Here is a 144,179-nt window from a genome sequence, read left to right on the forward strand (position 1 = left end):
TACAAGTACCAACTCCAGCCTGTATTCAGGTGCATGAAGGCCAAGAAGCAAGGGTCGAGGGAACCATCCTGAGGGCCACATACTTCCCCCTGCTTTATAAGACAATCAGTTCCTCTGATGTTAAACACACTTAACACTGGCTCTTTCATTATCAGAAGCCAAGAGCACGGATATAAAGTGACTAGCCACTTACTTCACCTATTAATACTGGTGCTGCTTTTCTGTCTTTTGAAATTGCCATGTTAAAGTATCAAGTAAACACCATGGTTAGCAAAGGAGTGACAGAACTAACCTTGGTATGCAACTAATGTCCCAGGGCCTGACCAGCAAACTTCTCAGTTACCTGTTACACACACACACACACACACACACACACACACACACACACACACACCATCTGCTTCCCTCTTGTGCATTTTCAGTGCATTTCACAGAGGACAGCATACAAAGGGTAGCAATTTTAAAAAGGATGCCACCACTTCCAGAAATGAATGGTCATATTACACTATCAGGAATTCTTTAAGTACTTAGTAGTACTCATGTGTTCCGCAAAAGGCTGGGTATACAGATTAAATAGAGGAGAACATGCCACCATGAAGAAGTCACTGCGGAGCAAAAGAGAAAAACAGCCCACTGACCGGAGGATCCACTCTCTCATTTTTGTCCAGTGGCATACCATCCCAACTTTTCCTAGGCTTCTTCCAAGTAAAGCACTCTGACTTTAAGTCACTTTAAGTGACTCGGGCTCTGTCTCTCAGTCTACATTCATTTATCAAGTTTTCAACCCATTTCAATTCTTAGGCTGGTCCCGTCTTCAGACCCCAGTCCTGAACTGTAGGAGCCCACTGGATTTACTACCTGAATTTCATCCTTTAGAGCATGCAATAGCTAATTCTCCTCTGCCCCATGACAGCCTCCCTGGGAAAGAGCGCCTCTCTACCATATTAGGACCCTACCTGGCTTTCTTAACCTCCAGGCTTTGGACACACTGTCCTAGGAAAGGGCCACATGGTGTGTTTTGTTCAAAAACTCTGGGTCTTTTCATTGGCCTAACCCACCTCTTTCCGGAGCTTCTTTGGGAGATTTCAAACCCTATAACAGGCATCCAAAACCAATTATCAACTAAGGACTAGTAGTCCCCAGAATAACTATAAAGTTCAAGATGAAAGGCTCCAAATGAAAAAATGAAAGCTATTTCCAACACAAGTATCCCTTAGAACGGTAGGAATAAACCTTGGGGGGAGGGAAGAGCATTATTGTAAAATGTGTTTTATGACATGGTAATGATTAATGGCATTTCACACTCCTAAAGCTGACAGGAAGAGGATGTGGAAGACTAACAAAAGTGCAAAATACAAATTTCCTTTTAATATCACCAGGCTTCTTCTACGAGAACAAGACATGCACCAACAGGATAAGAGGAATGGCTATTTTAAAAACGCTGAATAAATAAACAGGCAACAGCGCACACCAGCCATAGAACGGATACACGGTGAGTCCTGTGGGAAGGTCTCCCCAGGGATTCTCCGGCAAACATCTCTCCCTCTTTTTCGTCACCGCACCATTTTGCTGATGGTTGCACCTGGTACCGTGGAATCTTACCATGAAGTGAGTCATGTGAAGCCAGAGGCCCCATCCCCTCCCCACCTACGCATTGCTCTCTTTAAGCAAAGCCTGGTCCTGTGTCTCCTCTCTGGCCATTTTCCTTCCCTCCTCCCAACCCAAGATCGTCCCTCCGCCACCAGCCACCTGGGTGGCTGCGTTTTCTCTATTCACCAGGATCTCATTCACCCCTCTGCACTTGCCTTCACAGACATTTCTTCTACTCTAAATAAACAACGCCATGAGTCATGTCTAGAAGCCACTACCTCCTTGTTTCCTTTCTTTCTCTGATGTGTGCAATGAGCCATCTCTGTCCATTTTCTTACTGGACATTCCTCCATGTGAGGAGGAATCTGAACTCGAGCACATACTTGCATTCTCTGCAGAGACCGGCCACGGGGACACCAAGAGTGTCATTTGCACCAAGTGCTGGGCTCTTCTGCTTGACTTCCTAGGGCACTTGAACGTTGATCATGACTACCCCTTGCTTCTGTTTCTCTCTCATTGCTGACCTAGCCTGTCCCATCTTCCCTCCACTTCCTCACAGTTTCCTTGGTGAATGTCCTACAAAATTCAGTTCACAGCCCCTCTGCCTTCGCTCATGTCACCATCTTTACGTCTCAATTTTCTCGTTGATAAGGTGGCTATTGTAGTGTCTTTCTGCCTGTAACGTGTAGCATAATTTAAGTCAATGCTGGACAAAGCACCATCTCAAAACCCCAGTGACTTTTGGCCAGAATTGCCTTGAGTGCCCACTGGTCTCCCAGTAGAATGTCATCCCCGAGAGGAGAGGGTTCTGCTTTGCTGGCTTGTATCTCTAGTTTGTAGAATTGTGCAAAGCACACAGGAGGCGCTTAATAAGTAGTGAAGTGAGATCATCACATCAAGTAACGGCTCAACATTGGTGATTTCTAGTGGCACCCCCTTCCCGCTACTCCATTAGGTTCTCGTTTTGGAATCCATTTAATGTGACACAAAATTTGCCACAGTTTTTCGTTGAGTCACACTGACCAAAATTTAGTTCTGTGTCTCTTTCTCTTTGATTCCTTTTTTTCTTTTTGCAAAGTCCTCTTGTTTATTAATTTGAAACAAAGCTATAATCAAATCTGGATTCATCTTCTACCCTTTCGTTTTAAGCAGCACATACCATGAAGCGTCCCTCTTCTTACCTGCCGGCACTGTGTTCTCTTTCATCTGCTTCTTTCCCCTGCTTTCCACCTCTCAAGACGGCACCTGGGCCCTGACGTGCTTCCTCTTTCCAGTCGCTCTAATGTATTCCCCCCAGAAGCCAATGAATCCCTGAGGACAGGTGTCGCTCTGTCTAACAAGCTGTTCTTCTTTGCTTTTTTTCTAATAAACCCGAGTCCTCGACTCTAAAACCTCTGCCTGTTTAAAATGCTCTCACCTGGCATGGTGGGGCACACCTGTCATCTCCGTGCTCAGGAGACAGAGGGAAGAAGAACATAAGTTCGTAGACAACCTGGGCTAGGTGGAAATTTCCTAGCCAGCCCAGCTATTTAGTGACACTGTGCCTCCAAAATTTTTTTAAAAAAACTAAACGTAAAGGGAAACTCTCTGACTCGATCTGTGTATATCTTAATGACACCATCAATTAACTTCTTCCTACCACTTGCCCTATCTTGGTTTTGTAGTAGACAAGGGGTCATGTGCAGCATTCCAAGTAAATGCATCTACAATGCACTTTTTGAGGGGGCGGGGAGCTGGCTCAGTGGGTGAGGTGCTTGATACAGGAACATGAAGAGCTTACTTTGGATCCACCACACCCACACAACAGCCAGGTGAAGAAGAAGTGTGCATTTGTGACACCAGGACTGGAGGTGGTGACGAGCTAGTCTAGACAAAAGGGTGGGCTCTGGGTGGGCTCTAGATTGAGAGAGAGAGAGAGAGAGAGAGAGAGAGAGAGAGAGAGAGAGAGAGAGAATGATAGTGGATGACACCTAATATTTACCTCTGGCCTTCGGACTTTGGGGCAGGGGAGGCAGGCAGAACTTTTTTGAACCTGAATACCATCCAGGGTATTACTAAGCAATTGATATTAGCCCATGACTGCCATTCACTGGCACATGTTCTCTGCTAGGCAAGATGCGGAGGACTCCATAGGCCTTTTCCGCAAGCCTGAGAACACCGAGGCTCCGGGAGCAAAACCTGATTTTTCTGCAAATACACAATTACTGAAGCAGTAGAACTGACTGGCTTTGGTGCAAGCCTGGATGACGACGATGCCGATGATGATGATGATGATGACGACGACGACAACGACAAAGCCCGTGATCTGAACCATCTTGAACTTTGCAGCTGAACTCAGGCTGGTGTGCCAGCAGTAGAAACCAGCAGCCATGAGGACTAAGTAAATTAATTAAAAGAGAAAAGAAGCTGGAAGAAAGCAGCAAGTCAGAGAGAAACATCTGGTACAGAACCAGTGGAGAGTGGAAGGGCTAGAGAGAGAATTCTTTGGAGAATGTGAGAAATGAAGACATAAGTGAATTTGAGAAGAAAATGTCTAGAGCAGCTTACAAGGGCTTCTTTAGGCTCCTGTGAGCACCAGAGAAAAAAAGGTTAGCTTGTTGGCTGTCAGGCAGCCACAGAAAGCCATCCAGAAGGACCAGGCATCCTCAGAGAATAAGAGAAGTGGGTGAAGAAGAAAAAGAAAGGGGCCCAGATTGAAAGGAGGACTCAGATCCAGGAGGATGTGACAGATGCATCTGCACCGAGGTGTCTCAAGAAACTTGGCTTCTCCCAAGGATTGTCATAGGAGCTGGGCCAAGTTCTGACTCCGGCACACTGGTGAACCCCAGAAGAGCGCATACAAATCTCAAGGCACAAAGTAACCATTCACTGAACACTTCCTTTAGTGGAAGAGGCAACCGTTGCAAGCTATTTTGGATAACCTGATTATGCCAATCCTGATCCCTTCTGAGAAAAGGGAGTATGAAGAGCTGACCGGTCAGGAAAGCTGTCCATTGCTCTATGGGAAATGTCAGTTAGAAATAAGTGGTGCCCTGGGTCTGATGCTCCATCTCCTGAACACAATCTGCAGAGAAGCCTCAGAAGCATCACCTGTCATGGCTGCCAGTCCTACTTCCCAGCATGCTCCTTCCTACCCCTGGGCCTCTCTATCACATCAAAGCCAGGCTTCCTTCAACCCTAATTCAGGGACTCTAGCTTTCCTCTGGGCTTTCTAGAATAATCTTAGTTCCCAAGTTCCTTCCTCTTGCTCTGAATTCTGGTATTACAAATCACCTTAAATTGTTTTCTGATTGTTACAGGCAAAACAAAATGCCTTTTCTTTTGAACTTAAAGCGAAGACCTTGAAGATAGAAATCGCATCTTCTCAGTCCCCTTCCACAGCATTTTCTTAGGCTTATGCCAGGACTGAAGCTGTTTCCATGCCGTCAATGAAGAGGTGGATGAATATCTAAACGCTGAGCCAATTTACATCAGACACTCGCCATTGAATTTGGTAGGCAGGAAACCTATAAAAATGCTGGTTACTAACACAATTACTTTAATAGTACCAGGGCCCTTCCTGGTACGTAGTTGATGCTCAGAAAATGTGAGCTGAGTGGTGCTTTTGTGTTCATAGCACATGGGCAATATCTCTAAAATGTATACAACGGTTTCTCCATAGAAAGATTAATTTTTATGAGCCTTTATTTCTGAAGTCTCTCTCTGGGAATAAATATGGTGTAGTTGATGCTACAAATAATATCTTTTCTGGAAAATAAAAGAAAGAAAGGGAGGGAAGGAGAGAGGGGGGGAGGGAGGGAGGGAGGGAGGGAGGGAGGGAGGGAGGGAGGAAGAGAGGGAGGGAGAGAGGGAGGGAGGAAGGGAGAGAACAGGACACCGTTCAGAGGCATGGTTAAAGGATAAATGAGAATGAGCACAGGTCAGCTGAGTTACTAAGCAGGCCTTGGGGGCCTGTACAATCTGACCCACAGCAGCCCCCAAAACTATATTCTATGGGTTAAGAATCTTCAACCTTTGGATGTTCCTAACAAGATGCATATTTCACAAGGCTCCCTTCACCCATGAATAACAAATCACTATGTGGTCAAGTTTTCCAGCTCTTTCTTTGAAAAAAAGAATCCAGGCCAGGGATTTCTTTTACATCTTCCATATCCCAGTCCCACAAAGATCCGGTGAAATAGCAGAAAGGACACGCAGATCTTCGAGACTAAGTGCGTCTGTCCCTCTGGAGTGACAACCATCGGGCTTTCTGGGGTGGAAGTTCTCCACAGCCCCCCGCCCTCCCCAGCCCTCTCTGGGTCCAGCAAGACATCTGAGAAGCAGTTTCATGGGCCACCAGCCATTCTGTGGTCAGTCAACAGCCTCTGGTTTCAATCCAGCTGCCTCTCCAGTTAGAGCAAAACTCTTTGGTTAAGGCACTGAGTATTGGATTTGAAGGACAGGAAATCTCACAGACTACCGTACAAGGACAATAGCAAGCCCTCGTCATTCACTGGTGCGGTGTCTCTTTGTATTTGTTTTCACTTTGTCAGTTTACCCCCAAGGAAGAAGATGGCAGTGATCTCTTTCTCTCCATCACAACTTTGAGAGATGATTGTTGAAGCCAAAACCTCTGTTGACGTTTGCCAGTTGCTAAATAGGAGTTGTTTTTCCTGCCAAACATTTCCTCTCTTTTGCAGTACTTATAAATAGATCATATATAAATAGAATGAGTGAATGCTATTCATCTGATGAATGGGACTAAAATAGAAGAGCACAAAATTAAGGTTAAACAGGATCCTACTGGAATTTGTTGGAAAAGCATCAGGAGTAGTAATGAACCAGGATTCTGAACACCAGTTATGGGGAGAAAGGTCCAACTTCATCCTATGAGGTCTCCTCTTAGCTTCCTCTGCCAAACTAATAGGGGAGTTGCTGTGTGAACCCCAAATAAGATTGCCGTGTTTAAGGGAGAAAAACAAACATACACACATATGTATATATTTACTCATATACACGCATATACAGACACACATGTATACATATACAGACATACATATGTATATACACACATGCATATAGGATATCCACTTGAATTTAAATGCTAAATATTTTTTTAAAACATTGAATGGGATATACTTACACTTTCCATTGTTTATCTGAAACCCAAGTTTATGAGAGTCATATATTTAACTTGTAACTTTCTCGCTTAACATTTTAGGTTAATCCTAAGGAGACAAGAAGTCATGTCTTACTGGCTACCTATGTAAAGACTTACTTCTTGACCTATATCACTGAGGTTAGACAACATTTGTCTGATGTGTTCACAGGTTCAGGACGCAGTCGTCATTCTGACATAATCAACCACAAGTAATTTAAACATCTGTGCGTATGGGATCTGGGTGTGCCTGTGGGACAGCCTTTACAGTGGTGCCCACTCACATTCCAAACCAGAAATGACTGTCATTGAGACTATCTAGATTTCGGCACGAGGCTTTGGACCACTAGCTCATTTGGTCCTGCTAAGTCACTCAGCTAAGTGAAGATGGCCGGAAACACACATTAAAAACCTGTCTTACTGCCCAGTACACACCCTCCTACCTCACCATTCCTCCGTATCTTTTTTTCAACTTTAAATGTATCTTGTGTAAAGGACCATGTTAGATCTGGGGACTGATTCAAGTGGAGGTAAAGGAAAAAGATAAAAGATGAGTGATTTCAGTGTCATCAAGACAAATACATCGAAGCAGAACAAAGGAAAGACATAAAGACGTGTCAAAGCAGCTCGCTCTCCCAGGATGCTAACACATTAGAAGACTTGAGCATCAGATCACTATTACAAATAATGAGTGGCATTCAGCGGAAACATACCACACAGCAGTCAGAAGGTGAGCACTACAACCCTGAACGGCGTGAAGGAGGAAATGAGGCAGAGGTGAACAGATTCACCAGAGACACCAGGAAGGCACATTAAACCTGTGTCCCACAGCTCCTCTCCCACACAGCCCATTCTCTGACCCACTGCAATGTCCTTGTATATAGCCTCCACAGAAAAGAACTTTGAAAGCATCCCTCTCACACCCATGAAGCCTTCATGCCTTTCAGCTTATCTTAACATACAAGCGTGTTTTACCTCCCTGAGCCACAGTGGGAATGTATACCACTTGGTATAAACCAGTGGACAGATTGCATTCCTCCGTGTACCTTTCATATATAGAAGAAAAGGGTCAATGCAAAGGAAAATATAAAGGGATTCATTGCCAGATGGTCAAGAAAGGTCAAATTGCTTGTTTCCATCCCAGAAATGAGAAAAATACATGCATGAACTTTGAGAGAGGAGAAAGTGAGATTCCTATGTTTTTATTTAATGCAGGCATTGAATGGGAATGCAATTTGTACACAGGAGAATGGTGGCCACAGAAGCCCAAATTTCCTATATCCAAACCCTCTACTATTCTCTACCCATAGAACTGGTGACAGAAAGGATTAGTGAGAATGAGCACTCCCCTGTCAGCAAAGCTTTGGGTCAACCACTTTGGTTGCATGGAACAGAAGCTATTCTGGGCGAGATACACCTAAATAATATTTTACAGAGAGAAAATGTGAAGCCATGTGGAAACACATGGGCCAAAAGAAAGATGAGAGAATCAGGTTGCACCAAGGACAGAGGATAGCTCGGGGATCTACATAACAGGAAAACAGACCTTCTGAACAGTTAACTTCTGCAGTACCTACTTCAGCTCCAAGGATGCTCAGTTTCTAGTACCTGGTGGAGAAACTCAGAATGGCCAGGTCTTCGTCTTGAAGCCCACTTGAATGAAGTAAAACCAGGTACTTTTACCAAGGGAATAAAAAGTAAAGAAAAGTGAACAAGAAGGGAGGGGAAGAAAGGGGAGGAGAGAGGAAAGGAGGGGAAGGAAGGGCAGGGCAGGGACAAGGGACAAAGGAAACGAGAATAGCTGCTTAGGCAGACTAAAACAGTAGATGGTTGTAAAAATATTGAATTGTGTGGGTTCAGACCCTGCGTTGGCTCTCCAGGGTTCCAGTCCTGCCTCTGAGCCTTATTAACTATGCAACCTTGGAAAAGCTACCTAGCCAACTGGTTTCACCTTCCTGTCTATAGAAGGAAATAATGATATCAAGTGTCTCATTTAGCTGTTGTAGGGATTAAGTTTTAACACATGCAAATGGCTTAGGATCACTCCATAAATGTAGATCATCATCCCATGACTGGTGTGTGTGTGACTGTCACTGCCCACCATGTTGGGGACAACATGGACCTACCTTTCCTGATGGTGGTATTGCCCTCCATGACAATCCACTTCATTTCAGCTGAAAAGTAGGTACCTACAGGTCCTAGATTCTGGGATAGGCACTGAACACTCACCAAAAAAGCCTTTCCCAAGCTTACAAAGTAAGAGAAAATGTATAGTGTCTCAGTAAAGTGTGGCTTTTAAAACGTTCAGTTTGACATACAAAATAAAATCTAGAAACAGATGTCCATGGGGCAGAGTCCCTATAAAGTTCTTGGATTTTACTAGTATCTATCATAAAAATTTACTCCTCAAAATGTAAACATCTCAATGCACCTATGCCTCCCTTCTGTGAGACGGCGTTTATACTACATATGTGTTTAATAAATGTGCATACTAAATGTTTAATGATAAGAGCCTCAACAACCCCTTTTGCTACAGTAATACAGCAGCTAATAGGCCACTGGTGACTGCACAGTAAAAAAGAAGTACAGAATTGAGTCAACTAAATCCATAGGTCTCATTATCATGAAAGGGATAAAATAGCCCACACCCAAACCAGCCCACATATGCTGCCAAAAGTCATGGCCAAATACACAGATTGAACACAGAGAACAGCTGCAGTGAGAATTGTACCCTCCTTATTATACAGCTCCTCGAAGGGCCTGGTTTTAAATTCTATCCTGATTTCTTCCTTTGTCAGCACAGATAGCCACTGCTGACCATAGGCCCTGGTTGATGAATGCAACTTTTGATAATAAAATGTATTCACTGAAGTCACACTCGCGATGGAACGTAAAGTATATTGACATCCCAATAGTCAAAGTCTACATCTTGTACATGAACGTTTTTTCCTAAGCAGTTGTGACAGAAGGCATTTAGAGGCAAGCAGATGGGCTTCCTAAGACTGCAGAATGCTCTGGGGTAGTAATTTGCTGACTAGAGTTTCTTCAAAGGACTGAAATGGTTAACCCCCATACCCAGCTTTGCCTGGGTTAAAGAGCAAGGCTGGCTATGCAGAATCTAACAACTGTGGGCTAGCTACACTTCAGTCTAATTCAGATAAGTGACAATCCAGCTCTTACATAAATGGTCACTTGGACATGGATTGCTTTCCAATCAAATCTTCATGACTTAGAGCATCACTGATTCACCCAAAAATATGGATGGCTCTGGTATTAGAGACTGCCACAAAAGAAACAACAAATCAGAATGTTTGGATCCTTCAGAAAGATCCATCTTACATACAGTATGACTAGCTTCACTTTAGCCTTGGCTTGGGCTAGAAAGTACCATTTTCAGAAACATAAAATCCTTGTATATTGACTGTGCATGTCAACCTCATCTACTGGAACCATGTGTGCTGAAGTGATAGTCTGAAGCAGAAAATCATGTGGAGATTTGTTTGTGATGTGAAAATTAAACATTTTCATAGCTGCAACTGACGCTTTTGCTTGATTCATAATTTCCAATCTGATGAAAGTTCCCAGCGCATCAGAGCCTTCGAAAGGTCAGGCCTGATGAGGTGGGAACAGCATGAAACAGGCCCGAGGACTCAGCTTTTCTGCTTTCCTTGTCTACCCAGCTCCCTTCTTAGGAGCAGTTTGTGCTTGTTATTTGTGACATCATATTTTTAGACTATTGTTCAATTTGCCACATTTTTATATATGTAGGTCTTCATTGTCCAAAGATAAAGCAAAACCACATTTAAATGCTTTTATGGTTTTTTTCTTCCTTTTTAAAAGTGGGATTTTTTCAAACTGTAGCATTTTGCCAAAGTTAAAAACTTCCATGACAGAAGTATAATTGGCATGTATATGTGCCTATATGATGAGGCATTGCATAAGCTTATATCGAAATACATGACTGTATAAAAATAAGTATTCATGGACACCCACATATATAACTATAAATGGATAATATCCATTTCCAGTTAGATAAACTTATTTACATTTGATGTCTGGCAGTAAACTGACATCTGCAATAATCTAGTCAAATGGATCCATCAGTTTATATGTCACAGACATTGACTACCTGATATCAATTAGATAAGTCACCTCCCTATCTAGGATCCAGTCCCTCCTTCTCCTTAGTGATAAAGCTGTAATTTCATGTGGAGCACAAGGTACCTACCCAGTTCAGTCTCTATTTCACAGCTTCTCTTGCCCCTACTTGTGGAGAGGTACTCAACCAATGAAATGCAAGCAAAGGTCCCAGGAGTGACCAAGAAACTACATTTAAAACATGACAGAAAATTGGAGATCACCTCTTGTTTTATAAACATCCCTCCCTCTGTCTGTCTCTGTCTCTGTCTCTCTCTCTCTCTCTCTCTCTCTCTCTCTCTCTCTCTCTCTCTCTCTCTCCTGAAAATAACAGCTGGGAATTCTGCAGTTATGTTTTATCTTAACAATAAAAGACAACATACTCCAGGCAAGAAAGGAGAGAGACAGAAGTGATCCGGGTCCTTAATAAACTTTGGGGCTGCCACATTACCGACACAGAGCTTATCATCGCTACCTTTCATTAATAGAGATTTTTAAATCCTGGCTATGGAGAAATGGCTCAATCACTAAAGTGCTTGCCACAGAAGCATGAGGCCCTGAGTTCAGAACCCCAGTGAAAAGCTGGGTACCGTGACACGCACTGTAACCTCGGGTCTAAAGACAGCAAACAGCAGGAGCCTAGAAGCTCCCTGTCCAGTGAGGCTAGTCTATCGGTGAGTTCCGGGTTCAGTGAGACACCTTGTCTCACAAACTAAGGTAGAAAGCAATTGAAGACATCGTCCTCTGGCTTCCACGCATGTGCACACACATTCAAACACACATATGCATGCATATATACCCCAAAAAAACTCTAAACTTATTTTAAGCCGAATATATTTGTTACCTAATTCAGTATGTTTAAAGGATCTCATAGTAAGATAAAAATAGTCATTTACGAACCTGTTAATAGTGAATAAAGGAACAGAATTCTGATTTTGCCTTACTAAAAGACATCTTTAAAAAACACAGCATCTTTTAGATGCTGTGAATTGGAAGGATTATGCCTGGCAAAACCATTTCAGCCCAAGGTTAATGGGGTCCATGCTGATGAGCTCTGAACTCTAGCTGCTATGTAAATAATAACATCAGCAGAGATTTAAATCTAACATCTCTGAAATTTGTAGCAAATTGCAAATTGCCCTATGGGGTAGGTAAAATTACCTACATAAGTTTAGTGACATAGAAACTGAGTCAGCAGATCCTTGAGTAGCCTGGGGGGTGGGGGGGGTGGGGGTGCTTAGTGAATACCAAGACCAGTTAATCAAGATCTTAGTCAGCTTGCTAAGGCCACCAAAGAAAATTCTTTAGAGTCAGCGTTTAAAATGTATCCCCCCACCACATCCTACAGCCAACAGTCAAAAAGTATGCACATGTGTTTTAAAGCAAAGTGCTCAGGTTTCTCACTTCTTATAGCCAGGGACTCCCTAAGATTCAAAATCCCGGCTGCGGGCTTTCTACCACTTAACCTAGCCAAAGATAGGTCCTTGTAACTGTCTCTTGAAGGAGCCCCTGTTGTCCAGACTCATGCTGGGGAGAGTGCTGGTCTGCACCACAAACAGCTGCTTCTTCTTTGGACACCCCCTTACCCACACCACCGTGGAAGGGTAACTATTAGCCGCCATTTCTGGAGCACTTAGCATTTCGCTTCCTCCCAAGTTATCCTGGTGAGACAGAGACTACATTCTCACAGCCTCCTCCTACTCTAGATTCAAACCACCTCCGGAAACCTATCTTTCTTCTTGCTTCATTTTTCAGCGTGAACAGGGAAATGGTTTGATGACAGAATAATAATTGATGGTTATGCTATCTGATGTCCTATAAAAGGCTTGAATTCATGGCTGCATGACTCTTTAGAAAACACCGCCTACAAAAAAAGAAAAGTTGAAACCGTTCCGATTTCTGTCTTTGCTGCAATGCTGATTTCCAGAGATCTGCACTGCCCACAAAGACTGATGGACAGTGTTGAAATTAGTGGACACGGAAATGTCCCTTGTCCCCTCACAGGCTGTGGTTATGAATGGGACCATCTGCCTTCTCTCCTCCCTGCCCCTGCCCTCCAGGCCACTGCAGCCACTTGCCTTCAACCGGGGCACTTTGACAGAATGTTTGATGGAGGTGGCCCTGAGGCAGAGGGCTAGTTTTATTGAATCAAAACGCCATAGCTTCACTCAAGACCTTTCATCCAACCACTGTTGAAGGCCTTCCAGGCCCTCATTTACAGCAGGTGGATGGAGTGTGCTTCCCACGGTCACTTAGTGAAGTCAGGGGGCCAGGCAGGGCATTCCATAATCAAGTCCAATGGCCGTGAAACCTCCATTTCTGCCATTTGTCACACACATATGGCTGTTTCTCAAATGGTAGTCAGGAATTATCCTTCCAAAGGGGTTTCTGAGAAAGCAAAGTATTCACGGAATGAATCTAAAGGGAGACAAATGAGTTGCCACCCAGGGAGACATGCTCACGATCTGATCCCAGCATCTTCGAGTGATAAAGATGCCCACTTTAACAAACATTCTTTCCCATGGTCAGGCTACATTAGAAGTCGTTACAGTCCTGTATAGGCAAGTGAGAGATGTGTTAATAAAGACTCTGATAAAGAAAAAATATAACATGAAGCAAAAGGAAATTCTTTTGTCCCTGTGATGAAAACCAGACCTAATGGAACTTCGGCCACCTTCCAAAGTCATCCTTCCCCAACTTCCTTCTACCATTCACAAAGCACCCAAAAATGACAGCTCCACAGGCCCAGTTAAAACCCTATTTGGAATATTCACTTTATTTCTAAGACCAAAGTTATTTTTGAACTAGATGGAGGGGCAGAAACCAGAGTTGAGGTTATTTACAGAAATTAGCTGCAGAGGAAGGAAAAAAAAAGAACTGTGAGTCTAAATGGAGAGATTATCAGCATAGAAAGATGTGTCAGAGCCTAATAAGAGAGACAGGACATTCACAGCAGATCTGAACAGAACCATTAGCAGCACGGGGAAGAGGCTGTTTACTGTATTAAAGCTTCCTTTGCTGGTTGTATAAAAACAAAACAAAACAAAAACAGGATTGCATTGGGGCCATCACACTCTCATCTTTTCAATTACAGAGATAGAACAATCTCAGATTCCAAAGCTAACTACAAATCAAAATTGTGTTATGTTATCTGCTGAGACACAAATGGAAAATAAATACTGTTAACTGTCACCTTCCATTAGGTAACAGAAATTCAATTACATTTCAAACAAGCTTCCGTGTCAACAGAATAAATCTGTTTCATAAATGAGCAGGTAACCATTTTTGATTCCAACTTCCCAACGGGAAAAAAATCAATTTTAATCACAATTCTTCAATTTTTCCCATATGAATGTTTTGGAGTCGAGTACATCTTTGGGTCTAATAAACATTGCTGTGCAGAAGGACAGGGAATGCTGAGAGGCTGGTGCTTTCTCCCTCATGGAGCCTTTTAAAGCCGAGTCTGCATGTCCAGTTTAACTAAACTCAGCATTGCTCAAATGTGCTCACTTTAAGACACAAATGTGATACCAGGAAGAGGCAGCTGTACAAGGGACATTTTTCTCCTGTGGGGCTACTCCCACTAAGATATAGATACAGTGAGTAAGTTTAGAAGCAGACTTTCAGGGGCAAACCCCACCCTGATTCCCTTGAATTCAGAGATTGAAAAGACTTGGTCAACCAAAGGAGAAGCTCACAATTCAGAAGGCCTGTGGGGACTCAGAGGAAACCATTCCTGCCATTCAAGGACTATTTTTGGTCCCATAAGTTCCTGCTGCTCCTCAGCTTGTGTTTAGAGGGGACAGGGTTGAAAAAAGGGGGATTTGTGGACTTGATTTGGATTTTAGGAATCACCAGAGGATAGGTATTTCTAACAAAGGCCCCAGTGCTTTGTCTTTTGGTAAGTTGTACGTGTTATTAGGGTTAGGATCATGGGATGGAGTACTCTTAATAACTGCTGCTCACAGTTGTTCTAAGGACACCGGACTTGCTGCATGGATGGTGCACCGTTACAAATAATCTCACCAGCAATCCTGTAAGGTAAATCTTTGTCTTGCCTCCAAGACAGAATGGAATCACAAGGAAGTTAATTTACTGGCCTCAGATACACAACAGGTGTATGGCTATGCAGGCATTCAAACCCAGTAGTCCGGCCCCAGAAACTCTAATTATAACCCTCTCTGCCAGGCTCCCAAATTCAACTCTTCCATGCTCAGCAGTGTTTTTGTGTGTGACCACATAATTTATCCACCTAACCAAGACAATTCTGAGGACAAAAATTAGTCCTTCTAATAACCATATGAAATGAACAGAAGCAAACTTTAACTATCTTTGGAAAATAGGAACATGTAGTTCCTTTATCATAAGAAATACATGCATGTTATAAAGACAGCACAAAGAAGAAAGAGCTAAGAAAAAAATCATGAGTCACTAGTTCTTAAGAAAGATTGTAAAGGGTTGAAAAGCCATCCTGCTCATTTAAGCAAAAGCACTGTGTGTCAAACACTGCACCAGGCATTAAGGTTGCACCCGACATTAAGTCAAAGTCCTGCCCAGGGGAAACTTACATCCAAATAAGTTGTGAGGATTGACATCAACTATGTGAGACAATATGCACAAGAATAGCTTTTGATGATACTCTGACATTATGTGTGTGTACACATATGTATATATACTCTATGTGTGTATAGAATATAGATGCATATATACATACATATACACATATAAAAGGGTAACTCTCCTATTTACCACCTTAGTGACTATCCCCTAACCAAAAAGTAGATGACAGATGGCAGATAGGTAGATAGATAGATGGATGGATGGATAGATAGAGAGAGAGAGAGATAGATAGATAGATAGATAGATAGATAGATAGATAGATAGATAAAGATAGACAAATAGATAGAAAATAGATGACGGATAGAGAGAAACAGACAGACAGACAGACAGACAGATAATCACTTGGAATGAGGATGGTAGAAAATGCCATGACCTTAAAGTGGCATACTACTGGATTCTAATTTAACCATTTCTATTCACTATCTCTATGACATGGATACATATTAACTACTTAGTATTTACTTTTCAGTCTAAAAGATATAAGTATAATGCCTTGATTTCAACATGATAAAAGGATGCTACAGGTTACATGCTTAGCATGATGTCTGATATTGCTGAAAAGATGTTGATCATTATCGTTATTGGGGTGTGGGTGTCTGGATCTTCACATCTGAGGTAGGTTATGATACAACAGGTGTATAGAGTTGACAGAGGACTTGGTTACCTGATTTGCACAACTGAATATAGCCTACAGGAGATAAGCACAGTAACAGCAAAGATCTACCCTCATTCTGTGGAAGATATCTGAATGGCACCAAAAGTAGGGAATGTTGGGAGTAGGGAGAGTCTATAAGTTAAAAGAACACAACCACAAGAAGCAGATTAAGAAGTGAATAAAGATGGGCTACTGATTGAGTTGTTGACTGGGTTGTTGACTCATGCCAAAAGCTCACCAATAGAGTGAACACTGAGCATACTAGTCTCATTATCTGCAAGTTCTGAGTGATTGTCTAGACCACAGGCTAGCAAATTTGATAATAAAAGACTTGTCTATAAATATTTTAAGCATTACAGGATCTACTCTACACTGCATATTGTCTTTACAGTCAAAAGCAATTAATATATTAAAAATGAACATGTAAGTCTGACAATAAAACTTTATCAACAAAAACAAGTGGTGGGCAGATTTGGCCTGATTTGGTCAACATTGGTCAATCATTGATTTAGATCTCTGTGAAGCAATGATTGGAAGGAACCAGATGAAAAATAATAGCCACAGAAGATTCAGAAACCAAAGTTCCTTTTAAAATGTGTAGTTCTTACCTGCATTTCAAATACAACATCATCTTTGGCAGTAAATATACCATTATAGGATTGAAGGCACAGAAACAGAATGGCTTTCAAAAATACGAGTATTGCCTCCATTCAGGCAGGAAATATAAGTCTATCTGAGCCTTATGAGAAAGCTCCAGAGCTCTAGAGAGAAAAGGTGTCTTAAATCGGCCAGATAAAAATAATAAAATCAACCAATATCCTAATAGTGTCTAAATGAGTATGAGACTTACTCAAACTCCCTGTATCAAGGTAGATACACTGTTATTCTGGGTCATTTCTCCTTCCAACACCTCTGCCTCCCACAGATATCCACCAACATGGCTATGAACATAAAGTTAGAGTAAGGAAAGGCTTTCTAGACTCCAGTTGTAATTTAATGACCAGCATATCCTTTGAAGAGTTGTAGATGATTGAACTGGTGATAAGTATGATAGAAAAATATAATTCAAAATATTCATTCAAGGAATGAAAACTTCGGGGGAAAAGATACATGGAGATCTCTATGAGTTGTGAGAATCACTATGGACAGAATGTCATTAAGAAAGGAAAAAGAGCCGGCGGTGGTGGCGCATGCCTTTAATCCCAGCACTCAGGAGGCAGAGGCAGGCGGATCTCTGTGAGTTCGAGGCCAGCCTGGTCTACAGAGTGAGATCCAGGAAAGGTGCAAAGCTACACAGAGAAACCCTGTCTCAAAAAAAAAAAAAAAAAGGAAAAGAATTAGACCAGAAAAATTCAGAAAGACAATTGAGGCAGCCACCCCAGTAGACCTTTGGAATGAATCATCTACTGCTGTTCAGTCCTCTAAATAAACATATCTTGCTTTTGCAGAGAGGAAACTGCTTTTCTAAACATGTGTTTAATTGCACAGTGTCAAGGAATTTGAGGCCATCTTAATATTGTGCTATGGTTTGAATATGAAATGTCCTCCCTGTAGCCTGTGTGTGTTGACACTTGGCCCCTGGCTGGCAGCTCTGGTTTAGTGTTATAGAAAATTGGGAACATGAAGTATAGGGGCCATGCCCACAGAGATGGGCCTTGTAAAGCTCTCAGTCTCCAGTTCTAGCATAGCCTTTTGCTTTCTGACTGTGACTGTGATGTGGTGAAATGAAGAAACCTGTGCACATACTCGTGACAACCTTTCTGTACCATGACAGATGGTAGCCCCGAAACCATGAGCCAAAATAAATCTTCTTTGCCTTAACTTGTTTTTCTCGGGTATTTTTCAGAGCTATGAGACAAATGACTAATGTACCCTCCTTGGATTCAAGAAGCTTTTGCTCTTCCCAAAGTTACACAAGGCAAAGCAGAAGATGAACACCATCTCATTTTGCTATTGGATGTGGTCCAAAAGAACCAGGAGAGCTGAGACTGTGTAAAGCACCTAGAAGACTCAAAGGTAATAGTGCATTTTAGAAAGGCATGTTCTCTTAGCACCATAGGTACATATGAAGGAAAAAATGTCTTGATTTAGTCTCTGCAGAGGATCTGGTTCCAAAGATGAAATATGTTTGAGCTATTAATTAACAGCAACCTCCATCCCAGCTGAAACATGAGCCATCCTTCTATGTTGTCATGGTTCTTACCACTAGCCTGCTCTCCTTCTTTAATGAATACCCAAGACAGTACTATAGTGTGATATTCCATGCCTTGTATTTGCAGAGTGGGAAGGCACACAGTCCCTTGCTCCAGGCCTATGATGCCCAAGTTTCTGCTTTGTCCAACTAATAGGGGGCAAAATGATGTTCTCAAAGGATTTAAAAAATACTGTGGAGATCATTGGAGGTACATTTATATTATATAAACTCTTACTTACTTTGCTAGGTTAAAAGTTACATTTTCTTGCCTCAATTTGTGTATCAAGAATAAATATTTTTATATATAGTATATAAGTATTAATTATATTTTACCATAGTAGAAAGTACAGGATTTCAATCTGTGGCTCACCATATAAAAATTGATCATATTACAAAATGAGAGGCTGCTTGGACTTTGAAAAAAAAAAATCACATTTCCCTGGTTGTATTCTGAAGACCTCAGAACCCAAATACAAGTCTCATGGGGTCGTGTGAGATTGGCTGGGCCATGGATCTACCACATTGCTATCAATGGATCCACTTGAAGTTCAACACAGAACTTCATTTGAAATGAAAGAGGGGAATTTACTTAATGCTTACAATATGGTCAAGTGCCAATTGTCATTTGATTCCTTATATCACATGTAGAAAACAGTACCCTAAGAAGAGAGAAGTCTCCCCCAACACCATCAGCTAATTCATTACAGTATGAGTGGGAAAATCTCAGAGGGGATTATTATCAATAGAGCAAATCACAGTCCAAAGAAAACCAAAACCAAAACCTCCCAGCATAATGTGCCAGAAGAGAGAAAAGGCTTAGTTAAGAGGGTAATACACCAAAGAGGGGTGATGACTCGGCATTCCTGTTTCCTTTCAGTCATTCTTTCAAGGGCCGGCCATATCTGGGCACCTTCCACCAGAGAGGAACCACAGCAGCACTGAAGAAGCGCGACCCAGACAGAATCAGATTCTGCATTCATAGAGCTCAGGCTCCAAATGTGGAAGGGAAGGCGGCAAGCCAATAAATGAGCCAAATCATTACAAATACGACCCACACCAGGAGGGAAATAAACAAGGTGATGAGACAGGGTAATTCTGCAGACTGATTTGAAAAGGTCACTTAAAGAGGGGAGTGTTTGAAATCTAGCAGGAAGGTGAGAAGGCGTCCATACCACCAAGGGGTTTGGGAAAAAAACAAATTCCAGGTCAAAAGGCTGGTAAGTGCAAAACCCCCAGGCATGAGAAGGACTGAGAACTGCTTCAGAAGTAGGAAAAGGGGCAGTACAGTGAGAAAAATGGCCAAGACAAGTTGGAGAGGTAGACAAAAATCAGATGACTGTATGGACAATGGTACAGAACTTCAAATTTATGTATGAGTAATAAATATAAATCATTCAAAGAATTCCATCCAAAGAATCACATACTGTGATTTGTATTTGAAGAATACCCCGCGTATGGTACAATACAAATAGTTTGAAATGGATGTGGGGTAGATTCACAGAAGACCAAGGTTAAGAGCTTTGCATTTATCAAGGAGAGAGGTTAACAGTGGCCAGGGGGTAATATTAGAGATGAAGAGAAACCAACTAATTCTTTTTTTTTTACTTTTACTTTTATTTTATGTGTATGAGTGTTATGCCTGCATGTATGACTGTATACAACTTGCGTGCCCAGTGCCTACAGGAGCCAGAAGAGGGCATTGGACCCCTGGAACTGGAGTTACAGATGGTTGTGAGCTGTCATGTGGGTGTTGGGAATTGAGCCCAGGTCCCCTAGAAGAGCAGTCAGTGTTCTTAACCTCTGAGCAATCTCTCCCACTTCAAAGTCAATTAATTCTAAGGATGTGGTACATGTAAATCCAACAGGATCTCCTGGTAGGTCAAGGATTAGTGAGAAATAGCAATTCCAAACTGACTGGAACTGAGGACATGGCTCAGTTTGAAGAATTCTTTCCTCGAACGCACAAAACCATGGGTGCTTTGCCTACATGAAACCTTTTCTCAAGAAATAAGTAAGTAAATAACATCTGAGTCATCATCAAGGAAGATGGTATTCCTCTTACTGGATGGAGGTAAGAAAGGACTTTCATCATAAATAAATCAAAATAAACATGTTAGGCATATTGTGTTTCAGATATGCCTGTTACATATCCAAATGGAGATGAAGAGTAGGCCATTGCCTGCATATGCTGGGCACTCAAAAGAGTGTTCAGGACTGGAATCCAAGCTGTGACACATGAGGCTAGAGAGATGACTCAGCAGTTAGAAGTAGTGACTGTTCTTCCAGAGCACCAGGTTTGCTCTCCAGCATCCATATGTCAGCTCACAACCATTTGTAACTCCAGTTCTCAGGGATCCAATGTCCTCTTTTGACCTCTTTGGGCACTGCACATATGTGGTGCACTTACATGTATGCAGGCAAAACACTCACACATGTGAAACAAAACCAAACAAATCTTTTTAAAAATTGTTCTATGCATGCACGTAGACCTGGTATTTTAAAACACAGGACTGAGACTTCCATCCAGGGTAGCTGAAAACACCCCTATCAAGTTGACTAACCTGAGGATAACAACTATAAACTCTGGACAAAATAACACAAACAACTACATGGAAGCTCTAGAAAGTAAATAAAAGCAGGCCGATTCCAGAAAGAAATCAATACAGGATAAAAGATATTGTCACGGGTGTTTCCCATTTTTATGGCTTTAACTGATTTAACAGAAGAGCCTATTCTTCAGGACTGGAGAATGAAAAGGCAGCAAATCCCTGGGGACCCCGCACCACCTCATCTTGGTGCTTTAGATCAGCTAAGCGGGGAAACAACTGAACTGAGATTTCAGCTGCCACCCAAAAGATGGATTTCTGTTTTGAGTTCAGCCAAAGTCTTTGCCTACTAAAACGAGGAGCTCTGAGAAGATTGTGACATAGCCTGAACCCCACAACATGAAATTCTCAATGTCTGGAATATAATTTAAAATACTTAACATACTGAAAAACTGGGGAAAATATTACAGGATTAATAAAAAATGGAATAAGATAGCAGATTTTATTCGGAGAAATTATTAGAGCTATGCTCAATGAAGGAAAAGAGAACATTTGTTGCTGGGCATTGTGGCACATGTTAGGAATTCCAGCCTTCAAAAAACAGAGGCAGGAAAATCAGAAGTTCTGGGTCTCAGACAATAGAGTTAAACCCTAACTGGGAGTGGGACATAGAGGCTAACCCTGTCAGAGATGAATAACATCAAAATACATATGTACATATAAGAAAGTGTCATAATAAACACATAGTTATATATAATCAACATATGCTAATAAAAACATTTAGAAAAGAAAATATGCATGCAATGAATGACTCTAAAGGATCTATCACCAGAAAAAAATAAACACTAAAGTATGTTTAAAAAAAAAAACAAGGCCGGGCGGTGGTGGCGCACGCCTTTAATTCCAGCACTCGGGAGGCAGAGCCAGGCGGATCTCTGCGAGTTCGAGGCCAGCCTGGGCTACCAAGTGAGTTCCAGGAGAGGCGCAAAGCTACACAGAGAAACCCTGTCTCGAAAAACCAAAAAAAAAAAAAAAAAAAAAAAGTAGAATTCTGAGTTGGGACTGGAGGATGAATATGATCAAAATGCATTTATGAAATTCTCAAGGAACTAATTTTTTTAAAGAATGGCATTAAATAAAAACAAAATAGGGGGTGATAACATAAGGAAACAGGATGGTCGAGCTGGAACAGGGACGGAGTGGGAGAGCTATGAAAGAGATATCTTGATAGAGGGAGACATCATGGGGATAGGGAGAAACCTGGTGCTAGGGAAATTCCCAGGAATCCACAAGGAAGACCGCAGCTTAGACTACTAGCAATAGTGGAGAGGGTGTCTGAGCTGGCCTACCCAGGTAATCAGATTGGTGAATACCCTAACTGTCATCATAGAACCTTCTTCCAGTAACTGATGGAAGCAGATGCAGAGATCCACAACCAAGCACCAGGATGAGCTCCAGGAGTCCAGTAGAAGAGAGGGAAAAGGGATTCTATGAGCAAGAGGGGGGTTCAAGACCATGACTGGGAAATCTACAGAGACAACCAAACCAAGCTAACTGGAACTCATTAACTTTAGACCATAGCTGTGGAGCCTGCATGGGACTAGGCTAGGCCCTCTGCATAAGTGAGACAATTGTGTAGCTTGGTCTGTTTAAGGGACCCTGGCAGTGGGATCAGGATCTATACCTGGTGCATGAACTGGCTTTTTGGAGCCCATTACCTATGGTGGGACACCTTGCACAGCCTTGATGCAGGGGGGAGGAGCTTGATCCTGCTTCAACTGAATGTACCAGGCTTTGTTGACTCCCCTTACCTTTTCAGAGAAGGGGATGAAGGTGGGTTGGGGGGTAAGGCTGGGAGGGAGCTGGAGGAGGGATGAGAGGGGGATCTGTGGTTGGTATGTAAAATGAAAAAAAAATTTTCTCAATAAAGAAAAAAGTTCTTATAAGAAAATAAAGAATTAAAATATTCACTAAAAAAAACAAAGCGTCTTGAGTTTGTTTTTCTTAAATAATAAACACTATACTATATGAATCATAGGCACTATACAATATGAATAGTAGACACTATACAATGAGTTTGGGAAAACTAGGCAGAGCCTCAGTGCCTTATAAAATACCCGTTAGTCCGAAGTGCACATCAACTAACCTATTATATAAGGTTACCCAACTAGTCTGAAGTGTGTGTCATCTAACCTGTTAAAGGAGATTGCCGAGCTGGACAAGAGCATGGAGCTACCCAAGGATGGATGGAGGCACTGGGACACCTAGGTGGCTCTGCAGAGAAAGAATCAACAAGGACGACAAGAGAAGGCACGCTGACCTTTTTATCAGAAAACCTGCGTTGATGTTTTTACTCTCTTGGCTCAATTCTATGACTTCATACATCCCCCAAAGAAGAGAATCTCATTGGCCTATCAAAGGAAGGAAGGTGGCTACTTGACTGACCCACTGTCCCAACAGGTCTCTCTACTGCCACTGGGACTTTACCAGTAGCACACAGGGCAGCGGTATATCAAAACATCAAGAAATGTACGTTCATGTGTTCCCTTACTCATCTACAGCTAGGCAGTATATACCAGTCTTCCTATATTTCTGTCTTGTAAAATGCCCTGAAAGAGAGAAGTTCCAAATTTTCAACCTATAATCAGAACCAAGAAAATAAAAACATGGTCAAAAAAAAAAAAAAAAAAAAAGGCATTCAGGTTCAGAAGTTTATTGAGACCAAAGAAAAGGGATTTTCATAACACTGAAATCCATTCCCGTATGAGGCTTACAGAAAAATCAACTTTAGCAGGTGAGATGTAAAGTATAGATTAGAAGGGATTAAAAATGGTGTTTGAAAACAAACAGCCAATGATAACACAACAAATAATATTAAATTCTTTAAGTACATCAGAAATAAGACGACTGCAAAGGGATCAGCGAGTTGGGGAGACGAGCCAGGCACAGAGGAGATGTTTGGAAGGATAAGGGAGTGCAGGGAGACTAAATAATGTATTTGCATCAGTTCTCACACACTGGAGAATAGAACAGTAGAGGAAAGAGAAGAAAACTTCATTATGTGTGAGAGAGAGGCCCAGCTCAAATAGAGACATCAAAGAGGAGCAGGAGTCAATGGAACCGTGAAAGGAGGTATTTGCCATGTTCCAGTCAGAGCAGGGCAGTCACCAGAGACTCGGCGGAATCAGGAGAGTCCAGAATCTCTTATTCCCCTTTTCCTTAGCTCCCTCTTACCACTTAAAATGCTTCATACTGTGGTCAGAGGGAGGCCAGCTTCCAGGTTGAAAGGCTTGTTGTTTCTATGGTAGAGAGATCTCCAAATTGCACTGGCCAGCAAGATACAGACACACACACACACACACACACACACACACACACACACACACACACACACGAGAGAGAGAGAGAGAGAGAGAGAGAGAGAGAGAGAGAGAGAGAGAGAGAGAGAGACAGAGAGAGAGACAGAGAGAGAGACAGAGAGAGACAGAGACAGAGACAGAGAGACAGAGAGAGACAGAGACAGAGACAGAGAGAGACAGAGACAGAGAGAGACAGAGACAGAGAGACGGAGACAGAGACACAGAGACAGAGACACAGAGACACAGAGATAGAGATGCCCATAGACAGACACAGAGAGACATACACACACAGAGAGACAAACACACATGGACACACACATGGACACACACACACACACACACACACATACACACACACTCTCTCTCTAAATAAGCCTAAAACAGTAATTCTTCAAAAGCTCCACCCAGTCCAGGGAACTCCTACCTACTGTTGATCAAAAGTCAACTAAGAGAAAGGAGCTTTAATCCACCCCACCTGAGAGCACACAGAAGTAGCAATTCTAATCCCTGCTATTGGGAATATAACGGGAATATAACCAATTGTAGAGAACATTTATATTCCCTTGTAATATGCTTATATTTTATTTAATATCAATATTAAATATTAATATTTAAACTTTCATTACCTAGTGAAATTTCAAATGTCTATGCCGGATGAACTGCCAGTTTCATTGTTTGCTACACACACTAGAGAAATTCCCAGGAAAGTTACAAGGTTGTTCATTTCAAGATTGTTTGTAGAAGAAAAAAAAATGGGTAACAACATAAATTTCTATAAGAAGGAACTAGATAATAAAATATAGATTCATATAGTGAATTATAAGTTTTCAACTCCTAATCAACTTGGGTTTTAAGAATGTGGAAAGACTTCAACAGTCTAACATTTTGAAAGAAAGACATTTACAAGAAAAACAAGTAGCATATAAAATAATTAAATTTTTTTGAGACCTCATTTTTCTTTACATGCATGGGTGTTCTACCTGCATGCTCTCTGTGCACCACGTACATGCAGTTCCCACATAAGCCAGAAAAAGACTCTAAATCTTCTAGAACTACAGTTATAGACAGTTGTTAGCTGCCATGTGGGTGCTGGGAACTTAACCTCAGTCCTCTGGAAAAGCAGTTAGTACTCTTAACCACTGAGTCATCTCTCCAAAATGTTCATTAAAAATTTTAAATAACTCCTAAAACAATGCATTTTTCACAGATGGATGTATATGTAAATAATAGTAGGACATACACTAGAAAGATACATAACAAACTCCTTTTTAAAGATTTATTATTTGTGTGTGTGTGTGTGTGTGTGTGTGTGTGTGATGTGTGTGTGGGTGTCCATGGAAGCCAGAAGATGGCATTAGATTCTCTAGAGCTGGAGTTCAGACAGTTATGATCCACCTGACATGGGTACTGGTACTTGAAATTGAGTCCTCTGGAATAGTAGCAAGCACTCTTAAGCACTGAGCTATCTCTCCACCCCAGCAAATTCTTAATGTGGTATAACTTTGAAAAGTTTGGAAAGAGCAAGCATGAAGGGATTGTTGAGCTATTTACTTTACCAGAGAATATTCATTTTAAATGTGCCCCCTCCAGAAAATTTACATGGAAACTTAACCTCAGTGATGGTGGTGGCGGTGGTGGTGGTGGTGAAGGTGGAGGTGGAGGTGGTGGTGGAAGTAGAGGTGGTGGTGATGGTGATGGTGGAGGTAGAGGTGGTGGTGGAGGTGGTAGTGGTGGAGGTGGTGGTGGTGGAGGTGGTGATGGTAGTGGAGGTGATAGTGGTAGAGGTGGTGGTGGTGTGGTGGAGGTGGTGGTGGAAGTGGTGGAGGTGGTGGAGATGGTGGTGGTGGAGGTGGTGGTGGTGGTGGAGGTGGTAGTAGTGGTGGTGGAGGTGGTGGTGGTGGTGGAGGTGGTGGTGGAGGTGGTGGTGGTGGTTGTGGAGGTGGTGGTGGTCTATTAGAAGTGATTAGGTCATAAGACCCTGCTTTCATCAATGAAGAATGCCTTACACAGGGGCCAGCATAAACTAGCTTATGTCTTTGAGGCCCTTTCATCCCTCATTCAGGTGAGGATGCTTCTAGACCTCCACACAGAGGGAGAAGTCCTTACAGGTGACGAGCTCACTGGTGCCTCTGTCTTGGACTTCCCAGCACTTATAACTGTGAGGAATAACTTTCTGTTGCTTACAAACTACCCATTCTAGCTGCTGACTGATGAGTATACTGGGAACACGAAATATGTCACTAAACCAAGCCTCCCTAGCTGGCTCTGACCAGACTAAAAAGACTGGTCACAAGCCAGTGCCCATAGAGCAGTGTTTCCCCATCCGGGCCAACTTTATTCTCCTCCCAGGGAACATTCAACAACATCTGCTGACATTACAGCTGTCACAGTTAGGAAATATTATTGGCGAAGAGTAGGTAGAAACCAGGAAGTCTGGTAAATATCCGACAATGCAATGAACAAGACTTGCTCAAAAGGAATCGCCTGCCCCAAATGTCAATAGGCTGGAGCTGAGAAACTCTTCCCTTAGACCAGACCAAACTCAACAGGTATGGGATGGTCTAAAGTTTCCATTTGGAATGAAGTCTTAAAGGACAGTGCCTGCCCAAACACTCCAGTCTGCATAAAAGGCCTCAGGTCAGCATGCACCCAATGCCCACCTAGGCCAAGGCAAAGGTGCAGCCTTTGAATGCAGCACTTTTCATTCTGGCCTCCATGGGCTTAGGGCCCTGCTCAGCTTGTCCCTTCTGTGGGATTCCAGAATGGTTTTTAGGACCGTTAATGTTCTCATCCATCTTGGTCCAACTGGATGATCACAACTACTTGTGATAGAAGGGACCAGCCAAAGTGATGCTGTCTTTGTCAAGACCAGATGTGCCTGCCACAGCAGGTTCTCTCTTCCCTGTCCAGGGACAACTGTACCAGGAAAGATGGATATATGGGCAGAGCAGCAAACCAGATCTCACCAGCTGCTGAGTCAGTAGGGGAATCTTGTCAAGATTCTACACCAGAACTTCTGACGTCAGTCAGCACAAAGTCCCAATTCTTTATCCAGAATGGTTATTTAATTGGCTGTTTTTTAATAACCTGCTATTATATGTCCCTGCAGAAGCAAAAATAAAGAGGCCTGCATTTGCATTTGCATTTGCTGCTGCTGCTGCTGCTGGGCCTTTATTACAAGCAAACTCTTTCTCAAACATTGATGCAAGAATGCTTTTTTTTAAAACTCCCTCTCACCAAGGATCAGGATTGTCATGTTAGAAGGGTTGGAAAGGTTTTAAGCGCCAGACACTGGGGAAGATGGGAGTGAAAGTGTCTTCCAGACATGGCAGAGTGCTGCCTTCATGAACACGCAATAGCTGTGGTTGCCTGATAAGATGGAGTAGTCAACATTCCAGGAGGAGGACATCATGAGTCCCCAGCCCTAGCAGCGCAGTTGGTGGCTTCTGAGAAAGGGAGGGTCATTTGCTTTAAGGGTGTGTTCCTACGTACATCAAACCACACTCCAGTGGCTGGCACTCCATGCCCATGATTTCATGGGCAGCAGAAATAGGACTGTGGGTTACAAAATTTAAAAGAGGACATGAGTCAGGGTGAGTAGGGGTAGGGTAGATCTGGGGAAGCGTTGGGGGGGGGGAGTGAGAGTGAATATGATGAGAGTTCATGGTATGCATGTATGGAATTCTCAGTGAACTAATGAAAATATATATCAAACCCTCCATATCACTTCTTGTGACCAGCCTCTCTTACTTTTCTAGTTGCGGCAGCAAAATGTGTCTGAAAAACAGCTTCAGGAAGGAAGGATTCATTTTGGCTCACAGTGTGAGGGTACCATCCATCATTCAGGGAAGACACTGCCGCACAAGCCATGAGGCAGGCAGCTGGTCACATTGCATCCACAGTCAAGAAGCAGAGTGATCAGCGCTGCTCAGCTTGGTTTCTGCTTCTTATTCAGTCCAGGACTCCCAGCCCAGGGAGCGGTACCACCTCACAGTCAGGGTGAGTCTCCCCACCTCAATTAACCAACGTAGAAACTGCCTCAGCAAAAGGACCAGAGGTTTGTTTCTTAGGTGATTCTAGATTCTATTGGGTAAACAATCAATATTAAATATCACAGCATCTTTCAAGTCAAAGACTCCAGTATAATCCCACAGTGGGAGCAAGACCCTAAGCCCACACTTGGCTTTGATGTTTGTTTAGTCTCGCAATAACCTTGTTCTAGAACCTGTGAGCTTCCATCTCATTACCTGTAAAATGGGAATGAAAATTCATTACTAAGGACTTATTCTGAGGGATAACTGAAACCAAATATGAACTGTGTCATTACATTGTAAGAACTGTGAAAATGGTACTAATTTTTTTTCTGGTTTTTTGAGACAGGGTTTCTCTATGCAGTTTTGATGCCTGTCCTGGATCTCCTCTGTAGACCAGGCTGGCCTTGAACTCACAGAGATCTTCCTGGCTCTGCCTTTCCGAGTGCTGGGATTAAAGGCCTGCACCACTGTCGCCCGGCAGTACTAATTTTTAAATGAATAATTTTATGCTCTAACAATGTTATACATGTAACTTTCTCCAAACTGCCTCTCATAGTATCTCCCTTTCCTCTGCATGTCTTTTGTTTGTTTGTTTTTATAAACCACTGAATCCAATTAGTGTTGCCCAAATGCGTATGAATATGAGGCGATCCACTGGAACGTAGGCAACCTACCAGTGGCCACAACCACAGAGAACATTAACACCTCCTACCCCAAAAGCCATCAACCGGCAATATCTGCTCACCTTGTGATAGGGAATCATGAGCCCCTCTCCCAACCATACTAGAAAATTGATTGGCTTGGTCTTCTATAGATCTTGTGCAGATGACTTCATGAATGCAATATCTATGCCTGTCATGGCTGGAAGACATCACTTCTTAGTTACCCTACCCACCCACCCACCCTCTGGCTCATTCCTTTTTCCACCCCTTCTTCCACAATGTTCTCTGCCTTCTGGTTATCGATACAGATGTCCTAAAAATGGTGACTAATCTTTAATAGTCACCTGAGAAGACAGAGCAATCAGCATAAATATAGCACAGTGTCAGAGTCACAAATATCCCAACCACTTCCACAGTCTTACGGTAGGATCCATGGTTCATTTCTGCCTTGTGTGCAGGTAGAAAGAAAGTCACCTCATTCCAATTCAGGAACAAAAAGTGATGTAATATCAAACTGTAAGAATCATTAGCAGGATTTTTATGGCTTAACCTTCATTGTCCCTCTAGGAGGTACAAAATAGTATACCCATTACATAGTTGAGAAAGATGAGTCTCTGTAAGTATAGCCTGGGTTAAGAATGTAGCTCAGTGGTACGGTACTGGCCCAGAATGCACAGGACCTAAGTTCAATCCTCAGCATGGCAAAAGCAAAAACATAAACACACACACACACACACACACACACACACACACACACACACACACACACACAAAAGCTTGCATAAGCGTCCTACCCATGGTCACTGAAGTACATTCGGCACGCAACCATGACTGCTCAACCCTCTCTACTACTGTTATGTTTAATATCCTAAATATCTCAGATATTGAAGTGACTGGATCCTGTGGGTACTAGCTTCACCAAAGGATGATGAACTCATAGACAAATGGCTAGTAGTAGGTAGGTCGAGTTAGAGGAAGTAGGTCTCTGGGGGCGTGTCTGAAAGCATTTCCTGTCTCCGCCCCTTTCCTGCCTCTCTCTCTGCCTCTTGCTTCCTCCGACATGATGTTCTGCCCAAAGCAACAGAGCCAACTGACCACGTGCTAAAACCAGGAGTCAAAATGGATCTCGTCTACTTTAAAGGTTTCAGATATTTGTCACCGTTCCAAAAAGTCTGACTAAGGCACTGCCCCACACACTAGCAGGTGCCGGGAAAACTCCAGCTACTCTCAGTAAAACTCACACTTACGTAAAAGTGCTACAGCAGCTCATGATAGGAAACTAAAGGCATACCCACAAGACCTCGCGGAAAAAGAAGTCGTGTTTGCTTTGTGGGCCGAAAGAGGGACAGAGATGAAAGAAAAGAAAGAAGGCTTCCTACGAGAAGGTATTCATGGGAGGCCTGGTATTACGAGCACAGGAGTGAGAAGAAAGTGAACTCCGAAAGAGCCAGCCCTAAAAATGATGCGGCAGGCTGACTCCCTGGCGTCTCAGAGCCCAGCATCCGTTGTTTGGCAGGGTTTTTCTCGGCAAAGCTGCTGATGCCCTCTTCAGCCCCAGCCCCAGCGCCAGACAAGCATCCATCCATCTTGACAGAGCCTCAAGACAGCGAAACTCTACAGAAACGCATTTCAAAGCACCTACAGAGACAAACGTGCACTCTGGCCTGGTTTTTTTTTTGTTTGGGAAAATTGTGTGCTAAAAACAGCAGATAAAAAGGAATCTGTGGGTATAATTTATTTAGACTCTCTAAAGGCTGTTGGGAAGGTCTCTCTCATAGGAGGCTATTAAAGCCAGGCGGGCTAGTCGGGAACCGTAGGGTAAAAGGTGAACTTCTGTCGTGATTAAAGCCTTCTTAACCGAGAGGAACCGAAGCGCCGGAATAAATAGCCAATTCTCCACATGGGGAGCTAAAAATAATGGGGCCGCTCAAAGATTAGTCCCGAGGCCAGTGTTGTGCTATCTATTTTTAATGATTTGTCAAATGAAGTACAGTAAATAGAAAAATGCAAGTAGCTAATGACAGGAGGCCACGTGGTTGGGGGGGTGGAGGGGAGAGCCCTGAGCTGCTAGGGTTTAGGGAACTTGGTCCAGCATAGGCATTTTCTTACATCCTCTGTCTGTGCCTCTTGTCTCCGTAGCCTTAGCATAATGGGAGGATGCAAGACATTTCTGAGATGCTTCAAATCTTCTGTGAAACCAATTAAAACTCTTGAAACTTGAGGTACGAGCAATTAATGGCTGCTGAGAGAGGGAGAATCAGGCTTCTCTCGAGGCAAGCACCTGACAGGCTATCTAACCCCAAGAGATCAGCCCTAAACACATATACATAAGAGCAGCACTAAATGGATTCAGCAGGGTGTGTGTGTGTGTGTGTGTGTGTGTGTGTGTGTGTGTGTGTGTATACATGTGTATGTGTGTCTGGCTGTGCATCTGTGTGTGTGTGTGTATGTGTACATAAAACAATAATGATTAAAGAGGTCATGAATTTGAGAGGGAGTGAGGAGACATAGGAGCATCGGAGGGGGTAGAAGTTATGTAAATACAGTACCCATGCATAAAATTCTGAAAACATGCAAAAATAAAATAAGAAAGAGCTAACATCATGATCTAAAGAGTGTCTGGAAAGGCAGTCAATATTTCTACCCTGATTGGTTCTAAATAAGTGATAACTGTCTCTAAGACTGCTCCAAGTACACTGTCTCTAAGACTGCTCCAAGCACGGTTAGCCAGCTTCATGAGTGTGCCTAGTCTGTCTGGCATCACCCAACGTGTCAATAAACCACCCGCAGCATTGTGAAAAGCACTGAAAATGCAGAGAAAAATATTATTAGGCCGTGGCCTAAATCAAGCTGCCATCCCACCCTGGCTCTGATGTTGTTAGAGGGTCTTTATAAATCAGGCGAGCACTAATGCAGATGAGGGTGTGTAACTTGGGGACCCCTGCACATCCGCTCTTAAGAACCCACAGTCTGGGTTGCTGGACTTACAAGTACAAAAGAGATGGCAGCCTGTTACTGGCTATGCCAAGCTAGTGGCCCAGCCAAGAAAACCTGAAGAACCTATAAACAAGGTAACAAGTGAGCTTCATTGCCAGGAATGACTCTACTCTGTGGTTAGAGAGGCACAGACCAAAATAAATCAATAAATAAAAAAGAAAAATGGGTGGTGTGGAGGCCCACAAAGGTTTCCTACTGAGATCTGAGCTTGCTTTACCCAGCAGAGCTGCCTTAGAGGGTTGCTTGACCATGTATGTGGTTACTAGGTGATTGGAAGGGTCTACACTTGGCTGAGCTAGGAGGAGGTCTTTTGCTCCACCGCTTGGCATTCCTATAAAAGGCCCTTTAGAAGAGACAGAGTGGGTAGGTGGATAATGAGCCAGGCCCTCCCTAGGCTATCCTGTTTTTCTATCTGTTTCTCTCCCCTCTATCTTTCTACCTAATATCTCTTATGCCTCTCTCCTCAAAAGTACCCTGTCCTAAAATGTGGGAGCTGGGCTCCCAGCTGGGCTCCCACAGGGTGGGGAGAGACAGGAAGATCAATTGGAAACAGAAATGAAGAAGAGACATAAAAAAAAAAAAAAAAAAAAAAACACCTCATCCATGTGAGAAAAGGTTTCATGTTTCCTGAGATGAGAGTGGATACATTGTGAAGAATGAAATGCCAAGAAGAAACAATGAACTCAGTAATTAACATGTGAAGTTCATGAGTGTGCCAGATGGATGCTTTTTGTTACCTTGAACCAAAGATCAAGGCAAGATCAAGGAAATTTTTCATAAAATTAAGGAAATTTAAAAAATAATAATAAATGGGTTGGTAAGTACCTTGAACAAAGCACAATTAATTTGGGGGGTGGTTGCTATGAGTACTCTTTCCCCCAAGTATTTTCAGCACACTTTATGTCTTAATAGAATTGTATGCTCCTTCAAGTAACGGCTGTATCTGTAGTTGCGGCTAATGTTATTGATACTCATAACTCAAGGCAGACATTCGGGGTCTGGGAGGAGTTCTTTCCTCCTGTTCCATTTTTGCAGAATTCGTCGAATGTGCTTTAAGAAGGATGTGTGGCTTTCCTCTAAAGTGCTCGTATCTGTCCATGGGGATGTTGCCGATTTCACAGTAATCCTTTCTCCTTTTCTTTTTTCCTGTTCTCCTGTTTGTTGCCACAAATGCTGGCTCAGCAAAAAGCAAGACAATTGTTCTCCAAGAATCCTTCTGGATCCGGATGTGTCCTGCTTTATTGAAGGCTCCAGGAAAATGGCAGCATCAGACAACCAGAGTGACTGCCTTTGGCCTGAATGGTGCCCCAGGGGGCGGCTCCCTAAAGGGGTCTGAGGGATTTCCTTCCCATTTCTCGTATAAACTTAAGTTCTAAAGAGTGGACTTCCTTAGAACATTTGCATCTGCTATAAACTACTGCCAGGTTGCCCACCCTTCCCGGGGCGTGTTGTTTCGGCTTGACAAGGTTTACTAAAATGGTTTTCTGCCCTCCACTTTCTATCAACTGAAGGGAGGAAGAAAAGCTTACATCTCCTTTGCCTTCTAGAATATGTAACATAGCTGTTTCACAGAATATAAATACCACGGCATCCATTCTACATCTCATAGATTCTATCCTACCAGACTTACATGCCCCTGGCCAATTCCAGAGGACAGTAAACAATCCCAACACTCAATACTAGTCATGATTTATATGCTCCTCTTACTCCCCATTCTCATCATAAAGCAATGTATTTAAGATGGAGGCTTGCTTTTCACTCTCTTTGACATTTCCCAAATACATTTAAGCATTAAGAACTTGGAAACATTTTGCCAGGTAACGAATGTCTTTTGGAAAAAATAAAAAAGCATTCTTCCATAAAGACAGAGACACAAGTCTGTAGTCCTGAGCCAGTAAACAGGTGTCTCTTTCCTAGAAAGTGGAGTGATGCTCCTGGCAATGTGTGCCAAAGCTTTATATAAAAACACTTGTGGTGGGGGGCTGGGAGCTGGAGAGATGGCTCAGTGGTTAAGAGCACTGGTTGCTCTTCTATAAGACCTAGGTTCAATTCCCAGCTCCCTCACCACAGCTCACAATCGTCTATGATTCCAATTCCAGGAGATCCAACGCCCTCTGCTGACCCCCTCAGGCACTGCACAACCATGGCACACAGGCACACATGCAGGCAAAACACACATCCACATCAAATAAAATTAAATTTAAAGAGAAAATTGGTGTCGTGTGCAGACCCTCCCGTGCCGAAGATTAAAGCAAACGGAATAAAGACTGGCAGGTTGGGGAAAGATAAATGATAAACTGCTGAATGCCTAGTTATTATTTCACCAAGATTTAAACTTGGGCAAACAAGGTCAAGAGCCAGAAACGGCCCCCAGCAAGCCTGCCCTGATAGTCCTCCAAAATGCTAAACCATTCCAGCCCCTTCCAAAAACCAGCCTGACATGACTACAAAGACATCCAGGTTCCCATTTTCTTATAGAAGTCCCAGCTGAACTGAGCAAGAGGTAGCTTTCAAATGTAAAGCCAGGCTTCTCTTTATGCAAACCTGAATTACCTAAGCAAGCTCCTAAGAGGAGGAAACTCTGCTAAGTCATCATGTAAAGCTTCCAAAATAGAGGTGCCCTTCGAATTAAATGCTCTGGTGTCGACACCCTCATCCTCCAGGATGCCTGTAAGAAGGATCAAGTGATTAAAATGAAGCAAAAAGAAACAGAGGTCACTCAACACCTGGCTTTGAAAATCTCCCTAGTTTCCAGGCCTTGGAAAAATAAAATGTGTGTGACGTAACGCTCAAACCAGAAGGCCTTCGAACTTGTGTCCCATTAAAATGCATAGTCCCATAATGATGAAGCTGGCAGTCTCTCAGTAGTTTGACTCATTTCCCTGCTAAATATAACCGAAGACAGGTTTTCCACTAGGGGCTACTGTATTATTTTTTTCCCCCAAGTGAGAATCAGAAACTAATTTCAGTATATAAAGAAATCAAGGCAAAAAAAAAAAAAAAAAAAAAAAAAAAAAAAAGATGATACACAGATCATTTCTTCACAGTGTATCATGATATAACCACCTTTCCAGGTCCTAGAAGGGTACCAGGAGACATGTTTGTGGATGGATGGAGCCATGTCTGTCAGGAGTTGTATCTGTTACAAGGACTGTAATGGATTAGTTGCAATGGATGATGACCAATGTTGGTTTATATTGTCCAGCTTTGCAAAGGCCACTTCCAAAGAGACCACCATTTCAGCTGACTGCTGTTTCTTACCAAAGCAAATGAAAAGTGACTTAAGAACAACAACAGCCCAGCAGGATGCCTATTAGAATTCTTTGTAAGGGACTTCGCTTGCAAGCCGCAACTCTGGACATGTCCACGAAAGAGAATTAATCGGCCACTGACCAAGGGACTCAAATCAAAAATCTCACGGGCTGCACGCAATTGTGGTTGTGGTTTTTTTTCCTGTAAAATAGATGGTGGATTAATGGAGAACACTGACCTAATAGATGAATCAACCATTTTTAGAACATAGCTACCCCCAAGAAGCCTTGCAAGGGATTATTCAAACCGTAATGCTGGAGCCGTTGTTACCCACTGAGTTAAAATCAGTTCAAATCCATTTGCTCTTATGCAGGGTCTCCTGATTATAGCCTCCACTCATTTGCCCACAGACCAAATCTGAAAACGGTCTCTTAAATTGGTAACTTTCAAAGCTAGCTTTACTGGTGGCCAAGATACAAAATTACGTTCTCCTCCTCAATTGACTTTTTTTTTAAGTATTTGGTGAGAAATTCGTTTGGAAAACGAAGCTTGAGTTTGTGGCTTCTTGACAATGGGGAGGCAGGAAATCATCAAATACCAGCTTTTCTCTTGTCCGCACTGACGGTTCACTTGGTAACACTTCAGGTTCTTTATTCCCTGCCAGGCTGTGCCTCGGTGTCTCTTGCAACTGCACATTTTTAGAAGAAGAGTCTGCCTTGGGTGTATGTGGATCTGCAGGTGTGTGCAGGGATAAGAGCAAGAGGACATCCTACAGGCAGGGTTGTGTTGAAATGGACTTATACTGACTTCCCGAGAGCCAGTTGTTAAATTTGTAGGAGTTTTGCAAGCCAGTTGATAGCACATCAACAGCTTGAAATTGGCCTGGATGGCTGTAGTCACACCACAGAAAATCACACATGGGGAATCAGTTGTTAAGCAAACACCAACATGCTAGACACCAGCATCCATCCTGCCCAACATCCATCCTGCCCGGCCACTGTGTCAACTTAACCAAGCTCCCTTGTGGACACTTAGATTGTCACTTTGTGTACCAAATGAAGTAACTTCATGTCTACCTTTAGATTTCAAGAGGTGTCAGATTCCATCATTTTAACTAGGCTTTTTTTTTTTTCTTTTAGAAGGAGATTGGACCTCAGGTACCGAGTACATTCCTGGCAGCTCACTGCTACCGGACCCCAAACAGATCATTTTGGAAGGAAGAAGCATGCTGGGCCTTAGTGACAAGAAACATGACTCAGGGCTCGCTGCTGCCTTTGGCCCTGACGAAGCCTGAAGTCATCCGGCACAGGGGTAGTTTCCAGTCAAAGGGTTGAGGACCGGCCACTTATCTGCTCAAGCACATCGGAAAACAAATGACAGTCAGCCAGGGATAACACAAGCGGCCCCTCCCCCAAGAAATGGGAATTAACAGGCCCCCAATCAGAGCATTCAAACACAGCTCTGCCAACATGTGATTTTAGTAAACAGAGTAATTTGGGCTTTTGGAAGGCATGAAAATTCTGTCAAGATTATAATGTCTTCTACCACAGACCTTAATTTCTTCTGTCATGGAGAATATGATTAAGTTCTGTCCCATTTGATTGTAGGGAATGTCAGTTCCCATTAACAAAAGAAAAGGGGGATTCTGCAGTGTGTTCCATGGTTTAACCCCTGTGGGCGAGGAGGACTTTTTCCTGCCCAAACTGCTCATTTGAAATCGTCAGGCTTGTCAGCCCAGGCAGCTTGTCTAATGGGTAGTTAAAGAGTTAACCCCTTAAACTCACCTCTCCCCTCAAGAGAAGCTATTTTGTTTCCTCAAAGGCATGAGAAAAAGTGATAGCCATGTATGTTGTTTGTGTGTTTTGCAATCCAGGGGGATTTTTTTTTCCACACACAGTCCACTGCAATCTATGGGAAGCTCCCTTCCTTGCATGAGGTGGAACTGGTTTTAAATGGCTCGATTCTTTGAGGGCAGCAGTGGGGAAGCAATTTTGTCCCTTTTTGGTGGCACTCACTGCTTGACCATTCAGTCGGTGAATTGACGCGTGCAGGTGCTAATCACAAGCTCAGAGAAATTCCAGTCCCTGCCTCTCACCTGTCTGGGTAAACATCACCGCTTCGGCCTGGCTGCTTCAATTCTGTTGAACTCTCTGCAGTTCAAACAGGGGCACCTGGGTCGGTCCGAGGGCTTAGTGGGCCCTGCTGACCCTGGCTGGCCAGCAAACAGTTTATGTTGGGGAGCAATCGAGAGATTTCCTCTGATAAGGATGCTATTACAGGCTGGCAAATATGGAGCGGGGCAGGGTGGGCTGCTATTGTCCAGACTGACCCCAGGTGAGCATGCTGGGACTATTGCTGATTGGAGATAAATAGCAACTGGTGATTTATTTGTTCAAGTGAAACCAACCAAGTTCATCCCTCAGCACCGTCCCTCATCTCTTTAAGCTTTTTTTTTCTTCTTCTTCTTCAGGTAAAAAAAAAACAGCGATTTGGGGAAGTCTTCAAATGCTACCAGTCCAGTGAACTCCATTACCCTTAGGATTCAATCTCCAGGCCTTAAGGAGGCTCTGCAGTGATGGAGTCCGAGGGATGGGGCCCTGGTCCTCCCCAGCACTGGAATACTGCATTTACCGAAGTAGTTGCCTCTGTTCCTCTCCAGCAGCAGCTTTTGCTACCACTCTTTACCTGGCAGCCCCTCCCTAACCTTCTTATTTCAGACCCAGGGGCATCTGCAGGACAAGGCTGGGTCTTCCTCTGACCCTGGGGGGCCCTGAGTATTGATTTTTCACAGTCTTAGCACAATCACAAGTAATTATTCATTGGTGACCATTGGCTATTTTTTTTTTTATTCCCCAGTTGTATATGTCTAGCACTGAGTGCAATGCCCATATGTCTCTTGGCTCGCATGCATGAATAAATGAAATGGTGTGCAAGAGATAGCAACTGCCCAAGAGGACAACACCTTTGTGTTGCATGTGCACAAACAAGGGAGTGAGCTTCCTTCCAACTCCCTGTCATGTAACATATGGATTCCCTGGGCCTCACGGTTGCATCACGACTGTCCTAGCAAATGTGTCCTGCCTGACTTTCCGGCCCCTCCCTTGCTTGTTGAGGTCATCATCCCTGAAGTGTGCTATGTCCCATGTTCATCGATAAGTGTTCTCTACCAGCATAAGGCATCAGAGACACAAATCCCCTGACAGTCCTCCCACTAATTGGTGGGGGTCTTTGTCTCTTACTTTGAAACCTGAGCTGTCATGTGACAGCCTCTTCATTCCATTTTTCATGTGTGTCACACACACACACACACACACACACACACACACACGCACACGCACACGCAAATGCATATGGCCGTTGGAAGTCAACGTCAGGCACGTCCTTCATTATTCTCTACCTTATTTTTTGAGACAAGAGCTCTCACTCAACTTCAAACTCACCCATTTGTCTAGACTAGCTGGCTGACAAGCTGTAAGGATTTTCCTGTCTCTGTCTCCCCAGTGCTAGAATTACAGGCACTTCTGCCCCTGAACTCTGTGTGTGTGCGTGTGTGTGGTGTGTATGTGTGTGTGAGAGAGAGAGAGAAAGATGCTCACATATGTATGAGTATGTATGCATGTGTATATGCATTTATGTGTAGGCCAGAAGACAACTTCATGTGTTTTGCCTCAAGCACCATCCACCTCTTTTGGATACAGGGCTTTTCATTGGCCTGGAACTTGTCAAGTATGCTAGGCTGAGTGATCCCCTTCCCATAGGTGCTAGGGCTGGAACTCAGGTCCTCACACTTACAAGGTGGGCACTTCACTGACTGAATGATCTCCCCAGCCCAAGGCATGAATCATTAACAGGAACATTCCCCTTTCTGAGATACCTATTAGCTGGAGAGAAAGCATTCCCTAGGATGTGATGCAAAGCTACACAGGAGAATAACGTAAGCTTGTTCTCCTTTTGTGTAAGATTCTCTGACTTGGCTTTCAGAGGATACAAAGTGTTTTGATTTCTATATTTAGAACCCCTAGTCTTTTTGGTATGCTACAAATCACACGGAGCCAGGACTAATTGGAAGCACTTGTACTTAAAAATTAGTTTCGAGAATAAAAACCTTCAGAGGTTTCCATATTGTATTCCACTGGAGTATCATTAAGGGAAGCAATTACTTATCAGGATGTACTCAAAACAACTTTATTGCATTCAGAGGAAATAATGGGAGTTGTCTCTCCAAATTACCAGGCAGGAGCCCTGGAAATCATTTAGCATCATTGTTGGCATAAGGTAGGCAAGACAATGAACGGAACAAGGATTCGGTGGAGGACCACCAAGTATGTGTGAGGTGATGGACGTGTGTCACTCATACTGCCCCTGTAGTCGGGCCTGACTACTTTCATTTACCCCTGACGAACCCGAGATCCTGAGAAATTAAGTGATGCTTTCAAGTGCTTAGGTGACAGGTAGAGGTAAGATGCCAGCCAGCAGGTGACAGATGCCAGTGGCATGGATGTCACCAGTCTCAGTAAATCCCAGTTCATGATATATAAAAACAAAAACGTAGCACCACCCTGGGAGAGACTTCAGAGGGCCCTGTACTCAGTTAACACAGAGTGTTGGTGTGCAGACAACAACCGCACACAGTCCAGACTGCAAGGCTGAGGTCCCAGGGGAGACCAGCTGCTCCAGGAGGCAGGAACTCGTGGGAAGAAAACTTTGTCTGGCTTCCAATTTAAATTAGAAGTGCTTCCTGGAGACAGAAGTCAGGTGGATTGGCCAATTTATTTACTGTTTAATGCTACAATTGCTAAATAAATAACAGCAAAGTGCCTGTTGGTTTATTATCCAGAACACAAGGAGGCCTGCAGCAACAAAAGGCATTTGGGGGAATTCTTTGCGTTCCCCCGACACAGTCTTTCTCTCTGTTTCTTCGTGTGCCTCCATTCCCTGTTCTTGTCACGCGTTTCTGTTTTCTGTGTACTTTCTCTAAATCTGTCCCCACTTCCCTCCGGAGGACCTGTTGCCTCTGCCCCAAGCACGGCTTCCACCTCTCTGCTCGGGAGAGCTTTGCCATGTGTCCACAAGCCCACCGGCCTCTTCTGCCACTAGGAAGACATGAGATGGAGTAAGTGCCCCTAGAGCAATGGTATTTTCTTCTGAAATGCATATGGAAAGTTATGCCCAACTGCAGCCTCGTCTAATTGCAAAAGAATGGTGGAAACTGAGCTTATTTGGGGCAGTTTGCTTCCTAATTATGAAAGAAAGAAGTATTTATTGAAAGTTCAGAAAACTATAAAGAGCAATCACCATTCTTAATACATATGAAAGCAATCACTGTCAAATATGTGCATTATTCTTGTAATTTAACAAATATCATATATTTGCATATATCACTAATTATATATATATAATATATATTATCCTTGAGATTATGATCCTAGTTAACATCAGTTTCAATGGCTACACCTTATTCTAGTGTGTGAACATATCTAAATATTCCCGCTAAAATGTACTCGTTGATAAATACTTGTCTTTTGTTTTTCAATCTTTTTAACATTCATTTATTTAGTGGGGAGGGCACATGTGTCGTGGTGTTCATGTGGAGCTCAGAGAACAACTTTGAGAAGTCTATTTTTTTCTTCCACCACACGGGTTCCAGGAATCAAATTCAGGTTGTCAGGCTTGGTGGCAATCACCTTTACTTTCTGAGCCATCTTGCTGGCCCTCAATAATTATTATTATTATTATTATTATTATTTGCTACTCCAAAATGTTACCATGACCAACTGTCTACAAAAAAAAGTTCTTTCTGCAATTTTCAATTATTTCTTTAGTAAATAATTCCAAAAGTAGAATTATTGGATCAAAAGTCAGCAATCCTTTAAGTTTCTTTCTGTTGTTAAATTATAATTCAAAAGGTTTGTACTCTCTCCAAGTCCTTTAGCAAGCAAAGAATCTTCTAGCAGATTTTGTAGAGAAATGTTAGAAAGCCAAAAACCACATCTCAGTTTTCCACTTATGAAAAGAGCCCATCTTCACCCTACCTCTCACCAATACCTGAACACACAACCTACCCAGAGTCACCAGTCTCTGCCTGCTAAGTCTTATTCCTCCTTTATGCAAAACAAGCCTAACAAAGCCATTCTCCCATTGGTTCGCCCAATCATTCCCTGAACAGTCAGTTCCCAGAGTGTGAGCTTCATGTTTGACCAGCACAGTCTGTAACCTGAAGGAGCGACGGTGCTGTGAGGAGACAGACACACAAACAAGCCAGCCTAATAGAAGACGGGCTCTCTCATGCATGAGCCTGGAGTGCACACGGGCTCCTTCAGGGGCAGGAGATGAGAACAGAGGAGGCAGAAGGACCTCCAGTGGGGATGATAGCTGACCATTCACCCCATGACACGGTGGCGGCCTTTCTTTCCTGGCACAGGCAATTTACAAACCTTGCCTCCCTGACTCTCCAAAGGGCTCCACATATAAGATATTGTTACTCTTTCATAAATAGCAAAACCAAAATTTAGAGAAGTAAATAACTTGTCCAAAAATCATTTACGAAAAGTGATGCCTACGTGGAGCCCCAGATCTAAACTCAAAACTTCATATCTAGCTTATCTGACCTACCACAAAGGTTTCACAAGCCAAGTGAGGCTCCTATGGACCTGAGCTGTGACTTAATTCAGAGTGCACCCCTTCCCCCTCAGAGCTGCTTCCTCTGAGACACCTCCCTCTCTGTCCTCCAAGGAGTGGCCTCCCAGATTTTCTCTCTAATCATGCTATGGGACATTTCTTTGTCCTTGAGTTTCATGCCCCAATATATGTCACCTTGCTTATCCATGCCATTTGTTCTTATCATCAGACTAACAATGGAATTCTAAAGGGATTCAATGACGACCTTCTTGGCCCCAACTGTGTCTCTAAACCAAGATGAGATATGGTGATGTGTGCACCCCTTTTTGATTTTTCTGGCTGTGAAATCCTACAAGACAATGAACCACACACAGCTATTAGAAAAAAAAAAAGCAAAAATTTGGTTCAAATTGAAAAGTCGGGCGCTTGTGGCATCTTCCAATGAAAAGAAGAAAGGAAGAAAAGTGTTCTAATGATGTGTTTGAATCATTTCCCTGGAGCACACAATGAGAACATGTTTCCTGGGGAATGAAAAAGAACATCACATCAATTCAGTATACAAAACTACTCTGAAGACAGAGGGTCTTGTCTCACACTTTCCATTAATTCCAGGCTGCTAACTTGCAACATTAGGCCCTCATGTCTCATCCAGCCCATGTTTTCTAGAAATATACAAAGAAATCAAAACGACTCTTGCACTGCCAAGAAGTCTTTCAGAGAGAAGATACATGTCATTTTCCTGCCGTCCCACTTCCAATCCCACAATACCCTTCCCATTAGAAATTTCCACCTACTGATGCTGTTTGTGCTGTATCACCTAAAAAATGCAGGGACCACAGAGTCATCTTCTTATGCATTAGAAACAACAATAAGCTTCAGCACAGTTGCCAACCAAAGTACACAACTGCATAAAACTAATGGCTTCATTCCAAGCCCTTCCTTCTGCTCACTTCCTCCCATCCATAAGCCTACAGATCTTCCCTACAGATCTTATTTTCCCTATTGTGTTAAAATATAAATATCATAAAATTAACCACCTTAACCGTTTTAAGTGTGTAGTTCATGGTATTAAGTTCATTAATATTGGTGTATGGATACACCCCAGTACATGGTAACAGGCACTCTGCTGTACCTATCAAAAGGTAGCTGGCATTTCTGCCTTCTCTCATCCTACGAGACTAGTCTGCCTTCTGCCATCATGAATTTGACTTCTAGGGCCTTCATACAAATGGCATCTTGTCATCACTGGCATCACTCAGCATCTGCTTCTTTACATCTGGCATATTCCGGTAATTACAGCATCTTCAAGGCCCTTCCATGTCATACCTGTATTGGAATAACATCCCTTTTTGAGGCTGAATAATAGCCCATTGTATACACTTGTGTAATGGGTTAAGCCTCCCACATGGTTGACTGATTTACTTTCCTTCTCCTAACTAAGTTCTCATAACACAGGCCTCCATACCTCTCTCTAGCTCAGAGATTAGACAGGAGTGCAATGATTTTGTTCCAGAGAGTTCAAGACTTTTTCCTTTGCCCACCTCACACCCTGATTTCCCTAACATAAATCCTACATGTTCTGTGGTCTCCACTACAAACGTGTGTCAAGGGTCAGTAAACTGGTTCAGTGGGTGGAGGTGTTTGTAAAGCAAGCCAGGAGGCCTTAGTGTAATTCCCAGAACCCAGATAAAAGGAGGATGAAGAGAACTGACTCCACAAAGTTGCCCTCTGACGTCCATACATGATGCCTTGGTACACAAATGCACATGTTCATGTGCACACACAAGTAGTTCACTTAAAAATACCTGTTACACCAGACATGCTACTGAGCACACTTTAGTTGTTCCAGCTAGCTATGAAACATGAGCTCTCATAGCTGCAAAGGAGCTCAGTCCAGCCTCCAGGAAAGCAAAGCAGTCAGTTTTGTCAGTCCTTTGGACATCCTGTTTTCATTTTTTTAATGGAATTATTTTTATTTATGCCTAAGCAAAATTATGGCTAATGTGTATTGAGCATGCATAAATAAAATGGATTGCATGTGTGATCTCAGTGTGAAACTGTAGTCATGACTAGCCTTTGGGGACACTAAACTATTTTTGATATAAACACTTAAGCAGTCGAGACATATAACTTGGTTCAAAAATAGTAGGACAAATATCATTTCCTCTTGATTTTCCTTGCTAGCTGTGACTAAAAAGTAGACTTAATGGCATAAATAAACTGAAAAGGATACAACTTCTCCTCTGTCATTCAAATTGCTTCCTGAAAATTCTGACTGGATATTTCTCTTTAAGATGTGCCATTAGCTCTTATACATCATGTTTTGTGGTTAAATTAGTAATAACAGCATTAAAATCTTAAGAACTGTATAGTACTATATTTAATTATCTCCTCCCATAATTACATTGATTAAACACAGCATAAGAGACCATAAAGACAGATAAAACATTATGGCTACACAACTTTTCTTTAATGTCCATAAAATGACTATTAAGCCGTAGGTGACTAAATTAATATCACCCATACGATTTTATGGGGTTTCCGTCTGAGTCCAACAGCATCATTGCGATGATGGCAGATTTTTTGCATAACAGTATTGGAAACTGGAACGGCCACATTTTCCAAGAGAGAATAAGACCACAGCTTGGCTCCATCACTTGAGCCAAAAAGATGACGTTTGTTTGAGCAATACTTGACACTACCACCATTGGAATACAAAGACCACCTAACTCCCCTCCCTAATACCAGCAGGCAAACAAATGGGCGGCTGGTGTTCCTTACATCATCTATTTGCTTTTGTCTTTAAGTGGTCTCCAGACACTTGGGTTTCCTCTGATGACATGGGAAATCAGGGAGAGATTCACATCGCGTACGTGAAGAATTGAGCCTCTACAGAACCCAAGGACTTTCGTTCTGAGCAACCCATACTATCACAAAGATGAAAGATCACTCATAAATCCCAAGGAAAATAGCACTCTTAAGAGCTAATCTTGTGAGGAGGAAAAGAAACCGGATTGAAAGCATTACAGTGATAAAGACTCTAGCTCCTTGGGATCATACTTTAACAATTAAAACATATGTGTGTATGTACATATATGTGTGTGTGTGTGTGTGTGTGTGTGTACATAAAATCTTTTGAAAGAGCCAAAACAAACATATCAATCTAAATGTATTTATTGCCACTAAAATTCTGCACATGCCCATCTGTACTGGTGAAATGAAAATATATTTTAATACCACATCAAGTATTCTATTCATTCATTATACATATGTTAAGAACCTCACTGGAATCAGTTAAGTGACAGTGACATCAACACAGCCTGTGACATCATGGAGCTGCCAGTATAGTGGATGAGGTAGGAAACAATGACACTAATAAACCATACCGAGTTAATGGTGGCATTTCGCTGAGGCTAGGCTTGGGCTCAGAGACCAGCAAGGTTTGCTGGAGGGAGAAAAACTGAAGATATAGAGGATAGATGGAAGCTGGCCTAGAGAACACATTAAAGGGAAAACATTCAAGCATGGGTGTGGCACTAGCAGAATGGCGTTCTTGAAGGGTTCAAGGCTGCATCATTCACCACTCCACACAGACCAGTGTGTGATCTGTGCACACTGTACATCCAGACCATGTACATCCAGTGCTCAGAGCATCTCTGCTGGTGACTATTAAGTCAGTGGAAGTGACAAGTATAGGTGGAGTGTAATAAGCAATAAAAAGAACAGCCTAATATTAGGCTCTTGGATTTATGAGAAGCCAGATCCTGAACAGCCTGATGGATACCTGAAAGGCATCTCCACCATCCCTTTGCAACATTCACAAATCAATTATGTCTTCTTTTATGGCTAAAACTCACAAATTTCCCATATCTTGTAGTTTTTGTGTTGTTCTGTTTTGTTTGAGATATCCCACAGCCAAAGCTAGTCTCAGTCTCATTATGTAGCTATAGATAACCTTGAACTCCGGATCCTCTGCCTCTACCTCCAAGGAGCTGTTATAGATACATAATATGTTACCACATCATATCTTTACGTGACACCTTCAAAGGCAGGAGACATTTCTCATTCATCTCTGTGGTCCTTGGCCCTTTCATATTCATGAAAAGACACTCAGTGAGTGCTTACCAGCAGAGCTCCCACTGTCTGAGCTATTGCTGTGTTCCCTAAGCACTTTACATGCATTAGTTCAACCATACTCGAAAAAAATGTACAAATGTGTATTAACATGTGCATGTCTCTGACCTCACCTGAGAAATCTTTCATAGAGGTGTATTTGTTACTTCTTTATTGCTATCAAAACACTAGAGGGAACAGCTGAAAGGTGGAAAGATTTTTTTGCCTCATGGTTTTGGAGAGTTCAGTCCTTCACATCAAGGAGGGCATGGAGCAGGACAGTGTACTTGATAGTGGTCAAGAAGCAGTGTGTGTGTGTGTGTGTGTGTGTGTGTGTGTGTGTGTGTGTGTGTGTGTGTGAAAAGCCTAAGGCAAGATATAGCCCATGAACTTTCCCTGGTGAACTAATTTCTTAAACTTGGCCATACCTTTCACCACCTCCCAATAACACAGTGGTTCTCAACCTTCCTAATGCTTTGACTGTTTAATACAGTTCCTCAGGTTATGGTGACCCCCACAACCATAAAATTATTTTTGTTGCTACTTCATAACTGTAATTTTGCTACTGTTATGAATTGTAATGTTAATATCTGTATTTTCCAATGGTCTTAGGCAACCCCTGTGGAAGGGTCATTAGACGCCTAAAGGGTCACAACCCACAGATTGAAAACCACTTCAGTAACAGCATCCTATTATGCACCCATTGAGGGATTAATCCATTCACCAGGCCAGAGGCCCCATGATGAAATGCCTCTGGCAACATCATCACAGACACACTGTTGTAGAATATTTTTTTAAGATACATTAAATTTGTTTATGCTGTAGAACATTTGTTTAATGATGCAAAAATGTATTGCATTCTTTTATGTTGCCTTTATTTAACCAGCTGTGTCACTTTGCCTGTCTAAAACACCTGATTGATTTAATAAAGAGTTCATTGGCCAATAGCAAAGCAGGAGAAAGGATAGGGGGGAGGCAGAGAGAATAAATAGGAGGAGATTTCTGGGGAGAGAAAGACTGATGAGCAGGAGAAGGAGAAGGACTCCAGGGTTCAGCCATCCAGCTACACAGTAAGCCACAGAGAAAGAAGTGAAGAAAGAAATAGAGAAATAGAGAAAGGCAAAAGCCCAGAGGTAAAAGGTAGATGGGCTAATTTAAGAAAAGCTAGCTAGAAATAAGCCAAGCTAAAGCTGGGCATTTATAAATAAGAATAAGTTTCTGTGTGACTATTTGGGAGCTGGGTGGCAGGCCCCCAAAAGGGGCAAAGAGCAAAAAGAGTAAAGCAACCAACCACAACGCACCCCACAGCATGCTTCACTAACCCTCTGGGCACTCTCAATAGCCAGTTGACACTGAAGACTAACACCATCAGGGAGGAGCATGTCCGGAATCATGTTCCTGACAATCACCAATTTTTGGTTTTCAGCCTAATATTCCATTCTTATCTATCGCACTATCTCACCTCCCTCAACTAAAGTATAAATATGAGAACCTCCATTGACTCCTCTTTCAGAGAAAAACCTCAATCACATGCCTACCGAAGTCTTTCCTCCATTGCATTATCAACACTGAAATGTGTGGTTCAAAGTGAATTTCCTTCCTGAAGAGAGGGTAAAATCAAAGTGCGTATGCTGTAGAGCAAATGGATGAAATGATTAAAAACAAAACCACCTCTTTTCATTAAACTAACTTTGGAATGGTTGGAACTTTTTAAGGACCCTGCTACAGAGCCTTTGACTTTTCCTCTAGGTCACCATGGCACCCAACCTGGTCTGACTCACTGGCTGATAGGGAAGGGTAACTGACTTCCTAAAGCTGGGCTAGTGACCAGAAACTCAGCCTACTGTGGCTCTTTCATTTTCTGGCATTCTCAGTGAGCTTCGAAGTAAGACCTGAAGGTCAATTATTGTATGGGATTCCTCTGGAAGGGAGAGAGGTAGAGAATCAGAACAGAAAGTTTCAAAACAGCAAAAGCCACCACTAAGACACTACTTATACAGTCTCCTGATCCAAGCTTAACCAGTCTTCATAGATGAATTAGGCTGTCTCTAGTTCCTAAGCTCCAACCAATGACACAGAAATAAATTCCGGAAAGTGGGTTCTATGTTCAATCGCTTGGGCCCCTCTACAATTAAGGTTGAAACTTGGCTCTGAGAACAACAGATTTAAGTAGGAAGCACCTGTTAGATGTGATTGGCCATAAGAGAGCTATACTCATGGATCAGATCACTGTCTTTAAAAAGGGACATGAGGGGCAAGGTTATTCTGCCCTGTATTCTACCACCTGAGCGCATAGCCTCCATAACAGTGAAAAGTAACTTTCTGTGGTTTATAAATTGCACAGACTGTGGTTCTTTGTTGTAGCAGTGCGAAAAGACTAAGTTAATGATCCATACCTAAAATACATTTAGCTTTCTTGATTAAAAATAATACCACATATGCATGTGCAAGGGATTGGGCCTGAAAGCAAGATTTATACGTATGCTACCTTGGGGAAATGTCTTTAGTTAGTACATTCTGATCCACACCTGTAGCATGAGTCTTAAAGATACTTATTAATAAAATCAAACCTGACGCCAGTTATTGGGGTGAATGCTGGAAGATCAGAGAAGCAGAACAAGCCACAGCCACCTCACCTTGCCAGTTCCTCAGCTGATCCTATTTCCTCAGACTGGAAGCTTCTCAGTCCTCATCCAGAATGAATATCAGCTGAACTGCTGCTTGAAAACCTAAAAGCTTAACCAGCCTAGTTCCTGGTTTTCACACCTTATATACCTTTCTGCTTTCTGCCCTCACTTCCTGGAATTAAAGGCTCACTTCGTGGGATTAGAGGCATGAGTCACCATGCCTGGCTATTTCCAATGTGGTCTTGAGCTCACAGAGATCCAGATGGATTTCTGCCTCTGGAATGCTAGGATTAAAGGCATAAGTGCCACCATTTTCTAGCCTCTGTATCTAGTGGCTGTTCTGTTCTCTGACCCCAGATAAGTTTATTAGGGTGCACAATATTTTGGGGAACACAATACCACCACACACACCCTCCACCCCCACCTCAAAAAGAAAGAAAAGATGGAAAAGAAGAAGGAAGAAACGAAGGAAGAAAGAAAGAAGGAATGAAGGAAGAAAGAAGAAAGAAAGAAAGAAAGAAAGAAAGAAAGAAAGAAAGAAAGAAAGAAAGAAAGAAAGAAAGAAAATTATGCTGTGTTTAGATACAGTGATACAATAGTATCTTTTTAAAAATGTTCTAAATGGCAGGCCAATCTCAGGGGAAGCCTAACAAGAGGCTATATATACTAGTGGCTTAAAGGAACAAAGAAAACATTGCTATTTCCTTTATCCAAATCACTAATCCCTTCAGGAGGGAATGTTATAGTATCTCACACCTATGGAATGCTTCCAGTGTTCTGGAAAGCATCTCACTCCCAAGAATACATTTGACCTTCATATCAGACCCTGTGAGATGCTCCTACTGCTCTCCTTTTTACAGATGGGGGTGCTGAAACTGACAAACTGGACAATTTGTCAATCACGGGACTAATAATAGATCAGGATTGGACCCCGGAGCTCTGATGTTAGAGTCTCCATGATTAACATCAACAGAGCAGAAGATGGAGAAAGGAATGTTAAAAAAAAAAAAGAAAGAAAGAAAAAAAACTTTTGAAAATGAAAGGACAGTTGAAACTGGATGGGGAAAGGCCTAGAAAAATCAGTCCAAAAGTTATGGGAGACAAAAAGATGAGAAAACAACTCAAAAGTTCTGGGTAGAAGACCGGCTTTGTTGAAAGCAGGTTGAATGCAGACATTGACTAAGGAATTTTTCTTGAAAATTCAGTTATCAAGAAAGAAATTTATATAATATTCATCTCCTTGATACTGGCTTAATCTAGTTAATGTCCATGGTTGCATTCCTTTTCCCACAAATGGCATAACATCATTTTTTTATGGCTGAACAGTGTTGAATAAACATTGATATGCAAGTAAAAATGTTATCGTATACATTAAATGGTCATGTTTACAAACAAGAAACAGTGCATTCATCGGTCAATGGAATAGAATTGAGGACCCAGATATAAGGTCATTTGCCTAAAGCTACCTGATTTTTTACAAAGATGCCAAAAGTATACATTAAGGACAGAATCTTTAGCTAGTGGTGTTGGTGAAACTGGATATCTACATGTAGAAGAATGAAACTTGATCCATCTCTCTAAGCCCACATACAAATCGATCCCGAATGAACCGAGGATCTCAATGTTAAATCTGAAGCTCTGGAATTTCTAGAAGAAAGAAAGGGAGCACACATAAGGATGCAAGTTCAGGTAAGGACTTTCTGAATCTGATCCTAGTCACCCAGGAAATAGGATCAACAATAAAGAATGGGACTTCGTGAAATTTAAAAGCTTCTCCGATACAAAGGAAACTGTTTATTGACTGAAGAGCCAGCCTAGAGAGTGCAGGAAAACATCTTTGGCACTATACATTTGGCAGAAGATGGATCTAGAATATACAAATAATTTTTAAAAATGAAGCACCAAGCAATCCAATTAAAAAGTAGGCTATGGAATTGAACAGAATTTTCAGAAGAGGAAGGAATACAAATGGCTAACAACAACAACAAAAAAAATTTTTTAAGTGTTCACCATCCATTGCCATCAGAAAAACGCAAACTAAAACTACTTTGAGATTTCATCTAGCTCCAGTCATCTTACCCTGGCTAGTGTTAAAATAACAAAAGTTAACAAATGCTGGCAAAATGGGGGACACTTGGTCACTGCCGGTGGGAGTGCAAACTGCTGCAGGCACTATGGAAATCAGAGTGACAGTTCCAAGTGAGAACGAGAAATAAATCTACCACGTGATCGAGCTGTACCACTCCTGAGCGTGCACCCAAATGGACGCTGTGTCCTACCACAGAGGTGCATGCTCGCTTGTGCTCATAGCTACTCTATTCTCAATACGTAGGACATGGAAGCACCCGGGATGTCCACCAACAAATGAATGGATAGTGAAAATCTACCCTTCTACAATGGAATTTGTTGACTGTAGAGAAAGATTAATTTAGCCCATAAATAAATGGAGCTGGGAAACATTACACTGGGTGAGGCAGAGACCCAGAAAGTCTCTAAGTCTGCTAGAGACAACGAAGAAGAGCCAGGTTTAGCTTTGTGGTTTCAACGAGGATTTTCATTCTTCCCTGCATGGAGCAAAGCTGCAGAGCTGAGAACAATGTTCCTCAGGTTCTAGCATCATAGCAAAAACCTCAAAGAGAAGCTAAAAACCTAAGGATGTCAATCAAGCCGACTCGGGAACTGATTTGGAGGTTCAGTTCCTATCCCAACTCCCTAATGGGATGTGTCTATAACTACATAGAGCCTCTGGCATTGGGGCAGCTATGACCAGGAGAGAAATGGAAACTGACCCAGATGTAGGAATCAGCAGGGAGAGGGGACTTCACACCAGAGGACAAACACACACAGGCGTCAGTCGCTGACGAGGTGGGACAGGCAATACGATGGGAGATGCCAGACCTAATCTAGGTGAGAGTGAGTCTACAACAGGAATGGCCATCACAAATAGGCCAAATCCTAATATTGGGCAGAAGGAAAGTTGCAGAAGCCGGTACAACTCTAAGCAAGGGAATTGATGAGAACAGATGGCTAACTGGCAGCGTCCAGTTCCTGTGGGTAAAGATACCCTGAAGATGTACAGTTTTCCCCTCACATCTCAGAGGTAGGGTGTACCTGGCTACACAGATCTGTAATAAGATATTCAAGTCCAGCCATCAGAACCAGGCCAAAGGCTGAGGCTTTCTTGACTTTGGGAGATACAAGGACACTTTGGACATCCTTCCAAACCAACCCATGAGCAGACATATACCACCAACAGCCACAGCCAGCTAAGCGATCTCTGGGTTTCCTCCCTGCCTGTTCACCAAAGCCTGTCCCCAATCTCTCTCTCTCTCTCTCTCTCTCTCTCTCTCTCTCTCTCTCTCTCTCTCTCTCTCTCTCTCTCTCTCTGTGTGTGTGTGTGTGTGTGTGTGTGTACACACACGTACATGTATTTGCATGATCACATGTGGGAGGTAACAGTAAATGTGGATGCATGCGTGTGGAGGACAGAGGTCAGCCTCAAGTGCTATTTCTGAAGAACCATTCAGTTTTGGTTTTTGTTCTGCTTTTTATTTTTATTAGTTCTTTTGGAGATTAAATTATACCCTTTTGAGATTTATTTTTATTTTATATGTATAAATTTTTTCCTGCATGTATGTGTGTATGTATGCCATGTGCATGTCTAGTGCCCATGGAGGCCAAAAGAGCCAATCATGTCCCCTGGAACTGGGGTTAGAGATAGTTGTGAGCCAACAAGTGAGTGCTGAGTACTCACCCAGGTGGGTCCACTACAAGAGCAGCAAGTGCTTCTAACCGCGGAACCACCTCTCCAGCCCCACCACTTTGTTTTGTGAGACGAAGCCTCTCACGAGATCTTAGACTAAACTGAGTGACCAGCAAGCCCCTGGGATGATAAGTACACATCACCACACCTGGTGTTTCATATAGGTACAAGGGCTCGAACTCGGGTCCTCATGCTTTCGAGGCAAGCACTTTGTCTATCCAATCTCCCCAGTCTTCCGTTCACCGTTACAATCAATCTTCTCTCTCCTCAGCAAGAAGATCATCAGGAGCCAGATGTGCTTTTCATGATGCTTCTCAGTCATCCTAGAGTTAATTCTGTGGAGTGTTCTGCCAATAAGTATTCCAGCTGCATTCAAAGAAGCCGTCTTCCAACACACTAGGGTGCTGGGCTGTGTTAACCAATAGATGGTCAGCATTCGCTCTGACTGTTGAGTGGCTTGCAGACCTACTATGTCATGGTCACATTGTATTTAATCCAACCAGTGCTCCCCTCCCCCAAACCTGAGTCTGGCTTAGAGGTGTCGAGGCTGCAAAGCCGGTCCCAAGTGACACTTGGAAATAATCTTTTTTTTTTCAGATCCTTTCCTCTTAAATACCAACCTGATTGCCTTTCTAACAAACTAGGTGCTCATTCTGCAGACTACAAAGCATTGCTGGCCATGGAAGCCCAGCCCAGAGATGATTTATATGGAGACAGAGATGAACCATTTCCTCTGGGTCCCACCTTCCCACTGTGGGTTTGTGAAACATGCAGACAAAATGTCTTCTACCTTCATCCATGTACTTGTGACTGAACATTAAGAAGAGACTGGCAAGGTTCTGCTTTTTTTTCTAAGACAGGAACTTACTCTGATCTCCAGATGGCCTGGAACGCACTATGTAGACCAGCCTCAGCCTCCTGAGTCCTGGAACTGTAGATATGAGCCACCACATTTGACTCGTTGGTTTCTATGGCAGAAGAATTGGCCACTAAATGTTAATGTCCCAACTCTTAAGACTTGTTTGTTAAGAAGGGCAGAATAAAAAAAAAAAAGAGAGAGAGAGAGAATATTTTCTGAAGGTCCAGGATGTCATCATGTCACTCACCACTTCTGCAAAAAGCCTGGGAAAGATATTAACATCTCAGAACCAGAGTCCCGCATGTAAAATATGATATAGCCATGTGACAGATGACTTCGAGGGTTAAGACAGTGAGTATCTAGCAGAGTTAGATACATGAGGATCTACTGAACATTCACTCCAGTCTTCCTGGAGCTCCATCATTCCTGCCTTCTGACCTCATAGCAACTAAGAGCACAGGTGAGGATTCTTTGGACCACTTCGCAGCCAGAGATTTGCTTTGGGATATTTAACAGCCCACTCTGCTTGCAGCATACAGACCCCAGGCTCAGCCAGAAAGCAGGTATATGGGTTCCCATCACTCCTACAACAGATGACTACAAATGTATGGCTTCAACCAAAGCAAATGCATCTTCTCACTGTGGCTCAGAACCATGACAAGCATCTCGCTGGTCTCCAATCAAAGCCTTGTTAGGACAAAGCTCCTGTCTGGGCCTCAGGGGCAGGATCATTTACTACCTAAGGTTGATGGCAGTTCTGTGCACAGAGTCCTTTATATCTAAGAACCAGCAGTGGGTGCCAAATCCTTCTTGATATGCTCATTCTCTCTGTCGTTCTCTGTCTCTGTCTCTGTCTCTGTCTGTCTGTCTGTCTGTCTGTCTCTCTCTCTCTCTCTCTCTCTCTCTCTCACACACACACACACACACACACACACAAACACACACACACACACACACACACACACACACACACACACACACACACACTCTCACCATGGCTAGGATACAGTCTCCACTTTGCAAGACTCATGTGATTTCTCTGAGTCCACCAAAACTATCTCCCCACTTCAAGATTTTATAACCTTAACCATATCTGCTAAGTCCCACTGCCATGTCAAATGACATTCTCCAGCTTTGGGATTGGACACAGAGACCTTACAAGAAGGGAGGTATAATTCTGCCTACAGTACAGGAGTGTTTAACTACAACCTTCAACACTGTTCCACAGTTGACAACTGGATTGCTAGACCCCAGCCAAGAAAATCACTGATGGAGTGGTCCCATCATTTAGTTTTCCTGTACTGCCAAAAAGTAAGTCTCTCAAGGCATTGTTAAGACCAAAAGGTCATATATCATTTAAGACCATCCCTTTGTCTTAACTTGAGCTTTTAATATTAAGCATTGCCTCAAGCAACGTCAGCTGAAACCAACAGGTAACATGCCGAGAGCAAAGGAAGATCAAGAATGTTCCAGAGCCCTGGCTTGACTTCTCTCAGAAAGCTAAAGTGACTTTACCAAAGCTGCATTTGTCTCGACCTCCTCTTCACTTCTATTTCACAAACAGAAACAACTCACTCGTACAATTCATGACTGATGGGGTAGGAAACAGGAGCCAAACAGATTTGAAATGCCTTGTCCATCATCCTTTCTATAGCTTATGAAGCATAGCCAACCATCCACCTTATTAGGCAGGGGACACGCTAAGCAACTTGGCCACTGCTCTAAGCAGACGCTGGTGCCAAAAGAAAGAGGGAAGGGTGGAAGAGAGGAACACCATCACAACACACATAATAAACTGCCTTTGACTGCAGGAAAGAGGAGCCGCGACTCAATCTTCCTCCATGGCAAGCTGACCCTTCAATCCATGCCCTCTCCCCTTCTCTAAATTGGATTTATAATCTCCAGTCTCTTGTATAGAATCCCAGGTGTGGGTCAATGGCTGTCAATGTGAAAAACAAGAAAAAAGGGAAGCCGGCTGTTTGCTAATGCCTTTCAGCACCCAGGTGCAACAATGCCCTTTGTAGGGTGTTCCGCTTTGTTCTTCCGTAAGTGCTCAATTGGGGTAATGTTAATGGATCTGAGATTTAAGTGGAAAAGAGCATGCGGAGGGCCAGGGAGATGGCTCCGCGGGTAAAAATCGCTCACTGTGGTGACTTGAGTGAGGTCCCCAGAATCGACAAACAAGGGGGTGATTCCAGGACACAGAACCTACAGAGAAGGGGGCAATCCCTAAGGGAAATGGGAGGCAGAGAAGAATCACTAAGGAACACAGCAGCAAAAACAAGAGAGACCCTGCCTCAAAGAAAAGTCGGGGAGAGAGAGGGACAAGTATAGACTACAGGAAGTTGTCCTCTGACCTTCCACGTGTGCCATGGTACACATATCACTCACACCCACCCCCCCACCCCCACACACACACATGTTAATACTTAATTAAATTAATAAAAGTAATTCATTTTACTTTTTTTTTTTTTTTTTTTTTGGTTTTTCGAGACAAGGTTTCCCTGTGTAGCTTTGAGCCTTTCCTGGAACTCACTTAGTAGCCCAGGCTGGCCTCAAACTCACAGAGATCTGCCTGGCTCTGCCTCCTGAGTGCTGGGATTAAAGGTGTGCGCCACCACTGCTCAGCTAAAATTCATTTTAAAAGAAACAGTGTGCACCAGTCACAAACACAATGTCACATCAAATGCAGTATTCATATCATGTCAGAACTCTATTTATATTAAGGCCATCAACTTAACCACACTGGTCAAAGCCAAGCCTCTGAACTTTGAGCAGTCCTCCAGGCTGTCTCTTTGTGAGATAATGAGGTTCCCAAGCTCGTGTGAGTTCTGTGTGGGAAGGTGTAGGGATTCACCCTCAGTCAACATTCCCACAAAGTCACTTCACAGGAAGGCCCAGGGTCTGACCTAAGCTAATAAATGATTATCCTCTGCTACTAAAATCAGGACCCTAATTAACTTGCTAATTGTTGGTCTGTGTTCATGGACATTAACCTGAGTTATCCCACTATATACACATGTAAGTAAATTACAGACTATCTATTCAGGATGAACCTACTGTCTGAGTGGATAAATGTCCTCGGTGTGCCAGACACACATGATTCTTTCAGGTGACCAAGGGTGGAAGGTACTATCATGGGCATTTTTCCAAGCAAATTAAATGGACACAAGCTCTAATCATTTATTTCCTGAGCACTGTCACTGGACACTGTTCTCTGGAAGGTATAGAGGCCTTGTTTGTGCTGTTCTGTTCTATCGTAACAGCTTTTCTTACTGGCTGTACACAGACCAAGGAAAAGAGGCTAAACATTAAATGCTTGTCTACTGGTCCCCAACAGCCACCCTCAGCCCACCACAATCTGTACTCCACATAGCTCCAGGAATCTGCTGTCAAAACCATAACCTGGAGCTAGGAAGCCAGTTCAGCCCCTAAGATGCTTCTCAGGCAAGTGTGAGAAGCTGAGTTTCATCCCCAGAACCCACATAAAAAGGTTGGTGTGGTAATGTGCACCTGTAATCTAGTGCTGAAGAGCCAGAGACAGGCTTGATGGCCAGGCCAGCCTAACATAATCTACAAGCCCTCCATCCCAGTGAGAGAGCCTTTCTCAAAATACAAGGTGAATGGCAAGCCAGAGGAGGAGTGTGCATACACATGGGCACAAACACACACACACACACACACACACACACACACACACACACACACACACACCATGGATCTGATTGTCACTCTTTGCTGGACTACCTTTTGGCTTCAGTACAGAATCCAAACTCTACCTGGAGTTCCCAAGCCTGCCTCCCTGTTGCCCCGCCTACTCTCCAGACCTCAAAACTCTGGCTCCCTCGCCAGCTACTCTGCTTCAGTTCACTCACCTCCATCTGGCCAGACTCTGGAAGAGCTCTCTCTCCCCCATCTTGGAGTCTACCTACCTGCCTCCTTAGCATCTATCACTCCCACTGCTTAGCCTGTGACATGTCTGTTGGTGTGAACCCCACCTCCCTCCGTGGAAGAGAAGTCCCATAAGAACACGGTTGGGGAATCTAGGCACCACTGTTTGCAGGCAGTAGCTGGCTTATCAGAGACCGTCAGGGAATCTGCTTACGCAATAGCAGGTGTAGAGCCAACGAGGCAGGGCTTGGTCCTACTGAAGCCTCCACATTTCTTGTCACCTCGACAAGGGGGATGAGATGTACATCTATCCCATAGGAGAATGTCATGTTCTGCATAGTGGAAAATGTAACTTGGTTTCACTCAGTGATATCCTATGGCTTAAATGGGGATGCACAGATGCATAGCTTGAGAATTCCGTTCAATAGGATGCAGATGACACTTGGGGAAGAGGGGAATTGCAGACAGAGGAGAGCAGGTGAGGAGGCAAGATCTCAAATGAGGTCCCAGGTGTCGATTTAGGGTAGAGAAGTATGACCGAGGCCACAGCAGGGCAGTCAGGAGCAGGGACATCGGAGACCAATGACACAGACAACAAGGCCAGTCGCAAAAGGCTTCAAAGGGAAGTGTGGATAGGATCTCATTTAAAGGAAAATGCCTATCTTAAATAGCATGTACAAAACATAGCAGGTCGGAGTGAGTACTGAAACTCCAGGTTCACCTCAGACAGTCCAAGGGTTCAAAGGGTTCAAGGATTTAGTTCCCATAGCAACAGTCAGCAAACAAGGTCTAAACGAGACCCCTTGTCTTTCAAAGGCAGTGTTAGAATGAATGTCATGAGCTCTCCTGCAAAAAAAAATCCCTCCCTTTCTCTGCGTGTGTGCATGTGTGTGTGCATGCACATGTGTGTATCTAACATCTGTCTCTCTCCATACTGTCTTACTCATCTTTCTCTATTGATAGGTGTAACAATTTGAATAATAGTCCCCCCCTGCCCCGCCCCCATAGGCTCACATATCTGAATGCTTGGTCCTCATTTGGTGGAACTATTTGGGATGAATTAAGAAGTGTGTCTTGTTGGAAGAAGTGTGTCATTGGGGGCAGGCTTTGAGGTTTCAAAAGGCCCTCCCCATTCCCCATTCTGTCTCTTTCTCTGCCTTGTGCTTATGGATCAGATATAAGCTCCAGCTACTCCTCCAGCGCCATGCCTGCTTGCTGCCACGTTTCCTGCCGTGATGGTCATGGACTTACCCTCAGGAACCATGGGTCCCCAAATTAAATGCTTTATTTCAAAGTCTCCTTGGTCATGGTGATTCTTCACAGCAACAGGAAAGTCATTAAAACAATGGGTTATCCATGTAACACTTTGAGTTGGATTATCCACTGTTGACCCAAACCAATCTGAACTTAAAAATCAAAGAGAAAATCAAAATTGCTGCTTTTGGTGCAAGCCATCCAAGTGAAGGCTGAGGAGCTAATATTCAGAACCTGAACAAAAAGAAAGCCACTTCATTCTCATCCCACCATCAAGGACAACTTTCTACTGTGGAGGGGCTGAGGCCTCTGGGATCAGTTGAGAGGCTGTGTGCCAACATCCAGAAAGCCAGGAAGATGGCAGCTACCAACAGAATCCCTCTCTTGGACCAAAACCATGGTCTGGATTAATTCCAATATGGGGAATAAAGAAGAATGGTAAACCACAGTCTGTGGTATGTCTCAGAGAAGCAGAGCTTGCCTAGCATTCAAGAGGCCCTGGGTTCAATCCCAATGAAGGAAGGAAAGGAAAGAGGAAGGAAGGAATGGAGAGAGAAATAAAAAAAGAAGGAACAGGGAACAGAAAGTCCAATCCTGACATTCTGGGAGAGTTTTCCTGTCATAAGAACGCTTTGGGAGCAGCCAGAGAACACTCTTTTGGGAACTTGTATTCATTCCGTGTTGCAATTGATCCCCAGTCCCAGCATCTGAAGAGATCCACTCATAGGTGCTCTTCCCAGTACCTACTCTTAAAAATAAAAGTTCATTGACTTCAGATACTGGTTGTGGCCAGCTTCATTTTTTGGAATGTTCATCTTCTGCCTCTCATTTTGTATCCTCCAAAATCACAAGTTTCAGCCTCTGGTGTCACTGTCCTCATCCAGCGCAGTTCCTAAAGCCCAGCAAATGACCAAATGGATGAATAAATATTTAGGAGATCAGCGTTTTATTTTTGCGGTCAGAGAAAAAGTAAATACGCTTTGCATTTGTGTTGTTTAAAGTGAAGTGCAAGGACAGATCAAATGATTAATAGTTCTTTGTCGCTAACTAAATGCCACAGCCGAGAAGTAGCCAAGGATCAGCCACACGGCCTTAAAGTGAATAAAAGCATTTGCTGGCCCACTCTCTCCACTTTCCGAAAATGAATGAGATCTTGCCTCTAACTTTCCAAGAAATGTCTAGAGGTTGTTCATCCAAATGGTTACGCGTCTCCATTCACAGACAGTCGGGCACAATCTGTGGAGCTCCCACAGAATCCCGGGTGAATACCACTCTTCCCTTCCCCACTTGTATTAAGGGAAATGATCGAGCACACAATCACCTTCCTTCCAGGAGGCAAAAAAGGGAACACCAGAAGCTCTTTTCGAACGCCATGCACCAACTGTCAAGGCTTCCTAACGTAGCCTATTGAGAATCATTATTGGGACTCTCCTCCAGCAGGCCCTCACAGTCATTAGCAATTTACATGCAGAGAACTGGACACTCACATCCTAAGGACTTCCTCTCTTGATGTCATTCTCTCCCAGACACCCTGGGAGCTTTTCCCAATCTGGATTCTTTGGGGAAAAAACAATACAACTTTTGGCCAGAAAACAATCCTTTACACACCTCCCCTTGACAGTGTGACCTTCAGTGGATACTGTAAAGAGTCAACCTGGATCACACCTCCAAGGCACTTTCACCATTTCAGTGGCATAACATGTGTCATCAAAGAAAAGCCAAGGCACTTTACACTGACCCTAATATATACCCAGAGACCCAGCTCACTTAGATGCTGCACCCCGGCGCTTGTGTTGGTTCAATATCCACATTTGGTGCCAGTTTGATTTAATTGTATCACTAATTACTATTGAATTATAGTGGGGAATCACACAGACACACTTACAACACACAGGCTCGGATGAGAACGGGAGCATGTGACTAATGGTACTAACACAGCTTTCAGCTTGGTAATACACCATAATGATCTGGCTATTATATTAAAGTGTTACTAAATATTCACTTAGCTCCAAAAAACACAGTGGGTGTGAGGTTTCTTTGTCATGTTTGGAATTTAAACAGCACTCTCTGTCAGATTTAAGCCCGGTATGGAGCCCCAACAAACAGAATCTGCCTCCTCAAGGAATGTTTACAAAGGCACAGAAAATATCCACAGAAGAAATGCATTTATCATAAACAATACAAATATTGACTTGATTATTTAATGGGTGCCCAGCATGTCTGTCCTTAATGTAGCATTAGCTGACATCAGGAATGCACCATATGTGCAAATAATTAATTCAAATTATGCTTCTCTTCCAGTGAGTTCTCTTATAAAAGAACAGAATTAATGTAGAGGCATATTCTGGAGCAGAGAGTTAGAGGTCCCTCTCCATGCCTGCCTTCTGAGTACCTGCTTTTGAATGCTTCCTCCCCATTGTCATTCTGCTGCCAAGAGCTGGTGGCATTTGAATGCTCCTACCGGGTTCCTTATGTAATCAGTAGGATGACTAACATAGCGATTAAAAACCTGACTTGGCTAAAGGTTTCCTCGGGAGACTAAGCTTTAGATGCCCAAGATCTCCCTAATAAGTCCATCCCTTTTTAAAACATCCACAACTGCAAAATAAATGGTTTGCAAACACCAACAGTGGAGGAGCCAGCATCATGGTTCACAGGGACAGCAAGCAAGGCCGGCTGTCTAGAGATGTAAGGGTTCAGGTGTTTGGGGCTTGTTTAAAGACATTCGAGCGATAGAAGAGGATTTTCGTGTGTGACTACACTGTCTTCCCTATGCATTAATGAACTGCAAACTGTGTTTTGCATGTCAGGTCTGATAGCGTAACCCATAGCCAACATTAAAAGCTGTTGTTAGGAATGAACACTAATTCAGTCCCTATGGTAGTCAGTATATAGGTTCCTCGAAGATGAAAAAAATCTTCCATATGGCCCAGCTATACCATTCCTAGGTATTTGGCCCAAGGATCCCAAGTCAGCATGTCATAGATGTTTGCACAGCAGCATTTGCTGCAGATTCACTCACAGCAACTAAGATATGGAACCAGCCTGGATCCAGAGGGATGGACAGAGAAAACGTGCTTGATATCCACAATGGAACTTGGTCCCATAAAGAAGAATAGTCATGGTGTTTGCAGGGACGTGGATACCATTGGAGATGGTCCCATTAAGTTGATTCAGCCAATCTCAGAAAGAAAAGTATCGCATGTTGTCTCTCGTCTGTGGTTCCACCACTTACATGGACAGAAAATCATGTGTGTACATATGATGTGAACATCAAAGTAAAACTGTCTACGGAACAGACAAGAACAACAGAAGAGGGGAGGGGAAATGGGAGGACAGGGGCATGAAGGGGAGTAAACTCAATGTGTCATTTATATATGCACACCGATGATTTAACAGTCTAATATATATTTTTTAATCTTTGAGTGCTAAAACCATGGGTTGCATCGTGTTGTGTCCAGGGAGTATGCCTCAAGGACACACACACACACACACACACACACACACACACACACACACACAAACACACTTCCCATCATAAGAGGCCAAAGTCTTGGGCATCTCCTCCCTTTCATCACACTCTCCCTAAATCTTCTTCCTGTAGTTACTCCGGTCAGTTATAGTCAAGCTTCCTCTTTTCTGAGTGCCTGAGGGAAGCTACACTAGGTTTCAACATGGACTTCACACTCTGCCTAGCACTTTACTAACTGAGCTATAGCCTCTACCTTTTTGCACTTGTTATTTTGCATTACTAGGCTGGCCTTGAACTTCCAGCTACAACTCTGATTTGTGGTCCTCCTGCTGCAGCCTCCGGAGTCACTGGTACTCCAGGCTGGAAACACCAAGCCTGCCCCTTTCTTCCAAGAATAAGAAGAAAACATTAGAAATAAAGAAATGTAAACATATCTCTAATGAGAACATTGGTTCCTGAGATCATATTATAACCTTTCTATAATATAACTACTATTCATTTCCATATTTCTATGTGAATACATATATAGTTGTATTTATACCTATGTTAGTGTATATAATATACATGTTGTATAGCAATAGTACAATTACGTATTGGTCATGAACTAATCAGCATAAAACCCAACCACAACCAAGTTCTCAATAAACTCATGGAGCTCAGGATTTGCCAGATATCAGTGCTGAATAAAGGGTGCATGAATTAACTACACTAGCCCTTGCCATACCCCTCTGAGAAGATTGGAATTCAGAAAGTTTTGTGACTAGGAGACATAGTTCTGGAAAACAAGAAGTCTAGGATTTGAACCAGACCTATTGGTGTCAAAACTCCCCAGCTCTCTCCACCACACTTCCTGACCCTTGAACACCTACAATAACACCATAAGCAGAGAGAGCTCTGAAAACTGGACCAGCTTATTGGCCTAGTTCAGCTTCCAACAGGACTTTTAAGGACAATAAAGCCAAAATAAAAGGGGGAGGGATATCATCTGAATTGTTTAAAATGATCTCGGCAAGATTCTTCAGTCTTTCACAGCTGACTGTGAAAAGTCAGCATTTGAAGCCATAAGCTTATTCCCCTCCCAGTGACTTCCACTTTTCTAATGAATCTGTATTTAAGAGGAAATTTCCAAAATTGAAACGACGGCCATGATTGAGTCTTTCATAGCTCAGTGAGATATTAGCAATTAATTGAATGCACCCAGCAATGGGGAAAACCAGTATTCTCCCTTGTATTTATTTTATTCCATTTCATTTCCTGGAGCTTGTATATTCCCCAAAGCAATTCTTTGCAGTAATTTTACCTTCCATGCACAAATCTAATCATCTCTCTTGTTCTTAAGCATTGCAGGTGCAGCAGCATTATTATATTATTAAAGGTACATCAGATAAATTCCAGTTGTGCGGCAGTCTCCAAAAATGCCTTTTTTTCCCAATCACGTATTCTGTTTTTCATAAGTGAATACTGGGGCCTTTATTAGAAATACGTTTTTGTATTTTTTTAATGTATGCTTTAACTTTTCTTCTTCAAGTTGCGTTGTTAATCACAGGATTTAGCCGATATCTTTATGCGCATTCACGACTCTGTAATCTTAAAGAGCTATAGGCAGGTGATTGACAGATAACACTTGACAGGTTCAAAATTAGAGAATATACAATGAAAATTTTAGAACAGCCAGCTCACTTGCTATGCTACACTTCTAATTTTGGCTTCTCTCATAATCATCAACTTGAGAGGCAGAGAGGTTAAGGCAGAGAAAAGAGCTAACTAGCCCCTGCTCTTCAAGCTCCTGGGTGAGAACCTTTGAGCCTAAAAGACCCATCAGTCAGAAACTTCCTAGCCAAGAGCTGAAATTCACAACCTCAAAAATACTAAGTAGAAAACTGGGATTCCTTGGCATTTAAACCAAAGCACCAGCATCTCCTCTCGAAAGCAGCCAAAAATCCTTCTCACATACTTTATTCACATACTTTCATTCACTGGAGAGAGTTATAGTTTGCGTAGCATGACTCCTTAAATCTTTGATGAGAAAGGAAATCATGTCATGTTTATTCAAATGATGAGGCCAATTTTTATTGACCGTGCAATGTATGTGAGAGTGGCTATTTACCTGAGCTTGTCTCTTCCAGAAATTGTTTATCGGTGACTTTTTTCCTGCTCTAATGTGTAATTCAACTTCTAGGAATCTAGCTAGGAAAAGATATGTGTTGTTTTGTCTGCTTCTTTTGTCTTCTAATCCAAGCCTCCCTGCTCCACCTCCGACAGTAGGTGCTTGCCTCTGTTTCAAACAGGGAGACACAAACTGATACCTATTAAACTAGCATCTTGACATTTCCAAAGGGCCTGGTGACTCAATCAGATGTTGCCCAAAAACCTTGAGCCCAGATGAAGGCTCTCTATTCTGTCCTTAAGGTTGAAATCCTTATGCTATTTTTAGGCAACGCCTTCAGCATAAGGAATTTAAAGCCCATAAAAGCTACCATGGGCAGGCCGTTCTCAGAGGCCAGTCAAAGGAACAGGCCACTGGGACCAGCCATCCACAAGCAGGTTTGCTTCTCTGAAATAAAAAAGAACTATTTTCTACTCTTTTCGGGTACCTTCCAACTCTGATCATGCTTGCAAGATGACAACTATGCTGGGATCCGATCCAGGAACATTCTAGGAGGGGAGAAAGCAGTGACTGAGGGAGTGTTACTTTATGTGAACACTTGTGAAGAAATGACGAGGCTGTATGTTTCTGAACTCTTGCTCTCTTCTGCTGTATACGATCAAAATAGATCATAATGGATAAAATTGTTCAAAATGTGACTTTAGTCCTTTTGAAAGGCAATTGCTGTCAAGAGAAGCATTTGGGCTAATGGCTGGTTATTGCTATTAACAGCCCAAGGGTTAGTGGTCATGGCTGTGTAAGGAAAAGTGGGCACCTGAGGAAGAAATGGGAGGTAGTATCAGGAAAATTACTAAAGAGTGTAACCCTGCACTTCCATCATGAGAGAAACACACACTAACCAACCATAACTGGACCAGATTAGTCATAAGAATCAAATCATCTAGTTTGAAATCAAAGTTGAATGAATAAAGTTAGCAAGGAAGTGTAGACCCTAAATGCACCTCTTGACTTAGAAAGCACTTACTTAATCACTCCAATGTAAAAGGCTCAAACACTAGAAAATTCCGAGTGAAATAAACTTTGCAAGGAGTTCTACTATGTCAAGAATCTGTTCAGCAAAGCCACGTACGTCAACAAACAATGTGTTCTTCTGTTTTGAAAAAATGAAAACAAGTCTAGATTCATGCAAATAATAAGTGGTTTAGAAAGGAGAGTGAGAAAACAGCAGAGATCTCCTGGATTCCCTACAATATCTTCCTGCACTTGCTTAGAAATAGAAGTTGACGTCTATACACATTCTTTTTTTTAAGTATTTATTTATTTATTTTACAGCCCAACTGCAGTTTCCCCCTCCCTCCTCTCCTTCCAGTCCCTCCCCTCACCTCTGCTCTGCTACCAGCCCCCAGTCCACTCCTCCTCCTCTGTTTCTCAGAAGATGGCAGGATATCCTGTGAATATCAACCAAACATGGCATAACAAGTTGAAGGCCAGATGAGGCAAGCCAGCATGAGGATAGCCGTCCTAAAAGCAGGCAAAAGTCAGAGACAGTCCCCGCTCCCACTGTTGGGAGTCCCACAAGAAGACCAAGCTACATGACTGTAACATAGTCTATAAACATTCTTACTGAGTCAATATGTGTTAACATTCATACTGTCTTAATGAAGATATTGCTGTTTCTTTGTTGTTAGAAAAAAAGTGCAAGTCAGTCAAGCCACTTTTAGTCTCCTTTTATGCTTGGAAAGGTGCTTTGCGTCAAGCATCAAGAGAAACTACAAAACACTCTGACAAACAGGGACAGTCACAGCAATTGGGGACCATCTCTCCCAGTATAAAGCTAGCAAACACAACCTTGTGTTCAATGGCAACAACTATCTTCACTCCTACAGACACCCGGCTTTTATGTACCTACAATTCTACATGGAGAAGAGAGGAAGTAAAAGACACCACAATTATATAAGTCAGGTTTTTCTAAAAATACCTTCCTATATCTTGCCAAAATGACAGAGAAATTTCTCATTGACTTTCAAGTCACAGTACCGAAATGCTTCGCTGTATGTGAAGATGTGAGACAAGATGGCCATCACCAGCTGGGTCAAATGCATACTGGAAGCTACAGGGAGATGGGATGAGTTCTGAACTCCATTTGCATAATATCTGGACTTCTCCGGTTCAGAATGGGCAATCTGTTCAGGGAACAGTTGTGAAATGCTGATCCTAAAGTAATGGATGGGTCAGCACCAAAGGTTAACCAGATACTTCCAATACATGATAAAGATATTTTGCAGTCAGAGTGACCTACAGGCAAATTTAGAATTAAAAGGAAAAAACGTTCTCTTGTTTTTACTTATAATTCTCCCCTTTACTATATTCCTATGTGAAGCCAGGTGACCAAGATTCCTACAGTAATGGAATTGGATTTTAGAGTTTCTCCCTTCCAGCTACAGCTTCACAATCTGAAGGCAGGTCCCTGACCAAAGGCTTTTAAAATATCAATGTTATTCCATATATTTGTTCTATATAATATACACTACACAAGATATGAAAAAAGCCTTAAGTTATCCTATCCACAGAGGGCTGTGCCAGGAACTGACTAATATTTTAATGAATTCTCTAAGTACTGTACAGAAAGGAGGTAGTCAGGATCTAACAAGCATCAAATCAGAACTTCCCTAATACTGAACCCAGCATGTGCTATGTACACTGGGAGACACATGGGGAGCCCAGGAAGGAAAGGAGGAGGCAAGTTTCTTACAACCTGTGGACTCTATTCCTTTCCTTTGAAAAGATTTGCACAAACTCTCCTGACAAGGGGATGCAGACAAGTCAGAGATCCCCGGACCTTCTCTACATCCCTCCAGCCTCCCGCTGGCACCCCATCTGGTTGACCATACACCACAGCAGAGTGGCCTGAGCCTGGGCAAGCGCCCTATCTCTGCCAAAGGCCACAGGACTTAAAGATCCATGGTAATTAATAGAAACATTAACACAGAAAAAAAAATGAGGAAAAAGCAGAGTAGGAACACAGATGATGGAGACTTCCTTCTCTGGGTTTTTTTCTGTTTCGACAAGGTTTTCAATAAGCATGCACATTATTTTTATGCAGTTTTGCTTAGCCAGTTATTTTAAACATGGGACAATTAAATTCCAACAGAATCTCACCTCACATTCAAAGTCTGAGCGTGGCTGTTCCATCAGGGATAGGAACCTTGTCTAACAGCTCATTTTCACTGATCAGGGCAAGGGTTACAACAGCCCTGCTCAGTGGCATGGGAGTTACAGGTAAATTAATTTGAATAGAGTAATAGCAATACTTTACATCCTAAATGTGCTTGCCAATCACCGTCTCATCCATCATTATCATAATCCTGTGAAGCAGGTAAGAGAAGCTGGACAGAAGCCAGTTTATACAGGAGCACACTGAAGCTCCAGGGAAAGAGGGAGAATGCTGTGGTCACATAGAGAAAGAAATAGAAAACATCAACCTCATTCACTTTTTAAAGCACGGTACTGGGAGCACGCCATGCTTCTTTAACACCCCACAAAGCTGTAGCTATAAATGCAGCGAGAAAAATGTTGGCATATTTGCCATTGCATAATCACTCAAGGAGGCACTACTGTGCCGTCAACACATTTCACTAAGTCACAATGAAGGGAGGAAGCCAAGGCTGGGGTGCCTGCCACCCTGCCAAGCTAGCAGGGGCCCAGCCAGTCACAACCACATACTGGGGCTCAGAAAATAGATGCCTTCAGTAAGCAGTGGTCGCACACAGCACTAACCCTGTGCTGTCCCTTTTCAATCTGCCTCCACTCTCAGAGATGCTATCAAAGGGTGCGCTGGCTTGGAGACAGTAAGCTTTCCCCACCTCTCAGAGCCCTCTAAAATCCCATGCTCTTTCTTAGCAAAGGACAAACAGGCTTCAGCTCCCAGCTTCCTAACAGCTTTCAGTTCCCAACCTTCAGGTAGCAGGGTCCGCCTAAATGTGTTAACTTTGGGGAGATTCTTCCAGTCGCCTTTCTCTTTTCAGCATGAGATAGTGATTTTCCATTTAAAATAGTAACATGAGATTTCTTCTGTGAATTTATTTCTGAAGGTTAAAAAGAGGGGGGAATAGTTACCAGATTAAAACATATGAAACCCTAGAGTTTTTCTTTGGTTGGTTGGTTGGTTGGTTGGTTGGATGGATGGTTGTTTTTGGAAGGGTGCTGGTGGTGGTGGTGGTGGTGGTGGTGGTGGTGGTGGTGGTGGTGGTGGTGGTGGTGGAGGCAGCGGTGGTGGTGGTGGAGGTGGTGGAGGAGGTGGTGGCGGTGGAGGTGGTGGAGGTGGAGGTGGTGGAGGAGGTGGTGGCGGTGGAGGAGGAGGTGGAGGTGGTGGAGGTGGAGGTGGTGGTGGTGGAGGTGGAGGTGGTGGAGCTGGTGGTGGTGGAGATGGTGGTAGTGGTGGAGGTAGTGGAGGTGGTGGAGGTGGAGGAGGTGGCGGTGGTGGTGGAGGTGGTAGTGGAGGTGGTGGTGGTGGAGGTGGTGGTGGTGGTGGTGGTGGTGGTGGTGGTGGTGGTGGTGGTGGAGGTGGTGGAGGTGGTGGAGGTGGTAGTGGTGGTAGTGGAGGTGGTGTTGGTGGTGGAGGTGATGGTGGTGGTGGTGGTGGAGGTGGAGGTAGAGGTGATGGATTTTGTTGTTCTTGTTTCTTTTATTTTGCTCCTGTTTCTTTGAAAATTTATTTTTAAAGAGGTCAAAAGCTTAGCACCTGTGGGGCTGGGTCAATGGCTTAGTGCATAAAGTTCTAGCCACACAAGTGTGAGGACTTAAGTTCAGATCCCCAGAACGCAAGTGAAGCCAGATGCCATAGGGTCCGTCTATAATTCCAGCCTTCCTCCTGAAGGACACAAGGCTGAGACTGAGAAATCCACAGACAAGTGTGAGCCTTCCAGCAGGTGCACTCAGCAGCCAACAAGCAAAGGGCACCCAACCTCAGAACAAAGACCTCAGGCTGTTCTCTGTCATGTTCATACATGCACATTACACACACAAAGATCTGTTTCAAATGGCACCGTCATGTGGTTTGACCAATGGGTGATTCCCAGCCAGGCTGACTATCTCCAGCTTACATAAAGTCTGAGTGCCTGTCTAACTCTCCCATTCTTCACAAGCCTGCTCCTAATGTGGGGACCATTAGCCTTGTCTTGGATCCATTCATTTATACAGCTTCCCTTGGTAATATACTTACCTCCATGGCAACAACAGCTCTTGGCCTTACCCAGAGATGGCTAACACCAAATGACTATAGGTTCCTTTCCTGCCCAAGACTTTGTAGATGGTAGAAACAGCAATGCAGATCTGGTTTACAAGCCTCGCATGGCGACCTTAAGCAAGCCACTTCATCCCCCCAAGCTTTGGCTTTCTCGGCACCAAAATTGGGGTTGCAATATCTATTTCCTGAGCTATGGTGAGGAGTGCATGTGCACAGAGAATGAATGAAGACTATGTCTCACCACCTCCTCCTACAGCCTGGAGGTAATGGGGCGGGGAGTGGAGAGGTATCTGTGTGAACGGAAGAAAGAGCTGGACAAAAGCCAGGCTGGATTTTTCTAGAATCCCTGTCTTTAGCTGAGCAGATCTGTGCCAGCCAGGAAGACCCTCAGAGCTTCAAAGTTCAGCCTCCCTCCCATGAGCAGCCACATCCACACCCTGGAAGGGAGACGCTCCAAGTGTGAACTCGGAGAAGTACAGGCCAGGAGATAAGTAGGGCAGTCCTGGACTCCTGCAGCCAAGAGAGCAGGAGAAGGGAAGTATGCGGTCAAAAGGAGCTAATGGACAAACAGTCGGTCTAGTGATACCAGGGCAAGGAGGTGTCTGCACAGATGGAGGAGGAGAGACAAGCAAATACAAGATATTTGCTCTTTCCGTCTTTGGCAAGGCCACTGAATGAATTTCTCAGACCACTGAGAATAAGCAGAAAGGAAAAAGGCTGTAAGATTTCTGCCTCAAAGCAGCTTCGCCCTGTCTATGCATATATAGGCAAAGGAACGAGGCTGAGAGGAAACATGCTAAACCTATGTGAATACCGTTTATCTCTGAGCATTGGACTGTGGGTGACTCCTGTTCTCTTTCAAATATATACCTGCAGATTGCAAATCTATAATAAATCCATGTCTTTTATGGGGGGAAGAGATGCAACATGTTGTCTTTGCTTGCAATGGGGGAGATGGGGAAGACAAAGAGGAAGGCTGGGGGTGAGGAGGAGGCGTGTACGGGAGGAAGCCATCACGAGAGAGCTGTGTTTTTTAAGAACAGATCAAATGAAACTCTGGTGGTTACTCAGTCAAAGGACCACTTTCCGGAGGTTACTTAGGTCAGAATTTGCAACTACAGATAGCAAACAACCCGTGGTCTGTACTCACCTTTCTTGCCTATTATGTTGGCACTGACTCTTCTTAGCTTTGGGAAGTTGCTGGGAACTACTGTGCGGCGGACGGCAAACACAATAAGCCTTGGAGGGACACCCGTGCTAATGCTACAGAGAAGAAACCTTGCAGCAAGCCCAGGCGGACAGTTCCCAAACCGAAGCAAGGAGACAGATAACCCTATTTCCTAAAAGCATGAAAATACAGGAGGGCTGCTGAGACCGCTCAGTGGGCGAAGGAGCCTGATGCCAACTCTGATGAGCTGAGTTCATGCCTGTGGCCCACATGGCAAAAGGAGAGAACCAACTCCCATAAGTTGTCGTCTGGTTCACATGTGCACATGGTATCCCTACACACACACACACACGTACATGAATACACATATACACACATAAAGTTTACATTATAAGGAAAGAAGTGAAACTTTCTATGGTATGCCATGGATTTCAAAGAGAAAAGGCCAAATATCAGAGTGAAATTTTCCCAACTGTGTTCATAATGCTTCCTGTGGTAAAACTGGGATCCTTAATACCCCTGATGAGGGACAGATCATGGGACAGGCTCATTTCCACTGACCCAAGAATGGCATGTCTTTTCTTCTATCTGCATCTACCCTTGGCATGCTGGTATGGCTAAAAACGACCCCACAGCCCCTCTCTGTCTTTCTAAGCCTTTCCACATGGTCTGGCTGATAGAAGTCATGCAGAAATACTGTGTCCATCATCTGCCCTGTCAGGTTGAGGGATGCAAAGACGTTTTGAGAAAATAGCTGAACATCCACGATTAAAAGTCCTTGTTGATTTTCACCTCCCAAGACACTTTTAATCTAGCCCCACATGTTAAGTTTTGAAGAAATCAGTATCGTTAAAAAGGAAAATTGGGTTGGGGTGGGTTCAGGTTAGAGTTAAGATTTGTTAAATGTAAGATTCCACACATTTCAATTAAATGGTACATCGATCCGTGTACCAAACTGTACTGAAATCTGCTCAAAGTCCCATTTGTCAAGGTTTATCTGCCACCACTTGGATTCAAGATGACAGACTGAGTTATAAATCCAATTCAGGATGGGACTTGTGCTCTGCAGTGTACCAAATTTTATCAAAATCAGTCAGCTTCTTCAACAGTTAAACAGAGGACAGGCCCAAAAGACAGCTCGAAAAGGAAAATGTCGTGTCAACTAGCTGAAGGAAGAATCATGCTTGCACTGGGCATTTCTGTATTAATTAATCAATTAATCCTTTTGATAAATATTTATAATTCAGCACCCACGCCAAGACAGGGAGTATCATGGGAGCTTGGAATCTGACAAACAATAAGGGAAACAATAAAAACTCATTGGGAAAAGGGTAACTAAAGAAAATCGTTATAAACTGAATCTAAAGCCACCACAGACATGGAAGTGTGTTGTGGTTAAGATGGAGAGAGATAGGGTACTCTGTTACTTTCTCGTCACTATGACCAAAGGACCTGAGAGCATAACTTAAGGAGAAGGGAGGTTTGTCACCGTTCATGGTTTCAGGGGTGTCAGTCAATCTTGGCAGGGGTTGTGGAGGAGCAGAGCAATCATATCAGGACAGTCAGTAAATAGAAAGGGAAAATATGTAGGACATCATTCCCAGAGCACGGTGACATTCAGTTTTCTGGGCCATACACAGCCATTACAGTTACAAAATCACCTGTAGATGATTTCACTGCGTCTGCACACGAATGGGCCCATCCACAGTCAGGCATGAATGGAAGTGAGTACAGAGGCCCTACCTATCACTGCTGAACTAGTTCCTATTGAGAAATGCAGAAGAAGGGAGTTATTACTTCAGTTGTGTACCCACTGAAGGCCCCACCAAGGGTCTAAGGGATCACACTCATCCAATGGTCACACAGGTCACAAAACAAAACCAAAAGTCACAAATCTAGTAAAGGGACATTAAGGAGAAGGGGATGTTAATAAGAAATGAGGGGAGATAAGAAATGGCTGGGGGTAAGAGTAACCCAAATACATTATATACATGTATGAAGTTGTCAAAGAACTTAATAATTGTGAAAAAAATGTATACTTACAGGGATGTGCTCCTAGTGACTTACCCGCTCCAAACAGACCCCACCTTTCACAGTATGAATCCATCAAGAAATTAATTTACTCATTCGGTCAGAGTGCTCCTGATCTAGTCATCTCTAGAAATGCCGTCGCAGACATAATTACAGTCCCATTTTTCTAATCCTCTGGGCATCTCTCAGTTCCTTCAAGTTGCCAACTAAGACTAACCACCGTGCCTACACCTTCCTCTAAAAGGAGAAATTTAGGTTGACCCAGAAGGAGCAGATGGAAATCACGCTGGCATTAGTGTCCAAAGCAGAAGAACCAAGCAAGCCCAAGAGCCGAAGTGGGGCTTTTTATGTTCTCAGTGAGACGAGCCTAAGGGTCAAGAGGCAGAACAGGCGCATGGTGGCTTCTGGCAACAAATGATATTGTCAAAATCACTGGTTATAGACTGTGCAAGCGATAGTCCTTAGAGAAGATAAAAACACACTGCACATTGGCTTCCACTTCCCCTTTAAGAGCTCTCCAGTCACACGTTAAACACTAACAGCCCATACATTTTACTTTCCTTTGGGAAATCATCGCTATTAAATATTATCATCAACTCATTAAGGAGACGTTAAGTGTGATGCTTATAGTCATGTGCCACTCAACAATAGAATACATTCTCAGGACTGCTCGGCTAGGGGAATTTATCAACCTTCGAACACTAACACCGTGCAGTACTTACACAACCAAGGATGGCGTCACTGAGCAATACACTTTCATGGGACCACTGCGTATATGTGTTAATCACTAGCTGAGACATCATCCTTTGGTGCATGACTGCAGTTGGTTAATGCATGTAGCACACACAAGCACACAACTTTCCACCTTGAGTAAGGCAAGAGCCCTTCATCAGTGAGTGAGGTCTGAAAGCAGTTGGGTACTTGCTGCATGTCTCACGGTGTACACACACTTTGGCACTTCAGCCCTGTAGGGGATGAGCAGGAGGGACTGCGGAAGTGGCCAGGTCTTTGTGAAAACTTGACCCATTTAGAACATACTCCATCCACTCTGCAGATAGGGCTATCTTTATCTTCAGGTAATTTAAAAAAGATCCCCAGCTGTGCAAAGCATCTCCCCATTTCCCAACCACCAAAAGCATTATAAAATTTATGAAAATACCATCTTAACATGCTCTTAATCACATTTAAGCCATTCAGAAGATAAAACAGACTGCAAAATAGTCTCCTTTAAGCAGCTTGCTGATCTGTTCCTTGTCACATCAGAATGAGAGAATTCACCATTTGACAAAGGGTTGGTGTTCTAGAAATATTTATGGATGACTAAAAGGGGAATGTAATTAGGGAAAGACTTACTCATCAGATTCTCTAAGACATGGCTTGCTTCGAGGAGTATTAGATCCACCTGTGCTACCCCCGACCCACTTTCCAGGGACATGAGCCCATCAACCATGTGTCCTGCTTCTGGGATTCTTCTCATGCTGACTATAAGGATGCCATATCCAAATAAATGACTAAATGTTGGTTATGTTTTAAATTATACAAGATTTTAAATTTCTTTGATCAATGTTTGATAGATAAGTCTAAAATAAAATAGCCAAAATGGCCTAACTTTTTAATCAATAAAATTACATGCAATAAAAATGCTGGAACATTTATCAGTTACCATACTGTTATAGACTAGAGAAATACTAGACCCCATAATTATGTATTGAAAAACCAAATTTGTAAAAAATTTTTTGCACTTGGAAAAAAGGCCAGGATATTAAATGGAAAGGCATATTGTATACCTGGGCTTCAATACCCCAAAAAGTCAACCAGGCTCAGCTTAGGACAGGACATGGGTTTCAGTTAGATGGCTGAGACATGAGAAGGAGGGGCCCAGGAACAAAGAGTAATAACTAAAACGAAGTAAGGGAGAAGCTAGGTAGAGGGCCAGCAAGACTGCCCACTGGGTCATGACTCTCGCCACCAAGCTTAAGAATCTGAGTTCACATGTGCATAACCCAGAAACCCCAAAAGAGAAGTCTACAAAAGCTAAAGCAAAGCTACTAGACTTCTGCCGTGATGTGTCAGATGGACTGGAAGCTTGACCCAATTCTTGGTGCCTTGGGCTGCAGCAATTCTGTGTCCTGATCTTAACTCCACAATAAAAACTGACTTTTACTTCTGGCCAAGGAAAGCATGTACTATAGGAAGGTCTGCTGAGCATCTGGAGTTGGTAAGTTGACATGGGACACGATGAGTGTTACCGTAACAAAAGAGACTCACTCAAAATATGTAGCCTCAGTGTCAGGGGACAGCAGCAATGTATATGGGAAGTTGGAGAGGGGACACTCAGAGAAACTTCACAGCCAGTACTTTCTCCTGGTTTTGGGGTATGTGTGCAATGTTTGTGTGTGGTGCATGTACACTCAGAGGCCAGAGGAGGATGTTGGGTGTCCTGTTCTATAACACTCTACCTGATTCTCTTGAGATAGGGCTTCTCACTGAACCTGGAGCTGGGTAGCAGCTAGTAAAGCCAGCAATCCTCCCCTCTCCACCCCTTCACAGCGCTGGGTGCACACTGACACACCTGGCTTCTTTACTTCTTTACTTCTTTACTCACCCTTGTGCAGTGAGTATCTGCTGTTTATGATGATGTTTTATTCAGATAAAAATATTCTGCTTTGTTGGAAAGACATTTTTTGCTCTCTCATTTATTATACCCCAACTCCAATTTCCCCTCCCTCCATTCCTTCCAGCCCCTCCCACATCCCTCTCCCCCAGATACACTCCTACTCTGATTCCCTCCATAAAAAGAGTGTGCTTCCCAGGGATATCAACTGAACATGGTACAACAAGTTACAGTAAGTCTAGGCACAAACCCCCATATCAAAGCTGGACAAGGTAACCCAGGAGTAGGAGGAAAGGGTACCAAAAGCAGGAAAGAGAGTCAGAGACACCCCCACTCCCACTATTAGGAGTCCCACAAGAAGACCAAGCTGCACAACTATAACATACATGCAGAGGACCTAGTTAAGGCCCATGCAGGCTCTATAATGTCACTTCAGTCTTTGCGAGCCCCTATGAGCCCTGCTCAGTGGATTCTGTGGGCCATGTCCTTATGGTGTCCTGACTCCTCTGGCCTCTACAATTCTTCCTCCCCTTCTTCCTTGGGGTTCCCTGAGCTCTGCCTAATGGTCTGTAGGTCTCTGCATCTGTTCCTATCAGTTGCTGGATGAGACCTCTCTGATGTCAGTTATGCTAGGTTCTGGTCTATGAGTATAGTAGAGTATCATTAGGAATCATTTTATTGACTTTTTTCCAGTCATGTTTGGTTCTATTCTAAGTCTCTGGGCTATCCTGCTTCAGGGAGCAATCTTACCTACTGATCCATCTCCCCAACACCAACACAATACTTTAAAAATGAAAATCATTATTCAAATGAAAGCTATCCAATGTTCACAGGGTACACCTTGAGTTTGGGGCTATCTCATTGAGCAGGTGGAGTGCTGTTTAGAGGTACAGGAGAAGAATCTCCGTGTGAGCTTCCTATCCAGGTTCATCAGACCCCGTCCCCATCCACTCTCTTTAAATGTGCTACAGAAATAAAATGATCTGCTGCAATTTACAAATGCTGCAACTTTAAGGCCTCCACAGCACACGATGAAATCTTTTGCTTCCAAATACCAATCCTTGGAGCTGTAATGCTGAGCGTCAGAAAGAATAATTTATACTTATGGCCAATTTTTATTTATCCTCATGTATTTATAAATGTGCTACAACTTCAATAACCATGGTTAAAACGAATAACGTCATTCCTAACCACTGCCTTTGACTGGAAAAACAATTTCACCGCAACAGATAACACTAAAATACTCTGAGAATAATCTATAAATGAATGCTGGATTACTAGTTTAAAGACGGTGGTTATAAATGATTACATGAAAGAGTTGATGTTGCTTTGAAAATCTTAGAGCCTGTCTATGGATTTTTGTATTTTATATGTAACATTTTTATGAAGTGATTTTGCCTTTACATAATAGCTTTCATCTTCAAAGCACTTCACAAATATGAACTGGTTACATAAAAAGCTATATTACTGCAAAATCAGAAAATGGAAAAGCTGGGGTTCCCTTAGCAACACTCCTCACACACTTTATGTTTAATCTACAGCAATAGTTACATATTTTAAACATGTGTAATTATCAACACTGTGAAAAAAACTAAAGGGTTAACAAAGTTTTTAATACACCAAGCAGTTGTTACTCAACAAACAAATCTCTCTTTGACTGACTTGGTAAAGTTCGAAGAAATTAAGCTTATGATCACTCTTCCTTGTACTCTTCTATCTCATAAAATCTGTTAAATATCAATAAAAGCTATTCAATGAAGCATTAGCATATTGAAATTGGAAAAATTAAGCATGCACCAATGAGGAATGATTAAATAAATTATGGTATATCTATATGATATAATATTGTCAACTATAATACAGCCATTGGAAATTATGTTTTTGAAGGCTAAATACACAGACAGGCTTTTCATAGTACATTCCCATTTTTAAAGTTCACAAGAATCTCTACAGAAATAATTACAAGGATTGAAAATGTCGCTCAGTTGATAGAGTGCTTGCCTAGAATGCATGAAGGCCCAGATTCAGTTCTTAGCACTACATAAATCCAGGGATGATGATTTACACATGTAATTCCAGCAGTCTATAGGTAGAGACAGAGGTCATTCTTATCTGTATTTTAAGGTCAAGACCAGCTTGAACTTAGGTATACATGAGATCCTGTCTCAAAAAAAAAAAAAAAAAAAAAAAAAAGGAAAGACTTACTAAGCAAATTGGATAAAAATAAATATTGAGGGTTTTACTTTCTTCCTTGGAGTTTATTCATTAAATTTTTCATGATAAAATATAACGCAGTTGTTGATTGCTTTCTGAAGTACTGAGCATCCAATCCAAGGCTTTGAGCATGTGATGTAAGTTCTGTTACTCAGCTACATCTTCAGCCCTTTTGTTCTAACATTGTTTTGAGACAGGGTCTTGCTAATTTCTCCAGCTGGCCTCAAACCTGTGTTTTCAATTCTTCTCCTTTCAGCCTCTCCAGCTGCTGGGACTACAGGCCTGGGCCCCCACACTTGGATGAGAGTGCATCACTTTGGGTTTTAGACTGTGGGGGCACAAGTGTTATAAAGGAAAACACAAGCAGGATCTTTGCTCTCAGAACTCAGACTCTACTGGAGAGGTAGAAGACTGTCAGTCTGCATGAGACTCTCTAAGCGGGAAGAGATCTCAGAGTGCCTGAGAGTAACACAGGGACAAGGTGAGAAGAAGATGAAAGCCCTGAGCTGTGTCTTACAAGGCGAACAGGTGCTTAGTAAGAACAGAGCAAGGCAAAGAGAGTGACTTTCTAGGTCACAGAACCATGAGATGCATGGAAAACCAAGGAGAGTCATGGTGGTCAAGTCAGTGTGGCCAAGACACTTAGGAGGTGATGAAGGAGATGGTGCATGGCTCATCATGGGTCTGACTATTGTGGAAGATCAACAGCATCCTTTCTTGATGACACAAAGAGGCTTCCAGGAAGGGAGGCATCAGGAGAGGTCAGCTCAGGAGTGTGATAGGATTAGATGAGTAATTTTACTCACTCTGGCTAAAGTGAAAATTGAAGGAAAGTAAGACTAGATGCAAGGATACAAATTATAGCAGGCCTACAGTTTATCCTAGGCAGAAACAATGAAACAAGAAAGAAAAGAAGGGGGTTCAGGGCCAGCTAAAAACCAGAAGAAGTGTATCCTGGTGATCAGTTAGATGTTAGAGGATGAGAAACTGTGGCTAATGTAATTCCTAGGTTTCTAGACAAAGTGACTGAGGGAAGAGTGCCACCATAATCTAAGTGAGGAAGATCTGAGCAAAGGCAGAATTAGAAGTGTACTTGGGAAGTACAGAGAACCAAAGGAGACTCTGGATATCCAGGTTGAAAGTCAACAGTAGCCAATGAGGATGGCATGCAACCCACAGAAGCCAGGGGTGGAAACACACACTTGAGAACACATAGCACATAGCCCTGTGTATGTAAGTCAGGGGACAGTGAGGAGTGTGTGTGTGTGTGTGTGTGTGTGTGTGTGTGTGTGTGTGTACAAGTGTGGGAGTGTGTGGGAGTGTCTGTGTGTTGGAAGTGTAGGAAGTGTAGGAGGATCACTGTAGAAGGCAGGGCAAATTGATGAGTGCAGAGACCTGGAGACTTCTCCATATTGGGTTAAAGACACAGAGTCAGCAAAAGTGACCAAGATGGGAATGGCATAGACTGAGATAATGGGGTCTGAGGAGTGCAGATTTTCAGGACACCAAATGCTATCAGAAGTCAAAGGAGGCAAGGACAGAAATGTTTGATGATAGAAATCCTCGCTGTCCACTGCTGGAGCAATCTCAGTGGTGACGTGGACAGACGTTTAGATAGAGGGCTGATTCCAATTTAAGGATGGGAATGTGCCAGCTCCTTATACAAACTTCACTGTGAACAGGGGAAGAAATCAGAAACCTGAGCAGTGACCACAGACAAGGAGAGAAAGCACTATCATGAAGTCACCAAACAAAGATATCCTAAGACATGCCCAATGCTTGGTTTTTAAATGCCAGAATCATCCAGCTAACACTCATGCTTGCACTCAACTGTTAATGAGAAAAACCCTGAAATTCAATTTCTAAAGTCTTACCTTAAATATTTATGCTACTAGGTCACTGGGAAAAAATGGCTAATATAAAGAATTCAGTTACTATCTATAAATAATTTGGAAACACAATTGAATTAGTTTTTCCTAAGTCAGTTACCAAGTAGTCAAGATTAAATTAACTGAATAATTCTCACAACACTAAGTAGACTTGAGGTTGGTTGGGTAAAAATCCATTTGTGTAGCATCAATAGTTGAAGAAATTCAGACCAAAGTTTAAAAAGTTTCATTTTTAGGCACAGACGCATTTGATTTAATGTTGGGAACTTTGGCAGAGGCAAAAGCTAAATGCAAAAACATATTCACTAGGAATTGTCTAAAAGAACAAAACCTTAGAAACAACCAAAAACTCAACAAATGGAAAAAAACAACATAAATTATGGACTTCAGCTTAATGGAATAATGCACACTCATTAAATGCATGAAACAAAGCTGAGTAAGATTGTTTTTTCACTTCAACTGCAATCATATAATTATAAATTATGTATGTAAACCAAAAAAAATTTCTTAAAGATAAAATAATATGCAAACTCAAAGCAATAAAAAAGAGCTATGTTGTAGGAATAAGAATTATTTTTCTTGCTTTTTCAAATTTCCCTTCAATGTTCTTACAAGAACATTCAGAATTTAGAAGGAAGAGAGAAGAAAAAGAAAAAGAAGGGAGACTAGGAGGTGGCTGGGAGAATAATTGAGGTCAGAAATCAATAGAAAGGAAGTGGTCTTAAATAGGAAAAAAATTCTAAAAAAAAAAAAAATGCCTCTAAACATGTTTGTAGACTATTTGTAGACTGTGACTCATCCATAGACTCTGAGCCCTGTTTAGAACTGAGTCAAGGTTAAATGGAGTTACCCATGTGCAGGCATGACTCATTGAGACAACGTTGACAGGTACCCTGTTATCTATAAGTCAGTATCTGCAAATAGAGTTTTCCATCTTTTTTCATCAATTTTTCTTAAAACAAAGATGGCAGACAGTTCTAGCATAAACTGTTAATACACTTAACTAGGGCTTGCTTTATGCTTGTGGGGATTTTATTTTTCAAAAATTTTTAGTCACAATTTGAATATACTCCAAATGAGGAGCCTTAGGTAAACTTAGAAGAACATGTTGGCAACAGGCCTTGTTTTAACATTAAGGGACTCAGACAAGCAAAGTCTGTGTCCCAACATTTCCAAACACTGCACTTCTTACATCGTATAATAGCATCTCATCAAACAGTTGTTTCTGCTTACTGCTTCAGAGCTTGCCATAGTTAGAAGGGAGCTGTGAGTCAGAGGGCCTCAAATCTGTGCTCCGACATTATTAGTTTGGAGACCTGCCGTGAGCTGCAGAAATGATCTGTACTTCAAATTCTTCATTGGCAAAATAGGAAGAGAGTACCCCTCTCTGGAGGTCTGTAGATATTAAGTGAGATTAATGCATGCAGGGCAATGAGAGATATGTCTGGAACAAAATAAGCACACAGATAATGTTAGCTGCTATTATTATTAGGGACTACAGGGATCCTTGGAAGAACCACAGCTCTGGCCTTGAGAAAGCCTGTTCATATTACAACTAATAATTATAACATAAATAAGGACAACAGCCATGATTATTATATTGAATACACGCCACCATTTGAATGCATGTCCTCATTTGCATACACACTATCATTTCATACAAAACACCACTTGCATTCATGGCAGCTCATCAAGTCAGGTCTTGGACCCATTAGGAAGCTCAGAAAACTGAGGTCCAGGAAAACATATCAATTGGAAGCTTCTCCCAAAATGGAGATGTTAGCTATGAGGTGAGGGAGGCTCTGTTTCAAAGCTACAAACTGGAGGATAGTGTCAACCGTCATGGTATGATCTAGAGGAGAGAAAACTGGTTGGGAGTTTATGATCTGCTTTTTTGTTGACAAAGCCATTTAGATGGGTTTAGGGATTTTAATGGTACTGTAAAACTGGAGTAATCGTTAACCAAGGCATGAATTGTAAGTAACTCTTTTTTTCCCAGCCGAGAAAAGTACTGAACTGGTGAGCTGCAAAAAAACAGCACTCAGAAAGCTATACTGTAGCAGCCGAGTCCAAGGAGCCCTGGAATGTGATTATTCCTCAGACAGGCCTGCGGTTACAGCTGGGAAATGAGATCTGAATCCCAGGACAGGAAGTTTCTACCTCTTCCTCCTCGAATACAAATTAAAAGATCACTGTTTGAAAAATACTATGATCACAACAGAAAGGGAGGATTTTTAACAATTTATGGAATAAATCCTGACTGGTTTTACCCATTGCTTTACAGAAGTATGTGCATTTTATCAGGGCTAGTGCTGTATATAAACCCCTTTTGTGTAGAAAATCATGGGAAAAGGTAACAACTTGCTCTAAATTCCACAATCCCTAGCCAATCTCCATCCTATGTTCCCTCCATGCATACAATTTGTGCTTGTGTTCTTACACACCCCAAAAGAGAACACATATCCTTTCATGCACATCATATCATCGTGATCCACTGTTTTCATCAAGCACAACTCTCCTCGTTAAGGAGATGAGGGGTATGCTGAATTATTCTATTCCTTTTGTATTTCATAGTTTGACAGGAGCATGGCCCATGGTATTGGCTATTGTTGGAATGGTATTTTTAGTGACCTTTGGATTTTGATCACCCATCTTTGAAGAGAGAGAGAGAGAGAGAGAGAGAGAGAGAGAGCACACCGAATGAAAGACTGTTAGTGTGCTTGTGCTTTGGGTCCCGGATTCTAGACCCAACACAAGAGAGAAACAGAGAGACAGAGAAACAGAAAGTAAGGGAGAGAAACACAGAGAAAAGAAAAATAAGAAAGTAGACTCAAGAGTATCCTGTGTTTCACACCTCCCTGACATGCTAGGTCATCAAAGAGTCATGATGACTTCCTGGAGATTCCAGTGAGCACATGTACAGGTGGATAAAGCCGCGTAAGATTGTGATTATTATCAGGAAAAAGGAGTAATTCCTGTGTTTGCCTCTTCCAGGCATCTCGGGGTACTTCAAGTGTTTAGGTGTGAAAGTTTTCCTTAGCTCTATGGTTTCTCTGCCAAGAATGTTAGGAGTAAAATATTATCACAAAGTTCTTAAAAATCTGATTGTATTAAAAGGTTGTTACTTCTCTAAAAATATGTTTCTGAGTAAATTTGTTCATAATACTGTAGGGTTTTTAACCTTTTAAGATGTATTTATTTTTATTTTAGGTCTATGAATGTTTGCCTGCATGTATGTCTGTGTGTATGCCCAGTACCTGTGGAAGCCAGAAAAGGACATCAGATCCCATGGAACTGGAGTAACAGATGGTTGTGAGCTGCCATGTGGGTGCTGGGAACTGAACCCAGGTCCTATGTAAGAATACTAAGTGCTCTTAACCACTGAGCCATCTCTCCAATCCCTTAAGCATTTATTTATTTTATTCTTAATTAATGTGATTATGTGTATTGCGCTCAAGAGTGCAGTTGCCCACAGAGTCCCTGAAAGGGTGTCAGATATGGAGCTGGCAGTTATGAACCACTGGATGTAGGTGCTGGCAAGAAAACTCTGACCCTCCAAAATAGCAGCATATACTCTTAACCACTGAGCGATCTCTCCAGCACCATAAAACTGTATTCTGAAGGCAGTTTTTAGCAGCTTTATTTACACACAATAGTGATCTCTCCAATCAGAGTTTGACTTCACCTCCATCCACCCTTGTTCATAAAACACCCAACATTTCTGACTAATCAGTAAGTTGGGTCCATCATTAAGAAATCTATTCCAGGCCGGTGAGATGGTTCAATAAGCAAAAGCTCCAGCTGTACAGGCCAGATGACCCAAGGTCAAGCCCAAGAAAACATGAAGGAAACAGCCAGAGGTGATGGTACCCATCTCTAATCCCAGTGGGATGGGGAGGAGGCCATGGGAGAATGGGCTGCATGCTCACAGGCTAGCTCGTCTGCAGGATTTTGCAGATGATAGAGAATCAACTCCCACAGAGTTGTTTTGACCTCCAAATGCACGCCCACACCAACGCCTGGACAGACATTCACACAATCACACAGAAGGAATCAGTTAACGAACTAATTAATTAAATGAAAAGGAGGACATCTAGCACAGCCATGCGTTTTTTTTTTTTCTTCTAGCCTGTTTGTTCCCCACCTAGAAAAGGCTTGGTTGCCTCTGACTTTAAGGATTCTGGTTAGCGACGGAGCTGTGTGGAGAGGACATGCTGATCTCAAAAAGGAAAAGAACCACAATCATGGTGTGGTCTCCGGAGAATACATTTATTTCTGCAGTATAAAACAAAATTAAATTCTTCAATCTCCAAAACTATTAAAAGGTTGTATTTAAAATGCATGAAGCATTAAAAAGACATCAAAATTAAAATAATCTCATAAATCTCTTCATTTAAAAGACTTATTAGAATACAGATCGAGGCAGAAAACAGCTGCCCCATACGCGGGAGCAGTAAATTATGACTATTTTAACTTTCTTTTATTTTCATCACTGGAAATTCTTTTCCAGAATAATCGTATTGCGTAGCCAGACCAACTGTCCCATATATTTAACATGTGACTGGTAAATCACTTTCAGTGGACTCAGAGACAGATTTGCTGTGTGTTCTTTTAAAGATCAGCAGACCACAGGTTTGTTCCCTGCCACAGGATCCAGAAGGTACCCACAGAAATTAACTCCTAATGGCAAATTGACCAAATTAATTATTATTCCAATTCAGCTTGCCAGAGCACTAGGGAAACCCTAGGAAACCCTGATACTGGAAGAACCATATTGTCTACCGCTTCGAGTTGGATCTGTCAGCTAGGACCCAAGGCAATAATCAACGCAACAAGAGCATCGACATGCACCCAGTTGCCATAAATCATTAAACGCCCCCCAACTCTCCTTTATAAGTGAGTGACAACTAGGTGAAGATCTTTTCTTTAAAAATAAAGGTTCTCGCGCCGTAGACCAGCACTGTCAGTGTCAGTCTGGACTGTACGAGAGCAGTCCTTGGAGTACAATTAACCTATCATGTTGATAGCACCTCAGGGCCGGCGAATCCTAAAAGGAGGAACAGAAAGCCCAGAAGCGCACCACGAGGCCTCATGCCACAGCCTCCCTCCCCCATCGGATTCTTCAAGAACACACTGTGAGCTGAGCAGAGCTATTTTTGATAGAGAACGGCGCGATCCGCTTTGAAAGTCTCACACGAAGATAAAAGGTATGTCCCATAAAGCTGCCTCCTATTTTTATCGTCTCCCTTCCGCGGGTGGACTCTGGCATCCGTCCCGGCTGGCAGACATATGATTAGTAAACAAGGGGGCTTTATGAGGCGCTGCTTAAGCACCCTGAGTCCACCTGAACTGATGCGGTAGTTAGTGGTCTGGGATCCTTTTTTGGCTTCCTCTCCCCAGGAGACAGCGCCGGTGGCAGAAGGAGCGCTCTCTGGCAAAGCAGCATCTATCTTTGTGATTCCACACACTTCCCATCGCCTCGGCTGTGCAGGCTGAGCAAAGCTCCTTATCTAAGAGCCTGGAAAGGATAACGGGGCTGCTGGAGTATAAAAACTGCTAGTATTTTATTTATCTCTCTTTCTTTCTGCTTAGATTACCATTATCTTTGGTCACTGAATTTTGTCTTTTGGACTTCAAATGAAGAGTGAAGTCAAGCAGAAGATACCCTCTAAGCCCAATGAAGCACCTCTCTCTCAGTGCATATGCACAAAGGTGCATGTGCACATACACACACACACACACACACACACATACACATACATACACACACATGCACACATATACATACACACACATACACATATACACACACATACACACATACACACACATACACACATACACACATATACACACACACAGACATACTCACATACACACACATACACACACAGACATACTCACATACACACACATACACACACACATGCACACACACACACACATACATACACACATACACACACACATACACACACACACACACACACACACACACACACTGGTACGCATGGCACACATCCTCTTCTCCTTTCTTTGGCTTTACCCTAGGATTCCCTTCCTCATGAGTACTGGTAGATGACCCAATGACCTTTGCATAATAGTTACACGGATAAACAATGTGGGTTCTACAGATGCTTCCAGAACCGTTATTTAAGGTGATACTCAAAAGTAAGGGGAGCCAGGGAGATATCTGTCATCTGGCCGACTATCTATATGAGGGGATATTGCAAAAAACGACTGCTAACTCCATTGCTCTTTGTTTTTTCTTACAGATACATAGAAGGCTTTAAGAAGACATGGAGATGGGTGAAAAAGCAGTCCCTATCTGTAAAGTTTCCATCACAGCAGAGATAGGTATGCCATTTTCCGGTTATGGTAAGAAGATTAGATCAACAATGTGGTTAAATGTCAAGCAGCATCCTGCAGACACATGGGATCTGTTTGGGTTAGAATAGTCTCCCACATGAAGCATGGAGTTTTGACATTAGTGAAAAGGGGCTAACACGGGGAGAAGAGAGGTTTCCTGGAATTTGGGTCACTACCACCTCTTGTCTGCAGGGTGAGTCTCACATTTGTAGTTCTCAACGCAGAAACACAGAACCTGCATTGATTGTTGCTTCATGTTATTTGGTTTTATCATTGATAGTCATATTGAAATTTCTCCTTCAAAAGGCAATTCTGAGACACTGCTATAACTGGAAAGCCAATGCCTCATGCCCTACATATGACAGAATTATGAAAATAAGACAAGGGAAAGCAGAAGGTGGCATGAGCCTGGCCTCTGGATGCTACAAAGGTGAGGCGATGTATCTACCACCCAGCTAGTCCACTCCTCATACATATACCGGAAGGAATAAAAGTCAGTATGCAACAGAGATCCCTGTAAACCCATGTTTAGTGAGGCACTATTCGCAAGAGCCAAAATACAGAATCAGTCTAGGTGCCCTCAGTGGGTGAGTAGATAAAGAAACTGGGATATATATATATATATATATATATATATATATATATATATATATATATATATATACACATGACAGAGTATTATTCAACCATAAAGAAGAATAAAATCATTTGTTTGTAGGAAGATGGATGAAACTAGACTCAGAAAGACAGACACCATGTTTTCTCTCCCATGAAGAATCTGGGTCTAAGAAAAAAACATTAAAGTAAGAGGGGAATATGGGAAGGGATGTAAGCACAAGGGAGAATGGGGGACAAGAGGAGGTTCATAGGTGATTACAATGCAAATTCACATGAAAATGTCCATGTTGAATCTCATTCTTGTGTACAATAATACACGCTAAGCAAAGAGAGAGAGAGAGAGAAACAGACAAAAGGAAGGCAGAGTAATAGGATGTTGCAGATTCACCAGCAGCAAAACCAAGACCCACTCCTTGACATGTCCTGAGGGGCCTAAAGAATTCTAAACCGCATCAAGTACTCAGAAGTCACTCAGGTACCTCAGGTACCTCAGGCATGGTGGGTGGTAGGGTACTCCTGGAGTCATTGTGAGCTCTTTTGACAAGGCTATCACTGTCCCTAGGGAGCTGGTTTAAAAAAAAAAATGTAGGAGGAGAGAGAAGCAGAGATACTCATCTAGTTAAGAGATACCAAAAGGCTTAACTGGAACAGTGGGAGGTGGGATGGAAGCTAGGTTGTGCTGCCCCCAGCAGTATCCTGTCCTGTCATTCCATGTCACACTGCGCTGATGCTCCCCCACACTGCTCATCCTTTCTTGGAGCCCAGTCATTATTAGTGCTTTTCATCAAGTCAAAGATGTTATCAATTGTGAGCTACACCATTATTTTATGTGCCACTAAGAAAGAAAAATGCTGCCAATTAAATGATGATACACCATCACTTGTTAGAAGCATCCAATTTGAGAGATGCTATAATGGAGGTGGGGGGTATTCGTCTTGGAATCAATGAGACACATTATTAATCACTATTGCTTAAAAGCAAATAATGTAGACCTTGGAAGTTAATTGGCATTCAGAAAACAATGAAAGGGCGTATCTGGTGCAATGCCCTGCTGGGTAGAACTAGAGCAAAAGACAGGCATCCTTTAGAGATGAGGCAGGGCAGAATTGTGATTCCAAGCCGAGCCAGGGAGATCCAGGTTTGAGTCCCGCTTCCATCGCTTACTAGCCATGGAAACTTAATGAATAACAAAATCTCAAAACTTAAGTTGCTTCATCCAACATTGACATACCCCCAATGGAAAAGTATAAGGACCCTAAGCATCTTCCTGCCTAGATTGCCGGAAGTGGCTTCCAACAAAAGCTAATCACCATTAGTAACTCATGATGTCAGTGGTCATTAGTTAGAAAGACTGCTTTTTTATCTTTATTTTATGAGATCCAAAGATCCAGCATCCCCAATGGCACAAGCCTTATTGATGACCACATCAATAACACAGATATTAAAACTGGTTGGCAAGAAATAGAGTGGGGTTCTATATGAGACCACTCATTTTGGCTGGTAAGTTTACAATGCCACACTCAAGCTCCCCACAATTTACTGTCCCAGGGCTCTTCCTGAATGACAAACATGTGCCTGTGAATATCTATGTCTGTGAACCATCCTAAGGTGGATACATGGAGTGTTGTACCCCATAGGTTAGTACTTGGGGCTCTTTATGGTAAGGAAGCTGCATCTCTTTAATGTCTGAGGTACTCTGTAGCATCATTCAAATTTCACCACAACCTAAGCCTCATGCCAGGCCAAAGAAATATCAAACATGGCACTGTTGAATACACAGAGGAAGACACCAATTCAGACATATCACAGTGGGACCTACCTGGTGTCATGCCACTGGAAGTTATGGGACCAGGAAAGAAGGCCAGAAGGATTCTAGGGAATGTGCCACTCTCAAGGACAGTCACAGAGAGAAGAACAGGACTCAGTAGGCAGTAGTATCACTCTACAGCAAGTATACAGTACTACCTCTTAGGACAGATGGAGACAGTGGTGAAGGCATAGAAGACAGCTGGACCTGCAGGAAGCTATCTCTAGATTCACCTCTAAAGTTAACAAGCTTGCAGGAGTGGGGGGCAGGAAGGGGATGTTAGGCAAGTTTCTAGCTCTCTCTGCTAGGTGAAGGTTCCACCTAATCTCTAAGAAAAAGTCTATCCATAAGACTCTTCAAGTGCTCAGCCCTAAACAGGACATTCATACTACCTCCTCTAAGGCTCAGGGAACAACACAGAAGAAGAGGCAGAAAGAATGTAAGAACAGAAAGATAGGGAAAGGGAATGTAAATGCTGTCTTCTGCTCATGGCACCGCCAATGTGATCATGATCTCAGTGTCTGTGTCCAATGGACCTGTAAGGACTAGGCCTGTCAACAATCAGTTAAGGACGGAGAAGGGCCTACATGGACCTACCACTCTGAGTTGAAATATGGGCTACTAATAGATTCTAGGGTAAGGAAGACATTCTCTTTGGTTGTGTACCGACTGATAGCACTGGTTAATCTTAGCAGGTCACAAAACAAGACAAAAAGACATGAATATGAGAAAGGGACTTGCAGGAAATGGTGTGAGTAATAAAGATTAGAGGGAAATGGAGAGGAGAGTGTGACAGTAATCAGAAGATATTTTATACATGCATATTTATTTGGTGTGTATTTATAAGAATGAATTTAACAGAAATTTTAATTTTCTATGGATGTATTCATTGTTGAAATATAACATATATACTATGTAAAGTCTTATTTTTCCTTTAAAAACATAATCTAATATCTTGTAATGCTCTAACAAAATTATAGTTTTCAGAGAATATAATATAAATATGGTGATTTTTTTTTCAGCAAAATATAAGGAGAGCCATTGGGTCTTGACCCCTAGAGTCAAGCGCTAAAGTGCTCTGATGTATTCTTGCTGTAGGCATGCTGCAGTGCAGACTGAATGAGACTATGTCTACCAAGAGCACTCAAGGGAAAGACAGACAATATGTCTGATTGTGGAGCACTCTCTGTTGGATGGGTGGTATCATTACAACCTGCTCTACCGTGAAACAACCAAGGTAAATTGCTCTGTGCTCTGAGTGCAATCTTTTCCTCTTCCTCTTCCCCTCTCTCTCCTCCTCCCTCTCTCTCTCCCTCTTCCTCTCCAGCCTGACAAAGCAGAATTCATATGGCCCTAGTGGTCAGTTCATTAATCAAAGCACATTGCACTGGCCATGACGCATGCTTCAGACACAACGATGTAATACTCGCTGTGACTCCCTTTCTTCCACTTCTCATTTTTCTGGTCTCTTTCTAGAAAGTTCCTCTAACTTTCACAACTAGATCCTGTAGCATGAATCTTAAAGAGTCTTATTAATAAAAACAAACCTGAGGCCAGTTATTGGGGTGAATGCTGGAAGATCAGAGAAGCAGAACAAGCCACAGCTACCTCACATTGCCAGTTCCTCAACTGATCCTGTTTCCTCAGACTGGAAGCCTCTGAGTCCTCATCCAGAATGGGTCTCAGCTGAACTGTTGCTCAAAAGCCTAAGAGCTTAACCAGCCAAACGCTTCTAGTTTCTGGTCTTCACGCCTTATATACCTTTCTGTCTTCTACCATCACTCCCTGGGATTAAAGGCTCACTTCTTGGGATTAAAGGTGTGTGTCACCATGCCTGGCTGTTTCCAATGTGGCCTTGAACTCACAGAGATCCAGAGGGATTTCTGCCTCTGGAATGCTAGGATTAAAGGCGTGTGCTACCACTGTCTATCCTCTATGTTTAATATTGTGGCTGTCTTGTTCTCTGATCCCAGATAAGTTTATTAGCGTGCACAATATTTTGGGGAACACAATACCACCACAAGATCCTCTAGGCAAAGGCTCTGAACTCAAACACAGGACTTGTAAAACTCTAATCCCCTCACAGTAAGATATGGAAATCTCTTCTCTGCTTGTCAATTATATAATGTCACTCCCATTCATCCCTACATTCCAAAAGGGAGAACCCATCAAGAAGGGCTAGAAGCTTCTGTCACATGTTCCTTGAGTGTTGCTAGTAATAGCCAATAAATATGTAAGTCCAGCAATAGGAAACATGTATATAGTGGCATGCCTTTATTCTGTTCTATTTCTATACACTGGGATGCTTATTATAAAGTAAATGTTAACATGCAAAATTATACCTGTATAGACTATTTTGCCTTATGGAAATGCTTATAAAATTTTCACATGAATTGCCTAAAAATAACTAATATTGCTCACTCTGAGTGATAATGATAAATTCTGTTCAAATTTCTGACAAAGAAAACAATTTACATTTAATTTCAACGATTTTATTTTCATTTCTAGATGTCCTGCTTGATCCTTTTTCACATCTTCCTAGTTTCTTTGAAAGACTTTTGGGTCTGCAGATTACGTAAGTCTGTTTCTGTGTTCTTGTTTGCAGGTCTCTGACTTCACTGAACACTTTAAATCTGCTTGTTGCATTGTCCGTATAGTTTTTCAGTGACGTCATAACTCTGATGGGTAACCTACAATAGACTTAAGGGTCTTGTACTGCCGTTTGCGGTTTCCCTTGACTCAAGTATAGAACAAGGAGATTCCTTGTGAGTTTGCAGTTCTGGATTCTGAAGTGATCTAGGTGGTTCTAGAGCCTAGCAACTTGACAATACTAATCACAGTGATGATGAGGCTCCTGATAGTGGCGGAGGTACTGATGGCTTTTAAATGTATTCATGGACAACGTGAGGGCCACAGGCCAAGTGATGAAGTACAAAAGCCAGTACAGAACAAATGGAACCTTCTTTGTTTGGACAAAGCAGAGTTCAAAGTTGCTCATCATGTCTGAAGCATCTGAAATTGCATCAGATAGAATATGTAGGTACCCAAGATACCCATTATTCTCGCAAGAAATATTAGTACTCATGCAGAAGAACCACAGTGTGTATTATCATGGTACAATTCACCAGCGTGAGGTTTCAAGCTTCCAGCATGAGATCAAGGTATACTGCGCACTGAAACCAAGGTCTACAAAGGGTATCTTACTTCTACTGTTCAAAAACCCTCATGCTTTGAGGTACAAAGAAGAAACCACCCCACCTTCAGGGATTCACATAGTTAATGTTTCCTGAGCCCCTAGCATGTGCCAGGCTTGGAGCTTGCTGTTTTCCTTGTTCACCTCTCCCTATCTTTAAAAAAACCCTCTAAGAGAGATGCTTAGTACCCACCCCAAAAAAGGAAGGAGCACAGCAGGGCGGTTGAGGGCATGATTTCTGGAATCAGTGCATCTAGTCTGAATCCCGATTCTGTCACTCACCTTGAGCAAAGCGATTTCACTTTCTTGGGATCCTAATCTACCAGTAGGTATAACAGTAAGGGCTGACTAGGGGTTGGGGGCAGAAGGGTTAGTCAATTGGAAGCTTCGGGAGCAGTCAAGGCCGAGCTATTACTATCTTACTGGCAGACAAAGGAACAGAATGTGATAGAAGTCTGATTAGAGGCTGCAAAGACAGCTCAGAGATGAAGAGGGCTTGGCTTCCATTATCAGCACCTATATTAGAGAGCTAGAAACTGCCTGCAACTCCAACTTCAAGGGAGATCTGACACCTCTGGCCTCTGAGGGCATCTGCACTCACATGCACACACCCACACATAGACATACACACATATGCATGGTTAAAAATAATGAAATCTTTTTTTTTTTTTAAGAAGTCAGATTCGATTGCTTAGTTTTTAGAAGCAAAGCTGGGACTTGAACACACCCACTTCACTTCAGGCCCTGAATGAGGTGGTGTGACACACAACACTGTCTCCACACTATCTGACCTCTGTCTTCAAACCCACACCTGCTCACATACTGTGGCCTGAGACAGAAGTGTATAGAAACAAAGTACGTCCTGTTCTCTGGGCCTGGTCAACTCTTGACCTGCCTTAGCCTAACTAGAGGCGGTAGATGACTTGTTAGGGGCAGAGAGAGATAGATGTCAGAGACTTAACTCCTGCCATTGACTTCCATGCCCCAGCCATCAGGTGGTTAATACTGAGGAAGAAGAGGATTGTGTTTTCCCCACCAACACGCGCACTGTTTGAGAGCCCGTGAACACCATCAGCACCAAGCAAACCTGTCTCTGTGTTCCACGACCTTCTCAATATGAACCTCATGAAGAGCTGCTGAGGCAGAGACTGTCGTCTCTGGATAAGGAATCTGAGAACTGGTGTGGTCAGGCCAAACGTCCAAGTACAGACGGTTAAACAGCAGGGTTGGTGCTCAGCCCAGAACTGAGTCACAGTCCTTCTACTATGTTATCCTAAAGTCTCAACCAGAGATGAGGACGGAAGTCAAATGACACAAGCTTCCACAGTGGCTCAAGACTCTGGAGACAAAGCCGGGGCTTGAACTTGGCTCCGTCTGCATTCACTATGGCTCCCCTTCTAGCATCCGGCTACTGAGGGACTGTTGCCCCCTCAGTGCCGTGATTGCTCTAGACACTAAGCCCCATGAGGGCAGGATGAGAGTCAAACTAACTTCCTACCGTATCCCTGGAAACTAGGACAAGTTCTTTGTTCTCTGTAAGGGACTGAACAAATATTTCTAGAATGAATGAGTCATGAACAAATAAGCAAAAGAAAACCTCCACCTCACTCCTTACAATGACTCTGTGAAGCAGAATTTGAATCCTATGCATGCAGGCAAAGCAATGAAATCCCCTATCAAAGGTCATGCAAGTTAATGAATGGTACGGATGAAATTCAAAAGCAGCGTATCTGGTTCCCAAATCGTATCTCCTATTCCCAAAGGAGACAATGTCACTCCCCTACTGGGGCTACTTTGAAGATGGAGGGAGATAAGGAGTATGAATGTGTTGTGCAAACTCTGCACTTTAAAAAGCTGGTAACTGATTTCTTAACACAAAATCAAAGCCTAAAGCCAAAACAGCACAACTTAAGTGGAATTTTAAGTACTGAGAAGAAAGAAGTGTATTTGAGAGGGGCAAAGAGGGCATAGAGGAGAGCCATCAGTAGCTTTGAAATCAAATCACACCGCTCCAGGCAGCCGCCTTCTCAGTGTGTAGATGGAGAATAGCATCCCCAGTTTCCAACCACAGATTTGCAAGATTATCCAAGGAGCACCAAAGCAACACCCTGCTCGGTGTGGGACCCTCAGCAGACTATCAATCAACCCTAACGGCTTGACAGTGACAACATAGCATAAGGAAGAAGTATCCCGGATACAAGAGATGCACTGCCTATGATCCTTGCTCAGAAAGTCCCTTGAACTTCAGTGCTGTTTTTAGATTCCTAGGCGATCTGTCTCACCTAAAACTCCCAGGGCTAAATCAAATGATTCAATTAAGCTTGCACAGCAAATTAGAATTTAGCAACACCTTGCATCTAAGGAGTGTTTAGTGCCATGCTCCTGTCTCTGTTTCTTGTAATGGCCATATCCTCATTTTCTTTTTAAGCAGAACCTAGATACATGCACAGTGATTGACCCACAAGACCAGCAAATTAAAGCCCAGGTGCAAACGTGGGTGCCGGAGAGACTTCCACTTCCTTTTCATCCCCCCAAATATGGCTTAAACCAGATGAGGAAACGGATAGCAATTGGGTCTGATATCAGCCCCAAACGCTTGTGCAAAACACAGGTGGAGTACCAGCCTTCGGTGGTTGATAAAGTAGACATCTTTCTCAGATCTCCAAAACCTGCATCATCGGGCTTGGGAACCCATGAGGATAATCTTGGGAGGTTTCGGGGTTTTTTTTAAGATGATAAATTAAGGCATGGAAAAACACTGAAAGATTATTGGGAAATGCTTCAAGAATGCTGCCCTAAGTAAAACCCTCATATCTCTACCTTATCCCCTGTTGGGAGGAGAAAGCACAAAGCCTTTAGCTGGCAGCTTCCAAGGGTGAGTTCAGGGGCTCAGGGATGAGGGCGCAAAAGCCCGTGGCCACTCAGTCTTAATTCAATGGAATACAGGCCCAGAGTTGCCATGGTTTGTGGAATTTTTCTAGAGAAACCAGATGTGGTTTTTTTTTTTAATTGGGGAAAGTGGGGAGTAAAGATTTCTGATTCTTAATTGGTGACCAATAAAAAGGTCTGGACAAGCCACCACAAGATGACAGTCTGCAGCCTTTCTCCCGTGGAATGATGTTATAGTGCCTATTACACAATAAACTCACACTGGACTTTAAAGACCCCACTCTCCACCCATCAGCTGTCAGTTACCCCCCCTTTCCCAGCGACCCTTTAAATTTCTTCCCTGAGCTTCACTTTCTCCATCAGCAAAATGAACTTGAGGATGTCTGCCTTGCTCATTTCATCCAATTTTTGCATAAATCCAATAAAATAATCATTTCAAAAGCAAGAAATGTTCATTTTATGTTCTGAGTGCCAGTACTCAATCAAAATAGAGTAAAATAAAGCTAAAAAGTCCCTCGAACTGGAAAGCATGTTGAATGCTGTAAAATGGGTACTGAATGGGAAGTAGCCCCCAAAATGGAAGTCCTCCAAATTTTCAGTTATCTAGAAAGCATGCAGGTGGCCAGTGTATTTTCCCTCCAAAAGAGTTCATTCAACAGAAATAATGGAAAGTATATGTTTAGTACCAGGAAGTGAGAGAAAGAGGGAGACAGAGAGAGGAAGGAAGAGGAGGAGGAGGAGGGAGAAGAGAGAGTGCTTTTATGCAAATTTTATTTCCCTATAATAACTAAAACTATTCTGCTAGAAGGAATTATCTCTATAGGCTGGCAGCTGTGGTAGGCAGTGAATTAAAAATGGCTCTGGCTATGGGAAAATCTGTTCTATAATCGGTGCTATTCTTGGCGAGAACATCAATCCAGCCCAGTTCCCATGATGCTCCACTGTGTGAATGACATACAAGAGTGAGACAGAAACTTCTATGATACCCATGGGTATGGTGCCCCACCGAAGGCACCACACTGTTCTCCGAAGAAGAAAGTGGAACCATTGATGGCCTCTGATCAGCCAAGAAAGCAGAATCCCTTCACTTGACCCTGGAGGACAAACAAGTCCACAATGCTTCATCCAATTGAGCATCCATAGATTGCCCAGACCTAGTACAGTACAAGATTTTGTACATGTCTTTTCTCATGCCACTCTTCTCTGCCTCCCTTTCTATTCTTCCTTCTCCCTTGACCCTTTTCCCTCACTTTCTTCCTTTCCCTCCCTACAGTTCTGATACAAAATAAAAAGGTGAAACTCAAACCTGGAAGCATAAGGTGATGGTTCTTTGTTTGTGGGAAAGGTACATGCTATAGAAACAGGTCTTAAGCAGTAAGCAGTCATTGTCATGCTATACCTAAAGTGTCATCATATTCTTAGTGATGCAACTGCTTGGCCAGTAGAAATACCTTCACCCTTAGTGGTCAACATGCTCAAGTTAATATAGGGGCCAGTGTGGCAGCTACAACCAGTACCCTACAAAAGGAAGTCAGGATTTATCTGTGTAGGTAGGCATGACACTTACAAGTGAATCCTAGCTCCTCATTGGACCAAGAATTTTCCTGGAAATATGTGTCCCCCTTATACCTGAGGTACCTGTCTTCTCTCCCTGAGTCATAGGCACCATCTTTGTTTCTTCTGCAGTAATGCATTTAACTCCCTTCATATCCTTTAAAGCAACCACAAGTCAGTACTAGGAATGCCAAGGGATTGGCAGAACTAGTCATCTTGCCCTTCCAAACATTAGTCAACATCCAAAGTCCATCATCCTGGAGACCAACCAAGCTACCCACATTCATACCCACAGGGAAAATCAGTCCTCTGCTGAGGACCGAAGGAACTCCATTTTAGCCCAACGATCAGGGAAAATCTCAAGATGGAAGTGAACAAGGCTACGGGTTAGACAGAGCAAGACTACTGGATTCCACCTTAAGACTGCACATCCAGCACCAAGCCAATCGTAAAAAGCTCTACAGAGATGCAGGAAAGGCTGCTGCAACTCAGCTGTGTTCCCTGATATCAGACATCGCCACTTAAGAAGGGGGAGACGTTCTATATATCTCTGTGTTCCCCTGGTTTGGTTTCCTTCCGGCCTTCTGTCTCTCAACCCAGGCAGCCAACAATGCATACCAGGCACCGTGAGGCATGCACACATTTTTTTTAGTCCCACTTGCTCTCTCTTTGAAGCTCCTGAGAGCTCCAAAGTCTTCACTACAGGCACAAAAGCTGACTGCATTCTCACTTCCGTAGGAAAGCAAAACAGGGTGGCACCGCAGGGTTCCTTTAAAAGACAGCTGCGTCCATTTTGCTCATTACTCTTCATGTATAAACTGCAAATTGCATTTGCAAATATTTTCTTTAAAATAAAATTGTCATTTCTGAGCTTCCTGCAGGCGCCTGGTGCCTGGGCAAAACAAATAGCACTAATGTAATCCAGGGTGGGCATCATCCTACAGCCTTTGCAGAGGGTGTGGCCACACCCTGCTGACCCCATCACATAGGGAAAATGCACAGGGAAGGGGATGTTTGTGTGACATACATCGTTTTCCTACATGGGGAAGCTGTGGCACAATTTGCTCACAGTCTCTGGATTCTCCTGGATCTGGTCCAGCGACCCTCGGTTCTTAAGAGAGATTAAATACATCTGTAAAATCCTCATTTCTACTCACACCAACCTTTCTCTCTTTCTCCTGGACCTAGGTTGGTTTTCCCTAGAAGTTCTAAAAATAGAACTAATCCACCTGAAAGAAAAAAAAAAAGAGTTAAATAGAAGATACCATCACCTAGAGGCTTGGCACAGGGGGCCTGTGCCTCAATTATTGCCTCTGTAAAATGGGGACTATGAAATGTCCCCTCTGCCATGTTGTTGATGAAAAGTAAATCAGGCAATCAACCTGAAGAGATGCTTAGCACTGGTTAGCACACAAGTACAAATGTAGACCCGTTCCAGACCCGTGACGTTTCAGTTCGCAAAATGGGAGGCAGGTACTTTAAAGCTTCTTTTTTAAAGGCTCAATCGGAGCCAAAAGCCCAGGATCCAACACTTGAACCCACAAATCAATTTCACCATCACGAGAGAAAGGAAAACTGATTCTGCTCTTCCCAGAGTGATGCTATAAGAACTACGCACCACCACCCACGCACTGCTTCTACCAAATCCTTTGGTCCTGAATGCTATCAAGCTTCTGGATGTTGCAGTCCATTTGCAAATGTGAAATGAAGGGGACAGAGATGCACTGAAGATGCTGGCCGTGAAACGCAGGCCAGGGAATCAAACAGATGAACCACTCCGCTTTTTAACAAATGACTACAAGTGAAGGAAAATGGAGAGGGGCCGTCTTAGACTAAAAGAAACGGGGATGTCACACCCACCAAATGCGATGCATAGACCTCTTTTTTGTTCCTGCTTTGGCGGGGAAGTTCAAATTCCATCAATTTGAACAGTAAACTGGATATCTGTGATAGTAAGTAATTCCTATTTGTTAGCTGTTTTTCCCACTGGGAGAGTCTAATTCCTGTATGTTGAGTCTCCCACAGTCTTGGTGACTGGCTTCTTCAATGGAAAGAACCAAAAGTATGTAACTCAAAACTAGGTCATTAATGCCTCCAACTTCTGTGCACGCATCTCTAAACCCTTGCTCTTGGGACATTAGGTCTGAGAACTCAGCAACTGTGCTTGGAGAAGAGACACACGTGAGCATCTCTAAGAAGTTAATGGCCACATCTGTGTCTCCAATTGAGCATCAGATGAGCAAGTGACCCAGAGATCTATGCTCACACATTCCCAGATGCTGCCACCCTATGGGAAGGTGATCCTAGTCACTCTGGACTCCAAATGAAGTCAGTCAGGCCACAGAACCATGAGAGATAACTGTGAGCTGGCATCCAAGCCAGTTGGAAGGTGGTCCATTGTACAGAAAAACACACTTAGAAAACTGGATCTGATGGAGACATATTCTTAGATGGTAACGGGGGAAAAAATGGGGTCTATTTGAGACCTTTAAATCCATCCAGCTAATAGTTAAAATAAGCTTAGCCATGAATGACTTTGTCCAAATGCAGATAGGCATCAGGAGGGAATATGCTCCTCCCCTCCTGGATATTTTGGAAGTGGTTGGGAGGTTCTTTGTTAGAGCTCTAGATTTAGCAGGACACCATCTGAAGTACACAGAAAGCAGAAATATTAGTGGATATCAGGGGATTCTACCTGGTAGAAGGAACCACAAATGTTATTTAAATGATAAGTCTTGGTGCATTTGCAGTTACCTGTCCACATGTGGAAGTCCATCTCGGAGAAGACAGCAGCAGAGAAGAAAGAACCTAGAGACCACCATGACATTCAAGCCCCAGCTTCACCTCAAGCTGGAAGTCCTTGGCCACATTCTCCAACCTCTCTGAGCTTTGCTGGTTCACATGAAAAGAATCTCTGCCCTGATGAAGCTGCCACTGCTTAGAGTGTTGAAGGGGCAGGGACTAGTATGAAATACTATAAACACATGTACATAACTGTTGAGAGCTGTAACAGAAAAAAGTCCTACTCCCAAGGCTCTTGTCTTTGATCCCTGGAGATGCTTGTATCTGCCAACTGGTGCAAAGAGTGTGAAACTCTTGTTCTAAAACACACATCACACCCAGGAACTGGACAGAATGGACTTCTCTTGGGAGAATATTTTGGAAGGCCCAGTGAAAATCAAGCTGTGTGGAGTGTTCACCTGGGAGCTTGGGGCATCTTGAGGAGGCATGTGCTCATCACTCAGGGTATCTGAAATGGGATTTCTAAAGAAAGTTATGTGGTTGTCAGTCCAGGAATATGTCTTCCCTGGACCAGAAAGCCATATGTGCTGGCAATGGGAGGTCAACCCAACTGTTTCTCCCTGAGGACAACTCCATGTCAGAGCTTGATGACTGAGCTGCTCAAAAGTTCATTGACATTCAGATAGTTAATTATTCTCACAAACAACACCAAGTAAGCTAGCAAATCATTAGCTTCAGTAATAAACTAATCTACTAACAACATGTGCTGTGATATCAAGAACTATTAATTCTATATACATCTCTCTTTACGCACCGAGTTTTGGGGAAGAAAGAAAAAACTCTGTAACTGAAGCAGACTCCTCTATTAACCTAACTTTCCCTTGTGTGTGTATATATACACACATATATATGGGTGAACACATGTGTGGGCACAGTGGCCCATGTATGTGCATGTGCCTGTGGTCAATGCTGAGTGCCTTTCTCAATCTCCATCTTGTTTTCTAAGACAAGGTTTCTCACCGAACCTGGAACTCAGTGATTGGCTAGTCTGGTTGGCTATCAAGCTCCAGGAATCCTCCCACTTCTGCCTTCCCAATGCTGGGATGTTCCACCCAACTTTTTGTGGGGGTGCTGGGGATCTGAATTCAAGTCTTCATACTTGTCTGGCAAACACTTCACTGAGTCATCTTTCTAGACCCTGCTTTTCTATTTTGATAGTCTGTTATTGGGGGAGAGGGCCTCTTAACTGATTGTATTTAAAAAGTCACTGTAAATGCGTACATTTGTTAATGGCTGGTAATTTTCTAATATATATAACAATGTATATATATTGTATAATGGTAACATCAAATCGTAATAAAATGAAAAGCATCAGTGTAAGACATGATTACCTTTCTCCTCTCTACCAAAATATCTGTAGTGTGTGGCTATCTTTCTGTGCATTAATTGAAATGCCTTAAGCTAGCATTGTCCAGAGAGTGACAGAGACCCCAGGACACCTAATTTTAAAGGTGTTATATTTGCCATTTGACTTTGAAGTTGTGCATATATGTGGAAAACACGGGGTTAAACAACCTTAATGAGATTTTTGCATTTGGTGACAGCTGTTTTTCATGACAAGTCTCTTCAGAAACATTAATGTGTATGTTGTGAATCTCTAAAAGGTACCCAGACATGTTTTATTCAAGGAACTGTTCTCTGGATTCTTGTTTCTGAGAAGACCCAGGGGAAAGAAAAGACAGTAGCTGTACTTGGTAACTAACACTCCAGCAACTTCCTGTTCACTGATAATTTTACAAACTAACCCTGAGGTGCGCGTGTGTAAAAACAGGTCTATCAGGAGTTCATTGCTGGCCACGTAGTAAGTTCTAGGCCAGTGTGGGCTAGGTGAGACCTTATCTCAAAACAAAAGAACAAAGGTAAGACCCATCATAGCCACTGGACAATGACTAATTAAATTGAGTAGGTATTATATTTAATGGGCTTTTTTCATTAATTAAAACTTTACTTTTAAATACCTTGCCCTCCCCCCCCAAAAAAAAGCAGTGAGATTAACCAGATCCAAAGTCTGTACATCTCAATGAACTTCTACGCAGAATAGCCAACACGAAACTGTGGTGCTACATGCTAGACTTTACATTTTTCACTGTCATATTTATATTTGAGGCAGGGTCTCATTATGTAGTCTTAGCTGGCCTGGAATTCACTATGTAGACCAGGCTAGCCTTGTACTCAAAGAGATCCTCCTGCCTTGGTGAGAGAATTAAAAGCATGAGCTACTACTCCTGGTTCAAATATACTTTATGCACTTATACACTACTATAACATGAAAATTAATGCATGACTGAGTTAAAATTAGAGAAATAACCACCCTACATCCTCTTTCATGGCCCAAGTGTTTATTAGCTATATTTGGCCCCCATCATCACCCTTCCTTGTTATTTTATCCTTCCTTGTTAGCCTCATAACATGTAGATACCTTCAGGAGAACATTTAGATAGCCTTTATTTTTTAATTTTTAAATTATTTTCTAATTTTATGTGAATGGGTGTTTTGCCTGCATAAATGTCTATGTACCACATGTGTGCCTGATGTCTGAAGAAGCCAAAAGAGGTGTCAGTTCCCCTGACACTGGAGTTACAGATGGTTATGAGACAACATGTGGATGCTGGGTAATCAAACCCAGGTCCTCTGCAAGAGCAACAATGGCTCTAAACTGCTAGGACGTCTCCCTGGGTTTTATCTTTTGGTTTTTGTTTGTGCTTTTTACTTTTTTGTGTGTGTTCTGTTTTTTTGAGACAGGGTTTCTCTGCATAGCCCTAGCTGTCCTGGAACTATCACTCTGTAGACCACAGTGGCTTCAAAACTCATGGAGATCTTCCTGCGTCCACCTCCTTAGTGCTGAAATTAAAGGCCTATGCCACTGAGCAGAAGATGCACAGCGTCACCATAGCGCCCCTTCCCCACGTGCGTGCGTGCACACAGCCTTCTCCTGTGGCCATGCGCCATCAGAGTGGGTGGAGCCTGTGTTCCGCCAGGGCTCCCGCTGGTGCAGCACTTCTGTAAGGGATATGACACCACAACTGCAGCACTCTACAGAACAGTTTCTCTGCCTCAAGTCACCTGTCCCCCCTCCCAAACCCCACACCCTGGTACCCACTGACTGTCTCTACCTTCATTGTTATGCCTTCTCTAAGATATCAGGGAGTTGGCATCATACCACAATAAATGTGTTTGTCACACAGGCTTCCATCCCTGACTACTGTATTTTGGGTTTTTCCCCCCCATTGTTTTTCATGATTTAATAGTTGGTTTCCTTTTTAGCACTGAATAACATTCTGCTATGTAGTAACATTATAGTTCATTTCTCTATTTACTTATTAAAGGACATTTCAGTTGCCTCCAAACTTGGGAAATCATGAATAAAAGCATCACAAATAACCGTGTGTAGATTTTGGTAGGGATGTAAGTTTTCAACCTTGGGTGGAGGGTGACTGCTGAATCAGACAGTAGGTGTGGTCGGGGAAGATAACTTTGTGAGCAACCATCAGACTCTTCCAAATTGGCTGTTCCATTTTGCATCCCCATCAAGCAATAAATGAAAGTCCACACTGTCCATGAATGGGATCACTCCACAAGCTGGCATATAACCTAGGCTTAGGGGGATTTTGCTGCTTCTTTGCTTGTTAATTTGTTTTCAAGACAGGGTCTCAGTATGTAGCTCAGGCTGACCTAGAGCTCACTATGTAGACTGGGATGACCCCAAATTTGTGGCAATTCCCCTGCTTCTGCCTCTGAGTGCTGCCACGCCTAGCTTATCTAATGTTTTAGCTAGGCAAATGGAACCTAGCCCCCAAACGAAACACCTGTGGTTTTCTCAGACCTGTTACTCTGTCTCCTGCATTTCACTAGGGCAGAGGGTCAGCAGCTGTAGCCCAGAGGTCGAGTCCCTCCCCTATGATGTCCTGCAACTTAGAGCTAAGAATGACTTACACATCTTTTTTTTAATTTTACGAGTGTGTGTGTACATGTATACGTGTACATGTTCATGTATGAAGGTTCCTATGTATATACATGTGCACATGTGCGTGAGTGCATGCATGTGCGTGTGCGTGTGGTGTGTGTGTGTGTGTGTGTGTGTGTAAGAGAGGGAGAGAGCACATGTGGACACCAGAAGACAATCTCTAACCATTATCATTGACCTTTAAGACAAGGTCTCTCATTAGCCTGGAGCTCACCAGTTAGGCCACACTGGCTGTCCCGTGAGACTCAGGGAGCCTCCTGTCTCTGTCCCCTCCGCATTGGGAGTACGGGCACACGCTACCATTGCTGGCACTTTTAGGTGTGTTCTGGGAATCAAACTCGAGTCCTTGTGATCATGAGACAAGCACTTTGCCAACTGAGCCACCTCCCTAGCCCCACATATATTTGCTGAAAAACAAGTTAAAAGAATAAATAGACTTAACATGTGAGAATTACAAGAATTCAAATGTCAGTGCCTACAAATAAAGTTTTATTGACAACACAGTCATGCCCACTGCTTTCCCACTGTCTGCAGCTGCTTTTGCTCCAACCAGCTGAGTGGCACTTGCCAAATAGGTAGTGCGGTCTGCAAGGTCTACGGGAGACATTTGCTAGGCATGGCCCAAAATGTCAGCTGCAATTAGGAACACCACACCTGTGAGACTTAGCCTTCCTCCAGAATACACAGGGTAGCTGAGGGAGAAGCAATTTTCCTTCACGGTATCCCTCCCCAGAGCCCTTGTTACTTTCCCACGTATCTTCGAATTGTCTAGGCAGCCACGCTACAACTAGAAAGTATTGAATTTTGACTCTGCCAGCGGGACCTAGTGCTGGTCTAAGATTTAGCCAGCATTTCCCCTTCAAGGGAGCTAAGCAGTATCCTGCTTTTTTTTTTTTTTTCTTTTTTTTCTTTTTTTCTTTGCCTTAAGGTTTGTTTACACTCAGCAGGAGGAAAGGTAAGAAGATAAAAGCCAAGCAGAAGGAATAAAGGAAGACAAGACTACAGCAAAACTCAGAGCAGACCAGATTAGAGGAGCAAGCCCTGGGGAAGGACATGTACAAGTTAGCAAGGCTGCAACGGAAAGGGAGATTACGCCAGCAACAAGGTGGCCAAAGGCAGGGAGGAGGGCGGTGGGGAGGCGGAATCGCCACAGGCAACAAGAAGGCGAAGGTGCAAATCTCCCAGGGTGAGTCCCTGAAATTGTTCATTTCATTCTGGCTATTAGCTCCTCCAGCTAGCTGAGATCCTTGCTAGCGGTCAGAAAGGACTGGAGCCATAGGTTGGAAGACGTTCCAGAGAAGGGACCTTACCCAGTGTTCCTCAAGAGGACCGCTGTCACTGAAGATGGTTGGAAAAGAAAAGATGCCTCTGTTCAGCAACTTCCGGGTGATCTGAGGAGCAATAATGACTGAACACCCACTGCACCACAAGCCCTACAGGAAATGCTTTCCATGTGTTTGTGTCTTTCATCCTGTTTCTCGTGTGTGTGTGTGTGTGTGTGTGTGTGTGTGTGTGTGTGTGTGTGTGTGTGTGAGAGAGAGAGAGAGAGAGAGAGAGAGAGAGAGAGAGAGAGAGAGAGAGAGAGAGAGAGGGAGAGAGGGAGAGAGAGAGAGAGAGAGTTTTGCATGGGTATGCATGTGCACACATGTTGAGGTCAACTTTCAGGAGCTGGTTTCCTCTTCCCACCATGTGGTTTCTGGGGATCAAACTCGGGTCATCAGGCTTAGAGACAAGCTTCCTTACCCATTGATCCGTCTTAGATCCTTGTAAACATCCCAGATGTCAGTCATATTTTTCAGGGGGAAAGAATTAGAGAAGACAAATGACTGTACTAGCAAGGAGCAGGGGAGGGAGCAGAGCTGGGATTTGAACCTACGATGGTCCATCTCCAAGTCCATTCTTACCAGGAAGGGACACCATCTCCTTGTCAGGGTTAGTTAAGATAAGGACCTGAATGCACTACATTAATCCAGCAGGAGCTGAGTAAATTCAAACTCGTACACTTACGGGTGCTAACTCTAACGGCAGCTACAGATACATCTACCGGTCTAGGTATATCCGTCAAGCATCTGCATCTTACAAAGTGATTCTCTCTCACTTAGCTCATTGGATGCTGCCTGGAGCCTGAGTGGGCAAAGAAAAGAATGCTGGGTTCTCAGCTAATCTCTTCCTCCCATTCCCTCTGCTCCTTCCAAGACAGTAGCAGACCAAAGCTATGTGTCTAGCCACCTTCAAGAGATGGGGACAAGATGAAGGACAAGATTACACTCACTGCTCCTCGGAGTTCACCTGGGACAAGCTCAATTTATACCATTTGTCCCTTGTCCCTCTCAAAAGTCCCGATTGGAATGATTAAGTATATATTCACCCCAGGTCTATGGTTTTCAATCTTGATTGTATAACCGGATCACCTGGAGCATTCTTAAAACATTGACTCTGTATCCGAACCGCACACACTCTGATTTAACTTATATGCATTGAAGTTAAGTATAGATATTTTTTAAGCCTTCGTGTTTTGATTTTGTTGTTGGGACCAGGCACTGCATCAGCTCTAAGCTAAAGATGTTGAGTAGAATTTGTGAAGAAAACGTTTTAGCCATCTTATTGTTACGAAAACTACACAGGATGGCTGGAGCTCTTGCCACCATGTTGATCTGTGGGGCTCCCTTGAGTATGAAAAGTATACACCCAAGGGCAGAGTAGTAAGGGCTGAGGTCACAATTTCCTAGGAACTCGGGGGTTATCTTCAGACTATTACAAGAAAGAAAATAAATCTTTTCATTTCCAAGTCACCATCTCGAATTTCTAGGACCAACAGCCAAATGCAATGTTTAAGTAACACGGTAGTCATCACTGGGTCATAAGTAACCAAAGTGGCCCAGGATTGCACGGTTTCTAAGTGGCCAGGGCCAAATGTTTCAGACTCATTTGGCTCCAGTCTTGTGACCTTTCTGCTAGAAATGGGCCAGAGTGTATTTTAAGGACAAAGAAAAGGGTTCCCACTTACAAAAGGAGAACTCTCCAGACATTTCCACTGACCTTCTGAGCAGCTACTTTTGACTCCCATTCACATATGTTGCCAGGGCATTGAGCAAGAGGAAGGCCCAGTCAGAGATTGCTATTGCAAACCCAGGTGGGGAGGGTTTGCCTCACAATATTGAGTCCTTATAGCTTGCTTTACAGTGTGGTTATGTGTTCAATAAATATTTATATAAAATACCTTGTGTGCAATAAATATTTATATAACATACCTTAAATCCCAAATTGATTTATTTGCTCAAACAGTAGTTTTTGAGAATGCGGAATGGGGGTGAGGCCTATGCTAAGAGGGAGGCTGAGACGGAAGTGGTAAGAGAAGGATTCATATTGCTACCCACAAGGAGAGTAAAGTCCTTAAACCAGCCTAAGTCACAAACCAAAGAAGCTACAGTAGGTGTTTCGGGTCACTGGCAAAAGGATGGTCCCAAGAGGGACCCAGTCACCTTTGGCTTCCGAAACCAGACAAGGCCTTTGGAAAAGGTAGGCAGAAGATGGCAGGCACTATGGTTCCATACGGTCTCACTGCCTCCCTGCCATGGCCAAGGCATCTTGCACAGGCTTGGCAAGAGACTGAGAAGGGTACTAAGGGTGTAGGAAGGAGCCCAGTTGGACCGATGTATGATGGGTGCACTAGAGAAATGGGATTGACCTGGGTCATAACTTACTGGCAAGTTGCCTAGCATACCCAACATACTGGTTTAGACTCTTTTTTTTTTTTGGTTTTTCGAGACAGGGTTTCTCTGTGTAGCTTTGCGCCTTTCCTGGAACTCGCTTTGTAGACCAGGCTGGCCTCGAACTCACAGAGATCCGCCTGGCTCTGCCTCCCGAGTGCTGGGATTAAAGGCGTGCGCCACCACCGCCCGGCCTGGTTTAGACTCTTAACACTGAAAAAGAGGGTAGCCAAGGCCAGAAGGTACTTCTGGGTCAAATCTTGAAGTCTTGAAGGGAACAGGGCTGTGACCTATCTGGGAAGATGAATTTGCCAAGCCTGTGCAAGATGCCTTGGCCGTGGCAGGGAGGCAATGGGACCATATGGGGCCACTGCCACCATCCAGGCAAAAGGTGATTTGACTAAGAATTGGGGAAGAGGTGGTGGATAGAGGGAAGGGCAAAATGCCAGGCAGTCAGAGCATGCTGGGTAGACTTGGCAAGAGCAGAGAGATAACAGTGTAGCAACTGAAGAACCCGATGACTGAAAATGTAGCCCATGGAGAGCAATGGCTTCTAGAATGTGAATGCCCAGCACTCGGTGGACAGTAGTAGACTCATGAGGACTGGGATTTCAGAGTTAAGATACAGTGGTAGATGGCGCCATTCAAACGGGGAAGGAGTCATACGAAGAGGGATTTGAAGACAGAAGTAAAATGTATTGGTAACATTAGGTAGTGTTATCCTCGCTACTATTAGGTAGCGAGGAAGTGAAGGGGAAGAGGTCCCAGAACGAGGAAGGAAACTGAGGAAATGCTATGTTAGAGAAGAAAGGCAAAAAAGGGAGCTAAAGTCGGAGTCTTCCTTGAGGGTTAATGACGTCACTGGATCTGCCTTTTTTAAACGTGGCTTCCCTTTGGGGCATAGCTTTGCTCTGCTCCTGAATGACCCCCAGAAGGCTTCCTTTTCACAGATTTCTAGAGACGCAATGATCACTGCCACCAGACAGCTTCTGTGACCTCCACTGGTGAGGCAGATAGAATCGATTGGTGACCACGTTCTGCCTCCCAGCTAACTTCTCTAATCACCGGCACGGTGTAAATTCACGGGTCAGGACCAACTGCACAAAGCTACAATATTCTCAGATATAAACTGCTTTTACAGTTCAAATCTGGAAAGAACCCAAATGGCCAAGAACAGGGCTTGGTTAAATAAATTATGATATGTTCGTCCTGTAGATAACTCTGCATCTATTAAAAACTATGACATACAAATAATTTATGTACACATAAAATGTGAACAATCTACCACTCTTCAAAAGCAAAGTACAAAACATGATCTCTCTTTTAAAATCATATATGCATAGTATATAATGTATACATATATGTATGTTTATCACTAACTCTCAAAGGAAATGGTGACTTATCATATTTCAGTTTGCTCTTCTATGGCTGCTCATTTTTCTAGAATAAACATTTATTGTATCTAAAGCTTTTTCATTTTTTATTTGTTTTCACAGTTTTACACACACACATATATACAGTACTTTGATCATACTCTACCCATTGTCCTCTCCTCTTCCCTCCCTGGACTCCCTCTTCTTACCAGCAAACCTCTGCCTATTTTCCTGTCTTTTTCTGTTAACATAGATACTTTTAAATGAAATGGCTTCTATATGTCTATCTTATGTTGCTTCCAAATTAGACTAATTATTTTGGATTTTCTTTAGGAATAAGGATCACATAGAACTTTCAAAATGAAGCTATTATTCATTATACATAAGTCTTTAATTTTTAAGAACAGCATTCTCCATGGAGCCTCATTAACCACCCTTTAGCCTAAATCAAACAACCTAGCAGCCAAGGCCCTGGAAGGTTCTTAACCCCAGTTTTTCATTTTGTAATTCAGTGAAACTAGCCACCTCAGCTCAAAACAGAGGCTAGGGTAAACAAAATAAGTAGGTCCCCATCTTTCTAACCTGGAAAAGGATGCCCATCGTTGAAGCTTATTACAGTACTCCAGACATCAGAGGCAGGCGTTGTTTGTTTGTTTGTTTGTCTGTTTTAAGGTCATTGACTATTCCAGCTCTCTAATAGATCTATCTGTTGAGGAAATTTGTCCTGAAGTCCTACTGTGGACAAGCCGGACTCCACAACAGCCCTGGAGCTACAAGAAGAAGAATATTGACTTTGTCTCTACTGTCATGTCTCATGACCAAGTCATTCCCCAAACAATGAGACATATGGGTCAGAACCCAGCAGGCCTAGTTCTCTTTGGAGCTTTGGTAAGCCACTGGAACCCAGGCCAGGTACTAACATGTCTTTACATGCCAAATAATAATATCCATTTCACAGACTTGGGCTAAACACTAAATGCTCATACAGTGGTATCTGACACATAGTAGGACTACAGCAAATAAAACCACTACTGTTTCTACTCTGACCCCCATTGCTTGTTGGATTACTGACTAAAATTCTTAAGCAGTTTTTCCTAGAGTTATTTGATAGCAAATTTAATTTCACCAGACACTCTGCAATGTTGATCAATATTGCAGCTTTCACCAATTAGGTAAAATCTACTGATTCTCTGCCAAAATTGATAAAATTGCTAATTCTTGTATTTTGAGAGCAAATTCTCCCCCCCCCCCCCCATTTTTAACCTTTGGTACTCTCGCTAGAATCCTCTTTGAGGCTGGAGTAGGGTTTCTAGGTTTCAAATACCTGGCTTCTGTTTGTAAAGAAAAAAAAACAAAACTCGTTCTTTTAGATGATAATAGATTTTCTCAGTAGTTAGATACAGAAAGAACAGCTGGAAGGGGAGACTGGCACACAGAGAGATGCTGTGACATTGCCCAGGTTCCAGAACACCATCGTCTCTACTAAGAGAACATTTCCAGTACATACACACCAAAGAAAAAGGTAGGGTCAGGAGACCATCTGCTGTCCAGCTGGAGCAACGAATACAGCTCAGAACCCACTTCCCACTCCAACCGACGCCAATCCCAGCAAATCCTCCACATGCACGTGTGCTTATGTGTGAGTGTGCATATCATGGCACAGATGGGAAACCTCACTTCCTAACCAAATAATCTTATTTGCTCTCAGTTGCCTTGATTCATCGAGCATTCAGCAGGATCCAAAGAGCCCTGCAATCCAGGGAGGGCCTGAGTCACTCAGGCTGGCCTTTTCCAACTTCAGCCTTGAAGGACTTCCTTAATGCCACAGCCGAACTATGTAACTGTGACCACACTTCCTTGTGGCTGCAGTGCCACCTAGTGGCCAGGTGAGCTAGGCGTGCACCAGTTCTGCACAGTCTGAAAAGGGAACTTCTATCAGCTGACTCTTCAGTTCCTCCAGGAGAGAAGCAGAAGTGGGCTGGTGCACATGACAGCCAGAATTAGGAATCATCAGGGTTCTAGCACATTCAAACTATTTCCTGATTGTAATCACATCCAAATCAACCAGAAGAGACAAAAGACGATAGGAAAGATCCTGCCAACTTTAGGTTTTCATGTCCAAATGCATCCTCATGCAAGCTCACAACTGTGCAGATACTTAGAGCTAAATCCAGGCAACCCTGTGCCCTTTCAAACATCACAGGCCTGCAACTATATAAATAAAATTATTTTCAAGCAAAAAAAAAAAAAAAAAAAAAAGACCAAGTCTAAAGGTTCTGAAAACCTGTAATGAGATTCCTCTTTTCCCTTTTCCATAAATGGTGTTGTCAGTTGCTGCATTTCTGATGGCATCAGACAATCACAACAGAATCGCCGCTTCACCCTGCAGAGAACAATCGAAAACATGCGCACACCTTGTCGAGATGACAGTTTAAATAATGTGATTCGTTTGGGACTTAACCTGAGGGTACACAACCTAATTCAGTGCGGTTTTTAAAACCCAAATTACGCTGGTTAATAGCCTGCTGGAGCTCAGAACAAAACGTGCGCATCGCCGCTAAATATTCCATATTAAAAATAGTCTGTGATGGGATATGCTTTTTTTAATTAAAAGTTTAATGTACATTAACATTTTTAGATGAAAAACTGACAATCCGAGAACAGCTCTAAATTCTCCTTTGATTATTTTTCCAGGGCACTGAAAGCATGATGGAGCTACATAAATAGGCAGACACCGAGTGGTTTCAAAAATTCCTCTCTGTCCTGCCACGTAGCCTCCTTCATAACCCTCCGCTGCCTTCCTTGTACAGAACCCAGTCGTGAACAGACTTCTAGCTGAGATTCCAAGTCATAGCATCTGCCTTCATTTCTGACCCATGTTTTCTGAAGAGGTCAGTGTATCTGTCTTCTCTTGAGATCCTCTATGGGCTCTGTCATGTAAACCAAGTTGACGCTTTCATGTCTACCTTCCCCGGGCAGCAGCACTCCAACCCTCCTCCACCCATTAGCACGTCCTCGAAGTAGCCTTTGTTGTTGCCAAGTGTCTTGGGCTATTTAGGTTGCTATCACAAAATACTTCGACGGGGTAGCATATAGACACCAGATTCATTTCTCACAGTTCTAAGTCTAAAAAGCCAATAATCATGGCACTAGAAAGTTAGGTGTCTGACCAGACCTCCTTCCTGCCTCATAGATGGCACCTTCGAGCTGTGTCTGCACAGGGTGAACAAGGTTAGCTTCTTCCAGCCTCTTTCTGAGGGTCCTAAATTCACTCATGAGGGTAGAATCCCACCCAAAGCCTCTCCTCCCAGCACTGCTGAAATTGGACATTTGGGTTTCAACACGTGAATACTTACTCCCCACCATGAGATACACATTTTGAGACCACAGCACCAGATCCAGCAGAAAGAAAAACGAGACACCAACTAAATCCAACTTTCAGATTTAAAAGCAAATGTTGTCGTGAGTAGAAGCATGCTCCAATGTAATTAATATTAGGGATGTATTCATACCAAAAAAATTATTGTTGATCTGGAAAGTTTAATGGATAGTCTATGTTTGATCCGAAACCCCGGGCCTGGAGATCCTCTTGGCTGTTTGTTATATTATGACTCACTCCTTTATACAGCAGTCCCTATTCCAGCCCTTTCTCAACCAGCCTCCAGGGTGATGCCTGCCTGGCTACATTCTTCTGAGATGTTGAAGGGACAATCATCCATGCTGAGGGACTGCTTTTTAAATCATCTTACGATTTAAAGAGAAAATGAAGAGGAAGAGGAAGAGGAGGAGATGGAGGAGAAGGAGGAGGAGGAGGAGGAGGAGGGAGTAGGCAGGAGGAAGGGGGAGGGCATAACAGCTCATTACTGAGCTGCTTGGTCTTCATGGCTGTCAATTTGCAGCAGTCCCCTCTTAGTGACATATAAGTACCACTTTTCTATGCTAGTGACCTGGAGTGCCTTAATATGAAGGTTTGAAACAAAGCAAGTCAACAGGAAGGAACTAAGCAAGCAAGAGTGCTGATACTGCTTAGGTGAAGTAAGGTCCAAACAGTAGTGTCCAAAGGAATGAAGCCATGTCCTCGAGTAGAAGTTAGCAATTGTTGGCCTGTCTTCAAACCAGACACACCTGCTGTTTTTGCAAATACAACTTTATGTGGCACATATCCACAGTGTTCTTCTTTGTTCTACCTGTGGCTGTGTTCATGCAGGCTAGAACATCACTTGCACACAAAGCCCAATACATTAACTGTCTGTACTTTTCCACAGGTTAAAAAAAGAAGCAGCCGGGCGGCGGTGCTGCACACCTTTAATCCCAGCACTCGGGAGGCAGAGGCAGGCAGATCTCTGTGAGTTCGAGGCCAGCCTGGGCTACCAAGTGAGCTTCAGGAAAGCCACAAAGCTACACAGAGAAACCCTGTCTTGAAAAACCAAAAGAAGAAGAAGAAGAAGAAGAAGAAGAAGAAGAAGAAGAAGAAGAAGAAAAGAAAAAGGAAGTTTATTGATCTTTCTCCTAAAGCATCACTCAACCAGATAGTCAAATTGACAGAAAGAACTTTGAAAGTTTCCATAAGGACTTTTGGGGCCTGAGTGGCCATATGATGTAATAGCATCTAGAGCTCACTAGATCTTCCATCTCCACATCATATTCCTTTTATGAACCTCCTTCCCATACTTCTTAAGCTTCTTCCTAAGCTTTCTGCCTTTTCTTCTCATGCTTGAAGGTTCAGAATAAAATCCACATCTAGTAAGCCCCCTTATTAACTCTGGCCCATGCATGCCCCAAACCATATGACAGTAAGAGGACATCTGCATGCCTTTCATTTTGTTCTTTAAAATGAAAAAGAAAATCTTTTCTCATAGAAAACTGTGGTGATATTGTGTTCCCCAAAATATTGTGCACCCTAATAAATTTATCTGGGGTCAGAGAACAGAACAGCCACTAGATATAGAGGCCAGAAAATGGTGGCACACATGCCTTTAATCCTAGCATTCCAGAGGCAGAGATCCGTCTGGATCTCTGTGAGTTCAAAGCCACACTGGAAACAGCCAGGCGTGGTAACAAGAGCCTTTAATAACAAGAGCCTTTAATCCCAGGAAGTGATGGCAGGAAGCAGAAAGGTATTTAAGGCATGAGGACAAGAAACTAGAGCCTGGTTAAGCTTTTAGGCTTTTGAGCAACAGTTCTGCTGAGATTCATTCTGGATGAGGACTGAGAGACTTCCAGTCTGAGGAAACAGGATCAGCTGAGGAATTGGCAAGTTGAGGTGGCTGTGGCTTGTTCTGCTTCTCTGATCTTCCAGCATTCACCCCAATATCTGGCTCCAGGTTTGTTTTTATTAATAAGACTTTCTAAGATTCATGCTACAGAAAACCATAGCCATGTAAGGCAAATTGATGGTAATAACTTCACTTTTTTTTAAGTGTAGAACATGTTAAATTTTGTGTAAGTAGCTAACATAGTAGCTTCCATAATCATACACAACTTACTTCTGAAACAATGGGTATGCTATGGGAAGAATGCCTTAATCCATTGCAAATGCCCAAGTAAGCATAATTGCACCCCACTAGTTAAGCATCCTTAAGCATGATAGCTTTGGAATCCAACAAGTCAGCAGTACTGTAGCTGCTGCCCAAGCCAGTTCACATAGATGAGGACACATAGGCACCCTGGGTTTAAAGGAAAATGAAATTGCAGCCGTAGTGTGTGAGTGAAGACATTAAATCGTTCCCAAAACTCTCCCAAACCTTGAGAAACACTACATATATTGAAGTCCAGCTCTGTATTGCCTTATGAACCTCCTCACACTGACCCAAACAAACCTTGTGGTCACTCATCTGGAGCTCTCTTACATAGTGATAAAGCCAGTACCATCAACTTGCCATCATCACACATCTGGTGGCAAGCCAGTGACCAGTTGCCTCTAGACAAAGGCCTATGTTTTCCTCATTTTGCTACAGTGCCTCACGCATGCATGACAAGGTCATGGTTGATGTCTCAGTCCATTGACTTCTATCAAAGTCATTCCATATGAAACCCAAATAGAAAGTGACTACATGTTCTATTAAACTAGGAAGACAAAACAAAGCCAAGTAAATATTTCTCTCTAGTCAAGAGAGCATCCTACTTGTAATCAACTTTTGTTGACTGTTGAGGTAAAACATATAGTGAGCTGTGTTGGGTGGCAGGGAGGTAGTCAATGGCTTCTTAGCCTTTCCCTTTCCTAAGCTGTCTCTTCCCGTCAATTTCTTAATATTTTATTCATTCTACTGCTTCTTTCTCAGGAAATACGCCAGAAGTTGCACATTTGTGTGACTAACACAGTTGCAGGACACAGCCTTGGTTCTAATTGTGGCTGTAAAGGCATCATCCCAAATTAAAGGGCCCGACAATATTTACAACAGGCCATGGAAAGGTAAGACTTTCCCACTCTGCCTATAGGAGGAACAGGACACTCCCCTGGCTCAGACAGAGAAATACAAAATGGCAGCCATGATGGTGGCACTCCAATTTTGTACAGTGATTCTTTCTAGAAACTCCTACAGAGCCTTGTGACCCCTCTATGTGTGTTCAAGATCATAATAACATTATTTGAAGTTACCAGGCAATGTGTCTAAAACTAAAAATCTTGAGAACAAATTTTAAAACTTTAAAGAAATTTTTACTGTATTCATAAGAAAAGTAGAAATCCTGTTTTCTTTTAAACAAAAGTTTTGCTTTGTAAGTGATATCTTCAGCCTTTACAGTTCTAAAGATGGTTTTATTTTTGTTTGGCAGTGTTTGGGAAGCCTCCGTGGTTATACCAAATAGGAAATGGTGGGGAGACTACTAGGGAAAAGCAATACTAGGCAAACTTCTCAAGTAACTACCTCTAAGAGAAATGGATATGTTCCAGTATCTACCCCAGTTCAAATGCCACCATCCCAGGGGAGATGTGCTATAAAAAGCATAATTTAAGTATCATATCTCATCATTCAATATAGTTTTTCAACCCTCTCAAAATTACATTGAAAAATCTATATAATGTGTGCTTAGATTAATGAACTGTTTGAATCTGGATCAATAAGCACTCGAGGCTCTGTGCCATTGACACCTGCTGGGAACATCTAGAGGAATGCTCATGGAGGGCAGAACCAGCCAGCATTTTGTAACTACAGGGGTTCTACTTAATAAACAAGCAATCTAATATATGACCTCTACAGATTAATTTCCTGAGAGCAAGTAAATAATCTACATTCAAATTTTCCCTGATTATGCATATAATTACAGTATCACTTACCAATTAACACATTGATTTAAACCTTCTTGGGATTATGTATTTAAGAGTATAAAAGATCATTCTGTCATCATCCAAATACTCAGTGGCCCTCTAGTATGGAAAGGAATCACAAAGGATGCAACTTGCCACCCATCTGATTTTTCCTTTAAAAGAAAAACTTTGATGGCCACAGATTGTAGAGTAAAATCATAAAATATCACAGGCCACAATGACTGTCTCAATAACCAGACCACAGTGACTCACATTAGCAAAGGTTTGGACATGGCATAACAAATTCTTGGGCAAACTTTATCCTCTCCTGAAGTATTTCCATGGAACTGTAAATTTATAAAACGGCTTCCCTAGCTTGGATTATTATTATTTTTTAATTTACTGCAGCAACTAGGGTATAATTTATCCAGCATTAGACAGTTACATAAATAGACCAAGATATATGGTGTAGATTCTTCTCTACTTTCGACAAGTATAATAATTAATGGTAGTTGTTCCTTATTCCTACATAAAATCTCCCATTAAAAATGTTAATATGCTCTTGCAAAAGTCCACGTAGCTATGGAAAAGAAAAGATACAAGGGAAATTGCTGCATGGCATGCATACATATGTAAAAGGAGTTAAAAATAATAAATCAACAAGGCAAATATAATGAAGCCTGCTGTTCAACAGTAAAAGCTGTCAGAATGAGGTTTCATTATTAAGACCTTTATACTCAACTGTTCAGCTGAATAGAACCATTCCCATCACTATGCATTTTCATGGAGAGAATTTCTGTTTTGGATCAGGTGTCATAACGCCTCAATCCTGGTCTCCCCTCCCCATGTATTAATATCACTTTCTGAATAGTTATTCAAATCTCCCCAGAAAACAAAGATTGGCTAAAGCTGACCAAGAAAAAAATGAGTTCTTACCAAAAAATAAATTACTGCAGTGTTTTTATTTAACAGTAAATATTTCAAAAAAGATTGCTTACATGTTTGAAAACTAAAGACCTTACAAATTCACACTCCAGCACTACTGTATTCTCAGGAGCATACACATCATAATTGTACTATAATCTACAATTACAAGGCAAGGAAATGCTCACAGTGGGCTAACTCCAGACACCATCTTCATTTCACCTCTTAGAAAGGTAAGAACTCCCAATGAGATGCTTCCTAAGTCTGTAATATATATCACTGACACTGTGATTCCCTTGAGCTATATTACTAATTATTCAAAAAAAAAGGGCGGGGAGTGTAAGAAAACCAACAAACCCAAATCCAACTTTTCCTCCAACCTTAGTTCCCCATTTAAAGGGACTGGAAAACACAGCGTCTCAGGGTGAAAGTCCCACATGCTGCTTAAAAATCAAAGGAGCATTTCAAACCCACTACAATCTCCTTGACAGCATATGAAGAAAACAGCAGCTGTACACAACTTCTCCTCGACACAACACTCAGTGAGTGACCAAGACTCCCAGCTACTGTAATCCGACCTCTGAAAGTCTGGGTGTCAGCAGCTCCTCAATAAAAAGGAAAACTGAAAATAGTACCAAAATGGCTCCTAATAGCAATAATGTATAGTTCTGTGGTCATTACTGGCCAGATAATCACCGGTAGTGACCTTAAAACCCTGCATTACGGGTAAGTATGGCCTAGCGCGCACTGCAGATGTGGGGCTTCCAAACAGCCAATGCAATCCTGCTGTAAGTGCTCCAGCCACACCATGTCTGGCTCACATGCATGGATTTCTCTCCCTCTGCTGTTATCACACCAGGCATCTTATAATGATCTGAAAAATATGTACCTTAGGGTAATAGAGCTATCCTGAGAAGATAAAGACCAAGACAATGTGATGGGAAACACACAGAGAAGGCTGACTGCTCTCAGGCAGACTCTGGGGGGCTTCTCGGCCTCTTTAACCCTCAGATGCTAGGAAAGCTGTGAGGACCCTAGTTAATATGTTCTTCACCTTTGAGAAATCATGCAACAATACTCCCATTTTATAGGTCAAACCAGTAAAGCACACATGAGCCAAACTGCCTGCTGAAGGGAGCAAAGTGATGTCACTGAGAGTCAACTGTTTGGGGGACTTAGGCTCAGAGTCTCATGAGAAGGCAAATTTTTTCATAAATGATGATTATTTAAGGAAATAAATGCTGCCTGTGAGCAGCAGGATGGGAAGGAGAGCTATGGAATACTGTCTTCTGGACCTGGCACAGCTAGGACATCCATGAACTCACAGAAGCTGTGGTAACCTGCACAAAATCCTGACACAGATGGGCTGGACGATCTCCAGGCCCTGATCCTGACAGAAGGGCTATTGATGGTGGACACTCGCTGGGGGAGGGAGAATCATTCCTTTTGAGGATGAGGTCATTGGTAGGTTCCCATGTCCCATGCATCATGGGCAGCACTCACTGGACTTAGTGGACTATCAAGGGGGAAAAAAAGATATGAAGTTAGCAGGGGTTATATTGGAGGGGTATGTGGGAAGCAGAAGAAAAATGGGGTTACATATGATCATATTGTATTTTATGCATCTATGAAATTCTCAAAAATAAGGGAAAATTTAGAAAGATGTGATATTGGAAAGGGAGATGTGGTGGTTTGACTGGAATGTGCCCCATAGTCTCAGACATAGAAACACTAAGTCTCCAGTTGGTAGCACTGTTTGGGAAGGATTGGGTGTGGCCTCCAGTTGGTAGAACTGTTTGGGAAGGATTAGGTGTGGCCTCCAGTTGGTAGAACGGTTTGGGAAGGATTAGATATGGCCTCCAGTTGATAGCACTGTTTAGGAAGGATTAGGTGTGGCCTCCAGTTGGTAGAACTGTTTGGGAAAGATTAGATGCAGCCTTGTTGGAGGAGGTGCATCACTAGAAGCCACTTTGAGAGTTCAATGACCCACAGTGTTTTCAAGTGCACATTGTCTGCTTCCTGTTTGTACTTCAAGTTGTGAGTTCTCAACTGGCTGCTTCAGCCACCAGGCCTGCCACTTCCCCGTGTAGTGATAGACTCAACACTCCAGAACTGTAAGCCCAAACAAACCCTTCCTTCTGTTAGTTGCCTTGGTCATGTCTTATCACAGCAACAGAAAAGTAGCTAATACAAGGGACTACCCGAGAAGAGGAAGAGGACCAGTGGGAGGGCAGAAAGGATAAACAAAGGTCACAACCAGGAGATAAAGAAAGTACATGACACACATGTATTAAAATGTCATAATGAAACTGATTATCCAATGAATATAGTCTAATAAAAATAGGAAAGATATCTTTTGAAAACTTCATATGATACTCCCATGAAGATGCCCAATTTTCACATGTCAATTAAAAATATAATAATTTTAAACTATTTTCAAGTGAACATAAAATATTGTGCCCATTTTCTTCTTTGAAATTCTACTGGAAAAAATGGGAATGCTTTTTTTTTTAACATACAATAATCTTTGCAAGCAAGTCTATGGCCAAGATAGAAAAAACAAAAACAAAAACAAAAAACTATAGTCTAGAAGCAGTACTTGGACATTGCAAAGCTTGAAAAAAAAAGAATTGCCAGGCCTCAGAATAAGACCGCTGGTTGGTTCTTGACAAAGCAAAAGAGGGAGAATAGAGAAGACTGGGCCCTTCCACGAAGATAAAGTAAATCAGTGAGTTCAAGGATGTTTTGGCTAAGTACATCACAAAAGTAGACCAAGGTTGGCACCACTTCCCCGCTATTTATGCCTATGAACTCATTCCCCAGAAGAACGTTCCTGCCCTGTTCTTTTTTAGGTCCAGTCAAAGCCACATCCTCACCCTTTGATCATAAGGTTTTATCTCCAAGCTGGCATCAGCATCCAAATAAACTTGTGTCTTTTGTCACTGGAGATGTCCTTTGGCTGTTTGGTTGTGTGGGTGGAGGAGATGGTTTTCACTTTGGGAGGGAAGGGTCTGCATTAGCTACTTTTCTGTTGCTGTGATCAAGGCAGCTTACAGGAGAAAGACCTTCTGATATCAGAGGGTTGGAGTCCATAATGGCCGGGCTGAGGCAGCAGGCTGGTGTGGTGGAGGAAGCAGAAAGTTCACATCTCAAACCACAAGCACAAAACCAAAAGTGAGTGAGCACTGGGAAGCCAGTGAGTACTGGGAAGCCAGTGAGTACTGGGAACGGCACAAGGATTTGAAACCTGAAAGCCAGCCCCCAGTGGCATATTTCTCCTAGCAAGGCCACACTTCTTAGACTTCCCCAAACACCACCATCAAGGATCAAGTGCTCAATACATGAGCACTTCTCATATAATACATGGGACATTTCTCATTCAAACCATCAAAAGGTCTCATGGATCTCAGGCTAGTCTCAAACCCTCTTACATAGCCAAAGACAACTTTGAATTTAAATTCATCCTGCCTCTAGCTCCCTGGTACTAGGATTAGAGATGTATACACACCTGGGCAGTCACCGGTTTTCTTAATATCAGATTTCTCATTGTCCCTTTGCCTATCTAGAAATAATGTCACTTATCTGGGATTGGGTAGACTCTTTACTGAAAGAACTAGAAGACCCTTTTTTCAAATCTTTGAAATGTTTGGATGGTGGCCTACCTGACACCATCAGGTCTACCCCACAGCTGCCATGTCCTCTGTCTGGAGCAATGCTGCCAGAGGGTGATTCTTGTCTATAGGGGACATATTTGGAGTGGTTATAACTAAAGGAACCAGACAGGGGTGGTTACTAGAATTCAATGGGAATGCATGGAACAGCCCCCTGTGACAAGGAATCATCAGACCCCAAAAGTCAAAGGTGTCCTGGGCCAGTGCTGACGAAATCACCAAGCTGACCCTGTACTTCTGCACTTCTCCTGTACTGCTCGCATCCTGCAGTCTTCCACCTCCTCCTTTGGCCACACCCCATTTCTGTCCCCCACTCATCTTGTTCTGCTGTCTAGTCTATCACTTTGCCTTGGATTGTCACATTTGAAGCATGTCCCATGTCCAAAGCTGTTTATTCCGTGTGATTGTCAACGCAACCCTACAAGGACAGTTGTCTATCTTTTACTCTAAAAAAGCAAAACCAAAGATCACAGATAGGTGTATCATGTCAAAGCCACCAAGTTTCAAAGCGGCTCAGATGAAACTTGGTTTGTGCCTATCCCAGGACCAAGTGTTCCTTGACGGGGAAGGATGCCCATGGATGTTATTTGGGCTCCCTGCAAAGAAGTAGTGGACATGTTCTGAAATAAATTAGAAAATAATCACAAGCAGTTAAGATATGCCAGTCATCTGCTGCCCTGTCTTTCCTAGGATGGTTGTGAGTCACATCCATTCAGAAAGTGAGGAAAAAAGAGTTCTGTCTTCCTCATCGTTAGGTATACAAATGCCTTATTCCAACAGCCTGGGGCCATGGCATAATCAATTCCCAGTTTTATGAAGATATGGACCCAATGTCACCAGCCACTGACCTCTATAAGTGATGAGAGACCCAAGACAAGGACAAAGACAGGTGTCACACTGCTGCTGTCACCTGACAAAATGCTTGCACAGTTTCACTGAAGTCCACATCTCATTAGCCTGAGACTGCTGAAGTCCAGCCTCATGCTCAGTGTCTGGCCTCAGGAATATGGGGCAAGGTAGTAAATAGCACAAGGTACCCAAAAAATGCATTGTTAGTGGGGCATGTAAATATGTTTATCACTGCCATGACAGTAATGCACACCTTCCTATATCACATATATTATTATGTGCATGCATATGCAAGCATGCACACACACACACACACACACACACACACACACACACATACACACACACACCACAATTTCCAGTATTTCTAAAATTTGTCCCAACCCCAAAGATACAAAGATAAATTGATGTTCCACCCTCTATATGGCCTAATGAGGGAGAAAAGACCTATCAACGTAAATCACTTTCCAAAATGTCCAACAGAAATGGAAGATGAGGATGCCTCTGCACACACAATAAGGAACAAACAGAAATATCCCAGTCTAGGGAGGGCCAGGGAAAAACATTGGTGCTGAGGTGTGGAAAATAAAGAACTTCCCTACAGGAAAGAAAATCAGGCCAGATGACAGGAGGGATAAAGTCGTCGAGAAGGGACATCCAGACGTGCTTGGGGACAGGAAGAGTCCATGTTCATGTCACCTGAGAAGAGCTTTCTTACAGTAGAGGGGAATCTAGGAACCCGATGAAAACAATGACAGTGGCAGAACTGAGGAGATGGGTCTTAGATGCTACGTGAAGGAGTCTATCGCACACTCACAGAACCAGCACTCAAGAAGCTTCCCAGATGCTACACCCCAATCTCTTGCATTACCACACGTGTCTGTGGTAGAAACTGAAGGGACACAAAGCAACCCTTTCCCTTCCTACGTGAAACTCCCGTGGATAATTTCTATCTCGCATTTCAGAATATTTGCTGCAAGCCACAACTCAGTGTATTTCCTGCAGTTCTTCACATAATGTTATGGGCCACCAAGAGGCGAGGGAGTCTTATAAAATGGGGAAATGACAGATCTAGGGGAGATATGTCAGTGCTTAAAGGGCTTGCTATGCAGGCGTGAGGACCAGAATTCAGGACGCAGAACTCACAAGTGTCGAATAGGTCTGGTGGCACACCTGTAATTCCAGCCTCAGAAAATGGAGACAGGAGCTCCCTAGAGCAAGCTGACTGGTGAGGTTAGCCATGTCAGTGAGCTCTAACGTGAAGGATCAATCAAGGATGAGTCCTGACATCAGCCTCATGTTTCCACATGTACTCCCACATATGAGCATGTGCACCCATACAGACACAAGAAAAAAAAAAATGGGGAAAGTGGGGAATTACAAAACCAGGTATCCATTGTAGTGATCTGGGTATCAAGGTGAAAAAAGGCCTGGTGTGGAGAGCCCCATGGTTAGGGAAGCAGCTAGAGGGCAGGAATCTGTGAAAGGCGGGAATCGAACCTGAGGGACAGATCCTGAGATTAAAGGAGGGGAAAAGGCCAAGATCCAGGACCTTTAAGGTGCAAAATCAACTGCCCTTCGCAACTGTTACAGTAGGGATGGGGGACAAGTCTAGATTAAGAGACTGCTGTCTGTGACCAGGGCAATGGACACAGACGAAGAGTAGACTGGGGTGATAAAAGGTTGTCGCTCTGAACTTGGCAAATGTGAGGACATTTCAATGGAAATGTTTAGTTACTGACTGGAAAAAAAAGAAAAAAAGTTTAGTACGTGCATCTGCAATAGAATTAGAGATGCATATGTAGTGAGCAAGCTGTCTTAGAGGACCTGGGACAAAAAATATCAAAGAACCAGATGGAAGAATATTCAGAGATATTGTCAAAGGCATTGGAAAAGACAGGGTTAGCCAGCCATGGAAGGTGCTTCTTGGCCACATCATTAATTAACATCATCTTTCTCCTCGTTTCTATAGTATTCATTACCTGCTTCTTCCACTGGAACACATTATACAATTGTGTCTCCTGAACCTAGGATGTGGGCCCTTGCACTTAGCAGGGACCAATAAATATGAAGTAAATGAAGAAACAAAGAAAAGCCAAGGAAGGAAAGGATTTCAAAATAGGAGAGGAATCAGGAAAAAAGGAAGATTGGAAATAGGTCATTAAATTTGAAAATTAGGTCAGCAGTGAGCTTAGCCAGGGTCACTGCAATATGTTGGTAGGAAAGCTAAATCATTAAGGCTTTGAAGAAAGTGGAAGGAGGGTGCTGGATCAAGAGACTAGAAGATTAATTTGGGGGAAGAGAGATGGAAGCAACCTGAGATCAAATTGTAGATTTCAGCAAATCAGCCAGAAAATGAAAGTTAAGCCATAAGTGAGGAACTGGAATCAGGTGAAAGTGGTACAGAGCCCAGAATAAGAGTGGAAAAGTTGAGCTGGTATTCTTTTTTGTTTAGGAGGTGAGATCCAATTGTCGGGAGCAAGTGTTTATGTATATGGAAGAGAAATGAAACTGTCCTTAAATGATGTAACCCTAGTTGTCTCTACGGAAGATGAGGGTGACAGTACCACCTTTTGGGTGCCTCTAATTAGAATCTAAAGGTGGCTAATCAGAGAGGCAGAGCTGGAAACCATGCCGCCCCATGGTATCAACTGGCACCATCACCCTTTTATAAAGCACAGAGCCTCAGAAAGGAGAGCAAGAAACCAAAGTGTGGCAGTGAAAATTGCTGAGTTAGCCCAGTATTTTTTGTTTGTTTTTTGTTTTTTGTCTGCTTCTCGGAACAATGAATCTTATACTTAGGGGGCTATGGTCTTGGGACTCTATCCTTCTGCAAGCTTCTTATCTATCATCATGAGTTGTGATGTGTCTCTAATGGTGGGGATATAGCTCAGTGAGATAGTACTTGCTTAGCATGTAGGGGTCCCTGAGTTCCATCACAAAGACTGCTACACACACACACACACACACACACACACACACACACACACACACACACTGTTCTGGTCTCACTAGCACAAACAAGATGGTTATTTTAACAGCTCCTACACCTTGTTCACATTTTTGCTTCAGTGGCTCCCCATGGTACAGTATCTCCACCATCTTTCATAATATGGTTCCCTAAGGACACATGGAGCATCCATGTGGCATATGCCATCTCTTCTCTCCAGCAGTTTCCAGCCGTGGGACTCACAATTTTGACCTATCAAATAAGGAAATTTTACAGCAACCCTAAACTCGTTCCCTGTCTATTTAAATTACTTCCCCGTGAAGAGAAGTCCCGCCAACTCGAATGCCTTGGAGATGGGAACTGGAGAGAGAGAAATTTGCTTTTGTTAGCAGACTCCATAATTACATGGAGCTATGTCCACCTGGGTAATAACTAATGGGATTTTCTTTAACTTTTTATATAAATATTTCAGTTTCTTGGCTTGCTAGATTGACTTTTTCCTCAATATTAATTGCCTCCATAGTCTTCATCTGTGACAACATTCCTAACCAGTGTCTCTGCACATTTTCATTTCTTTCACAGGAGCCTGCTCCTGGATGACTTCATTTCAAAATTTTAATGCTATGAATAAATATTAACTTACTTTGCTCAGGGGGGCAAGTGGCTCTCTGGAGGGTGACTGCCAAGCCGGCAGCCATTTACTTCATGCAATGGGTCACTGGGTTTTAGTTTGGCCTACAAGTTTCATAAACTAGAAAAATCAATGTCTCTAACATTATCATTTAGCATTATCTGCTGAATGGTGGTGGGAGCCCCCACCTCCCATGCCCCTTTCTAGAGGCTTTTAGGTTAGCAGATGAGCTCTCTCGCTCCAAGGAACTCTTGACAGGCTTTTACATGCCAACATGCCTAGTCACAGATTCCAGATCTACTTGAGGATAGATCCTAAACATGGTCATAACTTATTCCCTTCTGTACTCTGTTCTATCTACCTGCTTGTCGGTTTCAGTATTTTTGAGTCAGGATCTTACTCTGTTGGCCTAGCTAGCAGCAACTCGTGGCAATCCTTCTGCCTCATCCTCCCAAGTGTTGGAATTACAGGTTTACATAAGCCACCAACCCATCCATTTTTTCCCCATTTTGTTTTCATACTGTAAGGCTTCATGGTCTATCTCTCCCCTCTGTCAATCACAGACCACAGACAATGGGGTAACCTGAGATACTAAGCTGTAGCTATAGTTATACCTTTTGCATCCTTGAAGAAGGTACTCAGGTCTCATCTCATAGTCTGTCTCTCTATAAATGTAAGTTCTCTTAGCCCTGTGCTCTTCTCTGACTGAACCTGGGTCTGCTGCATGCCACACAAGTGAACCACCACTGAACTCCCTCCCGCCCTTCCACCTCCCCATTTTTAACTGAGCCCTAGCTCTTTGCCACTCCTGAGCATACATTCTGGTCCCCGATTTTGCTGCAGAAACTCAAGAAGCTTAAAGTGTCCTCAGCCTGGCAGGGGCCCAGGGCCAGATGGTGCATTCCTGCCTATCCTAAAGCCTTGGTTCACAAATGGCTCCAAGCTCGCTGGCCTCTAAAATAGCTGCCTTTCCCCATCCTCCAAAGCCGTGGACTGAAGGACAACTTGTTGATCTCCTCTCACGCCATCACTGTCAACACCTTGTGACCTCTGAATGGCACAAAATCTTCACTCATGTCCCCCCTGATCGCTTGAAGACTACTGTTGAGAATGACCTCCTCTCCCTGGGTGGACAGAAGCGACTCGGGCTGTGAGAGACACAAACAACAGGCAACAGAGGGAGTTCTGCTGTGAACCCGCCACCTCTCAGATGGGACTTTTCGCAGCTTGGTGGTGACGAGCCCCCTCAGAAAAGCTGGAACTGTTAATTGCCAAGCAGGCATCATGGGGTTTGGCTGGCGGATTGGCTTTTGGTCCATGTAGCTTTTATCCTGAGCTGATGGAGCATGCCACACATGGCCCTCGGTGTTACAGCACTCTTGGGGTGATTGGAGAGCAGAGGGACTTCAATAACAGAATATAGGATTTCTCACCTCTCCATCACTGGCTCAGAAGCAAGAGCTAAGGCCTGCTGGTGGATTTGATGTGAGTCTCCAGCCTGTCTCAGCAGAACGAATGCCATTGACGTGACCAACACTCACCATGGCGTTTCATGGCAGGACTTGGAAGTGCACAGTCTCTGAGGTCATGCCATGAGGCTGAGGAACAGAATCAGTGGCCCTTCTCCACCTGTCCTGTGACCTCTAGGGGAAATGGTTCTGACAACATTAATAGTACAGGAATGTAAATTTCCTTTTGCTGCATTAAGATTTCACTTACAGCCAGGCGGTGGTGGCGCATGCCTTTAATCCCAGCACTCGGGAGGCAGAGGTAGGCGGATCTCTGTGAGTTCGAGGCCAGCCTGGGCTACAGAGTGAGATTCAGGAAAGGCGCAAAGCTACACAGAGAAACCCTGTCTCGAAAAAAAACCAAAAAAAAAAAAAAAAAAAAAAAAGATTTCACTTACGTTTCAATTGTTTTGTTCTTACTGGCTCTTCATTTTTTTTGTTCATTCCTGAAAGTCTGATGGAAACATATTACCAGTTACCAGCTAAAATCTTTGGGTAACCCTTAACTCACCTGCCTCATTGGGCAAATGGATGGATACTGTCCGCAAGAGCTGCCTGCACATTTTGTTTGCGAATGTTAACACACTAGGGAATTTTCCCCAGCACTGAAGCCCCTTCCACAGCTTGGAACTTTTTTTTTTTTTTTTTTTTTTTTTTTTGCCAAACACCTGAGTTATTTCTGGAGCCTCACTTTTATTTCCCGAGAAAAATGGCAGGTGACACAGAACTGCCCCTTCTTGTTTGCCCCCTGTCCATCACAAGGTTGACTCCTTCTGGCATAACTCCTCTTCCTCTTTCTTCACTCCGTGAGGTTTTGCTTGCCTCTTTCTGGAAACTTCCCAAGAAGTATAGTCCTATCCCCAGAACTCAGTTCTTTGAGTTGGAGGCAGAACTGTTCTTCCTAAGGGTGGCTTAGTCAGCCAGGGAAGCATCTAAAATTCATCCTCTCAGCTCTCAGAGCCCAGCAGAGAGGCTAATGATGGGAAAATAGCAACATAAATGAACGCCCTGCACTTCACATACACTGGCTTTTTTTTTTTTCCTACGACCTTCTTTACCTAAGCCCTTCTCTTCCTGGAGGCCCTTCCTACCTGCTGTGACCACCTGGATCCTAGCTTCCCCGATGAAGCCTTCTCATGGCTTCTCATAGCACAGCATGGGGACTTAGGATGAGCACATATGACCCAGAAGAGCAGATGACCTAGAAGAATTTTCACTGTCCCCTCTACCTGAAGGATTCAGGAGGTGGGGGTGAGGGCAATGCTTTCATGGCACTTTCTCACCTCTGATTCCCAAAACTACAAGGGAAGCCATGGGCACTCTGTAGATAGGCATGGAATGAGCCAAGCGTCTCATTAATGTTCACCACAACCTAACATAGATGCTTTACGAACTCTCCATTTGACGAATAGAGACTTTATGGCTCCAGGAGGATAAGACCTGGCCTCAGACTGTGCAGCAAGACGGCAAAGGCAAAACTTGAACCTGTAGCCCTGAGCCCCCCAAACCTTGCTTTCCATTGTGTTAAAACCTGTGCCTGGGCCTCAGTCAATACTCGATGGTTTTTAATAAATAAATAAATAAATAAATAATAAATAAATAAATAAATAAATAAATAAATAGATTTATTTTGTCCTCAGCCCTGATCTGTACTGGTTGTGTCAGCCTGGCGGGATAGGAACCTGGGTTGCACCCACACAGACACAACCAGTGACATCCACCAATCACTGCATTCCTCTCGGATAAAACAACCCCTCTGGATCCTGAGAAGTCCTCCTATCCTGATCATCACTGTTCAGAGACATGGTGGAGAAGGTGAGGCACTTGCCTTGGATTCAAAATGTAAAGTCACCAGAATTTCAATAAGCAATAACGTGCTTCAACGCAGTGTTTAAAAAAGGAACATGCAGGGCTGAGGAAATGGTTTACCCAGTGAAATCCTTGCTGTGTGAATGTGAAGACCAGGGTTTGTATCCCCCAGCACCCCTATCAAAAGCCAGGTGCCACAGTGCTCATCTGTGATCCTAGCACTGATGAGACAGAGATAAGTGAATTCCTGGAGCTCTCTAGGCAGTCAACATAACCAAATTGGTTAGCTCCAGGTACGAGAAAAGAATCTGTCTCAAAAATTAATGGGCAAAGCAATTGAGGAAGACATCCATTGTTGACTTCTCGCTTCCACCTGCCCATGCACACATGTGCTCACACATACCTGCACACATATAGCATGCACATACACACACAAAAAAAAAAAAACTGACATCAGTGGCTAGAGATATAGCTCAATGATATAGCACTTATCTAACATTTAAAAGTCAGAGAGAGGGAGCTGGAGAGATGGTTCAGTGGTTAAGAGTAGTTGGTGCTGTTGCGGAGGACCCTGCTTCGTTTTCCAATACCAACCAATTCAGCAGCTCATAATCATCTGTAACACCAGTCCTAGGGTATATCACATGCCCTCTTCTGACCTCTGTGGACATAGTGCACAGACATACATGCAGACAAAACACACGTGTACATAAAATAAATCTTTTTTTAAGTGGGGAGGAAAGAGAAGGGAAGAGAGAGACAAAAGTTTCATAATGAGAAAAATGTCTACATTTTGCACAAGGACAGAGTGGGCAAAAATCTTTCCACTACCCTGGGCTCCAGAGTGAGCTGAATGAGGCTCTGCTCTGAGATGTGTAGCTCTCAGAGGTGAGCAGAGGTGGCAGACAACTTGACATCGATCAGACACCTCAAAGCACAGGCCCATGGCAGGTTAGGAACATCTGTCTGGCCTGCTCTGTGAAGAGCCCAGAGGAGTGTCCACGGCCATATGAGCATTTTGTTTGTCATGGGTGATGATGCCTGTCCTCATTAGAAGTGGAGCTGCAAGCCCGAAAGCCACAAATGATGGAGTGCTATTTCCTGATATAGTTTCAGGGGCCTCTGGACCACCCCATGTTCCATGAGAGTATTGCCCCCTGGAAGCCTTGAGGTCATGGCTTTAGGGGGATGGACAGGACTAAAAGCCCCCAGGGACTACTTTAGCTGACATGGAAAGATGGGAGCCCTTTTGAAAAGGGACTAATAGCTGTAGTCTTGAAGGATGGACATGAGTCAGCTATAAGCTGAGGGGGCAGGAGTATCCTAGGGTTGACGTGGGCTGGTGTCTAAGCTTCCAATGCGAAATAGTGACTCAGGAAGAAAAGTGCACGGGATGAGGAAACCACAAAGGCTTTGAAGAATAGTTAAGGAGTTTGGGGTTGGTGTTGAAAGAAAGAGAAAGTCACAGGCAGGTTGTAGCTAAAGAGGGGCTGACCCCGAGACCTCATAGTAGTGATGCTCAGTCTACTGATGGTCCAGGTGGAGGGGAACACACAGGTAGGGAATAGGGAAGTGGAAGGCAACACTGTGGTCCACTCAGGCCAGGAGCTACCAGATGAGATGGAGAAGGAATAACTAACTCTAAACACAAAGCAGCCACCTCTTCTTCAATGTGGAGAAACAGAGAAAGGGAGGGTGGTCCTTGGGTCTTGTAACAGGAAAGAGTCAGCGAGATTATAAAATACTTAAAGCAAAGGAGATGTGGGATTCAGGGTGGAGAGGGGGCTTCTCATTGCAATCTCTGGTGCAAGTTGGCTACTAGAGACGAGCACACACATCTACTGCAATGCCCGTACCCCCAGCTGAAAACAATCACCCCAAATTGCAGTCTCCATCAACCCTCCCACTTGCATCTCACTCACAGCAATCAAGTTTATTCCCAATAATGCTGCTACAATTGTGTATTCCTCATCCTTGTGTTTTAGAATTACCATAGCAGTGAAATTTATATTCAACAGCATTATCACAATTTTCGGCTACTAATGAAATTATTGTTTCTGTTTGTGATGTATTTGGGAGCCATAATGATAAACATTTCCTTTCAAAAATACCACTGCAATGTTTATGTCCTCAAAACCTGCCATAAATGACAAATTGCAGGGTGCCCCTAGGCAGTTAAACTCCCTTCTTGGGAAGGCTGGGCTTCTCGCTTCTAGCATGGTGGGAATTAGATCCTGGAGTGGATAGGATTGGCAATACCAAAGGTTGACATTTATAATCCAGGACTGTGTGGTCTCTAGATATTTTTGACACTAGAGCTCATCAACAAAAAAAAGAAAGAAAGAAAGAAAGAAATTTAAGTTTTGTACATACTCCTAAAACATGCTGCTGTTGAATTTATAATATAATGTAATTTATAATGTATTTTAACTATGATTATTTTCCACTGAGCTCATTAACATATTATGCATATGTTGAGCCAAACACCAAAAAGAACTTGAGGAGATATAAAGCAGACTCACATGGACCTGCTGCCTCCATCCCTCTCCGCACAGTCAGGGAACTCACCCTGGGGAAGCTCCCTGCAGTGTGGAGAGCCCTGGCCTAGAACATTGTCTTCCTGCATTCTCCATCTTTCTCATCCTTTGAGAGAAGAACCGATGTAATATTGGATTCCCAAGCCCCAGGGCTAAACACAGCACTCTGAGAAAAGGCTTGGGGGAGAGGTGCGAGCACCATTTTCATCTGTTTTAAATTTGAGGGTTTTGAGTGAGAAATTCAGTTGAGCACTGGGCTTTGTAGTTAATAAGATCAGGTCTAAAAAACCACATCTCTCCAGAGCAGTGGGGGCTCCTGATGCATGCTGGGAAGAAGTCACCTGCTCGCTCCCTCCCATACTTTGCTATAGCCTCTTGCTGTACTTTACTCCTAGGTTTTTCTTTTAGGTCCAAGGCAGTCCCAATGTCTCCTTACAATGTACAACTGATACTAGGCTGACTCGTATACCCAGGGACTATACAGCCACCATCTGGGTTCCAACAGCAACTGCTTTTACATTAAAACTATTTTTTCAGAGAAATTTTTAAGTCTGTGCCAGCATTAGGTCACCTCTAACAAACACACACGGAAACCCTGGAGTGGTGTGGAATGACTTCTGTCATAACTATTCTTATCCCTGGATATCAAAGGTTCAAGACCAGCTAATAAGATGACCAGTAGACAGTTACACACACAACCAGACCTGAGGCCCTAGCCTCACTTGCTAGCTTCATTTCCTGTGTACCCCTCTGCAAGTTCATTGCCTCAGATCCTATTCTCCATTGGGACTTTTCCCATAAGAGAAGCTACCCCTAGTCTCTCACTCTGAACTCCCTCCTCTTTATCCATCCTATCTTGGAGAATATGTCTGCTTCTTTGGTCAATGGAGATCCTTTGGCCTATGAAGCCCAAAGAGAGATCTCCTTCCTTCCTCAGAGTTCCTGTAACAGGGTCATCTATGCTAGTCGGTTGACACTGAATCCTGAGAGGCCTGCACCATGTCCTAAACTGTTATTTCAGTCTGATGGTGGAGACATTTGCAGATGTCTCTCCATTACTCTGAGGTTGACCAGAAGTATCTGCATAACAGAAACCCTTGTACAGTTTCCTGCATACAGTGGGTATCAGGGGGCATTTGCTGAATTCAAGTTCTCTTCCAAGCTCTCATTAGTTTCTTCCTTTAGCTCCTATCAAAGGGAATAGCAGTCCCAGCCTAGGACTGAGGCTAAACCAAGTTAGGAGATGAATAGATCACAGAAGACACTCCATACTGCATGCCTCATACATTAAACCAAGTTATAACCTCTGGCCCTGAACACATTCACATAACACCCCACCCCAAAACACTTATTTGGTAATGTTCATGTTTTTATAATCTTATTTTGTTGTCCACATTTAAAAACTAGCAGACCCACAAAACAAGAAGACACATAGGTAACCCAAGAACAGTCATGTAGGTTGAAAAAGTCAGACCTACAGGGTAATGATTGACTAAGAAAGGCTGTCTCCTCCCTAAACGTGGAGGTTTTTTTAGTTTACAGTGCCCCCATATTGCCAAGAAATCTAGAGCAATATGAAGCTAAGATTAGAGATAATGTAGACTTCCCGTTCCTTTGAACAGCCGTCACTTATTGGCTTGAGACACTGTGGGATAGTGGTAACCGTGGTGAAGAACAAACGCATGCTCCAGTCACCGTGCAGCCAGACTCCGGTAGTCCTGGGAGAGTTCCACCTGCATTAGGTGTTCAGCACAAGTTTCCTGACCCACTTCCCCTATCCTGACACTCCTCTCCCTGCTTTGATTTATTTTTGCTATAATTACCTAATTGCTTCTGTGTCCTTCCACTTCCTTTTCCGATTAATATTCCCCTGCCCTGTTCCTGCAGTGGGATCCTGCTGGTAGGACATCTGAACCAGACCTTACCTCATTCTCACAGTCTAGGCTGCCACAGCCTTGCTTCTGAAGCAAGTCAATGAAGAGCAGGGGCGGGACTATGGGCGGGACCATGGGCAGGGCCAAGGGCAGGGCCACCCGCAGTAAAATTGATTCCTAAGGCTAGCTAGATGGGGCATAATGGGGTAAGCTCAGTCTCAGGCCCTAGAGCGCAGGAAGTAGGAGGAAGGGCCAGTGCCCACAATGTGCAGCTTGCTGGCCCAGCTCAAGACCAGCCTCACATCTGTCATGCCCACTGACCAGGCTATTTGCCAGGAAAGGGAAAGGAAATACAGAGGAAGAGGAAGAGAAAAGGAGAGGAAGGAGACAGGAGGAGAAACAGAGACGGGAAAGGAAGGGAGGGGAGAGGAAGTGGAGGAGAGGACAAGAGAATCCCTGAGATCTAGCAGGCTCCTCACGGCGCTGCTGGTTCTTACCCAGAAGCACACAGCACTACCTGATTTAAGCAAAGCAAGGAATATGAAGTGCAATTTCTCCTTAAAATTCAGCAGCACAAGAATGAAAAGGAAATGCTTCGCCGAGTTGTGACATTTAAGTGGTCATGCATTTTTCAACATATCGGCTCTGCAAAGATGTTTACATTCATCTCCTCCTCAGTCATGTTTCATTTAAATGGGGTGAAAAAATGTCTTCAAAAAGTTTAATTAGATAAAATAGAAACATGGAAATCAAAGTTAGCTGCAAAAGACTTTCTTTAGAGGGTTTTTTTTTTAAGGGAGATAGAAATATAAATTCCATAAATAATAAGGGAAGAAAATAAAAAGCCAACAAGTAAACTAAGTAAATATTGTTATCTCGACTTCTTGCTGTTTCAACTCCAAGTGTATTTTTATCTTGCATTATATTTTTTAAAATCCAGAAGGAAAAATGTCAGGAGATGACAACATTAAAAGGTTCATGGATGCTGAGTTAATCTAAAACCTTTAGCAATAAAGAAAAAAAAAAACTTCATTTAAAGAAGCAGTTTCTTTAAAAAAAAAAAAAAAAAAAACTGTAAGGCTGCACGGATAGATTTAATTCATCATTTTGCAAGCATGCACAATGAAGTTCACAAAGGTCTAATAGCAGCCCCAGCTCGATCCAGCCCATCCATCCAGGCCCTCTGCTCATACATGCCAGTTTTAATATGCACCGTAATGACAGCAACAATAATGACCTTAACTTGGGTAATCCATTTGTTGACAGCAGGTGATAATTCGGCCTTCCTGATAGTAATCTGTTTTTTTGGCAAACGGAGAGAGGGCTATTTGCCACGTACATTTATTTTTATGGGGATGACATGTTTTATAAAGCTGGATACGGGACAGTACAGGTGTGGAATTAATTGTCCAAGTTGCAAAATATGTTCGTGATGGTATGTTAAATCTATGGCACATGGTGGCCCTGACACGATTAAACACTCACTTCCATTAAGTAACCACGAGCCTGTATTTCCAGTCGTGGTACTTCTTTCTGCTGAGTGGATAACTTAGGGCTTCCTTCTGCTGCTAGTTTATGATCTGAGCTCTTTAATTTTCCCGATTCAACTCTTAGGGCCACCAAGACAAACCACCTGACTTTTAAATAATATATTCCCCCTTTTAAATCTCTGCCTCCTACCATTTCCTAGGAGTCCCATTTCCTGCCATCATAATTACAATAATTTGTATGTAGTTCCTGGGATCACATTCCTAATTGAGTCCTAAATTAGTTAGCCTCATGAAGTTGTTAATATGCTTTTTTAACCTACACAAAATACCTATTTTTCTGGCTGGGCAAACAATCTTCATTGTTTCATATATTCTTTGCCTCTCTTCCTTCAGGTTTAATATCACTATTTCAGTGCAAATCATGATTTTTTTTTTTAACGGAAGTATTGGAGCTGAAGAGGAAGATTTTGGCAAAGAGACCCATGAGAACCGAGACTCGGTGGTTTGAGAGCTATGTCACACATCAACACCAAGAAAGGACTCCTGGTCACTCTGACTCTAGGGAAGGAGTGTGATGAAGCAATAAGGTCATACCACAAAGCTTACACATGACCAACTGACCAAGCCAGGGTCAGGCTGGCCTAGAACTTTCTAGGTAGCCCAAGCTGCTCTGGTGTTCTCCATCCTCTTGGCCTGAGCCCCTGAGTGCTGGAATTACAGAGGTGGAACCATTCTACCCACCCTGTGAAAGTATTTTTTAAGGGATTATCACAGTCAGACCTCTGTTTTAGAAACACTGGTTATAGGCAGTCCAAATTAATAGTCTATAGAACTTGTCCAAGCCAAAAGTAAATAAATACAAACATATAAACTAAAGTTATAGCAAAAAAAAAAAAAAAGAAAAATGGGATTTGAGAATTTTCACCTTTGGGGAAGGTTTCATTCAAGTGGAAGATTAAGCTAGTTCAATAAAACAGAACAGCTTGACTGTGGACCAGAACCGTGAGCTAGCCTCATGCCGTACTGGGAAACAGTGACTTGAGTGTGTGTCTTGTGAGCAACTAGATCTATCCTCTGCCTGGGAGAAAGGAGAACCACGGATGGCTCTTTAGACAACCTCACCCCAGACCTGGTAGTGCAGCCATGCTTCCTGCTGCAAGGCCTGATGTCAGCTCAGGGAATCGTCCACTGAAACCTTCTCCCAGGATTAGGATGCTGAAAAGTCAGGTCTACCCCAAACACACATCCATGTTCAATCACTGCATCAGCCAGAATCATGGCCCTATGGTCAGTGGCATCCACAGGTGTGACCATTGAATAAGATCTCAAGACTGATCGTCTTGCTCTATTGAAGGCATATAATCCCTCCCTGACTGCTTTTTCATTTAAGTGTTTTCTAAATCATGTGTTCGTGAGGCTGTGTTGAGACAAAAATCAATACCCTGACAATTCCTCTTTGTCTCTTCTGACGACACAACCAGGCTGTCAGTGTCGTATCCTGCTATTTCACACAGGCTCCTTTCAAAGCACCAGTGATGGGATTTATCATAATTATACAATAATAATGCCTTTACGTGCAGAGGATGAAATGTGTTTGCTCGGGTTTGAGTTTAAAGCATTTCAGGGGTCCAGAGGACACAATTTGAAGTTCTCAGGTCTGAAGGGCAGGAGAGTTGTTTAAAAAATAATCAGAAGACTCTCACCATTAGGCACTTCTACGTTTATTGGGCAAATGCATGCCTTCTGAGAATCCAGAGAACATCTCTGGGAGGCAGGTGCTCACTCAACTCCACTGGAGCACTGGCAGGAGAACAGGTCTTTCTCCACAGGCTTCTAATGCCGGACAGCACCTTGCTTTGGAACCTGCCATGCGTCACAGCCAGAATGAGACAGTGGACAGTGGTCTTCCTCTACATCCTCACCAACAGCTGTTGCTTTCGTTTCTTGTGTTTATTGCTTTATATAGTAGCTAACCACGTAGATGTATGATAACATCAAATTGTGGTTTTTATTGACATTTCCCTGATGTTTAGTGGCTCAGGGTCCTTTCATATCTGTTGGCCACTTCTGAGTCTCTTTGGGTGATATGTGTATTCAGGTATTTGGCCTACAGTGTTTAATTCATTTTTTTTTTAAAGTTGGGATATAGAGTAGTGGGTTTCATCATGGCATCATTGCTTGTGTGTCCTTATGCTTTTCTTCCCCTGGTTAGTCCCCAACCTGTCTTTTACTTTCCCATCATGGGAATCCCATTATTCTTTCTGTTTCCCCCCTCTCTAAAGATCTCCTCCTTCAGAGCGGGAGAGATGGCTCCGTGGTTAAGAATGCATACTGCTCTTGCAGAGGACTCAAGTTTGATGCCCAGCACCCCCAGAGAGCAGTTCACAGAGGCCTGTAACTCCAGCTGCAGGGGACTCGGAGTCCTTTGGCTCCTGTGAGAACCTGCACTCATGTGCTCACACCCACACACAAGTACACATAAGTAAAAGTAAGAAAAAGCATCTTTGTAAAGTATCTTTTCCACTTCCCTCATGATCCTTCCTCTAGTTTCATGTTGTACAAACTCAAGAGCTTGTGTGTGTGTGTGTGTGTGTGTGTGTGTGTGCGCACACACACACTATTTAGGTTCCATGTATCAGAGAAAACTTATGGTATTTGTTTTTCTGAGTCGGCTTTAGTCCATTTGGTTTTTCGTTATTGGGTATAGAAACTCTTCACGTATTTTAATCCATCAAGGAAAGGGGAGAGACAAAGATTCTGTTCGTGCAATATCAACATGGAAGGTGCTGAGGGAAGGTCCGGCTCTCACAGTAGAAAATGTGGGAAACTGAATCTTCTAGAGAACTGTCTCACATCCTTGCCTTTTCTTGCAAATCTAAGTCTGCAAACTGCACACACATGTACACACACACACACACACACACACACACACACACACCTGTCCAATAATGTCCTTTTACCCTGCCAGCCTCTCCCATCTGGCTGCTGCCACTGTGCCACTGTGTTCCTCCCAGCCTCCCTTAGAGACATTCCACAGCTCCCCACAGGCACCAGCAGTGCCTTCTCCAAGGACCAGAAATGCTCTCTGTCCTTGCTCTCCTACCTCATGATGGCGAGGCTTTGGAGAAACAGATGACGGTTTTTCATCAGACACCTACCCAGCTCTGCTGACATCCTGCCCAACCAGAGGACCCTAGGCTCCCATCACTAATGAGGATGAGGCCCGTGACTCCCAAGGCTGACCACAAAGCACTAAACTGTCCTCTTCAAAACTGGGCCAGGTGAAGCAGAGACAGGCGATGGGGTGCTTCTAGGAGATGGCTCTGATCCTGAGATGAGGAGAGTACTGGATCAGAACACGCCGGCAGCCTTTGCGCTGACCTGAGCCAGGTGAGTCAGAACAGAAATGGGCTCTAAGAACCGCCTGGCCTTATGTCACAGGAGACACAGCTTCATTTCATTCCTGACCATGAATTGCAAAGTATGTCAGAGCCCTCCCAGGGCATTTGCTCTGCTATCCACTCTTCCAAACCAAGGAAACAAACAAAACGAAGAATAAAGACCAGGTCCCTGGGTTCTACTGTGTCTCTGGTGTGCTCCTCCTTCTCTCATATATACTCAGCCTATTCTTGCCCTATTTAGGTTCCCCTCAATATTAGAAAGATACATTGGCTTGAAACAGCCCCAAAGAGATGTTCTTTTCTACAGGCAGGACAATGGCAGGCAATGACTCACATCTTCCAGAAATGTCCTGGCTGAGCCCTTCCAACTGGGCAGCTGGTCTGCTCCCTAACCAACAGAACAGCTGTCTGCTTTCGTAAATATCCAAAACATTCATGTGTAAAAAAAAAAAAAAAAAAACCTCCGCAGAGTAGGGGCTGGAGAGATGGCTCAGGGGTTAAGAGCACAGACTGTTCTTCCAGAGGTCCTGGGTTCAATTCCCAGCACCCACATGACAGCTTACAACTGTCTGTAATTCCATTTCCAGGGGACCCAACACCTATGATAAAACACCAATCCACATAAAATAAAAATTAATACCTAGAACCTGTCTCCATCTTCATCAGTTCCTCATCAGCTATAGAATTCAAAATCATAGCAGAGAATCTTAGACACCCTTAGCTTCTGCCACACTAAATTCCCTTGCCTCTCCCTCAAATAAGCGTGGTTTTCTTACACAGGCGGATAGAGGATTCTCCACAACTTCACAATAACCTCATCATCAGGGTCGGCACATCTTGGGCCTGGAGGCTTTGTCTGCTGTCCAATGCCTGAGGGACCGACTGCTGATTCCTTTGGTCTTCTTACCAAGCATGCCCATGGCCCCTGGCATGCTGGCAAGCAGTGGTAGCTTCGCAAATGCATTTTGGTTTAAATACGTATCTTATCTTTTTCTCCCATTGCTGTGATAAAAGACCCAAATGAAAGCAATTTAAGGGGGGAGGGAGGACATTTGGCTCACCATCCTAGGTTACCAGGAAGTCAGCTGCAGCAACAGGCCCTTGAGGGAGCTGGTCAGCATGCAACCGCAGTGAAAAGCAGAATGCTGTAAAGGCTCAGCTTGCCTTTTCCAGTTTTACAACCCAGGGTCCCAGTCAGGAAATGGTGCCACTCACAGTGAGTGGGTCTTCCCACCTCAATTAATGCAATCAAGATAATCCGCACAGGCATGCCCAGAGGTATGGAGATGACAGCTAACACCAGCCACTACACTTAGCAATTCCCTGCTTTAATCCTGCCGTAGCCACCTCTCACCTGCCTTCCACAAGAGCCTCCGACTGACCTCGTTCTTGCCCCTTTCGTTAAGAAACCAGACTGATCTTCAGAGCACATCAATCAGGCCTTGTCCTTCTTCTGCTTAAAACATTCTCAGGGTTTTCAAATGTCACTGAAATAAACTCTAAATTCCTCATGTGGTCTGCAGTCCAGCAGGACCTAGGCTATATGACCCCTGGCCTGATCTCTGGCCACACACTCTCCATTCCCCAGACACAGTTTGCTGAGTGGACAGTGTTTGCTCTGAGACCTGCCCTGAGTGAAGGCTCAACCAAGACCTCCCCAGGAAGCCTCCCTGTGAACCTCCAGCCTGGACACTTCACATCTCATGTGTGACCTGTTCTTGTCACAGGTTACCAACTGTTCTGTCATGTGGCCGGTTTTTATAATAGTCACAGTCATTTTCAGATCGTATCGTGTGTTGATGTCATTCTGTCCAGTGAAGCTACAGCTGATTAGTTTTGCTCTTGCTCTGTGCCCAGGTCCTTGAATTGTGCCTGCCATGCCATAGGCACTCCCAAAGCATTATTCGGAAGAACAGCCCCCTAGCTTATGCTCTAAAGAATGGGTGTTTTGAGACACTTTTGTTCATAAGACATCCCCCCATTTCTAAGCCCAGAGTACTAATTTCTACCTTGATATTACTTTTCCCCCAATAATAGAAATAATAGCCACCATTTGGCTTTGAAATACCACTCTATATTAAATACCTAGACAATCTGCATTTATTATAGGTCAACCAAAAAAGAACTGGATATTACCTGTCTCCTATAATTGGATTGTATTTTCTGAAGAATCATGTTATTCTAGAATTTTGCCTTCTAATTTTCTTTGGTATTATATGTTTTTATTCCTTGCAAATAAATGGGCAAATTGTTCCATTTTTGCAAGCAGAAATCAGGGGGGAAATATTAAAATCTTAATCAGACTACAAACCTCCTAGAAATGACCTGACTGGTGTATATTTGGGCATAAGGCTTCTGGAGAAAGCAATAAATAGGTGTATTATTAGAAAATACTGGCCAGGTAGTGGTGGCGCACGCCTTTACTCCCAGCACTTGGGAGGTAGAGGCAGGTGGATCTCTGTGAGTTCAAGGCCAGCCTGGTCTACAGAGTGAGTTCCAGGATACCAGTGCTACACAGAGAAACACTGTCTCGAAAAACCAAAGAGGAGGAGAAGAAGAAGAAGAAGAAGAAGAAGAAGAAGAAGAAGAAGAAGAAGAAGAAGAAGAAGAAGAAGAAGGAGAAGAAGAAGATACTGTATTGAAACTTAACTCACCATCATCATAGTCTCCGGGAATAAATTCAGAATGAGCTGGCTGGACAAAACAGACTAAAGTTTCTCAAAATGGCCTCTTATATATCTAATTAACATCATCTAATATATCATCCCTCTGTCTCTTTTGTTTTTAATGTCTTATTAATATATATATATAAATTATACATAATAATGGGCCATTGTGACATTTTCATATATGTACATAATATGTTTCAGCATATCCCCTCCTTATCTTCTTTTGTCCCCCTCCCACTCCCATTAACTTCCATCTTCCTCCCAACTAGTCCCTCTTCTGTTTTCATTCACATCGTGTGTGTGTGTGTGTGTGTGTGTGTGTGTGTGTGTGTGTGTGTATGTGTGTGTGTGTCCCCCAGTTGAGTTTCTTTAGGGTTGTTTGCCGTAGGTTGTGTGCTAGTTTATTGACAGGAGAATGTTCACCTTACATGTGGTTCTACCACTAAAGAAAAATGTCTCACTGTCCCCCATCAACCATTATCTGCAAATAACAGGAAGGGTGGGACCCCAAAAGCTCCTTCCCTCTCTTTAGCAGGGTGCTGATGGGTCAGCTTTTGCAGGTCTTGTGCAGGTACTCATAGCTGCTCTGAGTTCAAGGGGACAACAGCCATGCCTCGCCCTCTGTCAGCATTCTCTACTACTCCTCCTCCAGCTCTTACGTTCTTTCTGTTTCCTCTTCTGTAATGTTCTCTGAGCTCTGGGGTATTGGGGGTGATACAGATGTCCCACTTATGTCTGAGCATTCAACAATTTATTCTCTATCCTTTGACCTATTTGTCTCTCAAGATAAAACTGGCATCACTACCCCTTGTGTTCACTCCCTCCGTGCCAAACTGTGTTCCTAAGTACGATCTCACTTAACTCCTAATGTCGGAAAGTAGATGTTGCAGGTCCATTTCACAGATCAGAAAACAGGGTTGGTAATGTGCAAAACCAACTGTCCCATTTAGTCACATTCCCTCTGACTGGGAAGGATACCAACATTAAAGCCATGCAGAATCCTTCTGTGAGCCTGCCTTGGAAGATAGAAATGTTTCCAAGAGTCTTTTCCTGGTAAAATTGAAGGGACGACACTCACTAGCAAAAATAATGGCAGCATTAATAACAGCCTTGTTGAATTTATCACTACAAGTAACCTTTCTCTCTCGCCTTGATTTTATAAACACTGCATATTAAATCTGGGCCAGGTGCCTACAGTCATCTTGGAAGAAAGTATTTCATCATCGGAATATCTGGCCATTTGAAGAAAATAGCTTGTCCCAAGTTCCTACCTTTATCAGTGTTTTCATGGCCCAATGAAAATGCAGTGACCTGCCTCTTCCTGCCTCATGAATGACCACCCACGGATACCACTTCTGCTATGAATGATTTTCTCAGAAACTGAAAACTGTCTGAGAAAAGAGTGATTTCTTCTCTGAACTCTTCTGAGTCTGCTTAAAGGCAGGAAGCACAGGCATTTGACGAGAGCCAGAGAAAGAGTAGTGGTCAGGGAAGACGAGGGTACTCAGGCCATCAACTCTTAAGTCTGCCTTCCTAATCAAATAACTTCTTGATTTTCACTGTTTTACCCATTCCAAGCACACACCATAAACTTTGATTTCATGTTTGCATAAAAATGAATATTATTTCTATATTTCTGTTGTATCTTATTGACCAGAATTTAATTAGCCCTCAAATAAGGATTATTAAAGTTTTCTTAAACATTCAGGGATTTTCCTATCTTCTACTGTAGTTACCCTAAGTCCTGTGGCTATTTCTTTCTGGACAACTGAGTACTTTGGTAAACACTGGCTGATATTTAAATCACACAGTATGCTAAAGACATTTTCAAGGTCATTCCCTTCTACACATGTGTACAGATCAGTGACTAAATTCTTTTTATCTGATCTTGCCTACAGTATGACCACTATATTCCATGCCATGGCATCATCAGAAATGAACTGTGTGGTATAGTTTATCGTACATGTTCACTTGACTGGCCCACAATGTCCAAAGGTTTGACCAAACATTATTCTGGATATTACTGTGGCCGTGTTTAAACTGGATGATCAACATTTAAGTGAGTGGATTTGAGCAAAGCGGATCACCCTCTCTGGGATAGGTAAACCTCATCTAGTCTGATGAAGGCTGAGTGACAGTTCCTTGTAATTTAAGCTGTGGCTCTTCCCTGCATCTCAAGCCTGACAGCCTACCCTGCAGATTTTGGACTTAACAGGTCACTCTAATTGGCATGAGCCAATTAATTACTAACAGATCCAGTAAATGATAGAGAGAGGTAGATAGATAGATAGATAGATAGATAGATAGATAGATAGATAGATAGATAGATAGATGAGAGAGAATATCTTGTCTGTTTCTCTAGAATAATGCAGAATGATTCACACAATTCTAACATCATTGTCATTTGCAAGGTGTCCTATTCCTTTAGTTAACAGAATGGGTGCCAATTGCGCAATAGGTCTGGGAAGTTCCACTCTGTCAATCTTCTATCATTCTGTACTGGTTAGAATCCTGCTGTGAATGAACAAAGATGGAATCTTTTCACACCCATGTTGATGGTCAGCCTAAAAGCACAGACCCTGCATTAGCTGCTCTTTTTCACATTATAAATCTTGAGTTCATTGTGTCTCTAGCAGACCATGTCCTCGGGGTTGCTAATTTTACTTCTTTTTCCATAAGCAGAAAAAATTTGCAGGCTTTGTTCAAGGTAGTCACTATGTATCAGGGGATCTACTGTTCCATAACTTAGAAGACAAGAAGGCAAATATCTTACCTTCAAAGAACTTAGAGTCTAGAATAGTAGATAAAAATAGTGACCAAAATCTACAGTAATGCTTGACACTGGTCATTTTACAAAGGGCATGAGATTTCAGCCTCATCACTAGAACAACGTTGTTTTGTGTGTGTGTGCATATTCATGTTTGTGTGTGTGACTGCAGGCACATGCACACCCTGGCATGTGGATGAAGGTCAGAAGAAAACCTCAGGTATTAGTCCTCACCTTCCGGGTTAGTTAAGGCAAGCTCTCTTGCTAACTGCTAGGTATGCCTATGAGCTCCAGTGCAAGCCTCCTGAGACCTCACTCTTCTTGTCTTCTTAAGAATCCTGTGCTTCCCACCACTGAGTAAGTTAGAGCTAACTTCTGAATGATGGATGCTGGACTTGGAGCTCAGTGAGGCCCACTCCCCTGTGAGTAGCCAGTCATCTCCCACCACAGGCAAAATTACCAGCTGCTGGCTAACTACAGACACAAGTGAACCAACCAAACACAGCAGAAGAACCACCCATCTGACCTCAACCCACAGTCTTGATGCATATAATTGTACACTTACAGATGGGTGCTGTTTTAGACTAAACTCTTAGGGTGACTTCTAGTATACTGCAAAAAAAATAAATAAATAAATAAATAAATAAATAAATAACAGCACTGTAGAATGAATATTGTTGCCATCTACCTAAATAAGTAATTCAAGAGCAAAGCAATCTGGATGGAAATTCTCTCTTCAACATACTGTGTTACAACTATCAATGAGACTGCTGAGCATCTCGCTGGTTACATAATCCTGAAACACACACAAAAGAAGGTTTATGTGAAATACATAAAGACAGTGAAGTGGTTGATTTCTGTGCATGGGGAGGTTCCTATAAATGAATATGGACAAAATGAAAGGAGAATTGATTCATAGTGAGACCTTGGCATGATCAACATTTCATATCAGACCAAGCAAGAAAGTTAAGGAGGAGACACAATGACAGATAAGAGAAGTACAACAGAAAAAAAATAACTATTCTTGGCAGAGTCAAATCATTGATACCTCAGAAAATATAGGGCTGGACCAGGCATGGTAATTCTTTTCTTTAATCCCAGCACTCAAGAGGCAGAAGAAGGCAGAGCTCTGTAAGTTCTAGGCCAACCCAGGCTATGCAATGAGGACCCTATCTAAATAACTAAGGTGGGGGGGAGCTGACAAAATTCCAACATTTTGTGAATGAGAAGATGACTCAAAAGAGCTTGCCATAGAAGCCTGATAAACTGATTTCAGATCCCTGGACCCTACATTTAAAGAAAAACAAACAAACACATCTAGTACCTGTGCATCTGTCCCTCCAGCTCTCTTACAGTGAGATGGGAGATGAGGGCACTTCAGGGCCAGCTGTCATGGACACACAGTGCAGCAACAAACAGAAGGACCCCACCTCCAACGAAAGTGGAAGAAGGCATAGAACTAACTGCTGAAAGTTATCCCCTGACCTCCACAAGCATGCTATGGCATGTGCATGCTCTCTCTCTCTCTCTCTCTCTCTCTCTCTCTCTCTCTCTCTCTCTCTCTCTCTCTGTATGTGTGTGTGTGTGTCATACACACATCACATCATACAAATATTTAAGAAGAAAAAAATTCCAACATTTATGAATCAGGACAGCGTTGGCAGAAGACCAGCAAAGTGTTGGAGGCCAAATTTGTCTTAGAGGTCACTAATTAGTGAGTGAAGGGAAGGATTTAAAATCACGAGTGAATACAATTCTCTTGCTGAGTCTAGCACAAATTTATCACTCTGCCTTGCCCATTACCTGCCTCTCGCTCCAAGAACCCATGAGCTACAGAACACAACTAACCACAGGCATACAGTTTGATGTCGTTAAAACTTAGGGTCTCCGGTATAAGCTGGGCCTTTCAGTCCACACAATGAAGGGAAGATGGAGGAAGACAACCCGTCAAAGAAAGTGAAAGGCTCACAGAGGTATTTCTTAAAAGAGATTTGGGTACATTTTTTTTCCGAACTTTATTGAATCGTGAAGTCATAAGGGATGGATCAAAGTCTAAAAGATGGAGAGAGAGTATTATGCCCACAGACTGGGTGGAAGAAAGCTGAAGTGGTGGTTTTGAGATAAGAGGCCAGAAAAATTCACATTGCATGACCAGAAATCCTCATCTGGGAAGGAGCCCAGTGATGGTCAAGGGAGTTAAGGGTAACAGACAGTATTTAAAGTCACAGATACAGACAGTGAATGGTACCGAGGTTGAGGACAATAAAACTTCAGTGTCATTCTTTGGAATAACCTGTTTTTATCCAACCCCATGGCTTGAGTGATAAAGCAAACAAGGCAGTTGGTTGGATTGATGGAAAACTGGGGTTTTGTGGACAGACATGGAAGGATAAGAGATTGTGGTCTTTGAGGCTTGGACAAGACAGCAGTTTAGGTGATGGATCCTAAGACTGCTCCCTCATTAAAAGGGAATAGTAATAATAATATAATAATAAATAAATGTTTAAGGAAGCTAGAGGAAGAACT

The sequence above is a fragment of the Peromyscus eremicus genome, chromosome 10 (assembly GCF_949786415.1).
Source record: "Peromyscus eremicus chromosome 10, PerEre_H2_v1, whole genome shotgun sequence".
NCBI classification, from domain to species: domain Eukaryota; kingdom Metazoa; phylum Chordata; class Mammalia; order Rodentia; family Cricetidae; genus Peromyscus; species Peromyscus eremicus.